This window comes from Periophthalmus magnuspinnatus, chromosome 19, assembly GCF_009829125.3.
Source record: "Periophthalmus magnuspinnatus isolate fPerMag1 chromosome 19, fPerMag1.2.pri, whole genome shotgun sequence".
Taxonomy (NCBI): Eukaryota; Metazoa; Chordata; class Actinopteri; order Gobiiformes; family Gobiidae; genus Periophthalmus; species Periophthalmus magnuspinnatus.
Window position 1 is genome coordinate 27,764,735 of NC_047144.1, and position 114,395 is coordinate 27,879,129.

Sequence of the window (114,395 nt, forward strand, 5' to 3'; positions counted from 1 at the left end):
AACACCTTAGCACCTGCTAATAAGGCTAGTGTGGCATTACGAGTTGTTCCAACATTAGATGCTACATTTTTAGCAACAACGCCACTCCAGTTAACCTGGAGAAAGGATTCCTAAAGGCACTTATTACAGAACAGAGTAGGCTACACACAGTATATGTTACGTGCCAGTTGGTCCAGGGGTGGTGGCATGCAACAAAAAGATGGTACAGCCAGGCGTAGAACAAAACAGGAGCATGGAGACGTGGTCAAAAAATTATAAAGTAAATTTATTGTTACAAAAATAGTCCTCCAAAAGGTGTACAAATTAAACAACTAGATAATACAAAAATAAAATACAAAATAACTCAAAGATGCTGCAGCGGAGGACCCACTGGTCACTGGTATGGTGCGCTGCTCCGGGCTTTTATTCCAGGGTTGATTGTTGAGCCGCTCCAGGTGCAGCTCAGCCAGTGGGTGGAGCTAGGTGGGTGGATCTGCGCAAATTGAGGCAAGGCCAAAACTGAACTACTCCGTAACAGTATAGAATTGGGTTTAATTAACAATGTGAAGACACAACAATACATTTATGTTGTGTCTTCACATTGTTAATTAAACCCAATGTTATACTGTAACCCAATTAACTTTGTAGCATCTGGGCAGAATACGATACATTAGATTAGTGCATTAAATATTTCCTTCTTTCCATTCCTAAAAAACACTGGACCCGCCCCCTTGACCAGGCAGTCAATGATCCAATAACTTAGCGTCTTTGGAAATAGTTCATAAAACAAAAGTCAAAACAACAGTTGTGCCAACAACAGTTGTGCCCACATCAGTGCCACAGCTCCACAGAGCAACTACAAATCACTTGAAACAGTCTAGAGCGAAAACTGGGAGCGCATTACCTAAGACACACATCCCAATTTACGTACTTACAGTGCACGGTCCAGTTGGTGTTTGACACAATGATGTACTCTATGTGAACCAGTAAACCATGAGGGGAAACCCAGGCACTGCACCCGGGCTCATCACCAGTAGTGTAGTGACTCAGCTTTGTTCAGTTCATTTAATGGGCCAGGCGCAGGCTCAGGCAGCAGCACTGAAAGAAGACACAACTTAGAATGAGAGTATTTTTGTATGTCCTGAATGATGAAGTCAACTCAAACATTTGTCATGTCACATTGTTAAACTCAATGGTCAATGTGTAGCCTCCTCCATTTTGTATTAAGCGCCTTTAGGAATCCTTTCTCCAGGTTAACTGGAGTGGCATTGTTGCTAAAAATCTAATGTTTGTAACCACTCTTAATGCCACACTAGCCTTATCAGCAGGAAAAAGTCAGGGAGATGTCCACTAGCATAAGCTAATGCTAACATGTCGTTTTCTGAAAAACTAGTTAATAGTTTTGTAGCCACACTGGTTTATCTATGCAATTTACCCTGGTATACAACTTAGCTTAATAATGCACATTATAATACCACATAAAGGTAACTGAATTTGGATTAACTACTCTTTTGCTGTATCAAGCAGTTAAACGTTGCCACAGCAACCCCGATGCCCTCTAGCCCGCCCCCCTGCCGAGACAAACTCGGTGCAACAACTGTCTCAAAACTCGTGAAAGTGTATTTCTCATATTTGTACTTCTAAAATGGCTTTGCTGCACCTGTAAAGTTGTACCTGTAAAACTAAATTTGCAAGTGTAAAAAATAAATATTATTATTTACCAGTGTACAAATCAATATTTACACATTCAAACGTTTTCGAACAATTCATATTTTTTCATCTATGTAATCTTTGAAATAGCAAGTGGTTGTACTACTTTTTTTCCCTGACTAATAACATCCAAGCAAGAAAGCCCTTTAGATGTGCAGTTATTTGAAACTTTGGCTTGTTGTAGTCAGCAGGATAGCGGTATTGGGATGAGAGAGATGGAAAAACTGCATGAGGTAGCACTTTGATCATACATTTTGACTCTTCTGTCAATACTCCCGCTTTTATTCTGTCAAGAGAAGCTGCGCCAAGAGAGGATTCAAACTAACAAACACATTCTTGGACACAGTGTGATCTATAAGGTACTCCCATGCATGAGTATATATAAGATGAGTATACATCAGCAGGGTTGTGTCCAAAATGGGTATGATTGAGTTGTTTTGGTTTTTTTTGTTTGTTTTGCTTGAAACTTTTTTCTTTTCTTTTTTCTTTTACTTTTGTTATGTGTAAAGAATATATAAAAATCTGCTTTCCTTTTTTTGTTTTTGTTTTTTCCTTGTGAGGTGTAGCTAGACAACAAACTTGCAAGAGCAACAATTATACAGAAGTTACAATTCCCTGCTAAAATATATAATAATAATAGTGACTAGTGACAATATCTGTAAAAGCATGTACTTTAAAAACAGCATGAATTTAGACAATATTCTCAAAGTGGTTTGGGACACTCTGAGCAGGCTTCTGAGCCTCTGAGCAGTGATGTAATGTGAATGTTAAAGGCCCTTAACCTGTCCTGATATCATAGCCCTTACAGACTAAATAGTACACCGAATAGTTAGATAAGTGGAAAAGTCACTTTGGACCACTACAAACTGTTTAAAATTAACTAGTTTTAGACAGCACAAATCAGGTACAGGCAGTGCCACTTTTATCAGAAATGCCACAAGTGTAAAGCTACTGTGATGTTTGTCCTGTAACTGAGGTCAGATAGAGTCAACAAAAATGTAAAAATGTTTGAACTTTAAAACAAAAAACTACACAAAACTGCTATTCAATTATCAACCTTATGTGTGAACAGCACGTAGGCCTATACTGAAATTAGATGTGTACCCAGTGAAGCAGAAAACACATGCACATGCAAATCTGAGTAAGCAGCTTTACGAAAATGGCTTACTCAGATATAATACTTCCCAAAGTATAAACCCAAGTAGTGTAAAGACCAGTGCAAAAAAACATTATGGCATTATGGTATTTTTGTATTTACTGCACATGGTGGAGTAAAATCTTTTAATATGCTTTTAATATGAACAAACAAAATGCCATTATACGAGTCACAAGTTAAAGAAGAAAGTGTTTTTAAAAAAACAAACAAAAAAAACTGATATGGTAACTTGAAACAGTCTAGTCTATTGAACAATTGGGTGGAAAAAAATTGGTGTATCAGTACACCTTACACCTGACAGTGGTTTCAGTTAATGTTAGTTTCAGTATGTCAGAGAATTCAAACTGATACCAGGCTTGATATAAACATTCATATAGCTCACACTAGCACTGATTAATGAGGAGGGGCTGGGGTTTAGGTAGTAAGAAATCAGATCAGAGAATGTCCTTTTAGGTTTAAAACAGCTGAATTTCAACACTGAAACTAGTAACCCAAATGAGAGACTCATGTGCAGCTCATTCTTCTTTCGGATTGGATAATTGTTTTGAGGAAACACAAATTATAACAGAAAACTTCATCATGTCCATTGTTTTTATAACTAAGAATACATCAGCATTATCACATTGATTATCAGTAAGAGCTATATTAGATTTAGCTCATCTAAAAGTATTACCAGAGAAGTTGCAAAATAGATTTATTAAGAGAAAAAGTAGATATCAATTAAGAGGAACTGATTTATTTTCTAAGCCAGAGTTTAGAACAAAACTAAAGGAAAGATGTATTTCAATCAAGGGAGTCAGTCTTTGGAACAGTCTTGAAAGTAATATTAAAGAATCCAAGTCCATTTATATGTTTAAGAAAAGCTTGAAATTATCATTATTAAGAAAGTATATAACTGCCATGTGACAGGATGATTTTGTGGGGGGTTTTTTATTTGTTTTTTTTGTTTTGTGAAGTAGCCGCACATCTAAGTTTGATTTTGTATAATGTAACAATGCAATACACTGGAAGGAATAAGAGTCAGAGTTGATAAGGGGCAGATATTATAAGCTTTTGCTTCTTTCTGTGCCCTTTCATTCATCTACCATCATTGTACAAAAGCTGAAATACTGTATGCAGATATGCTGCATTGATTTGTTTTGTTTTAATGAATGAAATAAATATATATATATATATATATATATATATAAAAAAAAGATTTGAACAGGTTTACCATTGGGGACACAGTCAGGTCATGTACTGTATATGTCATTTAAAATCAGAATCTTACCTGCAGTTCCTTTAAGCTTTTGCAGTTTCTTTAGGATAGACTGATGTATAAAGGACTGTGCATTAATTAATGTTTTGTCTCTCCAATTACCACCAATTTTAAATCAGATGTTACGTTCCAATAGCTACACTCTAAGCTACTCTTACTTGAGTAATTTCTTGGACCACTACTTTGTACTTCTACCTGCGTAATATTATTTTGAAGTAATGTTACTTTTACTTAAGTACAATAAATCTAGCTCCATATGTACAATATCTGCTGTCTAGTTAAAAGCTGTACAAAAGTTCATAAGCCCTGTCACAGTCATCAAAACATACTATACAATATTGAAAAGTTCAATAAGAAGCAGCTGTAAATCTTAAAGTGGGACTAAACACCTAAACTCCACTCACAACCACATTTCAAATAGAGCTGCTAAGCTGGGCAGGACTTGGAGGACTAAAGAGGAGAGTAAGGGAGAAGGAGGAGTGGGTTCTGGAGGTATAAGGAACAGTATGATTGGTATAACAGGAATCCATACTTCAAACTCCGTGTTTGTAATCAGAAACACCTGCCTGTAATCAGAGCAGCCATATGTAACGTCACCAAGTACTTAACATTGCCATGGCCAAAGGGGGCAAGATACATTGATTATATTCATTTTTTGACCAGAGAGCTGAAAAAAGTTGCCCAAAATGAGTAGAAATGCTAGATAATGCTATTCAAACATCATATACATAGTTTAGTAGTGAAAAGGTGGATTTAGTGGTCAGTTTCATTTTAATAAGTTACTGTTATCCAACGTTCACAATTCATCATAGAGATTATATTAAAACCCAGGTCCACATACATGAAGGACATGCAAAAACGTGAAGTCAGTGTGCTACAGCAATTCAAAATAGAACATTAAAGTTAGAAATATATATTTCATATTTTGGGTTGCATAAAAAGTCAAAGAATGCTTGAATCGACATACATATGTTCTTAAACCAGGAGCATCAAAACGTTTTTTGATCAAGGGTTCTCTTATTTAAACACAGACAAAAGTTGCAGTAAATGGCCTTAGGGTAATTTGGGTTGATTCACAAGAAAGAAAAAATTAACTCCTGGCTATAGTTTCCCTATATCCTTTTGGACATCTACTTAAAATTACTGTATTACTCTCAGATAGCAAAGCATTGATGACTACATTGCACTAAAGTCAAGATTTCAGTTAATTTCAGTGAGTGTACAGTGATTCTTGTGCAAGGGGAAGTCCCAGAGCACAGCAAGTTGCACTTAGACAAATGAGCATCCATGTTGAAAGAAACCCAACACACACAGTCATCACATCACGTCTCCACTGCACAGGTGAGTGACTCCTCTCTGTTAGAGCTAAGGCAGGGAATGTACAGGACTATTCTGTTTCCTGAACTAACAAACGCAAATGTGACTATGTTTTTGGTCATATTTGGTTCTTTTAACTTAATTCTAACTTAATTTCATATATTGTGATATGTAGTGTAACAAAACTAAAATAAAACTAAAATACTTTAAACTCAATATAGAAGCTAAAACAATAGTCAGTTTCTAGCACTTCTCCCCTGATAAAACTGCACATTTCAAACTTAATATCAGAGACTTTCCAATCCCCAGAACTCAGAGGTGAATTGTACTCAGTTACATTGACTTCGGTAACTATTTAAAGAAATTGTACTTTCCAGAGTATCTTTCTAGCATCATACTATTACTCCTACTCCTACTTGAGTAACAGTATTCTTACTACAAGTGACAAAAGCTTTACGTTGTCAATATGAAATTATTTGAATATTTGTGTTTCTTGAACCGCTCCTTCAGATATGATTTCATTTTTGTGGTCTACTCTTTGAAAATAGCTTATTTCCTTTCACTTAAAATTATAAATCAGATGTTACGTCCTGACAGTTGCTCTTTAAGTTAGTCTTACTAGAGTGGTCATTTTCCCAAAGACTTTTCACTCTTACTTGAGTAATTTTTTGGAACATTAATATTATTTTGAAGTAGAGTTACTCTTACTTGAGTACAATTTTTGTTTTATTGAAACAGTCTGTCTGTGTATCTAAGATCATAATCAGATGTGTTATATTATTTTTTGTATATTTGATTTGTATTTTTGAATGAATTTGAAAAGTTAAAACCTTGTCTTTTGCTCTTAGGATGCTTTATGTTGGTTGGCCAAATAGTCTATAGGCTGAAGCTGCGATTTAGTCATCATACATCATAGAATTCGCAGTTAGCCTAATGTTAAACCAGTGCAGAGTTTAAGATATTAAATACTAAAGTTAGCATTCTTTCAAAAGTATTCAGACACTATACAAGTGATATTAGTGATAAATGTATCTACCAGTAGTGATTTATTAGCTTATCAGATTGTTCCGCAGTTCCTTGTTAATTTTTAAACATTGTTTTGGTTAATGCATCTCTACGGTAATGGCCATTTTTGATGTTCCATCCTAAGTTTTATACACATTTCATTTTTGTTTATTTAGTTTACTTTCTCACATTTTTGTTGCTATCAATGCTCATTTTGTTGATGGGTTACCATAAAGATTGGTCTTGGGCGCTAATTATGATAGCACTTGGGTCTAATTTGAGGAAATACATCATTTTGCTGTGTTGGGGTTATGATGATAGCCAGATTTAAGTGTCATTAAACAAGGACCACTACAAACAACCAAATGACTGCTATTATTTTGCCCTATTTTTGGTTTTGATTATTTTAGTACTTCTAACCATACTCAGTAAATTCAATAATCATTGTATGAGGCGGAAGAGCTTATATTTTCTACCACGCTTCATCAACTCCTCAGTCAGCAGAGCATGAAGCCCTGCATTTGAACACCAATACAATGGGATTCAACAAGTTTACCATTAACTACTGAAAGAATGGTTGAAAATTCAGGCATGTTTCAGTTTTGGTGCTTGTTTTGTTTGTTTATTTATTTATTTTGGCCTTGGAGACATTTTTTACACCCAAGGGCAGCTTCAAAACCAAAATTGAAGTAGTAATTGAGGAAGGAATGAATAATGCAATATAAAGCTATTTGAGTAGGCTGTAGCTAGAAATGTGTTCCAAATATTGAACAAATTTTCCTATTATTATTTACTTATTTCACAGGACTCATGGCTAAGGACTGTTCTAGCGCTCAATACTGGGACTCTCTGCTTAAATCATGCCTGCCCTGTCACCTCATCTGTAAACAGCAAGTTATCGTGAGCAGATGCAACAAGTTCTGTGGTAAGTATCTCTCTCTCTTTCTCTCTTCTCTCTCTCAACAGACAATAACATCTCCATGGAGACAAGTAGATGGTGGACTCCCCACCAGAAAAGTTATATAGTAGATATTTAATTATCCTTTGTCTTTTCAGTGATCTCCCAATGTAATGAACTGGCTGAGCACTACTACGATGGGCTGTTGAAGAGATGTGTGCGCTGTCCTGAGGTTTGCAGATGTCAGAACAGCACATGCCCTCGAAACTGCCTGAGTGAGTACAATTCTACTGTGCAGTTCAAATACTCATATGTATATTGTGTTCTCTTATTAACTATTGGATGGCATTAGTTTGTACATGCATGCCGAAAGATGTCCCATAATCATGAGGCACTGCACATCACATAATTAGTTTTATAGCTTTAGTTGCATAAATCTAAATGTGTTGTAACACTAAGGTGACATTATGATAACGATATACATGATGTCTGTGTAGACCCTCAGTCGTCCAGGTCTGGTCCATAGCAAACAACGAAGTTAAATCTGTCAACTGGACAAATCTTGTAGGAGTGAAGACGTTTCGCTTCTCATCCAAGCCGCTTCTTCAGTTCCAGAACTGATTTGTCCAGTTGACAGATTTAACTTCGTTGTTTGCAATATTGATATTCCTAAATAACCTTTATAATTGTATGCATTATTAATTTGCTCTACACTCCTACACAGTAGCAAAGCAAGGCCTTATAGCACAATTTGTACACAAAGTAATTCAAAGTGCTTTACAGAATAAGGACATTAAAATCACAATACAAATAAATCCAAACATGAGCCTGGATTTTAACATTGTCAAAGTAGAAGTCTGTCTCACATCTTCAGGAAGACTGTTCCAGGTTTTAGCTGCATAAAACCGAAATGCTGATTCCCCATGTTTAGTCCTGACTCTGGGCACCAGCAGGGAGTGTAAGATGGTTCATATGGCAAGAAAATGTCGGAGATGTACTTTGGTGCTAGGCCATGGATAGACTTGTACACAAGCAGAGCTGCTACTATTGTAGCCACTGCTGCCCTGGGGTAGATAGACATAAGCAAAGCTGCCAATGTCAAGGCAATGTGGATGGAGTGTCTTGTCTAAGGTGATACTGCCTCCTGCTTCTGAAGAGTGCAGACGCAAACCTTGCTTGCTGCTGCTGCTGCTTCCTTCTTCTTTCTTTTTAATCATTTTACCTCTTCCAGTGCTGGAAGATTTGTTTAGTTATGATTTTCTTTTAAGTAAACCAAGACTTTTAAACCATTTTTACATTTTTAAATAAAATTTCTGACGAGCCAGCGACATGTCTGGGGGAAGAAACCAAAGGAATTCTTTCTGAGAATGCTGTCGGAACTATCAACAGCAAATTAATGAGCTACAAGCACGGATATTTGTTTTAGAATCTGAAAAGGGACTTCACTGGACGCTCCCTGTGACTTCCAGTGGTAAGCAGCCTACAGTTGCTTTCAGAGAAGAGGGTAAAAAACTACTACTACTACTGCTACTTTCAACTTAAACCTGAGCAATACGGTGTCTTTTCCAAAACTTTGTAAAGAGAAGAATGCGAAGCCAAGGCAACAAGTGATAAAAGACAATACTAATATAGTTACATCACCCAAAATACAGCTTACAGACAGATTTTTACCACTGTCACAGACTGAGGTTGATGTTAATATACAAACAGAAAATGGATTTTTGTCACAAAACAAGAGCAATGAAGTTGGCAACAGACAGGCGGTCTGTGCCAAATGTCAAGGTCAGAGATACGCTGCTGCTAGGAGACGGTGTTATCAGAGATGTGAGCCACAGAGGAATCCAAACTTGCTCTTATCCCAGTCCCACTGTTTCTGAGATTACAAAACTCCTCCCAAAAGTTTTGTCAACATACCAAGGAGCTAAACAGCTGATTGTGCACGTGGGTGCAGTTGACACCAGAATGAATCAGAGTGAAATCTTGAAAAATAATTTCATTGAATTATTTGAGGAGCTTGATAAAATGGAGGTTAAGACTTTCATCAGTGGACCTCTTCCAAGCATAGGCAGAAGGAAGATAAACAAATTTACCTAGCCGTTTCAGCTGAACACATGGCTGTTCAACGAATGTGTAGCCAGAGGACTGCACTATATTGAGAACTTTAAACTATTCTGGAAATGAGAGGACCCGTTCAATGGAAATGGCCCACACCTGAGCAGAGGTGGAGTGAGAGTGTTGACGGATAACCTCCTCCATGCTCTGAGACACCGGCCTGGACAGGGTCCTGAGCCAGTGAGAGAAAAGGGGAATGAGAGAAGGATTCCTGCTGCGCCAACCAGAGACCGAGCCAATGTGTTAGCACCATCAGCAGCACCACAACTACAACTACCACCTCCCCCAGCGAAAGAGTCATCACCAGCACCACAACCCCCATCACCTCCCATGCCCACGGACCAGCCCTGGGTCCCCTTTGCTACATCTACTCCCTCTAGGGACTCTGCACTCTCCTTTTCCTCCCCACCTTCACCTATGGCCCTTCCCAATGTTGGGCATGTTCTATATCAAAAATGACGACTGGATTCGATCAGTTCAAATCACAAAAGTTTATTCCCCTGACAAATACAATCTATAACAGAGCTCTGGGGTCAGACTGTTGTCCCTAACAGCCTACTTATGCAGGACTTAAGCCAGGCGCTCTGACTGCCTGCCTCTCCCTTGACCTAAAGGTAAAATACAACATGAATATGCAAACCACCCAAACTCCCCCCTACTCGCTGCTAGGACACACAGGGCCTCTGCTGTCTCAGGACATACAGTCATGATAAAAATAATATGCTGAGGCCCTGTGATGGAGCTATATCTACAGTAACACCATGTAGACCAGTGGTTCTTAACCTTGTTGGAGGTACTGAACCCCACCAGTTTCATATGCACATTCACCGAACCCTTGTTTATTGAAAAAAAAAATATATATATATAATTTTTTTTTTTTTTCAAATTCAAGACATATGTATGTTTTACTGGTGCACAAAATGAACCGTGCATTAACATCACTGTGTTCAAAGAATAAAACCAATACAATGCATGAACTCACAACAAATTACATACATACCTTTTCACAAAGACATGACCTTTTTAATACTACCGCACTGAAATGATTTTAATTTTTAATCTTATGTATTCCAATAATGAACTTGTATTCATGCATTTTAACACACACCCATCACCTAATTTCGGTAATGTGCTTCCGTGTTCCTTAAAGACGTACAATCAGAGCGCAGTTGTCGCCGGGATCCTCCCAGTCAATGCTGGGGCATCACTCTGGCCGTGTCTCATGCCGTGTCTCAATTCAAGTGCCCTTAAATGCCCTTAAATGCGCCATTGTGCCATTAAATTAAGTCGGGCGGGTACTTCGATAGGCATATTGAAGGGTGCATTTGTTGAATTGGGACACGGCCAGCGTCTGGAGACACTCGCAGTCCGCAAATCATATTGGGTACATGTCTTGATCTCCGCCGAACCCCTGAGACTGACTCACTGAACCCCTAGGGTTCGATCGAACCCAGGTTATGAACCACTGATGTAGACTGATTAACAGAAGGACAGTAAAACTGTCCAATCAGGGAAATTTAGTTCAGATTCCCTTTTAAAAGGTAAGATCCAGTCCTATTCTGATCAGAACTGATGAGCAGTGAAACGTCTTCACTCCTACAGCAATTTGAAAAGGTAAGCAGAAAGCGCCATGGAGGATTGATGACTCGGTCAGGGTATAGAAAAGGGAGTGCCGGAGGGCCGAGCGGAAATGGTGCAAGTCAAAGCTCCAGGTTCATTATGAGATTTACAGAGAAAAGATGCACATGTACAACCACAGTTTATGTAGAACAAGGGAGAGGTATTTTTCTGACATTATTGGAAGTTGTAGTAACAACTCTTGTGTCCTGTTTGCAACAGTAAACAGATTAAGAAACCCCCAGCTCCACTGCCGTTAGAACTAATTTCCGCATCTAAGTGTAATGAGTTTGCAGTATTCTTTAATAACAAGGTTCAGGGCACTAAAAATACCATCAATTCCATGACGCAAATAACAACCTGGCACCCACCTAGACACTTAGAGCTGACTCACTTTGCACCTGTAACTGACAAAACTGTCCAAGAGATTGTCACCAGTCTGAGTTCATCTACATCCTGTCTCGATGTGTTACCCACTAAATTTCTAAAGTCTGTGCTCAACAGTTTGCCGTCACCACTCACTTGCATAGTTAATATGTCACTTCAATCTGGAACATTCCCAAGAGCTTTGAAAACCGGTTATCAAGCCTCTCCTAAAGAAGAGCAGTCTTGATGCCACGATGCTGAACAATTATCAACCAATCTCTAATCTGCCGTTTTTAGGCAAAGTCCTTGAAAAAGTTGTTTACTAACAGCTTATTAACTTCCTCCAAATGAACAACTCCTTTGATATTTTCCAGTCAGGTTTTTTTTTTTTTTGGGGGGGGGGGGGACAGGGGACCCCTGTTGCTCAATCTCTACATGCTGCCATTAGGCCAGTTAATACACAGCAATACTGTGTCCTACCACAACTATGCAGCTGACACACAGATCTATGCCTCACTGGCAGCAGGTGAATATGGACCAGTCGGATTCACTCTGCCACTGCATCCAACAGATTAGTGTGTGGATGCAAAACAATTCTCTCCAGCTAAACTCAGACAAGACTGAAGGCATAATCTTTGACCCACAGAAACATAGAGAAAGTGTCAGCAGTCACCTCCAGTCTCTCTCTCTAAAACCTTAAAAATCAGGCTAGAAATCTAGGGGTAATAATGGACTCAGACTTGAACTTTAACAGCCACATCAAATCAGTAACATTTGCAGCTTTTTATCACCTAAAAACATTGCAAAAATCTAAGGTAAACTGTCAAAGCCAGACTTAGAGAGACTTATCCATGCGTTTGTCTCCAGTAGGTTAGACTACTCTAACGGCCTGCTCACTGGCCTCTCCAAACGAGCCTTAACACAGCTGCAGTACATCCAAAACGCTGCTGCTCGGGTCCTGACTAGAACCAGGAAGTACGAGCACATACGTCCTGTGCTCAGGTCTCTGCACTGGCTTCCTGTAGCTCAAAGAATTGACATTAAAGCAGCTCTGCTTGTGTATAAGTCTCTCCATGACCTAGCACCAAAGTACATCTCTGACATGTTGAACCATTTAAACCATCTCGCACTCTGAGGACTTCAGGGACCGGCCTCCTACTGGTGCCCAGAGTCAGGACTAAACATGGGGAATCAGCGTTTCAGTTTTATGCAGCTAAAACCTGAAACAGTATTCCTGAAGATGTGACACAGGCCTCTACTTTGACAATGTTTAAATCCAGGCTCAAAACTGTTCTGTTTAGCTGTGCATATGACTGAAAGGTTTTTATTTTGCACTCTTCTGTTTTGATGTTCATTTTATGATGATTATTTGTGATTATTTATGCTTTTATTTGTGTGATTTTAATGTCCTTATAATGTAAAGCACTTTGAATTACTTTGTGCATGAATTGTGCTATACAAATAAACTTGCCTTGCTTTGCCTTAGGACACATTAAAATTATGCACAATAGAACTGGTAATCTCTACGGTCTCCCAACTAAATACTAATCAGGCCCGTCCCTGTTTAGATAAGGCACTGACAAAGATCAGGCATTGACAGAGTGGTATACTTTATAAACTCTCAAGTCTGGATAAGTTACTTGAACTAACAAACTAAGAATGGAAGATTTACTTCCAAAATCAGAAGGGCATTAGAAGTGGGCATGGAGCTCCATTGTCCTGGATTTGAGGCTTCAAAATGTCTGTTTTCACCTACCCCTTATATGTGCCTAGTTCTCTGTACTCAGTTGCAATTACTTTAAAAAACACTCCAGGTCATATGTGTTGGGTTAATAAATGTCACAATAAAAACAAGTGCATGGAAATCTGCTAAACCTGCTACTGTGAAATGTGACAATTCTGCAGTTTTGAACAGACATTTCTATTAAGATTTTAGATGAATACTGTGGTTTACGATGAACAAAAGTGCATTGTGTCTTTCTTTTTCTTTTATTTATTTATGTTTTGATGGATTCAGTAATTTAACAATATTTAATTTATCCTTTCATAGAAACAACTACTGCTGCTGCTGCTGGCAGAATAACAACTAAATCTGTCCAGACACTTCCACCTGCTGGCCTCTCCTCACACAGCACCGTGGACCCTAACATCCTGCTCTACTCTCTGTGGGCTCTGTCTTTAGTACTAGTGCTAACCAGTCTAGGTCTAGCACTGAGGGTCATTTTGAGGGAAGCCAAGACCAGATCAACCAAGACTGGATTTAAAGGTGCTCAAGATGTTTTGAACAAGGATCTGGGGATACCACTAGAAGGTTGGCACTCAAAAATATCTTCTATGTCTTTGATTGTAATATAATAAGTATGTAAGTAACAGTATGCAAATATTTATGGCATTTTATAAGTTCCTTAAAGTTAATTTTAAACAGTTTGCAGTGGTCCAGATATTTCTCATTTGCCTTATGTGTTCCAAACATCCTAATTATCTACATTGATGAGTTTATAAGCACTTTTCACAAATTTGAGGCCAGGGCAGTTTTACAGTCACAGTAAAGCTAACAATTAGTATGCTAACCTGCACTTTCTGATTATTGAACAATTAAACACTTTAAAGTTAAAAAATGGAAAGAATGAAGATTTAAATGTTTGGGTTTTTAACATTAAACTTGCTGTTATTTTGATAATCTATATAGTTACATCCTTATGATACTTCATTATTTGCATTGTGTAGTTTTAACTTTGTGTAGTTTTAACTAGGTGTATGAAGTTATCCATTATTATTACATTTGACTTAGTTTTTACTTGTTTAAATCAAATATTATATAACTAATAATTATATTAATAAAAAGATGTCTGTGTAATCCCTCAGTGAAAATCAACCAAAAACATTCAGAAGTTATTTATTTGGTTGCAGAAATACATTTTCCCAAAGTTTTTAATTTTCACACATCTTTTAAAACGTCTACATTGCCCTCTCCTGTTCTTTTTTAGAAATGCAGCCCAGATGTGGCCCCTCAGACAGCTCCATCCCCACTGAGAACTGCGTGTGTGTGCACTGTTTTCCTGATCTGAAAAGCCTGGGCCAGGACTGTCCAATCAGAGCAGCTCGTTCAAACAAACAGGCGGAGCTACAGAGGGCTCAGCATGCAGAAGCTGGATGGGCTAACATGGACATCTACACTTCTGGGTCAAATGCACTGCATGTGGGAGCTGTGGTATGTCCCGATTCATTCAGTGCATCATAATGGATGTCAGTGAACTCATATTAAAGGTGTAAAAAGCAACTACTTGACAAAAAGGTTACTTATTATTAATGGACAATTTGTGGAAGAAGCCTGATCCCCAAGGACCTACCTCATCAAAGAGAACAAATATTAGATATAAATATTTCAGTTTGTACAAATCTACACAACACAAAAAACTAAAGCAGAGCTGAAGGAGACACACCACTTGACATGTTGAAGTTTGTTTTATTTGAGTGTTTTTGCACACTATCCAGTTCTTGCAGCAGTTACATGTGAGGAATGATGACCAGACCAAACAATTGAACTTTGAGGTTTCACCATAGTCTCTGACATACAAATGTACATATTACATACATACATGTGAACAGTCCATCAAACTGTGATACCAGCTCAGACGGCATGCTTAATGCAAGTACTGATTCAGTACACCACATAGGACATACGCACGTGCATACTCACGTGCATACACACACACACACACACACACAGTAGATAGAGCGACATGCGGCACACTGACACTGCAGGACCAGCTCACACTCCACTGACAACAGCCTGTAGTTTACCTGAAAGAGTTAGCCAACATGTAAAACATGGACACCACAACCATGGGATGTGTGAAACCGCAAAGAAGAACAGCAAAACGCTACAGCAAAACGCTACAGCGGCAGCTTTTGGCACATAAGCTGCACTTTTTTGCTGTGGTATAGAAAAATAATGAGCGCACTATGCAACATAAACAAACAACACTGAGTGTAAGAGAATGGACGAACAAGTAAGTACAGTATGTAGAAAAATAGATTTCCTCCATTACTCCTTCAGAACTGTAAAGTATGACAGACACAAAGAAAAGTATCTACAGTCGTGACTCACAGATCAGTAACAAAACGCTGGCATGTTGTCCATGAAGAAGAATCAGAACGCGTTGCATTGAGATAATAATACACAATGACATTTTGACTTGACATATTTGGTCATGGTGTGTTGCGCAAACGTAAATGTAGAGTAGGAGTGTGCTTAGTGACAAGGTGCAGAGCAACAGATGAAAGCAGCTCTCACACAGTCACATCTCAGTCCTCCAGGAGAAGTCCAGATTCACAGTTTAATGTTGCAGACGTCTCTGCACTATAGAGTCACACAGTCTGGGCCTGTGCATGACACTTGACTATACACTCCAGTCGTACACTAAGGGTTTTTCCTTATGTCCCATGCACGTGGCGCTTTGTCAGAACTGTTACTCGTACTCCAGGAACTGTTTGTGGTAGAACAGCAGATACCTGCACACACAAAGGAACACTAAGTCAGATGTCCATCCACACATACAGTATACATTTGAAGTGGAGCTCACCCCTCACTGTCCAGGACATCCTTTATGCTGGCCTTCGTGATAATGGCATCATCACATTTGAACCACTGGTCCTTGTGCTGTCTGATGAAGGTGGTGTAATGACCACTCTCTAGTGTGCCCTGGTGGTTTACCACTGCAAACAGGCTGTACCTGATGGACAAATAAAAACAATATATTTTAGTTAAACTTAACCAGATTACTATACTCTTTATATTAAAGGTTTCTCTCCATTTTATAGGAAGATATAGATGCTAAATTATATCAAGCAAAGCATATCTCTAAAAGAACAGGGGTCCATTCTAATAACAAATAATAGTGTCCTTCCTCATATTTTGTACATATTTCTTTACTCTTATAGTCACAATCTTTCAACTTTAATTTTACAAATTAAAAACTATTTGTAATTTTGCAGTAAAATAATTTGAAATATCTTTAAAATGCTTTTATTTATGCTTGCCCTCTTGGCCCATCATTGGTATCAGTTTGAGAAGGAAAATGTTTTTTTGTTTTTTTTGTCTGATATGTCTTTGGTGAAAGACAAGGTATTAGTGTATTAATTGCTAACATATAACATATTTAGGCATCATGTTATCTTTTATTGTTCCGAAAATGCTATATTTGCCAAAAACATCGCATTAAAGCAATATTATTTAAAACTGACTTTTTGGAGCTTTAACGATGTTATAGTTGTTTCCCCTCACCATTTACATTCTCAAAGTTTTGTTTTGAGTGCTTTATGCATATGTGATGAATCTTTAATCACTCAAGATTACAGTAAAAATTAAATTTAAAGTTAAATCTGTCAACTGGACAAAATTTTGTTGGAGTGAAGACGTTTCGCTGCTCATCCAAGCCACTTCTTCAGTTCTGGTCTGATTGCTGGTGGTGGTGCTGCTTTATATCCACCAGTAATCTGACCAGAACTGAAGAACTTGGGTGAGCAGCGAAACATCTTCACTCCTACAACATTTTGTCCAGTTGACAGATTTAACTTTGGCTTTTACTATGGATCAGACCTGGACAACTGGGGAATTACACAGACTTCTATTTTCTATATTTATTTTCTAATATATGTAGAAAATGAATCTACTGTACATTGCATCGGGTTTGTGAAGTTGTAGTGTATAGGTTTATATCCTGTATATTTATGTAAAATTGTCATGTGGGTGCCTTAGTGGGATTGTGGGATTGTGGACTGAATCTTTGTCAGAATCACACTGATAACCATAAGGAGGATTCAAATAATGCCTGAGAGAGATCGCAAGATTACTTTAATAAGCATGGATGAAATACAAAACCTCTTCAGGCATATTTTTGTTTTAATGATCTAACATGATAAAAAGCTCTAAAAAGGTTATTATGCATAATACCCCCTCTATAAGCATACCTAGGTGTTTCGCACAATATTGGATGTAATTTAAATCTGTCATTACAATTTGCTGTATTGGAATGATATAGTTGATATACAGTACAAACTTGTTGTCATTGTTGAATGGGTCCACAGTCTGCTGATACTGCCCGTTCATCCTGCTCTCTTTACTGTGACACAAATACAAGACATTTATTTCAAACTAAAAACAAAGAAAACGTGAGTAGTGTACTGGAACACGCTCACCTGGAGGCCATGAAGGGAGTCATGTCCAGCTCTAAAGGAAAAGACACATACGTCGTGATCTTCCGCCGAAGTTTGGCTGAATGCTCAAATCTCTGCACACACAAACAGATAAGGACATTGTAGATTATTGTACAACTTTTCAGTCTACAAAAATACTTGGTATAAACCAAGACTAAACCATATGGAACAATACCAAACCAGGACTGAACTAGGGCTAAACAAGGATATAACTGAATTAGGATGACACCAGGACTAAACTAGATCTGAAGTAGTCCTGGTTTAGACTATAGACTGGGTAATACCCAGCAATAACCTTAATTTAGAAATATTTAGAACTGCTTTAGGCCTGTATTAGTGATTCAGTCTTGGCTAAACCAGGACTAAACAAGGATTAAACCAGAACTAGCCCAGATCTAAGCCCCGACTAAACCAGGACTAAACCAGGGCTAAGTGCATTGTAAAATAAGGCTAATACAAAATATTACACTTAATTGTGGTGAAACTATAATTAAATCAATCCAGGACTAATCGAGAACTGGTCCAGGACTGGATCAGGACTAAAATAAGAGTAAACAAAGATATTAGCAGGTTTAAAGTCATATCATATCTCTACTCTAGTTTGAGCCCAAGTGTTACAGACTGACAGTGTGAAAGGTTATGTACTTTGAGATGAAAGCAAGCCACGATGGGCAGCTTCTTCATGGTCAGCTGCTTGGTGGACTCCTGGTAACTATGGCAGCCACTGCACTTGATCTTTGCGCTGCTGCCAAGATGCTCTGGTCGGGTAAACCTGAATACAACCAAAATTCTTGGTCACTGGATACAATCAGACTATCTGGACTTTAAGCAAGTGTATTCTTATCTTATTTGAATGAATGATATATTTAGATAACATGATTTCAGAGAACAAAATATCTTGATTTCATTGGGTCTGGAGGACTAAAGGTGAGAGTGAGAGGATAGAAGGGGTAGGGTTTGGATGACTAAAAGGGCAAATGAGCAGGGAACAGGGGTGGAGTGTGGAAGACCAAAGGGGAGGGTGAGGGGAGAGTGAGAGTGAGAGGGGAGGAAGGGCCGTGTGTGGAGGACTAAAGGGGAGGGTGAGAGTGAGAAGGGAGGAAGGGCCGTGTGTGGAGGACTAAAGGGGAGGGTGAGGGGAGAGTGAGAGTGAGAGGGGAGGAAGGGCTGTGTGTGGAGGACTAAAGGGGAGGGTGAGGGGAGAGTGAGAGTGAGAGGGGAGGAAGGGCTGTCTGTGGAGGACTAAAGGGGAGGGTGAGAGTGAGAGGGGAGGAAGGGCTGTGTGTGGAGGACTAAAGGGGAGGGTGAGGGGAGAGTGAGAGGGGAGGAAGGGCCATCTGTGGAGGACTAAAGGGGAGGATGAGGGGAGAGTGAGAGGGGAGGAAGGGCCATTTGTGGAGGACTAAAGGGGAGGGTGAGGGGAGAGTGAGAGGGGAGGAAGGGCCATCTCTGGAGGACTAAAGGGGAGGGTGAGGGGAGAGTGAGAGGGGAGGAAGGGTCAGTAATGGTGCATATATCAGGAGGTAGTTTGTTCCAGAGTTTGGGCCCAGCCACAGAGAAGGCCCGATCATCCCAGTGTTTGGATTTAGTTTTTGGAACTTCCAAAAGGAGTTGATTAGATGACCTCAAGGCCCGGTTTGGATTTCGGACCACCAACAGTTCAGCCAGGTAGGGCGGGGCGAGGCCATTAAGAACTTTAAAAACAAAAAGTAAAATTTTTAAATCAACTCTAAAAGAAACAGGAAGCCAATGGAGCGAATAAAGGACTGGGGTGATGTGTTGGCGTCTGGATGTGTTGGTTAAAAATCGTGCTGCAGCATTCTGCACAACTTGGAGGCGACCCAAGGACGACTGAGAGACACCAACATAAAGTGAGTTACAATAATCTATTATAGAGCTAATAAAAGCATGAATAGTTTTTTCAAGATCATTGTGATTTAAAAATGGCTTAACTTTTGTTAAAAGCTTGCTCTGACCACGCTGTCAATTTGTTTATCAAATTTAAAAGTGTTGTCAAGAATGATCCCGAGATTTTTAGCAGTTGGTCTGAGCCTTGAGGTCAGTGAGCCAAGATTTAAGGGGGCAGAATCACCAAACAAAATATATTCAGTTTTTTCTTCATTTAAGTGAAGAAAATTTTGTCCTAACCACAACTTGATATCTGCTATACAATTGAACAACGATTCAAGTGCGTCATGTTTCCTTGACATTACAGGTAAAATATTTGAACATCATCTGCATAGCAGTGGAACGCAAGATTGTACTTGGCTATAATTGACCCTAGGGGCAGCATATAAAGTGAAAACAGGACAGGCCCAAGAATGGAACCCTGGGGTACTCCACAAAACAGGGAAGCAGTAGAGGATGATAATTCACCTATCTGTACTGAAAAGGTCCTTTTGGTCAGGTATGAGGTGAACCACTCAAGTGCTGCACCGCAAATGCCAACATGGTGGTTTAGCCGGGACAGAAGGACTGAAGGGTCCACTGTATCAAAAGCAGCTGTTAGATCTAGCAGCACTAATACAACAGGACATTTGGCATCAACAGAAAGGGCAATGTCATTGTGAACTTTCAGCGGTGCAGACTCCGTGCTGTGGCGTGATCTGAACCCAGACAGGAATTTCTCTAGATTAGAGTTTTCTTCTAAAAATGACTGCAATTGTATAAAAACAATATTTTCAAGAATTTTTGAAATAAAAGACAAGTTAGAAACAGGTCTAAAATTGGATAAAACTGAAGGATCCAAATTAGGTTTTTTAAGAAGAGGCCTAACTATGGCATGTTTAAAAGCACTTGGGACACACCCTAAACTAAGACAAATGTTGACTAAAACCAAGAGGGAAGGCCCAACAGTGCTGAACACCTTCTTTAGCAATTTGGTTGGTACAAGGTCCAGCGGACAGTTTGTTGTGCTCATATGTTTGACTACATCAGTGAGAAATGAGAGTGAGACTGGTTCGAAATGGTCAAACACAGCAGAATGAGCGGCAACAATAGGTAGGTCTAAGCTAATGCTGCAGCTAGTTAGCTGTCGAACAGACACCACTTTGTTAACAAAAAAGCAAAGGAAATCTTCACAAGTGGAAACTGAGGCGTCAGTCAAAGGAAAGGTGCCTGGATTCACGACAGAATCAATTGTACTGAACAGCACTCGGGGAGAATAACCATTGCTAGATATAATATCAGACAAATATTGGAACTTAGCCTCTTTCACAGCTCTCTGATAATGAGCAAGATTGTCCCTCAGTATGTCCAGAGAAACATGTAGATTGTCCTTTTTCCACCGTCGTTCTGCCCGTCTGCAACGCTGCCTAAGAGCACGAGTAGTGCCATTTAACCAGGGATCGATCCTTGGCTTGATGGACCTGTGCTTAAAAGGAGCAATAGTGTCCAGAATCCCAAAACATGTTTTATAAAAAGATGAAAGGAGGGTGTCTGGGCATTCAGGTACAGCACATTCCTGGGTAAAAAACTGTGAGTCTATAAAAGCAGCAGTAAACTCCTCAGCTGTAGAGGACGTGATGATACGACAGCAGGAGGCTGGAACAGGAGGCTTGCTGACTGGAGGTGGAGCCAGAAAATTAATAATAATAATAATACATTTTATTTGTTAGGCGCCTTTGAAAATAATGGGCAGATGATCTGAGAGGACAGTCTCAGATATTTCAACAAGTGAAACAGAAAGCCCATGGGAAAGAATCAGGTCCAGTGTGTGACCAGCATTGTGAGTAGGTCCATCCATAGACTGAATTAAATCAAAAGATGTCAGAAGGTGTCTGAAATCATTTGCGAATTGATCACATGGACAACATACATGGATGTTGAAATCCCCACAGACAAGTATATGTTCATATTTAGGGACCACGTCAGCAAAAAATTCTGAAAAGTCCTGAAAAAGTCTATTATATTTAGGTGGACGGTAGATTACTGCACATAGAACAGGACGAGCAAGCTCTATTGTAAACAACTACATTTCAAAAGAAGAGTAATTGTTAAAATGTAAAAGCTTGCATTTAAAATTGTCCTTAAAGACTGCTGCGACCCCCCCCTTCAGGTGAGCTGAAGAAAAAGCACCGAGGGGGGAGGAGCTCCGTGAACACACTGTTGTCACCTGGTTTAGTCCAGGTTTCCGTCAACAACAGAAAATCCAGGAAATGAGTTGAAAAGAAATCATTCAGGATAAAAGTTTTATTCATGAGCGATCTGGTATTAATCAGGGCAGCACGAATTGTAATATGGTCAGTTTGCTGAGGCCGACAAGGGACCAGGCGAAGATTTTCCCTCACAGAGCCCCGTTTGCAGTTTCTGACACGTCGCTGGCTCAGCTGTGGATAGCCGGTGTCCGGGACAGCTGACTGGAGCCAGCGTAACTCCGAGTAATGCCGCACACCATAGCCGTAGAACTCCCAAGAAAGCTCCGCGGAGGAACAAGGATGACAATCCGAGAACCGGGACAAGTAGGCTCTCAATCTGACAAGAACCCTGCTTCTTTTTCTGCGTCTTCTGTGGCGACTTTTGTGAGACAACGGGGCAGGTAGACGCCACAGGTAGTGGGGTATGGACGCCAGGAGTGGTGGTAGCGTCTTTGACTGCCATGGATTGAAGGCTTTACCAGGGAGTCCCGGATTTTTAGGAGAGTCTGGTAGGTTAGTAAAGGTGACGCATTTTTCATAAAGAATGATAACAGCAATAACAGTAGCAAAATACGGAGCAGAGGTAGATGACAAGCCGTACACAGTGGCGCCATCTTGCAACCAGGTTGGAGGGTGAGGGGAGGGTGAGGGGAGAGTGAGAGTGAGAGTGAGAGGGGAGGAAGGGCCGTGTGTGGAGGACTAAAGGGGACAATGAAGGGGGAGGAGGGATGGGGTCTGGAGAACTAAAGGGGAGAGCAAATGAGGATACATCAACAGAAATAAAACTTGACTGAGAGAAAATGCCTACTGTGTCTAAATATACGTCTTTTGGGCTGTGTTGTACCTGCGCAGACAGTCTGTGAGAGTGGTGGCTCCGCTGGTGTGGCTCTCTCCATTCAGAGCGGCTCCATCGCCCCCAGGACTCAGGGGCCAGAAGGGCGTGGAAGAGCCAGGCAGGTCCAGGCTGATGTCCCAGAACGGGTCTATGGTGGTGGACACCCCACTGCAGCACGCACACATACATGTTGGATTTCAATGCTTTTTGGGGAGATTATGTTGACTTCATTTCATTTAACCATTGCTGGGTTTCAGATCACAATACAGCATTCTATAGGCCAATAATATTTAATACAGATGGGGGGCTAACAAAATGAATATAATTAAAATGCTGATCGCTAATAGAAATTAGCTCATGCTCCCCATCTAAGAGTATGACATCACACACTAGAATTTGAAAACACTCAATAGTAGCAACATGCCTAACCTTAACCTAAATCATAAACACAACCTAGACAGATATGAAATTTTAAAAGAATCATATTGTGCATTTATTTTATTGTTATTGGTCTTTAACCATGCTCTTGTAATTTCACGTTTTAGAACTTGTATAACTTTCCATCAGCCTGCGTTGCCTCATTTGGATAGTGCTAGCACACCATCTTCTGGCACCAGAGGGACCATGAAACTAAAGGTAGGTACTAAGCAACATGGCCTGGTATGCTAATATAAGCATACAGTTGTAATGAACGCAATGCGACTGCAGAAATGCTCAGGAGTTTGATGATGATTTAGGTACTTAAAAATTGTTTAGTAGACCTTCAGGATTTGAATCTTTATGTCACCACAATCTGGGAAAATCAAAAAGAGAACCTTATAAACAGGATTAATGTAACAAGAGGGTGGAACTTTAACATTTGTTTATCGTTTGTTTAATGTATTTGGTAGTAACCCAGCTGGAGGGTTGTCCCTATGGTTAACTTTTTATATCACTTTGGCAAATGTCTACGGATGTTGCTGCCTGTTGCAGTTAACGTGAATAAAGATATAGGTGCTTCTAGCAGAGTCGCTCAAGCAGAGAATAAAAGATTGAGCTATACACTTGTAGCAGTGATAAAAGACTGATGTATAAAAGTTCTAGCAGTAATAATAAAGGCCTTGTTAGATTTTGGACAACCTTCCAGTTCATAATATAGTATTTAAAAAAAAAAAAAAAAAATCAACTATAGAGAAGAAGCACATTTTTTCAAGCTTTTATCATTAGTTATGTCTGTATCAAATGTATATGGGTATTCAAATAAATAAATCATTGCAGATTACTAATAATATTACTACCATACTTAATAGTGAAGTCTTTCTCAAACTATGGTGGGCAAGGTCCTTCAGGTGGTATATATATATTCCTCTGTAGTTCAAATGTTTTCTGAGTTATGAGTCAAATTAGTCCATATTTTTACCCTACTTAGGGTTATCCTTATGTAGAACTAGTATAGTAATTGTGTAGGCCAGTTTAGACCTAGAAAAGTTCTGTTTTAGTTATAATGCTGGATGTCGTTGTTAGCTTTACCATGATGGCAACACTCTATAATCGCTTTTCGCAACTTATAGAGCAACTTACAAACTCATTGTAGTGAATAATTAAAATGCTCGGAATGCATAAGGTAAGTCATAACTTTGGACCACTGCAAACTACTAAAAACATGAAAAACAGAATTGGTTAATTTAAAAGACAATAAAAATCAGATACATCGTCTTTAATCTTTGAAATGTGTACAATCAACATGAGCATTCAAAGTGATTTTTTTTTTTTTTTTTTTTAAACATGTAGCTGGTATATCCAGCAGATGGAGCTAGTGTTCCCCTTAAGTTTGTTGCTGCAGTGTTGCTAATGTGGCTGTGATTGATGGTGCAGTCTGTGCTCTAAAGCAAGGCCTGTGCTGGAGTTCACCTCAGGCCAGAGAATTACCAACTTTCTGATTGTCACAACAAATTCTTTCTTTTATAAGGGCTTTGTGGTAAAACCCTGAGTTAGATAGCAAACGCAAGAAGTATTGTTGGTAGTTTCTGATATTTATGAACTAAGTGGAGTAGATTGGATTGGAAGAAAAAAGTGAATTGTTTAAAGGAGGCTGTTAGGTACACTGCAGAAAATGAAATATGCCCGTGTTGAGAATAGAGTTGTCAAAAATAGTGAAAATCTGATACTAAATCAACTACTGATACTGATTTGAGCAGATGTCTAGCTATCATATATATATATATATATATATATATATGGACGATTGAGAGATTACATAAATACATCTATTATCTACAGAAAGAGTGTTTTTTATCATCATTGATACTAATGGCTACTATATTCACAAAGTAAGATAAATTAAAGATACACTATTTAACTTTTCTAGCGGGGGTTCAGCTACCAGTTAGTCTACATGGAGATAAATGGGAGGATTCCATGGAAACCTATAACATCGCCATGGAGAAGAGAAGATGGTGTATCCTATACCTGAAATGTTACAAAGTGTACAAAAAATTTGAGTTAAAACAAACTATATTGAATCTAGATCCCCATTTGAACAAGTATCGATACTAAAGAAGTCACATCAACTGGACAGAAATTAATCTTTACAATGATCTTGAGCTATATCAGAACAACTATAAGACCATATAGAATAGTATACGCCCATAGACCACTTTGTGTCATGACCTCAGTCTCAAAGTAGGTATCAGATATAAGGCCACATTTTAATATAAAAAAGTACCAGTACTATGATTGAAAATCACATTCTATTATCTAAATAAAAAGTGTTTTGTTTTTTTTTTATTATTATTTTTGTGGTATCAGAATCAGTGAGTATCAAGTCTATTCTGAAATCAAGTTTGAAATTATTGTATCATGACAACACTATTCTCCAGAGAACAGATCTATAAGGTAGGTTTAATGCCATACTGTGTGTGGAACATTCCATGGAAAGCAATCACATCTCCATGGAGAAGAGAAAATGATGTGCTCTCTACCAGAAAAGTCACAGTGCACTTTTAAAAGTAATCAAAAACATAAACCAAATTTAAAAAAACAAAACAATTTTAACCACAGAATAGTTGCAAAGGCCATGAATCATTGAAGTTCTATCACGTTTTGCATACTTTGTATACTATAAAAAGAAGACCAGTACCTATTGCAATATGAAAATGGTTTTGTCTGATATGGCACCAGGGTTGTTAAAAGTATAGAAAATCAGACACTAAAGTGATACTAAAACTAATAGAGAAACTAGATACTCATTTTACAAATCACTTTAACAGGACAAAGTTTGAGTTTTCCTGAGCAGTTTTAGTACGATTTTGACTTTTTGAGCAAGCATAAGGCCTTATGGTAACATAAAGAAAATGCTATTATGTTGTACATGAAAATTTTATTATGTTTCTAAAAAGCATCAATTTGGCTTTATTCAATTATTTTGCTGCCCTGTTGTAAAGGTTCTTACTGGCACACTTGGCAGGTGACGTCAGACTGCAGGCCCCCGGTGAAGATTTGGTCAATGATGCAGTTGCAGTGGTTGGGGTTGTTGGCCTTCTTGCCGTTGTCATCTGTACAAAGAAAAACAAGACCGTCACGCCATGTTAACTTTCTCAGTACAGAGCTGCACATGGAGACACAGCTCTTTTATCTGACAGTCACAGGAAATTGCCCCTTGTCTCAAGGGCAATTTTTCATACAGTTGTCAATACTTGAAAACATATTAACATTTAGTTTTTAAGATACAAAAAGCTTCAATTTTTATTTAATGTTATGACATCATCAAAAACATGCCAAGAATTGTGCTTTATTTAAACTGTGCATGTTTTGGGATGCAGTTGGACGTAAACTAAAAACAATGCCCTTCTACACCAGTGAGTCCTTGCGTCCTCAGACAACATTTTAGAAATTTAAAAGGATATTTGTCCTGTGTAGAAAAGGTACAGGTTAGGCTGTATGTCTTTAATGTTTTGTTTGTTTGTGATGACACAGGTAATATGAGCTTCCCTGCAGTATTGAAAGTTTTCCATTAATAAATATTCTGGTAGTACATTGAATATTGCAGTTATCTAAAGATGGTTTCATCATAGGGATGTGTGATATGCCAAAAATAAATATTTTCTTGGAGCCAGATCATGCTTTTGATTTTATCACAATTCATTTCATTTGCCGCTTCAAAGAGTTCACATTTCACTGTGGCTGGTTAAATCCAGCTGTCACTCACTTAGAGCCTTACAGATGATGACCAATAGGAGGTGTCGTTGGGAAAAAGATGATGATTTCACTAAAATAGCATATTGTCATAAGAATTAGATTACGATTAGATTAGAGCCCCACTCTTCATCTCTTCAGCCCTGTACATGACCTTGAGATGAACCAACATGATTTCATTCTTGCCATATGGATATTGCTTCAGCTGATATTGAAAAAATGTATGAATGCAAAAATGCCACCGGTATCTCCTGATGTGATGGTGTTACTGGACCTTTGCAGTGGCGGTGCAGCACGTCCAGTGCGGCGATGAGGAACTCATGGGCGTCCTGCTGCTCGTATCCAGCCAGGTGACGGGCATGGGTCCACACCAGGTGCAACAACCGGAATGGGATGTGAGGCGAGCGGTGCCCTGAGTAGAACTGACACAACGCAGGTATCAAATGTTTCTGCGTTAAGATTTTGTAGACGTTACTGTAACATTGGGCTGAGGTTCCCTTATGGAAACTTTTTAAAAATGGCTTTTCTAGCACACAATAAAAAATCATACATTTAGTATGGTGGGTGGGACTCGATAGTAATTGAGGTGAACACCATGCGTATAATTTTTTTAGCAGGCCACATGGCCGATCAACCAAGTGTACCAAAGCACACTCAGTGGATAAGAGCCGCTATTATCAATGCCATTATCTGCCAATTGAAAAGGTGCTGTACCTTACTTTTACCTGATGTGAAAAACAGAAGCAGTTTGCAGTGGTCCTTTCTTCAAGTACCTTATGCATTCTGACCATCACAATTAATCACTATAATGAGCTATTAAGCGCTTTTCATGACTCTCAGAGACCAGTGCAGAGTATTGCCATGATGGTTAAGCTAACAACTAACATGTTAGCATGCACTTCCTGATGATAGGACAATAAAAAACTAATTTAGATGGAGACAGCACACAGCAGACTTATATTAAATAAGCAGCTCATAAGGTTGAAATATCTGGACTTACTAGACCATGACAAATTTTGTTCAAATACATGGGGGGATCGGCTACAGGACTTTTAAAAGGGGCTGTAACCAAAAATTTGCATTAAATTAAGTCAAATTTGTCTTGCCCCACTACAGATAAAGCATAGGGCCAAAATTAGACCAATGTATGCTGCCTGCTTCTAATTATAAAGCTATTTTTATTGTCCGTGAACCAGGATGTAACACTGACGCGCATTTCGTAAACTAGGGGTTAGCAGTGGCATAATGGCAAAAGTCCACTCAGGTGTTTGAACGTTGTGAACGTTGAGAATAATTAGGACACTAGGAATGTGTTAGGAATAACTTTGGACCACTGTAAACCGCTTAAAATTAACTAGTTTTTAAGACAATCAGCACAATATACAAAATTGTACCGAGCAACAGTAGCTCTCCTACTGATCTCAATTACCCAAACATAGTGCGGAAGGCAATTTTACTTTATAACCTGCCTATATTGCTTTGAATCTTCAGAAAAATTCCTTTCACCTCTTGAAATAGCTGGGACATCTCGCACACCAGACATGAGTTGCTCTGCATTTCACACTTGTGCCGGTCAGACAGAAAGAAGTCTCGCAGCAGCGGTGTGTGGGTCAGCGCCTGGACAATGCAGTTCATGAAGCACGTGTTCCCCAGATTTATGAGCCCACGGAGGCCTGGAGGAGCACGTCACAGAACAAGGCAACAATAAGATCAACAATAATAAGCTCAACTGCCTAATGCTTTTATCCTAGATGCCACAGTGTGGAGTAGGGTAGAATGATTTTTCTGACAGGCAATGCAATTAGATTTGCAATTTATGTTTTAATAATAGGATACTACTCAAAGTTGACATTTTAAGTATGTCCAGAAGAGTTGAGAAAAAGACTGAAATGATTAACTAATACAAGAATCACATTTCAGGACATGTTTGTTCAGACCTAAACTACATTGTAAAAAACTGCAATGCAGAATGAGACTATGAATGAGGCTATTTTGTTGTTTGCAGAGGAAATGGTACTTTAAAATTGCTGCCTTTGCGATTTGCTAATTGCAATTAATCTTTCAGCCCTAGTGTGGTGGCAAAGCTGCAATTAGGGATGCTATATCTGTTATGTGCAATATCTGAGGATTTACACAGATATTGGTATTGGTCCAATGAAAATTCAGCACAAACATTTGGCACAAACATTTTTTTCTGCACTGCCCCAGTCAGTGTGTGTTCTCATTACCTCAGATTTGTCTTTTTGAACAGACTATAAGGACTTAAATTATGAATTTATGTCCCAAAAAATACATTGTTAGAATTTTGTAAATGGCCACTGCAATTTCGTCCCACTTTGTATTGGTATATGCAAATATAAGGTATCATCACAACAGCAAGCAAAAATTTCGAATATCTAAAAAAATCTATATCGGGCCATCCCTAGTAGTAATACCCTATTGGGCCTGGGCCAACTCTAGCCAGGAACGATTGTCACAGTGCAGCGCAGCAAAACAGAGAAGCAGTAGTAGTAGGTAGATGGTGCTAGGTAATACTCTCTCTAAATGGAACAGTGCCAGGGATGTTATCGGCCGAGCAGAAGATCCCCGCAAGCGCATACAAGATGCTAAACGTATGCTCCAGTCTCATGCCCACACGCTGCTAAGGCTGACCATCGCTGTTGCTTGGAGAATCGATTGGATTTGTCAGGCTGTCGCAATATTTTTACTAAACAAATCTGCACCTTCTCCTCATAGTCTTATTAGCACGCTTAATTCCAGAAAAACAAGTGGGCTGGTATTATAGTAATTGGGCTTAGCGATGCTGATTAAGCCTTAAGATTAATTAAAAGAGTGTGCACATAATAGATTATCTGGAATGATTAAAGGTCCTATATTACACAAAATTGATTCTTGTGAGCTTTAGGCTATGTTATAATGTTGCTACTGCCTCAAAAAAATACCTGGAGTTGTGTTTTGTCACACGTTGTAGGTGACGGTGTATGGGAGTTCAAAAACACAGCGGAACACTTCCTGTATTACCATATCACATCACAGAGTGTTTTCTGTTTCAGAGCCTAAATATGCAGGGTTTGTGTTAAACATATGTGAATGAAACAAAACACAACTCCAGGTATGTTTTTGATGAGGAAACAACATTATAACAGATCACAAATAGCTCAGTATATGCTCTTTAAACACGGCATTTTAGCTGAAAAACTTCATGCTTTAAAATTCTTGCTGAACACATTTTGATATAAGAGACTGGGCATCTGACCTATTGTACAGTTAGAGGTGATTCTCCTCCTCTTGGGATTATACCGGAGCAGCTCCAGCTCTCGCTTTGTGGGTTCCCAGGTGGAGAATTTCTCTCCAATTCCTGGAACAAAAACAAGCATTAAATGAAAATGCACATAAAAAGCAAAGCTATGTTCACATTATTAAGATTTGCAAATGCACAAGGTTAGCAACTAGAATACAGTATACCAAGGACATTGCTGTGTGTATAACTGCTTATTTAAAAACACTTTGAATACAGATTGCTTGTTGTTAGTACAAAATGATTTCTATCATAGATGTTTAAATTTCTTTAAGCCAAATTAGTGATTTGAATATATATTCGCTAAAGCAAGTTCCTAGTTTGTGAATTTTGTTCACTGACAGCAACTATGTAACTTTTCTGGTGGGTTTGGAGATGTTGTCACTTTGCTTGGAATGTTCCACGCTGGGCATCAAGTTATCTATTTTGTATTTACTCAATTACAGGACTTTATTGTATCCACAGACCCATAACACTGCCAGGAGTCGTCACGTACTTGTATCCATGGAGTTAAGTTCAAATCTATACATTGGAACGTCCCAGATAAAGCAATAATATCTTCATCGAGATTATGAAGGTGGCAGCCAAAAAACGATATAGTGTAACTTGAAAGTGTTTTTTTGGTGGAGGGATATGGGATATAAAGTTTTTGTCACCATGAACACAAGAAGCAGATGTCACCAAGCGAAGGTACAGGTCAAATCTTAGGAGAGGCATCTTAGCAGAGGCAAGCCTCACAATAAGGGTACATGTTTTCAAGCATGATGCAGTACTGTGGAACATTCCAGGGAAAGCTCTCTCTAATCTCTAGGGAGACAAGCAGCCCAGCCCATCTACCAGAAACACGCGCATACATTTTAATTGATAATTTACCTAGTTTCAACATCTTTATAAAGTGGCACCATTATATTATTTTTACCTTGCATTTTCCAGGCTTTCCTCTGTTCTTCTTTGGCAATCTGTTCCATGTCTTTATCATAGATATAGTCTTGGCACATAAAGCAGTAAATGCCCCCATATAGCAGGTCAATAGCTGTAGACAAAACACGCACAAAACATCAAAACCTCTGTACATCAAAACTCCACTTTCTGCAGCAGTTTTTTTATTCCCTGAAAATTGTTTGTCAGACAGCTGCTGTGCAAAGTGATAACAGGTTCACTCGGGGTTGCCAAGTAGCTGCGTTTAACTGCTGACTTCACACTGTTCAAACATAAGGAATCAAAAGGTGAGAAAAGAATATCTTTCAAAAAAGTCAAATTATGTTTTTTTCCCCATCTGTTGAGTTAGGTATATGGGTAAATAAACAAGGTGAGAGGAGTTTGTTGAATAAAAATTTCAAAGAACAAATTAAACTTTCATGCTTAGACCCCAGCAGGAAGAAACTTCAGCGATGAAATTAATGCAGAAGGATAGATTAGTTAAAAATGAAAATTTTCTGATGGAGGTATCACTGGAGATTTTTTTGCTTTGGCTCCCCTCCCGATCCGTGAGAAAATTACAAAATAAAATGACATTTTATTCCAATGTTCTTCAAATTTCCACTTGATCAATTTTGTAGATTTTTAGTTAAACCTACACATACAGAATGGAAATAAACTATGTGTATATATATATATATATATATATATATATATATATATATATACATACATACACACACACACACACTCACCTGAAGGATTATTAGGAACACCATACTAATACGGTGTTTGACCCCCTTTTGCCTTCAGAACTGCCTTAATTCTACATGGCATTGATTCAACAAGGTGCTGAAAGCATTCTTTAGAAATGTTGGCCCATATTGATAGGAGCATCTTGCAGTTGATGGAGATTTGTGGGATGCACATCCAGGGCACAAAGCTTCCGTTCCACCACATCCCAAAGATGCTCTATCGGGTTGGGATCTGGTGACTGTGGGAGCCATTGTAGTACAGTGAACTCATTGTCATGTTCAAGCAACCAATTTGAAATGATTGGAGCTTTATGACATGGTGCATTATCCTGCTGGAAGTAGCCATCAGAGGATGGGTACATGGTGGTCATGAAGGGATGGACATGGTCAGAAACAATGTTCAGGTAGCCCGTGGCATTTAAACGATGCCCAATTGGCACTAAGGGACCTAAAGTGTGCCAAGAAAACATCCCCCACACCATTACACCACCACCACCAGCCTGCACAGTGGTAACAAGGCATGATGGATCCATGTTCTCATTCTGAATGTCTCAACAGAAATCAAGACTCATCAGACCAGGCAACATTTTTCAAGTCTTCAACTGTCTTCAATTTTGGTGAGCTCGTGCAAATTGTAGCCTCTTTTTCCTATTTGTAGTGGAGATGAGTGGTACCCGGTGGGGTCTTCTGCTGTTGTAGCCCATCCGCCTCAAGGTTGTGCGTGTTGTGGCTTCACAAATGCTTTGCTGCATTCCTCGGTTGTAACGAGTGGTTATTTCGGTCAACGTTCCTCTTCTATCAGTTTGAATCAGTCGGCCCATTCTCCTCTGACCTCTAGCATCAACAAGGCATTTTTGCCCACAGGACTGCCGCATACTGGATGTTTTTCCCTTTTCACACCATTCTTTGTAAACCCTAGAAATGGTTGTGTGTGAAAATCCTAGTCACTGAGCAGATTGTGAAATACTCAGACCGGCATGTCTGGCACCAACAACCATGCCACGCTCAAAATTGCTTAAATCACCTTTCTTTCAGATTCTGACATTCAGTTTGGAGACATATATATATATTTTTTTAAATAAATGACAAAGTGATCCTTGGTCTGAAAAAGTCTGAGAAACACTGCATATTGGCGCCGATCCAGGAAAATTTGCTTGATCAGGTATCAGTTCCATGATATTTGTTCAGCTAATAATATCCTGGTTGGGCCTTTAATTATTTGTAATAAGACTATTTACAGAGTGATGTAGGCTCACGGCGTCTCATATTTGAACTTGAATTCATACAATGTTGTTAACTGCATAATAAACAGGTGTCACTGTGTGAGGTGACAAGTAAATCAGATGTGAATCTCACCAAATGCCAGCTAAAGCTATTCAGTAAAGCTTCTGTGCCATTGCCAGATCTTGCCAGATTAAATCTTACCATTAATGTTGTTAAAGGGCCTGTGCCCATCTTTGAACCATAAGTGAAGAACATGTTTCAGAATAGCAAAGTCTGGTTTGAACCATGAAACCACAGAAATGACTGATAGGCAGGCAGTTTACAATCAGCAAATCTTAAAGACTGCAATTTTGCCAAGTACCATAAAATCCTCCACAAACAACAAAAGATCCTGTTCGGCATAAAAAAAAATAAAAATAAAAAAAACAAACAAACCTGCAAAAAGTAGTTCAGATCTATATAAACAACTGACATGTGATCAGTTCATGTCTCTGATTGGATGAAACTGTTGGTCCCTGGCAGTTGCTTCCTTATGGTTCAAAATGCATTTAAATATGTCATGGCAATATAATTTAATTTCATTTATTTTCATTAATAGCTGCTTTTACAATATAGTGTATGGGGTAAAATGTGTTTACCAGAAATAGAAGAAAGCAAGAGGCCCTGTAAAAATATGAATGGAAAATATGAACAAAAGTACTGGTCTCATTGTATATTAGTTTTATCATAGCCACATATTATGTACAAGTCAAACTATATACAGTACAAACTAACATTGCATTTCCTTTTTAGCCTTCACTTTGACATATTGTCTATTCTTTCCCCATCAGCTCTGTGCCCTGCAGCTACCTGTTTGCAGTTGCTATGACAACCAGCCTCCCAGCTTTTCTCTCGCAGGTAGGTATAGAGAAAAAAACTGAAAAAAAAAAAAAAAATAGGCTATAGAAAAGAAAAGACAATTTAAAATGTCTACTGAGTGATCTACAGCTTGTTCATCTTGACATTTGTGATCCTTGGGTAATCAATCTGTATGGAGTGTCAATGGAGGAAAATGTCAATTAGGTAAAGGCTACAATACCAAGAGGGTCATCAGGTAGCCATGGAAACAAGATGAAGGCTAAGGGAACATGAGATATGAGAAATGAAACTGCTGGATGATACGAGAAGACCTGCTCTTCAACGACTGTGTGGAATTTACATGTATTGTGTTAGAGCATAGAATTCCTTTCCTTCCTTTCCTACAAACCTTTACTTGGACTATTACCAACTTGGAATTAAAGGTGCCTTATGTAACCTTTCTGAGCATCTCCATGGGAATATAATTGCTTTGCTGGAATGTTTCAAAGTATGGCATTAAACTTGTGATGTCAATTTCGTGTCTTCATGGAGATGGACAAGGCCAAGTTATGGGGCAGATCTGCAGAGAGGCAAGCTCACTCACAAAAAGATAAAGTTATGTAGTGCACCTTTAAAAAAGCAAGACTGAAGGGGGTCACATGATGTACGCTACAGGATAGACGTACTTTTTTCGCCTGCTCGCTGGGCTTCTGCAAACTATCTGTGAGACAACTAATTTGCCGTGTATTTTGCCATAGCAGAAGTTAATAACTCCAACAGGTCCCTGGACAACTTTTTTGTCAATTCTCCGTCGAATAAAAATAAGGGAGCGAAAACGGGAAGACGCAAGGCTAATGCTAACGCTAGCACTGCTTACGCTAGCCAAGATGATGCTGAGACAGGCTCTGAGAATGATGCTGATAGGGAGGCTGGACAGGTGGCTACTGGGTGTGAGGTGGAAAATGTCGAGACTTTAAGAGAAGATGTGATAGTGGAACGAGTGACCAAGAACATTGAAGAAATGCTTGACAAAAAACTTGCAACTATACTCAAGTCAGTATAGTTCCTGGCAAATTTGAGGCAGTGACTCAAAGACTGGATGATGGAAAAGCGTGTGTCCGACCTGGAGGATGCATCTGTTACCACTGCACCGAGGCTGGATGTCATGGAGAAATCTCTTAAACGAGCACTGAACGACTTGACAACTATGAGAATCAAAGTCGTCGGCAAACTATAAGGATTGCCAGACTCAAAGAAGGAACTGAGGGCAGGGACCCAGTGACTTTTTTCGAGCAGTGGATTCCTGAAGTTTTGGAAATGCAAGAGAAACTGATCAAAATCGAGAGAGCACACTGCACAGGACCACTGACTGGATGAGGCAAAGACGGGCCAAGGGCTGTTCTTGTGAGACTGCACAACTACACTGATAAGGGAAGGATCCTTTACGCTGTGATGAGGAAGGGAAGAGTAGAAGCGGAAGAATCGGCAATTGCACGATTGTGGCTACGGGAGGCGGTTTTCTTGTACACGAGCCTACACGGGTTTAACCCAAGCTGTGTGTTCTGTTTTTGCTTGGATCATCTTAAGTTTTGTTTGTTAGCACAGAGAGGTTTCTTGAGACATGTATTAGATTCAGTTTTGCTTTTCCAAATGCAGCACAAATATACCAAACAAAATGTAGATTAATATTAGGATATGTACATGGAATATTAAAGGTTCAAATAATCCAGTGAAAAGGAAAGCTATCCTAAATAGTTTAAAGAAGGATGGAGTACAAATAGCCTTATTGCAAGAGATTCATCTCACTGATGAGATAAAGGATTGGGTAGGACAAGTCTATTTTTCATCCTATTCAACAAATAAAAGGGGGGTGATAATATTAATAAATAAAAAGTTGCCATTATTTCATTACTAGAAATTGAAAAGGTATCACTTAAATCGGGTAAATGTCCTGAGCTGATGGATATCCTGTCCATTTTTTTTTTTTAGTTTTAAAAGGGAAAATCGCTAAACTACTGCAAAGAGTTTTCAATAAATCCTTTGAATATTCGAAATTACCGGAGACAATGTATCTTGATACTGTAAGTGTTATACCAAAAAAAGACAAGGACCCGGAATTATGCGCCTCATACCGGCCAATAAATTTGCTCGGTGTGGACATGAAGATCCTATCAAAGATACTGGCTAATAGATTGGAAAAGGTTGTGCCAGATATAATTAATATAGACCAAACTGGCTTTATGAAAGACCGCCGGTCCTCAAATAATACAAGACGTCTAATTAATATAATACAATATCTCAACCACTGTCAAATACCAGGGGCTATCTCGATGGATGCTGAAAAGGCCTTTGATCGCATTGAGTTGGAGTGTATGTTTAAAGGGCTTAAAAGATTTGGGTTCCAAAATAAATTTATAAATTGGATAAAACTTTTATATAAAGAGCCCAAGGCTTCTGCCTTGACAAACAGTCTTCTGTCTACACTATTTAGGCTGACAGACAGATATTTTTATTTATTTAACCTTTATTTTACCAGGCAAAACATTAAGAACAAATTCTTATTTACAACATTTTATTTACATATCTGAATATAAGGTAAATTTTTTGTCAGAAATAATGCCTTTAGTCAGTTGCAATAAATCTGAACCAGCGTTTGTTAAGCCATTTCACTGGGCTCCCACAGGCTTGAAATATTTGGGTATTCACATTACACCCAAAACTACTCAGATATATTCAGAGAATAGCAATATTCCAATTACCCATGTTAAAGAAAAGCTAGCTAGCTGGAAAAAGCTCCCCATCTCATTCCTTGGTAGGGTCAACCATGTTAAGATGATAATACTCCCAAAACTAATATGTCCAGTGTCAATGCTTTTTATTTTGCTAAATCCAAAAGATGTCACTGACATAAATAGGATGATATCCGATTTTATTTGGGCAGGAAAAAAACTAAAATTAAATTGGAAATTTTACAACTTCCAAAGGAGTTGGGAGGTTGGGGCGTGCCTAAGATTGAAATGTGCTTTCTATATATGCAAGAATCATTGGGCCTGTGGAAATTATGGGATGCCATGACTGGAGATCGAGAGAACACTTTGTAAACCTTTCTGTCCTGTAAATTTGTTAGATAAAGAGGATAAGGAATTACCACTGTGGTGGAAATTTAAGTATATTCATGTTGTGTCTTTAAAAGCATTTGATCTGTGTCTGTCAGACCCACAGGAAACGCATTGTTGTTCTACCTGTCTAAGTGTAAAAGTTCATTATCATATGGGTGTGAAACAAAAGTCACTCTACTTTGAAATGTACACTCACCTGAAGGATTATTAGGAACACCATACTAATACAGTGTTTGACCCCCTTTTGCCTTCAGAACTGCCTTAATTCTACGTGGCATTGATTCAACAAGGTGCTGAAAGCATTCTTTAGAAATGTTGGCCCATATTGATAGGAGCATCTTGCAGTTGATGGAGATTTGTGGGATGCACATCCAGGGCACGAAGCTCCCATTCCACCACATCCCAAAGATGCTCTATCGGGTTGAGATCTGGTGACTGTGGGGGCCATTGTAGTACAGTGAACTCATTGTCATGTTCAAGCAACCAATTTGAAATGATTGGAGCTTTATGACATGGTGCATTATCCTGCTGGAAGTAGCCATCAGAGGATGGGTACATGGTGGTCATGAAGGGATGGACATGGTCAGAAACAATGTTCAGGTAGCCCGTGGCATTTAAACGATGCCCAATTGGCACTAAGGGACCTAAAGTGTGCCAAGAAAACATCCCCCACACCATTACACCACCACCACCAGCCTGCACAGTGGTAACAAGGCATGATGGATCCATGTTCTCATTCTGAATGTCTCAGCAGAAATCAAGACTCATCAGACCAGGCAACATTTTTCAAGTCTTCAACTGTCTTCAATTTTGGTGAGCTCGTGCAAATTGTAGCCTCTTTTTCCTATTTGTAGTGGAGATGAGTGGTACCCGGTGGGGTCTTCTGCTGTTGTAGCCCATCCGCCTCAAGGTTGTGCGTGTTGTGGCTTCACAAATGCTTTGCTGCATTCCTCGGTTGTAACGAGTGGTTATTTCGGTCAACGTTGCTCTTCTATCAGTTTGAATCAGTCGGCCCATTCTCCTCTGACCTCTAGCATCAACAAGGCATTTTTGCCCACAGGACTGCCGCATACTGGATGTTTTTCCCTTTTCACACCATTCTTTGTAAACCCTAGAAATGGTTGTGTGTGAAAATCCTAGTCACTGAGCAGATTGTGAAATACTCAGACCGGCATGTCTGGCACCAACAACCATGCCATGCTCAAAATTGCTTAAATCACCTTTCTTTCCCATTCTGACATTCAGTTTGGAGTTCAGGAGATTGTCTTGACCAGGACCACACCCCTAAATGCATTGAAGCAACTGCCATGTGATTGGTTGATTAGATAATTGCATTAAGGAGAAATTGATAATCCTTTAGGTGAGTGTATGTAGCATTGTCATTCTGGTATAAAACACAGAGCTCAGATGGTCAGGGGTTGTTTAGACTTGGACTTAGACTGAGAGGGGAACTGGGGGAGAGGCCGGGACGCTACCAGTCTGTGGCCAGGGCAGGCCTGGGCTCTCCGCAAATGGATTACTTTTCATGTAGAAGTGTAATTTTTCTACAACACCATTTATGATTAAGGACAACTATTTGATTAACAACGCTTTTAAAACATGGAGCCTTTTAAAGAAAATGTATGGGAAGAATCTAAAATCATCTACTCTGACCACATTGGTGGACAACCCAGATTTGGTAGCAGAGGGTACTGGTCCTAATCTCAGATCATGGCAGGAAGCTGGCATCGAGAGGATACATGACCTGTGGGACAACGGAAAGTTCAAGTCATTTGAATAAATACAAGCCAAATATAAGATCCCTGCTAGAGATTTTTATAAATATCTTCAGTGGAAATCTCTGGAGTTCATACAGGGCACTAATCTTCTTGAACAAACTGTTCTTGATTGTCAAAAATGGGGGCATTTCATCTCAAGATTTTACTCTAAGCTTCAAAGACTGAAGAAGGACAGATTAAATGTTTACGATTATCATGGAATGTGCTGCTTAAAACAACAATTGACAATGAAACATGGGAGGACATTCTGTTATCGCCAACTAAAATATGTAATATGTAATCGACAAAGAAATGCAATACAATATCTTACACAATGTTTACATCTCTCCCTACATATATAGCAAGTACACTCCGGGAATTTCTTCAAATTGTCCCAAATGCAGGTTAGTCCCGGGGACCAGATTTCATTGTTTATGAGTGTAAGATTATACAGTCGTTCTGGGAGGTCGTGTGCAGACAGGTTGGCTGTCGTGGGGCGGACCCTGTCTCCCAGTCTGTTGCTTTGTCTTCCTGGGTTTATACCTGTAGATTTGAAAGCTCACAAAGATGTCATACAATTCCTCCTTATGTTTGGTAGAAAAACCATAATGTCAAAATGGGTTGGTAATGATACCCCCTCTGTCCAATTGTGGAAGAATTTTATATATGAGATGGTGACTTAAGAACGGTTAAGATATTACCTCAGTGGTAAGTCAAATCTTTTTTAAAAAATGGGAAAATGTTCTAGACTGTCTGCAAATGAAAAGGGTAGTGGTATAATACACAGTATTACAGTAACCGGTAATTGTTGTTTCCATCTTGTCGTAACGGCTGTATTCGAGATGCCGTATTCAATTATTATGTTATTCATTCGCTGATAATATGCTATGCTGTGCTGTTGTTCTTTATGAGTTTTTTTTGTTTTGGTGTGTTTGTTTTTAGTTTTATTTGTATAAAGCAAAAAATTCAATGAAAATAATATATATATATATATATATATATATATATAAAAGCAAGACTGAAAACAGACTCAATGATTAATTTAAATGTATACTGTCATTAATGTTATACATCAACTTTACATTATTGTGATATGCCTATTGTATTTCTATTATCCCTGACTTTCAGATTCATGAAATACTGGGACCAATTGAAATCATACATTTTAAATGGCTTCAATATGAAACCAAAAGTTTTTAAATAGCTTAGCATTATGGATATTGTATTAACTGGCATTAACAATTATCCTCAAAACAAAAAAAAGCCGAAAAAGGTTGAGCAGGGAGGAGGAGCAACAAGAAAAGGGGGCGTGCTGTGTTTAATGGATTCCAATTCCACTGAGTTTGATAAAGACAACTTAATTACCTCCTCACCGGTCTGTTGGGATGTGGCCCGATTTTTTTTCTCTCCCTTTTAGTGCCTTTTCTTTTTGGTTTCTCATCCTCCTTCTAGAGCTGTTTTAATTCAGCAGCTAACCTAATTAAAGCCACAATTACACTTGCGGGATACACACAAATAGCAGAGGGTCTTCCCTGTGCTAGTAGATAAGGTCTAGTATAAAGTGGCATGGATCTCCGCATCTGTCTTTGTCAGGGATACAGTTCTTCACATGAGGCTCAAAATCTATTATGTGCAGGATAAAAAAATGGAGTGGGGTTGTTTAGACAAACAGATTGATGCTGGCATTTGCAGATAATGCTTCTCTTCTTCAGCAGAGGCAGAGGAATGGTACAGTCATCCTACCAGGCTCAAAGCACTTTATTCGTGGTTTCATATAACAAATGCAATTTCTAGATATTGGGTAATTTTATGTTGGAGCTTGTGAACTATTTCCATTATTTGTGATGTGCTGTAGGCTTTTAGTCATTTAGTTGATTCATTATTTGATTAATGTGATTAATCCGTCAACGTGTCTTAGTTGACCAAAATTATGTTACTCATTATGTTTAAATGTAACAAAAGGATTTATATGGAATGAGCACTGGAAGAAGTTAGTGAGTGAGTTAACTAAAGATTTGGTATTTTTTGGTATTTATATGTAAAAAGGCAGATTAAATTCATGATTGACAAGTTTAGTCCGTGCAGTTGTGGTTTTGTGAGTGCAGTTTGGGTCAGATGCATAGAGCAATAGTTTAAAGAAACATATTAGTATTAATAATATTCATGACATTATGCATATTAATGAGGCTGTGGCACACTCCTTTCTCAACAGTGGACCACATGTGGTCAAGGATTCTTTCAGATGTGCATTGCTGCCCTCTACTGCTCTGAGATCTAGCCAATATCTAGAAATGTTTAAGAAGTGGGAGGGTCTTGCTCCTGAAGTAACAATTTTAATTATTTTACCCATAAACAGTCACATTTTAAAAGCTTAAAAGCACAATGGAAGGTAACCAGTCACGAAGGATTACATTTTTAAAACAACGAAAAGTTCACAACATATATCTGTAGTTTTCAAAGTTTCAGACTAGATTTAAAATGTTTTATGCACAATCATAATCATAACCAATCATTCACATTGCAGAGCATGCAAGCAAGCATGTTATATCAGCACATTACCCCCCAGATGGAGCCATGAGCAATCAATGTGCATACATCCCATTTTTACAAACCAGACTGTGATGAAGGTTAAAATTAAGGTACACTTTCTTGTCCCTGTAAGGAAATTAGTCCCCTGCATTTGACCCATCCTTCAATGCCACTGGGGCATCTCCTCAAGAGCAGTGAGCAACCTTAGCTGGAGAATTTTACCTATTGTGCATGTTTTGGGTTGACACGGAAAAATTAGTAGTCGGAGGAAACCCATCCAGATACGGGGAGAAACATGCAAACTCTGCACAGAAAGGCCCAGGCGACCGGGGGATCAAACCCGGAACCTTATTGTGTGCTGTGCCTCTGGAGTGCTAGTCACTCAGCCACCATGCTGTGAAGTACTGGGGCACATAGAAAACATTGACTTTCCACTAATTATTCCCAATACCCTTTAAACTCAAGTGTTGTTGTTTTTCAGCAGTAATTTTCACCAACTTTCCCAGCATTAATTTTTGAAGCACGTTTTGCTAGCTATGTGCCGTGTGTCCCTGTGGGAGTAGCACTGATGGGTTACGGCCAACTGTTGTTAGTGTTCAGCAAACATCCACCACTTTCTGAATACTGCAGACTGTGCGCATTTGATGCAAATATTTATTTCGGGACCCGACACACAACTTCCCTCCTTCGCAAACACCATGTACATATTTAAACAGGCAAATGAACAGTTGTGGTGTGTATTTACTCAGAGGATGCCATCAATACAGGGCACAGGAGGATTATATAATGGTTTTCCTTTTGCATGGATTTTTGGCACTGCGACATTCATTAATCATTGTCGGTTTTAGAAGATGAGATGCCAAAGAAGTATACGTCAAGACTGTAAATAATGTGAGAAAAATCTAAATATAAAATTATTTCTAGTTCTAACACTGAACACTACAGCTAGAGGCTAAACATAGTATAGCAGTGTTATACAGGAAAAAAATGTATTGTGCATTTCAAGATGTAAAAAAAAAAAAAAAAAATCGCAGTAGTCTCCTAGTTGTCACGTGGTCAGTGATATTTATTTTTTTTTTAAATTGTACCTTGAGATATTTAAAATACATTTTTAACCAAATAAATATAATATAATATTTAAATTCAGTGCATTATTGATGAAAATCTGTAATTGCTTCTTGTATTCTTTTTTGTCATTTTGTTTTAATAATGATGCTGCTTTTGTTATAAAAGGTCTTTCGTCATGTGTTTTATATTGGGATGGGGCAAGATCGATTGCCACAACATTGTGCACACGAGAGGAAAATTAAATTGAGTACCATATAATACCATATTTACTATAAGTCGGACTTTTTTTCATAGTTTCGTTGGAGGTGCGACTTGTACTCAGACTTGTGCGACTTATGTGAAATTATTAAAATATATAATTTCACATCTTTGTTATTCTCACACTGACAACTGTGCAAGGGCACTCTAGGCTGGTGTACCAGTATGACAGCCACATTCAGAGCAGGTAGTGTTGTTCAGAAGCGACACCGAGGATGAAGAATTCAATGGATTTAGTGATTTGGAGTGAGATTGAGAGTAAATTTTTTAGCTTGATTTTTATGCTTTAGTTATATGATTGACTGTTAATATATTACATATCACACATGTATTCAGTTTGCCCTCTATACTTCATGTAGCTGAAAAAATATGTGTTAGGTAATGGTTGATTATACATGTTACAGTTCACTTGTTTGACCACTAGATGGTGCTGGTGTGTTTGTAATACCTCTAAGAACATTTACTTGGCTTGTTTTCTTTTATACATTTCATATTTAATTTCCTCTTCATTTATAAGACCATAAAGGTGATCATTTTTCATTTAGAACAATATTGTAAATGTTTAGTTTCCCATAAGTCTAGTTTAAGGTCGCAAAAACTACTTCTTGTTCTCTGGTTCATCCTTTTTTTTATGCCAATGCGAAGTCTTATGCTGCGTTCACTCCGGGGCGTCAAGTGTGTCGAGTTTACATGCAAAGTCTATGGTGGACGCGTGTCTTTTTTGCGGTACGTCTTCAATGTCATCTGGCATTGACGTGGTGTGTCAAGCGTTCAGGCGTCGGATGCTTTTTTCGTACATCCAAAAGTTGAAAAAGCTTAACTTTTTTGCCGTTCAACACGCAGCGTCAACCAATCAGAGACTACGCTCTATTGACAAAGCAGCGTCATTTTCCGGAACAAGTAGAAAGACATCAGCCATAAACTAGCGGAAACTTCATTATACTGGGCACGCCATCTAGCTCAAAGGCTAGTCACGGACCCAGCCACGCCGCCGCAGAGCCCAATAGCCTCCGTTGATGGGTTTTATATAATAAATACATTAAAGTCACTCTCTCAGCCTGCATCGTTTACAAAGACACAGGGAAAACAAAACATCCAAAGGCACTCGCAGATCACAATGGATGCTCTGGCATCCAGAGCGTCCAAGACGCGCATCGCAGGTGCCTGCCCTAAGATACAAAGGCGACCAAATAAAGGCGTCCAGTGCGTTCCTGACGCCCTGGAGTGCATTGCCTGACAGAGCACTATTTAAAAAACTATTGAAAATATAAAGATTTTGGTTCACCGGTTTGTTTACTAGCAGGCTAAAGTTGTATGTATATTTTCCATTCATATGCAGTTTTGTGTGTATATGTAATATGAGCCAAAGCTTATGTTATATTTTATGTGTTTGCTAGTTCTACAGTATGAACTGTGATGAAGAAGTGAGACCACAGTAAACATCAGTGAAAAGAACTATCATGTCTCTCTGATTTGTGGACAAGCCGGCATATGTTACGTAGGCCTAGCTTATCTGTTTAACTGTTAATATCTCACGTAAACATACCAGACATGTATTCAGTTGGTTGTCTGTGTGTTACATTAGCATGTTGTACTGCTATTCAGCCTGTTGTCCTCTATTTTATTGTTATTATAACTTGCCTTTAAAGATAAAATGTCTGTTCTTGGTCTCGGATTTCGTAAAATAAATTTTCCCCAAAAATGTGGCTTATTCTCCCGAGCAACATATAGTCCTGAAAATACGGCTAATGCATTTGGATGGGACAAAACAACGAGGTTAATTAATTTCCTGAGAAAATTGTGAACTGAACCACACAATTTAATAATTTCAAAATAAACATTTGTTTTGTCTCATTCTCGTGGACCCAATCTCATGTCTCATGAGACATCCAGTTTTAGAGTCTATGTATAGTATAGTTAACAATTACGATCATCAAAATATGATTATGATTATTTTCATATTTGACTTGTCACAATTACTCTGATTAATTGTTGTATCTCTACTGTACTCCACTTCCTTTTAAATTCGTTTTTCACGTACACTCAGTGTTTGAACTTTTCTTGAATCCACAGTAACCCTGGGGCAGACTGATAGGATTGTGGCTGTCATTCTGTGCATACAGCTCATTCAATCACCATGAATCCTACTCATAAGCAGTTTGAGAGGTCTTTTGAACAAGCACAAAATCACAGTATGAGAATTCAAAACACAATTATGAAAATTAATACAGTAATTAATAAACAAGTAGATGCAATTTTACAGCAACAGGTCATTTTTCATAATATATACAGCATAATCATGTACTTGCTTGGGTTCCATGAGGACAGATATACAGGTGATATCCAGATCCCCCCTGGGGCTGGAGCCTGTTGCAATTATCTTGCACTCTCTTGCATAATTGCGCTCTCCGTCACTCATTATTTTACTTGATTAAATGGATTATGCAACCTCGCAAGCTTCCTCGTCGCCACTGTTTAAACAGCACTGTCATGTGTAAACTCCATTAGCTATTTAGATGCATAATAAGTCATACCGTTAGAGTCAGGGAAAGCGAAAGTGTTAATTGTGGTACATTAGTTGACATTATGATTGCAACAAATAGAATAAAGACAATTGTTACATCACGTTGTACGTACCCAAGTTATGCCTTTTGTTCTTGGCATGTTCGTGGATGTGTTTTTTGGCGAAGCAGGCGAAGAAGACGCAGTACAGGCAGGAGTGGAGTCTATTGAGGTGGGCACCACACATATGGCAGATACATGATTTGGCCTGAAAGGACAGAAAAAAAGGAATGAAAGCTCAGAAGAGTCCATTTTGCCCATATACAATCACATAATTATATAAGTTGCGTTCCATTTTTATCCCTAAAGGCAGAGAGCTGACTGAATGAGCAGGGAGTCATTCAATGCTTTAAGCACCACCCTCTGACAGCCATCCGGGATTCAGAACCGTAGTTACGTTCATAGCTCTCATTTTGTATCATTCCTGAATGTTTAGATAATCATTTAATCATGGTCTCTTAAGTTATGGTCTTAGTTAAGCTGAAAACACTTTGTTGTTCTTACCTCTGCCTACTGTTCCTATTCCTACTCCTGAAAGCACTGACCAATCAGGAAACCTCCCTAATTCAGTCAACTTTTATTATTATTATTATTATTATTATTATTATTAATATTACTTTTTTTTTTTTTTTTTTTTTGGTAAAATTGTCTTTGCACAATTTGGGGAGTAAAAATCAAATTGCTTATGTTTACTCCAGAAGACAGAAATATGAACTGATTCCTGTTCCTTTGTACAAGTAAATGCTGAGCTTTAATAATATGGCTCAAAAAGAAATGACCAATGCAACAGGTGTATACATTCTTCTAGTTAGTGACATGCATTAAACAAAATGCATTTGGTTACATTCATTAATCTTCAATAAATGGAAAGATAAATGATTGATCATTAAGTAAAGGGCCAATAGCCTTTATTTTTAACTGAACAGTATCAAATCAATTTGAAATATATCATATCGAATTGTACGGCGATATGCATTGTATTGTGGCCCATGTATCGAGATGATGCCCAGTCCTAATGTAATATCTCACAGAAGCATAGTAAAATAAACCCAGTTGCACTCTAAGGCATTTTGTTCTTTTAATATTTGATTCATCTTTATTCTCAGTGTACAACCCAAGGTGCCTATGGCGATCATGTAACATATATGCAATCTAAGTCTGGATTGCAACATACGGTTATGAATTATTAATGCTCCTATCTGTACATTCTGTTTGATAAACCTGATGTGCAGAGGGGGAAAGGACAGAGAGAAAGCTATCAACGGTTCAAAAGAATGTAGATAAGAGGCTGGCATGTCAATGAGTGGTAATGAACCTGAACAGAAGACAGGAGACCAGAAAAGGGAGTGGAGGAAAGATGGGAGGATTTGCTTAGGGAAAACAGTGAAGATAAGCGTTGTATCATTTCAACTAAGGTCAAATTAATGGATAGATTTTAATGCCAAGACAGGAGCAAGTAAAGATGTCAGTGATGAAGTGAGAGTGATGGAGTTGTTATCTAATCTATGGCCGAGACATTGTTTGCCTGGAATCCAGAATACACACTTCTTCTTCTACAATACTCTACGAAGATTGTGAGTCTGGTCACCATTGAATCTCCCCAAGTTCATATGGGCAAGTGTTACGGCCCCAGGCCTCCAGCTCCTCCTACAGGCCAATGTGTTGTCTCTATCTCTCCATGGACCTCTCCAGGTGGTGCTCCTCCAGCTGGCTGCTGATTGTCTGAAGGGCCCTGTGTCTAATCGGAGCAGCAATCAAGAGCCTGGCCAATCCTGGGCCATCACCTGGGGCAGCCATGCCTTAAAAGGACCCGCCCCCTTCCACTCCTGGCTGCTGGGTTCTGTCAAGTACAGCATGCCACTTTTGCTCTGTGTCTTTGTGATACTTGTATTTTCGACTAATTGAAACATTTCTAGACCTTTGTTTAGTTCAGAGATTGCTTGTTTTGTGTTATTGTAATTTCTGTACTTTGTTTTGATAGCTGTATTTAAGTTATGCATTGAAAATCACTCTCTTAAGAGCCTCTTTTTGTTAGATTTTACTTTAACATTCCTTTTAAATAAATAATTACTTTAGTTTTACCATTTTCCATCTTGTTCTGTTACTTCCCCTTTCCCTAGCTGAGCTCGGTTGTAACGCATGGCCCGTATCAAAACAAATATGGCAAATATGGAAAAAAAATAAAGAAAAAAAATATCATAAATAAAAATTATGGATTTCTGCAGAATCAATGAGCAAGGCACTAAACTCTCAAGGCACAAGGAGGGAGTGGTGACCAGACTGATAGCCCTCTTTTAAGAACATACTGAGATACATATTCTAGCCTTGCCAGGCAAAAACATTGTTAGCAAAGAAGAGGACGTGCAGGCGCTGAGGTGGTTGATGGCTCTGTTGCTGCATTGACAGGGAAGAAAGAGGAGTGGATGTATGAATGGCTTAGAAGTTGAGCCGGAAAAACTAGAGAATCCACTACAAAATTGACACAATATTAAATAAATTGCATTGTAATGGCTGATTGAGTTGCATTTGGGTTCTGATCATGAAAAGGAGATCATTCAGCCAAGCTAAAGCTTGGCCGAAGGCGTTTTACAATGGGCCATCTTTCAGCCTATGGTGGTAATTTCAGGACAAGTGAACTAGAGTTGTAAAACTTAACATCTCAGTAGAGTTTAAAGTATTGTCCATTGTAAATTTGTCCTAGAAAGGTAGTTAGAAAAGGAGTTACAGTCACATCCTTTAACCATGGATGATCTATGGATAACCTAGCCACCCTGTGAAGGAAGCCCATTTCGGCCGCTTGTATCCACGATTTTGTCCTTTCGGTCATTACCCAGAGCTCATGATCATAGGTGAGGGTAGGAACGTAGACTGACCAGTAAATCAAGAGCTTTGCCTTTGGGCTCAGCTCCTTCTTTACCACAAAGGTCCGATACAGTGACCGCATCACTGCGGACACTGCACTAATCCGCCTGTCAATCTCACACTTCATCCGTCCCTCACTGGTGAACAAGACCCCGATATACTTGAACTCTTCCACTTGAGGCAGAGACTCCCCACCCACCCAAAGAGGGCAAGCCACTTTTTTTCGGTCGAGAACCATGGCCTCAGATTTGGAGGAGCTGATTCTCATCCCAGCCGCTTCATACTCAGCCAGTGCCTGCTGCAGGTCCTGGCTCAAAGAAGCCATCAGGACAACATCATCCGCAAACAGCAGAAATTGGTTCCTGAACCAAATCCCCTCAGACCCTGACTGTCACTGGTTCTGTTCATTGTATTTACAGGATTGACTGGATTTCTAGGTGCAAAGGGCAGCTCTGGCGGAGTCCAACCGGGAACAGGTCTGACTTACTGTCAACAATGCAAACACAACTCCTGCTCCGGTCATACAGGGACCGAATAGCCCTTAGCAAAGAGCCCCGGACCCCATACTTCTGGAGCACCCCCCAAAGGACACCATGAGATACAAGGTCAAATGTCTCCTCCAGATCCACAAAGCACATGTGGACTGGTTGGGCAAACTCCCATGAACCCTCAAGCACCCGATGAAGAGTATAGAGCTGGTCCAGTGTTCCGTGACCAGGACGAAAACCACACTGCTCCTCCTGAATCCGAGGTTTGACTATCGGACGGATTCTCCTCTCCAGTGCCCTGCAATAGACCTTACCAGGAATGCTGAGGAGTGCGATTCCCCTGTAATTGGAACACACCCTCCAGTACCCCTTATTATACAGAGGGATCACCCCGGTCTGCCAGTGTAGAGGAACCGTCCCCGACTGCCATGCGATGTTGCAGAGGCATGTCGGCCAAGACAGCCCCACAACATCCAGACACTTAAGGTACTCGGGTTTGGATCTCATCCACCCCTGGAGCCTTGCCACTGAGGGGCTTGCCCACCACCTCAGTGACTTCAGCCATGATGATGGGCGTGTCCGTCTCCAGGTCCCCAGTGTCTGCTTCCTCCTTAGAAGATATGACGGCGGGATTGAGGAGATCCTCAAAGTATTCATTCCACCGTCCGGCAACATCCCCAGTCGAGGTCAGCAGCTCTCCGCCCGCACTGTAAACAGTGTTGGTGAAGCACTGCTTCCCCCTCCTGAGGCGTCGAACAGTTTGCCAGAATTTCTTTGAGGCCGTCCGTTAGTCCTCCTTCATGGCCTCCCCGAACTCCTCTCAACCTCGAGTTTTTGCCACCATGACAGCAAGAGCCGCAGCACGCTTGTCCCACCGGTACTCGTCAGCTGCCTCAGGAGTCCCACCAACCAACAAGGCTCAATAGGACGACTCCTTCAGCCTGACGACATCCCTTACTTCCGGTGTCCACCACCGGGTTTGGGGGTTGCCACCTGTGTTTGCTCCCCATTTTGTTGGTTTGCCCTTCCTATGGCATTGTGGAGAAAAAAAAGACCCATAATTTTCCCTCCAAGCAGTCTTGATAGCCTTCCTATTATACATGTGAAAAATGACTTTGCCTCTTGTGTGTTTGTTGATAGGCCACAGTCAGCCCTGAGATGTTCAGTCCAGGCATAAATCCCAGCATCCCAATTGTATTTAGTGTTTAGATTATAGTAAAGCCAGATTCACATTAAGGGTCAACTGTCCCTGTGGAGTTGTGAATTTATTTGACTTTCTCTACATCTCTTTATCACTGGGTCAATAGTAAACACTGCTGCGGCTATCAATTGTGTACAGGAAATGAGCAGATGGTTTTGTATAGATGGATAATGATTTTCATAATGGGAAACAGCCCTTGGACATCTTGACTGCTAGCATATTCTTTAAATATGTTATGCCAACTATGGATGTGCAGAGTATTAATTAGGATTATGTTGTAACCTTTAATGATGATGAACTATACACTGACAATACAAGATATCCAAGATATCCATGATTTAAGCATCAATATCTGTAATCTATTTTATTATACTGTATCATTTGAGGTTTGAAAATATTATGTTCAAATAAATAAGGATTAGTGATAGACAAATGCATCCTTTGGTCGATTTATCGGGCCAACATTTGCACTTTTTAGGGTATTGGCCTTAAATCTCCGGTACAAATATTTTATTTTGGCTGACATGTGACAAGTGCTAACAGATAACTCATCACAAAACATGACTATACAGCTTTGTCATACAATTGTAATAAAAAGGGCTGTGGGTGAGTCTGCAGTAAATTTAAATTAGACGATTTGGGGAAATAATAAAAGCTGCCCTACATATAGGCTGAAAAATATCTGCAGAGCTATTAGGCCATCATATTCTAAACAACTGGTATCGGCCTTGAAAAACCAACATCGGTTAAAAAATACATTAAAAGATTGCAATAATATGGTGATATGCAATATGGCTGTAAAGAACTGCATCATATTTTCTAAAATCATGCAACCCTAACAAAAACATGTCAAAGTATGAGGCTAGTCAACTGTTGTTACCGCAAATTAATGAAGGGATAACCCTACTTTTTTGTCAATCGTAACACAGGTGTAAAATCGTAAACTTTCTGCTGAAAAAAATTCAAAACACTAAACTTTCAAATTGTAACATGCCATTCCAGACATGCAACACAACAAAGATTGCTACTTATTCCAGTCACACTTCTCTTTACAGGCACAAGTGCTTAGGCAGCACATGAATTATGAAAGTCCATCAATATGCAGCATCTTATCCCTACTCTATTCTTCCAACTGTCAGTGCTGTAAGTGCGGAGGGATTCTCTTTGGTCCACGAGGGCCTGTATCCTTGGAAGAATCTCTTGTCGGCTCTCATGTTGGGACATTTCCAATTCTAGAGTCCACTTATGTTGAATCTGCGCAGCCTGCAGGCACTTCAAGTAAAATCCAATCTTACTGAGAGTGTTTCATTGGGGAGCAAAGATTTGATATGGCTTGCATCCTTTTGGCCATCTTGTTTTGCCAGTCAGAAAGCTTGGCCTGACAGCCTGGAGCAAACTGATTGAAATGTTTTTTGATGGTTCAATAGCAAAATTCTTACTTGTAAGTGTATGCTCTCAGATCTACTAAAAGGCATTGTCAAAATATAGAGTAACATATAAGCAACATCAACACCTATTGGCATCAGTGTGCACCACCACAATAACACATAGATCAATCGCTATTTCAAGACAGCAATTTTTGAAGTGTTAAAATGTCCTCTACAAGCTACAAAATATCCTATTCTGGATAAAAGATTACTAACCCTGTAGATCTGTAAATCTTTTGGGAAATTCAATTCTAATTACTTAAATGACTTTTGGGGTACTTGTAACTTTGTCAAAATGGCTAAATGGGTACATAAATACTCAACACCTTAAGTCTCTTAAACAATCACAAGTCATTAAAGAGGGAGTATTATACAAAAATAGACTTTTTAGAGCTTTTACCATATTGTAACATTGTTATCTCATCAAAAATATTTCTGTCTTTTCAGGAATGTTTTTGATGAGGGAACAATTTTGATTCCTCAATGTTTGAGTAATTTAGCCATCTCTCACGGGACCTTTCAAACCCTCCTTATGGTAGCAGTAGGATTTTGTCCAATGCTCAACTCATATGCCTATGTCACCCATGCTCCCGCATAGCAACTTTCCATAAATACAAAAACATGATACAAGACAATGCACAACAACTTCACAAACCTGGTACAATGTGCCGTAGTTTCATTTGTGGAATGCATGCTGATTAGAATGTGACAGCACATTAGAGTAACTTAGTATGGAGAAAGGGAAACCAATACTTACACTTCCAACAAAACAAATCTCATTGCATCTTTTTGTCTAAGAAATGTTTGGAAGGTCTATGTGGTTTTCCTGTGTTGTGTAAAGTGACAGCCATCTGCCGACAGGATGTTGTGAGAGGAGCAGGACTGGTAATGGTCCGGAAAAACCCCAGTTACAAGCTTAAGTGGGGACATTATCGCTCTGGGAACTGAAGCTGACATCATCTGCCTCCTCCACTCGGCACCAGTCTACATTGTTTACTTGACAAGTGCCACTCAAAACGTATTATATAAAAATATATATAAATATAAAATACAAAATACATAAATAATATGTATATAAAGTATTTTCTGTGGACCAGATTATCTGGTACGGGAATACAGTACAAGTAAAAATGGGATTGCCAGAAAAGTGTAGATCAGGAGTGTCAAAACTTTTTTTTCACTAAGGGCCACATATGGAAACAAATTTGTAGTGGAGGGCATGAGACAATATAGCTAGTCTTTCAGATGCACTTTACATAGGTTTGACAGAGCCATAATAGCTATAATAAGGCTTGGAACACTATTCTGAATCTCAATACAATGTGATGTTATTGGGGTTATATTTGTAGAAATGCTTTCATTTGCAGTAAAAATACTGCCTATAAACAATTAGGCCAATACAGCAGAAGGTCTACCCTGGTGTAGATAGAATTGTAGATTGTCAGTCAGCTGTTTACTAGTTCATTGATTGTTACATTTTACCAAGAAATAAACAAAAATAAATTAATTTAAGCCAGATACAAACAATGTCCATACTAAAAAAAGGTTTGATAATAATAATAATAATAAAAAGGGGACAATATAATGTTGCAATGGCAATTGTATCATAAGGTCTTTTAGAAGTTCTGATAAAAATCAAGATCATTCTAAAACTTTTCACAAGGTCCAACAACTTGACACCTGTTCAATTGTGTATTTTTTTTTTTTTTTTACCAGTTTAGTATTGATTAGTGTTGAATTTGTTCCTCCCCACCACTAATATGTGATATAAAGAGTTTTTAACTGTCTAAAATGTTCAAGTCAACAATGCACCGATTGTCTGGGAGGCTTTATAGTGTGTATAGAACTTACTTGATGTCAAGATCAGCAGCCCCACAAAATACAACCCCGATGACAATGATGGTGCCCGTGGGAACTTTCGGGATATGAGGAATACCGTTTTCCGATAAGCCTAATAATAAGAAATTGAGAGTTAAAAATCTCCAATAGAAAGCTAAAAAAAATATATATATATAATGTACTTTTTACCAGTTTATAGTCACTGTTTGGCAATGTGAGCATTTACTCAGCATCAAACATGGATTCAAGTAAGCATAAATCACAACTAAAGTTGCTATAATGATATAATGTCTGCATTTAAGACCAAGAAATTGTGCAATAAATATGCAAACTGATTGGAGTTCCATTTGTCATATTTTTTTGTAATCACTATGAAAAAAATCTTGGGATCGGTTGAGGAATATTTTTAAATACAATGTACTATGAAAAAATTCTTGCCAACTCATATTTTCAATACTTTACAGCACATTTTTACATAATTCAATGCAATTTCTGACACTTACCCCAACCCAACATCTTCTGACATCTGAACATAAGACCAATTTCAAACAGCAAGTAAGCAGTCAACTCTATCAAATGTGCCTATTTTTAACCTCACTGTACAAAGCCTCCAAAACTGACTGCATTGCAAGCTCTGCGCAACTCACGCTTGGATCTGAATAACGATCAGAGCCAGAGCCAATAGAGGAATACACTGCCACGGGGAGGTAACGAGCAGCAGGAATCATGGGAGCACTCCTGCCAGGCTCCCCAGCTCCTTTGGGTGGGGGGTGCAGCCAATAAGACTTTTACACACCCCGCGTATGTTGTTCACTCTACCTACCTCCATGCGAGATGACAGGGGAGCTAGAACAGAAGCTGAGCCCACACTGCGGATAGAGAGATGACTGAGACCCTGAGATGCCAAGTTAATGTATAGAATGAAAATGAGTCACTGGTTCCCTTTCTCTCCCTGAATGAGGCCTGCTAGAGCATGATGTTCTTCCTCCCACACATGTACGCATTGCTACTGCTTTTTGCAATTTGTTGTATTGGCCTTGCATTGCTTAGACAGAAGCAAGCATCTTGCAAGATGGTTAAGGGAGTTGGTGAAGTGTGAATAAGTAAAGGGCACGTTTCTATTTTACATTAATGTCACTGAGTAAGCATGGGTTTTGTAAGTGCGATTGTGCTGGCCTATTCTGTTTAGGCATATTATGTAAAAGAAATGGGTTTATAGTTATACTGTATATATTGTAATGTAGGGCTGGGCAATTAATCACGAGATTGTGAATAAGTCATGTCTAATTGTCAATGCCACGGTTGGGTTTTTTAATAGACAGGTCCATAGCCAATCTTCTGTCCATAAAAGCATGAGTTTGGAGCAGAATTCATACATAGATATATAGATAAATAAAATCATCTTTTTGAAAAGACTTAATAAAATCAAATCGTAGAGTAGCATAAATTTGGCAGCTTGTGTATTTTCTATTTTATGAAAAAAATATGCCTTTCAATCTTAATTTCTTGAATATAAACTGGTCAGACTTTCAATCAATGCGATTTAATCCAAAATAGTAAAATTTACTTCTCCAAAATCTAAACTCTGCTTCAAACATACATACCTTTATTGACAATGGATTGGCTGTAGAACTCTCCATTAAAAAGACCTAAGCTGCCAAATGGCGATTTGAAACAAATTTACCTAAATGTTATTAAAATTTGACTAGTGCACAGCCCCATCTGGAAACAAAAATAGCCGTTGCTGTAGTCAATGCTGGTTTGCAACACCTTATACCTACTCATTCTTCCAACTGTCAGTGCTGTATGTGCCAAAATTTGAGCAATGAAATGCCAAGAGTGAGTGTGGTGCATGGGAAACACACTTCAAAAACATGGAGGAGCAGTTAATTCATTTCAAAAGGTGTACCAACAGCAGTTGGAGTACAAGAGACATAAATTAAACCAAGTTCTAAGCAAAAATGTGCATCAATGTGGAACCCAGCTTTTGAAAAAATAAATGTTATGGTTTATGGTTTGTTATGTGTCCATTTGTAAATTGGTAGGAGTGGCAAAAACAGAGAATGCATTTATAAACAGTTTTAAATACTGAAATTTGGTGTATTAGTTTCAAGTTTTGTATCATCCAAGACTTTGTAGAGGACAATTAACAAGCCCTTGGTCTTGCAGATTTTTAAACGGGGCTGTGAGTCAATTATAAGAGTCTGTCCACGAATATTTTAGATGATGTGATGATTCCCCGCTAGTCAAAAAGACCACCCTAGTTCAGGCATACTTCATCTATATGCAGAATCTAGTATGAAGGCATTACATCGTATTAAATTCGATCTATCCAAGCTGTGTGTGCCATTCATCGTCGTGCAAAGCCTTTTAGTGATTCTTTATTGCTGGGGTCGTTTTGATGCAAATAGCATCAGTTTTAGTATTGTCCGAGATTTACAGCGCTCCCTATTACATCTAGACTGCTGCTCCCACTCAAATGATGATAACGTTAGAACGATGTAATGACAGTTTAGGCGCAGTGCCAGTAAACAAACACACACACAAACACACACACACGAGATGTCGAGGATCATGTTTGGTCTTTTCCATTTAGCATTTGTAGTATCGTGTGTGAATGATTGAAGGGTTTAAGATGAACTATTAAACGGGGGCGTAATATCGTAGGATGCTGTTGTTTTGGAAGGGCGGGGAGATGCCCACGACCACGCAGCTTCCCTTCTCAACCCACTACTGTCCTCTCTCCGAGCAATTGTCACTTGTTACCTTGCGTTTTCGGCTCTCTGCTGACCCACTCCACACGAAACATTGATAAATAACCCTTAGGTTCTGCTTCCAGTTGTCCACTTTGAAACTGTTGACATGGGGGCAGCCCGCGGGACTCATGGTAGTCACAGCATCCGGCTTTGGTCCCCCTCAAGGCGGCGAAACCTGCTCCAATTCCTCGGCACGGGACACGCCAGCTTGGTTATCCACCGACAGCTAACTGGTCATGTTCGGGGCTGCAGCAGCGTTACTCATACGCAGTGTCCAAAAATAACGCATTTCCCAGTCATTTCCGAGTCAGAAAATAAAAAATAAGTGAGTCCCGATATGTCATACAAGCGCAGTTCCTGTACAATCGTAGTATTACATGTTAGCAGATTGGCTAAAGTTGGTTAGCATTGGAATTTCAACAGTAGCTTTACCACGGTGTACCACTTAGGCCCGCCTCCTCGCATGAATCTGACCAATGGCAAGAATAAGCTGCGTTTGATTGATAGTTGGCACATTCCTTCGAGTCCCGCCCTTTTGGATCATGTGCTGGGTCGTGATTGGTTCGTTTACCGCGTACCACATCCGCCTCCAAGAAGATGCTCATTGGCTAAAGGATAAATCAGTTCTATCACATCAATCAAGAGAAGTACATTAATAATACAATAAAGCTACAATAACTTAACAACAGCAAACTCAACAAATTAAATAAAGGATAATTTTACATTTCGTCAAAAATCCCCAAAACAGTGCATTATTCTTAAACAATTTATTATATAACAGATCCACAATCGCACAGCTCAAGCTCCCAGACGGCATGAGTTTTAAGTTTCACAAGCCTGTCAAAACGGTTTTCTGTACAGTGCTCAAGCGACCTCTAGTGGATCCGACCTAAAAAAAACAAAAAAACAAAATCTGCAAAAAAGGGAAAAACCAAGAACGTTACAGTCAATGCACCAGGTCGTGAACACTTTTCTATTGTGTACAGCAAATTAAGGAAGGACATGTTTGTGTGTACAGATCTGATATCTACAAAAGTCGGAAAAAATTATCTTTGTGGATTTTACAATTCATCAAAAATATTTTGGGTTTTTAACTTCCTCCTCAACAGAATCACCTCACATATGTAATGCCCTCGTAACGGCCATCATGCAGCGGACCCTAAACAAACAGTGAAAATATTCACACATAGTTCAGAACAAATAAGTCCAGTTTTTATTGATGAGTGAATTTTGTAAATGGTGGCGCTCCAATCAGGACAAGATAAATAAAACTGTTTTTTTGTTATCCTTAAGACACTGAAGAAAGAATAACATCATCATTCCACACACTTAGAATTCCTTGTCCAATGTCCTTTATGTAATAGAATGTTTGTTTTTTCTCTTTATAAAAATTCCAAATCATCCCGGGAAGAACATGTTGGGTGGCTGCAGCGTTCTGTCCCAGTCCAAGGCCCCTCAAGAGTAACTTGATGTTTTGCTACCGACGTCGTCCTCCTGTGATCCCATACTCTGCAAAAGAATGTAGAGGTAATGTTAAAAAAATACAAGTAAACTCAATTCTCAGATCTAAATGTTTAAGAGCCACTACTGGATTTCTTTTCATATATTTCAACAAAATTTGTCTTGACCCAGTACAGATATATTGTATAAGCTCTTCTTGAGGTCCAAATAAATCAGCTGGATTAAATCTGCATCTAATTATAAAGCGTTTTATTGCTGCTAACACGCTAATTGCTCTGCTCGCTTCTCCGTAAGGTGTGAACTGTGTTTATAAACTCACCACGGAAAACAATTAGGATAATTGGAATGTATGAGGTAGGGAAAGGAATGACTTTGGGCCACTGATTTGTTAAAAATGTGAAAAACAGAACTAGTTCATTTTAAAGACCAGAAAAATCTGATACACTATCTTAAAAAAATCATAAATGTGTCAAATGTGTATAATGTGTCATGTCATAAATAAAGCGTCTCACCTTTTGCACAAATTGTGGATTTACTGTAATTTCTTGATCCATAGATTTTAACTTCTCATCCAGTTCTATACATTTCAACATCTGAAACGCAGAAAATGCAGTCATTTATTTTCCCCTTGCATAATAAGAAACAAAAGAAACAAAACAAAAAAATCTTAAAAACAGACATGGAGTACCTCTTGGTCAATTTTGTGGAGCATTGCAGGGTTGTTGTATTTTTCAGGGTTATCGTGGAAGCACACCATGCCGTCCTTTTGGTTTATGCTAGCATAAATTTCACCATCTTCGATCTACAAAATATGTAGAAATTTGACAGATTAATATATTTTGAAAATGACTATCTGGTTTGGTGGGATTGTACTCATCAGTCAAATGGCAATTTGTGAAGAAGAGTACAAAACAAAAAGTTAGAAAATACAGAAAGTATCAGTGAGTTCTAAGATGGGATCCCTCTGCCCATATCAACTGTCATCAGTTCCTTTCAAAATGCAGAGAAAATTTAAGGATAAAGGTGAAATGTGTACTCTAATCTGTCATATGTACTTGAATAAATCAGTTATAAATCGACAACCCACCATGTGTAAGACATATTTCTCTGCCTCTTGAGCACCAGACAACTGCACCCGACTAGCCATATCTTGCAAAGACAATGTCAAGAAGGTCTAAAGATAAAAATAAAATCATTAATACATTTCAGGCCAGTGTAGTTTTTCCCATCTGTAGCCCAACCCACCTTGGTTAGCCTCTGTATATTCTTCTTGTAGAGCGAGGAGAGGCATTGTTTGACCAGGCCCGTGTTGTTGTCTCTTGTGAACGTCTCATTGTGTTTGTTGACCAGGTTCCGCAGTTCAGTGGGGTTGTTGGTGCTGTAGACCTGAGCTAACTCGTGGTATGCATTGCTCAAGGGCTAAGGCATTGATGAAAAGGACAGAATAGTGTTGTTAGTACATCCAAAATCTCAATAATCTGTATTCCTTGTATACTTAAAGTTGAAGGCACTTTTGTTTTTTTTTAAAGGCGCTGTACCTGATGTTTGCCTATTAATTTCTGTTCATTTTAAATGGTTTGCAGTGTTCCAAAGTTGTTCCTCACTTTACACATTCCAAGCATCCTAATTTTTCTCATGAATGAGTTTATATGAATTTTTTTCAAACTTTCAGAGGCCAGATCGGAGTTTTGCTCTGACAATAAACCAATTAACTAGCATGCTAACACACACCTCATGATTATCAGACAATGAAATTTTTTCCAGTTAAATGCAAACAGTACTTATTTTGACCTCAAGAACTGTATACACAAAGTATCTGTACTAGGACAATACAAATTCTGATCAAATACAGCGACAAAAAATAAATAGATCAGGTACAGGGCCTTTGATTTATTCTTACCTTTATAAACCTCCCTACTATTTGTGATGTGTATTTAGGCAGCTGCTGCACTTTGCCGTGAAGGATGAGTGACACCAAAATGTACTTCTTGTAGGCTTCCAACATGATGTGGCTCACTGCCATAGCTGGAGTGGTTATTGCCTAGAACAACAAAAAATATGTGATACATAAATAAAGAATAAAGGTTGGATTACACATAAGGATTATGCAAATACCTGTTCATAAAAATACAGTGCTCTTTCAAAGTTTTTGAGGCCTGTGTAGATCATGCCACCGTAGTAGTAGTAACATAAAAAGTGCTTTGCGTCGTAGGCTCCGTTCTCTTTACAGATGTCCATCATATCCAGCTCCAAGAAGGGCAGAGCAGGCTTAAAACACTTTGCTAACAAGCACAACTGCACAGAAACATAGGACTTAGCACTTCACCTCTCAAAAGAGAAAGAAGGAATGATCCTAAATGATGCGACCCTGTAACTACATGGACACATCAAAGTATTCACATACTGTATAGTAGTGTTGACACAATACTAAAATTTCAAATTTGATTTTGTTATGAATTCTGATGCCACAAAGATAATAAAAAAGTACTTTCTTTAGACAACAAAATGTGATTTTATACATTAAATAATGATATTTTCTTTTATATTACCCTCAGCCGTCCAGGTATGTTTCATAGTGGTCCATGGGTGTACACTAGTCGATTTCTTTCTCAACCTTGGGGTCGCAACCCAAAGGTGGGTTGCAGGAGATTTTTGTTGGGTCGTGTCAGTGACTAGTGACTAGTCCAGGGATGGGCAAAGTTTTTGACACACGGGCCACAATGGGTTCTAAAATTTGACAGAGGGGCCGGGCCAGGAGAGATATATATACATACATACACACGTACATACAGTGACACAAATAAGTATTTGAACACACTGATTTTGCAAGTTCTCCCACTTAGAAATCATGGAGGAGTCTGAAATTTTCATCTTAGGTGCCATCTCCACTGTGAGAGACATAATCTAAACAAAAAACCTGGAAATCACATTGTATGATTTTTTAAATAATTTATTTGTATGTTACTGCTGCAAATAAGTATTTGAACACCGGTCTATCAGCTAGAATACTCACCCTCAAAGACCTGTTAGTCCACCTTTAAAAAGTCCACCTCCACGTCACTTATTATCCTAAATTAGAAGCTCCTGTTTGAGGTCGTTAGCTGCATAAAGACACCTGTCCACCCCATACAATCAGTAACACTCCAACTATTAACATGGCCAAGACCAAAGAACTGTCAAAATGTACAAGAGACAAAATTGTAGACCTCCACAAGGCTGGAAAGGGCTACGGGGCAATTGCCAAGCAGCTTGGTGAAAAAAGATCCACTGCTGGAGCAATTATTAGAAAATGGAAGAAGCTAAACATGACTGTCAATCTCCCTCGGACTGGGGCTCCATGCAAGATCTCACCTCGTGGGGTCTCAATGATCCTAAGAAAGGTGAGGAATCAACCCAGAACTACACGGGAGGAGCTGGTCAATGACCTGAAAAGAGCTGGGACCACCACTTCCAAGGTTACTGTTAGTAATACACTAAGACGTCATGGTTTAAAATCATGCATGGCACGGAAGGTTCCCCTGCTTAAACCAGCACATGTCCAGGCCCGTCTTAAGTTTGCGAATGACCATTTAGATGATCCAGAGGAGTCATGGGAGAAAGTCATGTGGTCAGATGAGACCAAAATGGAACTTTTTGGTCTTAATTCCACTCGCCGTGTTTGGAGGAAGAAGATACCACCCAAAGAACATCATCCCTACTGTGAGGCATGGGGGTTGTAGCATCATGCTTTGGGGGTGTTTTTCTGCACTGGACGACTGGACGACTGCACTGTATTAAGGAGAGGATGACCAAGGCCATGTATTGCGAAGGCCATGACCGGGGCCATGTATTGCGAGATTTTGGGGAACAACCTCCTTCCCTCAGTTACAGCACTGAAGATGGGGCGTGGCTGGGTCTTCCAGCATGACAATGACTCGAAGCACACAGCCAGGATAACCAAGGAGTGGCTCCGTAAGAAGCAAGGTTCTGGAGTGGCCTAGCCAATCTACAGACCTAAACCCAATAGAAAATCTTTGGAGGGAGCTCAAACTCCGTGTTTCTGAGCGACAGCCCAGAAAACTGACTGATCTAGAAAAGATCTGTGTGGAGGAGTGGGCCAAAATCCCTCCTGCAATGTGTGCAAACCTGGTGAAAAACTACGGGAAATGTTTGACCTCTGTAATTGCAAACAAAGGCTACTGTACCAAATATTAACATTGATTTTCTCAGGTGTTCAAATACTTACGTCAGCAGAACCACCTCATCATCAATGCAGTGAAGACCAAGGAGATGGTGGTGGACTTCCGCAGACGCCACTCTACTGCCCCCTCAGTGAACATCCAGGGAAGGGACATTGAGACAGTAGACTCATACAAGTACCTGGGTATCTGAACAACAAACTGGACTGGACTCACAACACAGACGCACTGTACAGGAAGGGCCAGAGCAGGCTCTATCTCCTGAGGAGACTCAGGTCTTTTGGAGTGAGAGGGCCACTCCTGAAGACCTTCTATGACTCTGTGGTGGCATCAGCCATCCTGTGCGGTGTGGTCTGTTGGAACAGCAGCATCACAGAGAGGGAGAGGAAGAAGCTGGACAAGGTCATCAAGAAGTCCAGCTCTGTCCTGGGCTGTCCTCTGGACTCAGTGCAGGAGGTGGGGGACAGGAGGGTCCTGGTTAAGGTCATTTCTATGCTGGGCCATGAGTCTCACCCCCTGCAGGACGCTCTGTCTGCCCTGGAGAGCAGCTTCAGTGACAGACTGATTCACCCTCGCTGTGTGAAGGAGAGGTTTTGTAGGTCTTTCCTTCCTGCTGCTGTCAGACTGTACAATGAACACTGTTAACACTGAACATGTGTCATTCAACCACACCTATGTGCAATACATAAGTCACTTTACGAAGATGTTATATTAGAGTCTATTTTTAGTTTATTTTTAAGTCTATTTTTTTTTTTTTTTTACTTTAAGCTATTTATCTATTATCTTGTTTTATTGCATGTACCATTTTCCTTCTGTTCTTTAACTGTGCGGTACAATACTGGAATTTCCCCACTGTGGGACTAATAAAGGCATATCTTATTCTTATTTGCAGCAGTAACATACAAATAAATACAATTTTTTAGATTATGTCTTTCACAGTGGACATGCACCTAAGATGAAGTGGGAGAACTTGCAAAATCAGGGTGTTCAAATACTTATTTGCCTCACTGTACACACACATACACACACACGCACACACACTTATATTACATTAGAGCAGGGGTGTCAAACACAATTTCACCGAGGGCCACAACAGAAAAATGGCTGTCCTCAAAGGGCCAGATGTAAAATAGATGTAACTAGTTTTTGAACTTGTTAATTAACTGTTTCTGTATTTATTACTTATTCAAGTTTCAACTATTGCATATTTATTTGCATAGGTAGGCAACAGAGCATGAATATGCACGGCTCATTGAATACATTGTTTTCCAAATGCATTAAATAAATACAGCAGAAAAACTCAAATTCGGTGATCAACAACTTGTTGAAAAGGTAAATTGAACAAGGTTTACCCTTACCTATTTTAATATAATTTGGTCATGTTCGGCGGGCTGGATTAATTAGCTCAAAGGGCCATGTGTGGCCCCCGGGCCGTACTTTGCCCATGTCTGGACAAGTCTATGGTTCTGATACAGCTCAAGATCATTCTAAAACCATTCAGGAAAGGTTCATTTCTCTCCTATAAATGTGAATTCTTCAGTAGTCATACATTGCTCAAATGAGTATCTAGTTTTGACACTAGTTTCATCAACTAGTATCAGATTTTCAATATTTTTGACAACACTACTGTACAGAGTAATTTGGACTAATTACAGACAACAGAATGAGCACTAAAACATTTGTACATATTTTATGACAATAGCAATACTGTGGTCATTAAACTTGACAATTGGATCAATATCATACCTGACACAGGTCTGCGTGGACTGAGGTAAGCTGGTTTGTGTTCATCTGCATTTTATCTATTGCCTGTTTTAGGATGACTACACCCCTCAAAGGCTGTCAATGGGAGAAAAACAAGTTATTCATCTGCAAAGTCAGACAGCCTGAGGCACAGAGGCACGAGGAGGAGGTCTGAAGTATCAATTCAAAAGCTCTTAAATGCCTATTTTATTAACTAAATCAAGTTATAAACTGGATAATTAGGAGGGGAGCCAAGACACACACACACAAATGAGAGTATTGTGTTGTCACATTACTAAAATTTCAAACTTCAGTACTCAATACGTCAGCACTCAATACTAATTCAGATACCACCACAACAATAATAAAAAAAAACTCTCTTTCTTTAGACTATAGAATGTGATTTTCAACATACTGTCTTTTATCTCATTATGTGGTGTTATATCAATGTAATCGCTCAGTCATCCAGGTATGTCCCATAGTGAGCCATGGGAAAATACTATGTGGTTTTATACTTGTTCTTATGCAGCTCAAGGTCATTCTAATGTGATTCAGAAAATTTTAATTTTTTTAAGCATTGATGCCTGCTCAAACCAATGTCTAGTTTTAGTGTGGATTAGTACCTGATTTTGATAACCATAAAAGAGGCTGGATGTGTTGCTTTAATTTATAAAAAACGTTAGTGCTACATACAGTTTGGCCTGAGGTATAAACTCTCCTGGGTTCTGACTAATTGAAGGCATTGCTTCACAGCCTACAAAAACTGCTATAGGCTGCGTTCACATAGAGATATTTGATGATGTCATAATTCCAGTTGTAGGACAAGGGCCTATAAAGGGCCTTGGGAGATTCAGTTTTTGAAGAAATACCCAAACAATAGGAACAAATGCTGGATCGTATAATTTATTGACATTTTGAGTTGAATGCAATCTTTTTAAATTCTGCAGTCTGACAGTTAAACAGCAAATTCCGCCACAGAATTCTGACCTGTCCTCTAGCTCAAGTTTAAAGGATGGGCATACTAGAATATTGTGTTTTCACGCAAACGCAACCTATCTATAGATTTTTATGAGAAATTAGCACCACTGCCATAGATTTGGGATGGTCTGATATGGATTTTTTTTTTTAAATCAATACCCAATATTTGTCTTGTTGTGGCTGATAACCAATATTTACCAATATTTGCCAATATTTGCTTTTAAAATCCATAAGAAGGACCTAATTTATATTAAGTTATTCATACTTTGTAGCGACATCAAGCTGGGGGTGTTCTACCTGTATGCCTATGGCAGAATGTTCAGCTGTTTCCATGGTGACACAATGCACACATTAGCAATATTGTCTGATTCTCTGAAAACTCAAGAAAAGGATTTACACAACACATTTTCAGGAGCCCGTGATCAGTATGAGGGTTCTTGCTCATATTTAGGAGTTTGATTTTCAATGAAAAAGGTGAGTGACCAACTGAAAAACTGTTGGCTAATGATATTTGAGATGAACTTGTTTAACGGTGCAGATCATCTCACCTGTTGTAGTTCCAAATAAATCAGTCCTTCATGGCAAGTATGTGTTAAAATAAAGCTCAGATTAAAGTCTAACTTACTTAAAAGCTTTAGACAGAGCAGTGCCTACATTAACATCACACTCCCAAGGAATGTTGATGTCATCAGCTGCAAAGTATCAATACTGAAGTTTAAAATTAACCCTTCACTTGTAATTTCAAAATGTATACATCAGGGATATAAACTTTATATTTTTATATTTCTGTTCAAAAACAAATCTGAAGCACGGAAATAATTAGTGCCAAATATCAGCAAAATTTTCAATATCGAGCATATATGGGGAAATCCTGATATTGATGATAACTGATAAACCATCCCTTCCATAGAGATGAACAATGTAAAACAAAATATGATATCATTTGAATGGGAGTGGAATCGTTGTATATAACAAACAAATTACAAGTTAATGAAACAAACAAGTTACTGAACACTACCTGTGAACTAGTGATAGAGGAGAAACAGTGAGTTGTCAAATAAATCTACTGTACCTTTTGAATTGGCTTACCTGTTTCCGCTCGACTAGGGCATTTGTTAACTGGTGGCAGAGACCAGCAACTGAGGCACAGACAACAAAGAGAGAAGACAAGTTCATTTAGCGGTGCAGTTTACCAAGACCTATGATCTACCCTTCTTCCGTCTATAAACATGTCCACTACCCGCCTGAAGAAGATCTGTTGGGCTAATACACCCTTTCCACTTTCTACTAATGACAAGGTGGGAGTTAATAGCCTAATTAGCACAGACATCTTTTGTGTCAATTAGCAGTCAGGCCCTTTTGTTCCGACACCTTGAGAGGAATAGGTGCTTACAAGTGTCTGTTGCATATCTGATGTGCTCCCCGTTGCAGGTACTGATGAAGAGCTGAACTTGGGAGAAGAGTGTCTCAAAGTCCGGGATGTTTGGCATGGAGAACTTGACAAATCTGTGATAAGACAGACAGTTTAATGAGCTTGGTTCTGACAGCTATCTAATTTATAGACATAGAACTAATTTATAGACCTAGAACACAACAAGCGCATTCTTAGAGGCAATATTATACTGGCTAAAGAGAATTTTACTAAAATTTACCAATAGCAACTACCATAAGGCCACTATTATCCATATGAATTATTGACATACAACTAACCTTCTAGAGGGTTTTCTACATGATATTATCAATTTAGATACAAGAGGACTAAACCAGTTTCTGGTGGATTTATAAAATATTGCCCAATTATTGCGAATGAGAATATTGAGACTGTCGATCCCTATTAGACACACAGTTAGTTTAGACAGTCACTGAACAGGAGAACTTACAGCACAGCCAGGACCCCTAAGGAGTGCTCCTGGATGTCCAAGGCCCCCAGCACTGTGTCCAGGTGGGATAGGTTTTTGGCCAGCAGCTCCCCACTCTTGTTGATTAGCTCACACAGCTGAGTCATCTGACCTGAGCACAGACATCAGACAACATTTAGCTTTTTTAACACTTCTGTACAGTCATTATTTATCTGCATGAACTGTCCATAAAATCAGAAATTATGGCGCTGCAAGATCAATCGCACTGGAATCGAAATTGCAATTTGAATGGACACAATTAGCAAATTGCAAAGGTTGAGATTTTTTAAGTAACATCATTTCTTCCACAAACAATAAAATGCATCAGTATTCTGTATAAAAAGAGCTAACCCTGTAATTTAGCTTCGTACAAACTTACATGTAATTCTTGCATTAGTTTGTCACTACATGTTTCAATCTTTTTGTCGATTCTTCTGGCCATGTTTATAATGTGAACTTTGAACAGCATCTCATTATTAAAACATAAATCACAAATTGAATCACAATTGCAATGCAATATTTCCCCCACTTTTGCCTGAAAAAGAAATTGTCTATTTTTTTCCTCAAAAAATTTGAATTTTAGTTTTTTCTCCCTCTCCACTAAATGTTCACCAAACTACAGAAAATGGTCAAACCTTAAAAGATTGTATTTGGTGATCATATTTAATCCATTGGGGACATATTTTACGAATGAGATAAAACAAACTATTGCATTAAAGCCCTTAATTGATTTTTTGCCCATCTCTAGTCCTGGCTTACTCCACATGTGTCAAAGCTAACTACTTAAGGTTATTTTCTGATCTATGTTATAATAGAATTTCTTACTCAAAATCATACCTGGAGTTTTGTGTTGTTTCTTTCACACGTGTTTAACACACAAACCTTGCATATTTCGGCTGAGTGTACTTTTAGCAGCACTGTGGTTGAATGTCTAGCACTCATCCTTCAGAGCAATAAGGTTTTGGTGGAGTTTGCAAGTTCTCCGTGTGTCTGGGTGAGTTTCCTCCAGGCACTCCAGTTTCCCCCATCCCAAAACAACACAAAACATGCACCATAAATCCTCCAGCTAAGGTAGTCCTGACCAAATCAAGCAACAAGATCATGGAGATGGGTCTCCAAGACAGAACAAACAGTGGTTCTCACTATTCCTAAGGAGATGCCCCAGCAGCACTGAAGGATGGGCAGACAACAAATTTCCCTATGGGGACAATAATGTGTACTTTAACCTTAAGTTACACCTTGTGATGGCATGTGTTAATACAGAAGTGCTCCACTGTGTTTTAAACTCCATACACCTTCACCGGAATCATTTGAATAATCCCAGCCCTGGACTTGCCTATATCTACTCAGCTAAAGGTAAAAGGTAGCCATGAGCTTGAAAACTAACACAACAGCAGAGCATTTAGAGCTTTGGAGATGTAGACAGACTAATAAACTTGGATTACTCAAACAACAATAGAATATGGTTTAAAGCTCACAAGAGTCAATTTTGAGTAATATGGGACCTTTAAATTCTGGTTGTGACACGGTTAGTATTAAAACCCACTGATCAAGATATGTGTTCTACGCCTACATTAATATCCTATTCAGATAGCAAAAAATGTATAAATGATCCAATTTGCCATTCATAATACAAACCGTTTAATAAGTCTAACTACATTTATCAGAGCAAAAAAACAACACACAAATTATTACAATAATGCAGAATGAAGAACAGTGGTCGTTAAAAACAGTTGTAAGTGCAAACGGTTGCTTATAATTCGCTCGATCAACTGTCCTGTCAAGGCCTTGCAACAGTGGAACGGCCGGCGAGATAGACAGGCACATTTAAACCAATCAGATTCACGTATTCAGTCCGTCAGCCAATCGTGTGAGGCTGAGGCGGGACTACCGGCAGCCAGTCCCCAGAAATAATTTTCCAGATGAAAAACAAAAAGTGTAATTTTTAAGTACTGTCACATTCACCTTACACTGCGGGGTAATCGTAGACTATATTGGAGTAAAATGCATCATGTAGCGGTACTTTAGACAACTCTCAAAGTCTAATATAGTCATTTTCGGTGTATGTTTACATGATAAAGCAAAAGAGGGCTTTGGCCAGTTAGGCTGCCTAGCTATCGGCAAGGCACTGGATAGCATAAGCTAGCTCTCCGGCTAATACTTCCCTTTCGAACAAGTTTGCCGTGTCTACCTTGTGCTGAGAGCTGCCGCACATTGTTCACAAACTGCTCCAAGGCTGAAGCCATTATTTCCAGGGTCCAAGGTGGAGGTGATGAGCACTGTTTTTCATTCAAACGTCAGAAACTCCTCCGTCCGGACTGAGACTGGGGGCCACACAGCCGCCACTGGGGCACAGGTACCGCGAGAACTTACACACGGAGAGACTACTAGAACGAGATTTCCACGGCAACGGCTGGATCCTTAAAGAGACAATCTACTGGAGCGAGACGTCATGTTTTTGTTTACGAACACATAAAAACATTAAAAAAAAAATTAAAAAAAAAATCTCATAAATGCATTAGTGCTTCCACAAAGGATTATTTTAAATTACAGTAAGAAAATAGAAAGGAGGGAAAGAAGTGACGCGCTAAACAAATATCTACTAAAATAGTGGAACATTATCTCCTCTTTTAATAGATAAGAATACGTATATTTTACAACAGAATGTAGACAGCAGTGGTGGAAGAAGTACTCAATTTTGTTACTTAAATAAAAGTGCCACATGAAAAGTAAAAGTATCAAAGAAAATCTGCTTAGATAGATTTAAAAGTGCACTTACGACTACAAAGGAAACGTATTTCCCACAGATTTTGAGATCTAATAAATGCTGAATTTTGTTCAACAGAAAAAAATAATCATTTTTTCCTAGCTGTTTTTATGTGTATATTTTTGTTTGCTCAAATTATAAACGTGTTAAAAAAAATAAAGCTTCAGCCTTTCGGTAGGTCTCAAACAATAATAAAAATACTTTTACTTTCAGTCCTGCTCATAATTGTAGTGGAGTGGAAAGTAAAGATGCCTGCTCTCAAATGTAGTGAAGTAAAAGCAAAAAAAAAACAACAAAAAAAACATTTAACATTTATTTTAGTAAGGTACATATAGCAAAAATTTGTACTTAAGTGCAGTACTGCTTTTCTCAGTACTACTTTTACTTTGTTACATTCCACCACTGGCAGACAGGCGGAAGTTTATGTAACCGGTTCATATATATGTATAATTACACAAAATGCCGCTTTTGTTTATCACAGTTTTGTTCATACATGGTGTTTAATTTTTTGTGCAGCCTTGGTCCTCCAGCCGCTTCTTCTGTGTTTGACTTTCTTCTTCGTGTGTCCTTCGCCTTGCTCCTGGTATAAATTCGGGGTTTGACTCCCGCCTCTTCCCTTTGCGGACCAGTGTTGGGAAGAGTGTGGGCTGGACAGACGTGTAGCGGCACATGATCATAAAGTTTTGTACTTTTGTGGAACAGATTAAAGGTGATTGTCTCCAAAGGTTCCCGCGGTGTCTTGTGGCTCCTTAGGACCTTGCAGCACAATGCAGAAGTCCACCGGTTACATTTATGCTTTATATATCGTAAATAATTCTTTATCATTAGATGCTTTAATTCCGCAGGCCTATGTGTATGGAGAATTATTGACTGAATAAATAAATATGTTACTAAATAAAGTATATATCTGCTCAAATCAAAATTCATTTTTACAAAAACATTTTGAAATATGTTTTTGCACACCTTGCTGTATTTTAAATTTTAGTGGCACAGTGGTTAGGGCATTTGCCCACCGACCGAAGGGTCGACAGCAGGTTGATCCCAGTTCTTGCTATATTTGTGTTCTTGAGTAAGACACTTAACCCATCCGGATGTGGCTTGCATCTGAGTGATTCATGACACGGGGCTGATGCTGGCACATATAGGCAGTTTCACACTTTCATCAGTCTGGGCACCTCTACAGAAGCAGCTACCTCCATAAGTGTGGAGGGAAAGAATCATGAATACAGTCAGTGTGATTTTAGAGGCTTGTCAAGCTTACCTTTCATCCTTTCATATTTGTAATATATTCCCAGACAAACTTTAACAAGATATACTGCAAGAAGAACACACGTATTCTTTATTTAATTGTATTTTTAGAGCCAGGCAGACATACACGATCAAAGCGACACACTTTATGCCATTAACAGTCAATGAAAGGCACTTTGGTTTAGTAGTGGTGAGTTATCAGCAGAGATAGCAATTACGTGAAGAGGCCTACACTTTAGTAAATTATATTTGTCACCATCATTTTAGCCTAATTTTCTCAATTTGTGTTATATGGGCTAGGCTTTTTTTAAAGTCTTTGATAACTTTTCCAACTGTGACTAAAGCTGAAAGTGAGCTTTATGCATATCTATTTGTGTCACGATTGTTCGTAATTATATTCAGCAAGGTCAGTATTTTTTATTTGTAATTGCTTATTAGGTTTTCCTACCCATCTCTATCTAATTAACTCACCATTACTACTGTATTATTACACCTCACGGTGTATAATATAAACATACAGCTGACAGTTTGTCCATGTGCATAGTACAGAGAAACCCTCCCGTCCCGTAGATGATCTTTGTCGGGCAGCAGCACAGATTATTCTCCCTGTGCTGGTGCTGTTTTCTTTGGGGTTGCTGAAGTGGCATTTCCCCGTGTTTTTGCTTGCCTTATAAGCGCAGCCCTGCAAATCTGCTACAAGCTGTAACAGAATACACTGACTGACCAATGCTATGTGGAGTGTGGCGTACATTGTCGCTCCTGGCATGTGGCACTTTTGACCCGTCACTAGCCTGTTGTGCTAAAGTTAGCCCCGTTCTGTTAGCTCCAGCTGACTGCAGGCTAGTACATGGCTGTGAGACACAACTAGCAAAACCGAACCATTTAGTGTGGACAAACTTTTTAATGAGAGAACACTTTTTGGAGCATCCATCCACGTATGCAAGCGGACATCAACGCGTGCACCCATCCACTGCTGTTCGGTCGGCTTTATAACGTCAGTGCACTCCTATCTGACCTGTGCGATGTTGCTTTCTACTACACGCCTACTCGGAAGTTTTCTCCGTGATCCTTGTAAGAGGATTTGCGTAAACATGTCTTCCACCTCCGCCGCATCGAGCAAGAAGAAGAGACTGCGGGTCTTGGTTGACATGGATGGTGTACTCGCTGACTTCGAGGGGGGGTTCTTGAAAAAGTACCGCGCCCGATATCCAGACGAGCCCTACATCTCCCTGGAGGAGCGGAGAGGCTTCTGGGTGTCCTCGCAGTACGGTCAGCTCCGGAGTGACCTAAGCGTAAGTGCGGTTTCCGTGCCAGCGCATTGATCGTGTTATATGTGTGCGTAATATGTGTGCGCGTAACAAGGTGAAAGACGGATTTTACGCACGCAATGATCGCGCCAGTTCATTAATATCGGGTTTAAAGGCTAGCTGCAGCTTTCAGTTTACATGTATTTGAATGGAGAGAGGATCACGGAACCAGCTGTCACTAAAAATACGCATTAATTCAACAATCTATTTAACTGCTGTGTGGAGTGTTTTGGTTAAATCGTATGATAAGAACTTTTATTTGTCACGCAGTGGGGACATTCTAGTATTGCAACGGAAAGTTCAAAGACAGCAGGAAAATAGTAAATTAGGAAGTATGCAATAAAAAAAATCAATATCTAGGTCTAGGACACATGTCAAACTCAAGGCCCGGGGACCAAATGCGGCCCGCCACGTCATTTTATGTGGCCCGTGAGAAGGTAAATTAAGGCTTGACTGTCATTTTAAAATAAGTCTGTACTGCTTTAATGTTTGCATCGACAATAAATTCATGAGATTTTCCCGACAAGTGACACTGAGAAATATTTGCAAATAATCATGCCAAATTGTTCAGGAAGAGGAAAATTGTCGGTGTGGAAGGCAGTTTCAAGAAAGGTGCTAAAGGTGAATACAAGTTTGTTCTTTAAGGAGAAAATCTGTATGTTTATTGTGTTATGAGGCGAGGTCGGTACAATCTACGTCGACATTTTGACACCAAACATGGAGCTAAGTATGAAAAAGTTAGTCTGCAAGAAAAACTACAAATTGTCCAATAATTAAAAGGCTGTTTTTGAATCAGTGCTGAAGGCTCTGACCAGATACACACTTTTAAAAATGTCAGTTTATCAGAAAATACACAGTTACACAGACACGTAATATTTGCAACTTGAATAAGTAATAAATACAGAAACACTTATTTAACAAGTTTAAAAGTAGTTACATTTATTTTACATGACATTTGTTCACATTTAGTGACATTATCATGCCACAGTCACATCTGGCCTTTGATGGTGGCCATTTTGCTGATGTGGCCCTCGGTTAAAATGAGTTTGTCACCTCTGGTCTAGGATATCATTAGAGGTACTTTTAATAGGCCTAGAGTTAAAAAAAAAAAAAAAAGGTTATGACAGGTTTTTATGTTTTTCTAATTATGACTTTTTTGGTGGGATAGTACCTGTGCTAAATATTTATTATAGTAAAAAGTTGAGAAGAAGAGCACAAAAATACAGAAATACCTCTACCAATGTTACCAACATGGAAAATTCTATACAAAATGCAGGGGCTATTTATGCTTAAGGAAGGCATTTTCCCAACTGTTTAAACCTTCATTTAACAAAATTAATGTGTTGTCATTTATATCAAATTATTATTATTATTATTATTACTTCTACTTATATCAAATTATTATTAAATAGTATTATGTTATATTTTAGTTAAATATTACACACATCTTAGTCTTTACATATACTATTTTATTTACAGTTCATTGTCACATCCAACATACTGTACTTTGCCATTCAAAGCCAAGTGTGTACTCTAACAACAGTGTCCTTTCACTTTTTCTTGCCTGTGTGGTTTCTAAATGTGTGCGTGCGTGTGTGCGCGCGTGCGTGTGTATGTATGTATCCTTTTGTGTGTTTTGCTTTCAGGACAAAGCCATTAGTATTTGGGAGTCCAAGGACTTTTTCTTAGAGCTGGAGCCATTGCCTGGTGGAGTGGAGGCAGTCAAGGAAATGGCCAAGATGGATAAGTATGTGGGTCTATTATGGAGGTTCTCTGATGACTTTAAACTAATGGGTTGGGATGCGATTGACAAGAACATATTACATGGGTTCTGTTCGGATGAGTCAACGTGAATAAAAGAAACAGGAAGAAGCAGAAGTAGGCAGGTGATCCAATTATTGAGAGTATATTTTATATTGCTGGGTTTCAGCAATACAAAAATCCTGTAAATCATTAATATTTGACACAAATTGGCTGCAGCTAAAATGAATAATGTTGTAATACAATGAGTTCGTGGGTCTAGTCACCTGCTAGTCTCATGGAGATGTTATTGCTTTGCCTGGAATGTTCCACTGTATTGCATTAAACAGTATTATATTGCAATGATTATCTATTGCGAATGAGTACTTTCAAAATTTGTATTTGAGTAGGTTCACCTCTCCACAGATGGGAACTAACTTGGCCTGTTGGTATCACTTTTTTCCAGAGTATTTCCATACTTTTTAACATTATAGACAAATATCATATTCACGGAGACTAGGAGGTGTAACTGTTTTGAAAATGAACTCTCTTGTATGATTGGACATTAGGGTTTAGTACAGAATTAGTCAGAGTTTACCAGCCCTGCACTGTGGGTTGTGGAGTTCTGAGGTGTGTGTAGCCTATCTGCATACTAGTTATGGGATTTGTATACAAGAAAATCTGAACTTCCAGAATTCACTCACTGAGTTACAGAGGCTGCACTAACACTGATTAATGATTGTCTGAAGGTGGTGGGGTTTAGGTCGTGAGGGTTCAGATCAGAGAGATGCATTTTAGGCTTAAACCAACTGGATTTCAGCAGTAAAACTGCCAACACAAATTAGTGACTCATGTGAAGCTCATTCTGCTTTCTGATTGGATGATTGTCTTGAGAACCAAAACACAAAATAAATGGGACATCAATCTAATGTTTGTTTGTTTTTTTTCTTTAACTAAGAATGAATCACTGTTAGAATTGTTATCAGTAAAAGTTATATTTGAGCTTAAAGCCCTGTAGGGAGCGATGATAAATATTTACCATAGATACTATCCTATCATAATTAGAAAAAAATATGAATATGCAATTTAGATCTTACACTTAGAACTCAACAGGGTTATGTTCTCTCTGTGTGTCTCATTACATGACATTTTAATTATAATACATTTTAATTGTTTTAATTTTATGTCTTTGCAGCACTGATGTCTTTATTTGCACCAGCCCTATCAAGTCCTACAATCACTGCCCCTATGAGAAGGTAACAACCAATACAATATATGACCTGTCTGTTTGAAAACTCTCCACTCTCTCTTGTATAATCATGTCCCTGCTGTATGTGTGTGCTTCTTCAGTATGCGTGGGTGGAGAGACATTTCGGCCACGACTTCTTGGACCAGGTCATCCTAACCAGGGACAAGACACTGGTCTGCGGAGACATCCTCATTGACGACAAACCAGACATTCTAGGTGAGAACACACTGCCCAATGTGCACTAGCTGTTTTAAGAGAGGTGGGGAGAGGGAAAAAAAAGGTGGGAGGAAATAGAGAGGGAAGAGGGGGGGATGGATTGGGGGAGAGAGGGAGAGCAACAGAAAAAAGGGGGATGAGAAGGAGAGAAAAGGAAGAGAGACAGGGAGGGACAGAGAGAGAAAGTGGGTGAGAGAGAGGGAAGGAGAGATGGGAGAGAGAGAAGAAAGGGGGGTAAGAAAATCAGAGAGGTGAAAGAGAGAGAGAGAAGGAGAGAGGAAGGGGAGAAGACAGAAAGAAGGAGGTCAAGAAACACAATGCAAACATTAGGAAACAGAGCCAACTTGAGCATTTATGGTCTTGTTTAGGTGTTTGATTTGAGTGAGACTAATTGAACAGTAGACAGACAGAATGTTGTCTGTTCCCCTTAATTCCTCTTTTTTATTAAGTAAAATCTGTTTTCCCCCAGTAGAAATATATTGTATAAGCAACTCTTAGGGTGAAAATGAGACAGATGTATGTTGTATGCTGACCTTTTCCTCTCTGTGAAACAGGAAGTGCACAGTTAGCATACTAACATTTGTTTGACTGTGACTGTAAACTCTGCTCTGGTCTCTAAGGTTGTTTTCACACTCCCAATAGTTGGGTTGACATAAAAGAGCATTTGCTCTGAGAGCGGCTTGCTTGGGCCGGTGTAAACATGACAGTCGCAATCTGGAAGTCTCGAGTGGTTCCACCCGCACTCTGGAGAGGGGCAAGTGCGGTGTGGACACAGCTGACCTCGGGTCAAACTATGAGGTCCGGGATGACAGTGCAAGTGTTTGGGAATTGGACAAAAATGCGCTCGGATCACTTCTATGAATGGGTGCTGTTGTTTGACGTGTTTGTCTGACGAGGCAATTTGGATCAACTGAATATTATTCTCCAGAAAGACAGGTACGCCTGGGTTTATCTGTGTGTCATTCCAAAAGCTTTTTCTCCTCCACCACCCTGCCTTTTTCGTGTGCACTTTTCCTGGGGTATTTAGCCACAAGTGATAGAAAAGACCACCGTATATAGGGAAAGTAAGCATTAGCATGTGTATTCACAGGATTCTGTATGCTTGAAGCATGTTGTCATCGAAATAAGTTTAGAGAGTCCATCAGCGATCAGAGTAAACTAAGCAGAACTAAATCTAGCGTACACTGGGGTCGCTCCACAGAGCGGTAAATAATTACGATGCTTATATAATTATTAGTGTAATTTTGTTTTCTTGCACAAGGCATGAAAATGTATATCCAACCCTAATGGATTTTTTAAAACATGTAGACTGAAAAGCATTGTGCCATGCTTGACAACATCATAGTTACATTACAGTTACAAGCCACTTTGACAGGCGGGTTTTAATATTGTTTGATTATGTGCGCACATGTCTCACCAGCTGTACGCATACATACACAAGTCGATAACATTCAAATGGCATCATGCAAAATATGTCACAATCAAATAAAAATTGCAATTTGAATTTGTGCAATAATCAAATCGCAAGGCCTGCAATTATTCAGGTAACAGAATGACCACTGCACACAGTAAGACTATCCTGTTTTTTAGTTTAGACCTCTACAAACATATCCTTAAATGCATAGGATTCTTGTATTAGTTCATTAGTTTCAATGTTTTCTCAAATGTTAATACTCCTGGATGTGTTTAAACATTGCACCTTGAACGTACTTTGAATTCACATTCACAATCCCATCACCATTTTTTTTCAAAATAACGCAACTATACATGGTTGTGTCAATCAACACATTCTGAGGGCCCTATAGTTTGAAGAGGGGTATTATGCAAAATCAATGTTTTGGAGCTTTCTACAATGTTACAATGTTCCCTCATCAAAAACATGCCTGAACAGGTTTTAGATGCCATCCATGCATGTTAGAGACATTTAACGATCTCTCACGATTTTCAATAAATATACAAAAGTATAATACAAAACACGTCAATGTCACAAACCTGATGTGCTGTGCAGTAATTTCACTAGCAGAATGCACGAGCGTGAGTGACTTAGTAAAACTACACTGAAACTTATTAAAAATGTAAATCTGTTGTTTTCGCCGAATATAGCATTTTCAAAACAATTAAAACAAGCATCAAAACATGATGATCTAAATGTGTTATTTATGTACATTCAGTTAGCCAGTCCATTGTGTATTTTTGCTTGCTAAAGTGAAGTGACCCTATGACCAAGCAGAACCTTTTAGTGCTGCAGTTTTAAAGAGAAAGTCAATAGACCAGTTACTATTATTAAGCCATTTTAGGTCAGTATTATGATTTACAATGAACAAAATGTTATCTAATGATCTAATGATGTTATAGATTTATATTAAATGTACATTGTTTTCTCATTGCAAACATACCTGGATACAGAAAACAACCCTGTGATGTCATGTGGTAATACAGGAAGTGCTCCACTGTGTTTTTAAACTCAGTGTACTTTCATTAGAATCATTTGGATAATTTTAGCCCTGGAATTATTCATCTCAACTAAACAAGGTAAAAGGTAGCTCCTTAAAAGTACCACTTAATGACATCACAAAGTCGAATAATGTAATAATCCAGAATAATGTGTCAATGAAATAATACAAAACTGTTTTTGATTAGGTAACAACATTCTAACATGGCTTAAAGTTCACAGAAGTAAATTTTGCTTAATATAAGACCTTTAAAACAAAAATATGTCTTCTTTATACAGGTGTAGAGTCAAGCCCGTCATGGGAGCACATCCTGTTTACAGCCTGTCATAACCAGCATCTTGGGGAGAGCTGTCCACAGAGACGTCTCCTCTCCTGGGAGGATGACTGGAGAGCCATTCTGGACAGTAAACGAAAATGACCCCAAAGTCACCCCCAAATCGCCATGGTAAAACTTCAGCAAGATATTATCATTATATCACTATGCTGGAATGGTTGTCATACATTTTTTGACCACAAGAGGGAAGTATAGGACTGTATGTGAAGTAGTACAGACAACACAGCATAATAAAAGACATTTTAAGAGAAAGAGAAAGTTTAAACCTAAATCTAGAAATTGTCCAAGCTAGATATGTTTGTCCAAGCAAGAAACGAATGGTCAAAAGTTTGGACACAGCTTGTCATTCATTGTTTTTTCTTTGTGTGTATGTTTACTTTACTACTTTTTGATTGTAAATATATACTGAAGACATCAAAAATATGTGAAGAAACATGAAATGCAGCAAAGAAAAATGTTAAAGGTGCACTGTTTAACTTTTCTGCAGTGGGGTTTGCCATCTTCTTGTCTCCATGCACATGTTATTTCTTTGCTGAGAATATTCCATATTAAACTGGCATTAAACTTCTATGAAGTCTCTATGAAATCTCTATGAAGACAAGCCAGTGACACTAAGTTACAGGTAAGATCTCTGGAGAGGCAATTCTGCACACAGATTACCAAGATTTTTATTTATTTATTTATTCATCTTTTGCATAAAAATTGTAATTGAATAAATGCAAGATTGTTAAGCTTAATGGCACAATATGGAACATTTCAGAATAGCAATAGTATTTCCATGGAGACAAGAAGATAGCTGCCCCTCCACCTCAAAAGTTACATAGTGCATTTTTAAACAACTAAATATGTTCAAATTTGAATCCTCAAAGTAGCCACTCTTTGCTTTGTGGACAGCGTCGCAAAACCTTGCACTTCTCTCAATCATCTTTAGTCTCTTGAAATGATTTTCACTTCACTGCTGTGCCTCATCAGGGTTCATTACTAGAATGCCAAGTGTGTTTGAAACAGTGGTCAAAGCAAAAGGTGGGTGCGTTGAAGAATCTAAAATATAAAACATGTTGTGAGGTGTTTCACTGTTTTGTTTACTACAGTCCACATGTGCTCATTCATAGTTTTGATGCCTTCAATGAGAATTTTCAATGTAAATAGTCATGAGAAAAAAATTACATGAAAAAGCATGTCCAAACTTTTGTAGTGTATTCATATATTTTAATTCTGTGTTGTTGAATGTGCAATACAAAAATGTTGGGCGACTATATCTGTGGAAAATAGATATGAACATTTGAACACAAAATTTTTATTTACAGGAATAGTGACTCATTTTTGCAAAGTAATTTAAGTAATTAATCTGGTACTTGATGGAATAATTTAATCACTGTGAAAAGTTTGGATTAGCATGCCAAATGATATTATATTCTTATAATATAATATAATATAATATTATACTATAGTATATTGTATTGTATTATATTATATTATATTATCTTTATGTATATTTTTTGTGTATATTTTAAATTAAAGGGAAAATATAGTCACCACTTTTTGATGCACTGTCCCTTTAAGAGATCTCACAGTTTTTGGTGCTTAGTTTTCCATTTTATAGAAAAAAATCCTATGCATTTAATTTGTACAGTTAGGACACATAAGACTGAAGACGCACATACCATACACTGTAAGCATGTTGCCAAAACCACAAGTGTTTTTTCAATACAATACAGACTATATTAGAAAATAAAAATTCTCATATGATTTTAAAATTCTTAGAAATTGTGGAATTAATTTTTGATGAATGCAGTGTGTAGAGAAAATGAGAAACAGAAATCACTAATACAAGATTGCAATGTAAATAGTTTTGATTTGAGTGGGTGTCAATTTTGGTGAAAGTTTTTGCCTTTTCAAGTGATAGTGGCTGTCAACTAGGCTGTGGTGCCTAGTTGAATGTGTTCTGTCACGATAATGCTTTAACAATGTTTTATTCCATTAGTATAAAATATTTAAGCTCTATGGGTTGTGTTCTGTGTTCAGGTTCATAGTAATTAGCATTTAATGATGCACTGTGTAACTTTTCTGAACAAGGGCTTGAAACCTGCTTGTCCCTATAAAGATGTTTTTGCTTTGAATCAGTGCTCCTGCCGACAATAGAAATGACTGTAAGTCCCTCTCTTGACTGGCACACAGGTATGATAAGTTAAGCTAGTGTGTCAAAACTAATATTCACTGTGTGGCTATGAATGGTGAAATGAATCATCTAATCAGAGAGTACAGTAGATAGACATAGCAGGTGTTATTCCATTTCAGTAATTTGAAGTGCAAATTGAACCAGGATGACTGCATTTCCTGCCTTCTCTCCCGCTCATATTTTTCATCCGCAGCCTGCCTCTGCCCCATCTCTACAGCCGCAGCAACAGAAACAACAGCCTCCTCAGCCTCTCTGTCTCCTCCTCTTCAGCGCCACGCCTGTCTGAATTTATATATAGGTGAATATATAGGTAGTCTGAGAGTGTGTGACGTCACCCATAACATTCGACTCCAGCCAAATCATCTTCAACAGCCAGTCAGGAGTGAGGCTGTTAAAGGTACATGGGGGGGCAATCGGGGACATGGAAACTGCTCAACATGACTTAATGCAGCAAAAAATGGGCATTGTCCTGACCAGTAGGGGGCGCAATAGATGCAAGCTGTAGAATATTTGTTAGCCTGGCAAACAGAAAATTATTCTTTCAAAACCAGGGGTAGATACAGGGACCCCAAGGGATAGAGCATTTAGCAGGGTGTCTTCAAAACAACTTATGCATTGCAAGCATCCTTATTGTTCACCGCAGTTTATAATCTTTTCACAACTTTGAGAGGCCAGTGTGGAGTTTTGACAATGTATTTTACTTTTTGGGGTGGATTTATTTTACCTTTGTTTATAATTTATTTAATGCCGTTGTGTTAAATGCAGTTATATTTAAACAACTGTTTTTAAAACCACCTACCCGATTGCTTTTCCATGCACTTGATCAAAGTTTGTCTTGCCCCAGTACAGATATATAACAATATAATATAATAAGCAGTCAGTAATAGTCCGGAGTACATAAGGTTACTTTATGTTCCAAACTACCTTTTTAAATTGAATTAGTCCTGTTTTTCACATTTGAAGACAAATCAAGTACAGTGCCTTTAGCCTTTTTATAACATTTGAGTTATTACTGGTGTCATAAGCCATGAATTGTGTACCATATCTTATACCTTGAGATTATCAGCACAGAGATGAGTCATACACTGCTGTATTCACTATAAAAGATGTTTTTTTTCAGGATTTCATTAAGTCTGTGCATGTATACAATAGACTGGTTAGGTGAAGACTTTTTGTACCCTACGGCTAATTATATGTCATAATGTCTGGGATTTGACATTTGAGCTTGGGCTAGTGGTTTCCCTTTTTTCAGGGATGCACCGATCCAGCTTTTTCAGTTTTGATACCAATGACAATACTTTGGCTTTAATGAAGATCTATGGTGCTTGTGTCTACTATATAGTTATAATCTGTGACAGCTATGGATCTTTATGTTAGAATTTGAACATTTTAAATCACAATATTAATGTAAAACGACAATATTCATGTAAAGAAACAAGTCAGCTGACTTCCACATTAGAAAACTGTGGTGTCCATCGGGAGCTGGCGTCGCTGTAAACGTCATCACACAGAAGCTGTCGGCTCCTCTTATGGATATATATATAATATAGATAGATAGATATAATATCTGCTTCTGAAATGTTGTAAACTGCTAAGTTATTAAAACATTTCGCAGAATCTTGTGTTGTAAATGTGCTTTTTGGACTTAAGTTTGTCTCTGCGATGTCTTTGAACTCTATTTGAAATTTCTGAAAAGTCTATGAAAAAAATGAATGGAAAATTTTATTCTGGAACTGGAGCAGACAGTCACTGTTGGGCTCCATTATAGCCAAAAGAACAGCATTTCTGTGGAAACAAGCAGCAGGAGGCCCTCCAAACAACAACAAACAACAAATATTTAATATACAACCATTCTTAGAGATAAAATAATATAACAATGCAATGACAACAAAGAAAAGGTGCTTTAAATGGTTAAAGGGAAAAAAGCCAACAGTTTTAATATATCCTGCCCAATTATTTTCATTTAGTTTTTGATGGAAGGAGAGGACAGAGTGGTTTCAAAGTGTGATATTGCTTCCAATTCATTGCTATTTTGCTAACAATACAATCTATTATTTGTGTTTCATGCCAAACTGGAAGCAAAGGCCATATTCGTTGTTTCCTATCAATGTTGGTTTATCTGTTTTTCACTGTTTGACTTGCTAACTTCCTGTTGTTTGAATTAATTCTGTTAAGCCCTGAGGTATTTTAGATTAAATTAATTAAATTTAGATCAAGTATAGAATTTCACATCTTTGTTATTGTTACACTGACAACTGCGCGAGGGCACAGTATCTACTTTATCTACTTCTAGAGCAGGCGGAGTTGTTCAGAAGTGACACCGAGGATGAAGAATTCAATGCATTTAGTGATTTGAAGTGAGATTCAGAGTAAACTCGTTAGCTTGTTTTTTATGCTTTAGTTATCTGAATAACTGTCAATATCTTACATTAACATACAAGACTTGTATTCAGTTTGTTCCTATGTGTTACGTTAGTGTGCTGTACTCAGCCTGTTGTTATCTATTTTATTGTTATTATTATAACCTGCCTTTAAAGATAAAATGTCTGTTCTTGGTCTCGGACTTTATAAAATAAATTTCCCCTAAAAATGTGATCTAGTCTAGTGCAGGGGTCTCAAACTCAATTTACCTGGGGGCCGCTGGAGGCAGAGTTTGGGTGAGGCTGGGGCGCATTAGGTTTTCTACACCTGTTAAAAAATGCCAAAAAAAAATACAGTTTGAAGTGCCGTTTGAACGGCACACTTAAGGACTTGCGTAACCTCCGGCAGGACAAGTGCTGTCCCATTTCATGCACCAGACAAATGGGGCCGAAAATGTGTCATGTGTTTCCACGGAGATTCGGAAACTGCAATATCCCACTATATGTACCACTAATCAGTGTTCTCTGGTTTATAGACTATGAATGTAAAAATTATATTGTTACCTCTGTCTCTGTTATTACTTTTCACAAGGTATATTTTGTTAAAGTTATGAAGTAGCTACAATTGAGAAAAAAATCACCTTGAAACTTATATTTGCCTATTGATATTCAATCTAAACAGAAAGAAATGGCTGCGACGATGACATCTTGACTTTTCTTCTATTAAATAATAAATAATTAGAAATATCGTACATAATGTACATATCGTACGCTCAAAGACAGAGACAAAGACAGCGGTGGAAGTGCGGTCCGTGGTGTAGGCCTGTCCCCCTTCAGCAAGATGGCGACACTACACTGAGGAGGACACATTCTCGTAGAAGCTTCAAACTATACTTTGAGGAGTACTTCGAAGGGTACATTCATTATTCGTTGAGATGAGAGCTGATTGGCTGTTCATGGATATGTAGAATCTGAGCAATAACACGTTTGAAGAAAACTTGACATGAGTTAACGTCTTACCTTCTCACGCTCTCTCTCTCTCGTGCTCCCTCTCGCGCTCTCTATCGCTCTTGCTCTCTCCATCCTTCTCGCGCTCTTTCTCTCTCTCTCTTCTGTCTCGTTCACTCGTTCGCGCTCTCTCTCGTTCACTCACTCGTTCACTCATTCGCTCGTGGGCGTGTCTCGGGTCCAAATGTAGAGGGAGGCAGACACAGGTACAGCTCACAGAGAGGACAGTGCTCCACAGGCATGTTCTCTGTATGTTAAGCTGCAAAAGGACTGCATGATTTATTACAATCTGACTCAAATCCACGGAGAAACGAGCTTAAAGAGGAACTGAATTTAGACGCGCTGACGTGTGAAGTAAATGCCTGCACTTTCACTCTTATTGTTAGGGTATTAATTACTAGGGTTAAGTCTATTATAATCACAACTGGCCCTGGGTTGCCAGTGCTTTAACCTGTAGATAAACAACACATACAAGTTTTTCTCAGTATGAACACGTCATGCCTCATGTGAAAGCTGAGAACTCACTGAGCTACAGAGGCTGCACTAGCACTGATTAATGACTGGCTGCAGGTGCTGGGGTTTAGGTAGTGAGGACGCACATCAGAGGGAGACCTTTTAGGTTTAAACCAACTGAATTTCAGCATTCAAAAACAACCCAAATGAGAGACTCGTAAAGCTTCACAGTTTGGCTCTAAAGGTACACCCTCTGCTCTTCTGGATTCGTGCCAGTCCAGCAGCCATCCAAACAGGCTGTCCAAGAAGCAAAACAAACAGGTGTCATGTACGGGTCTAGCTGTACTCTGCTCCAGGTCTTAGCGGAGGATTCATATTGGAAGGGGCCAGTATGCTAGCTGTTGACATAGGCCCTGGAAGGTCTAGTGTTGCCGCAAGGTGCATGTTGTCAGATCCATCTGGCTGCCGTGTGAGTGCCAAGATCACACCCCGCTGCCACCCACGTCCTCTGGGAGCGAACGTCTCCAACCCCCAACCCAAATGCAGTTCATCAGAATATATCCCTGACTCCAGCATGATGAGATGAGTCACTTTTGGAGTCTGATATAGCAAATAAATCTAAAGATGATAAGATTGGAAAACTGCTAATGTAGATTTGACATGACTAGGTTAATTCAAGGACAGATTTTTTGCCACCAAGTGGATATGAATTTTCCTGGCGAATCCATAACCAAACATTTTCATCCAGTTAGACTCATTTATTTCATTGACACACATGAAATGAACAAAATGACAGTTCTCTTAACCGAGATGAGTTTAATTCTTTTATCACTGATTCCAGATACCATCCACTGCAGCACAAACTCTGAGTGATCCGGACACTACACCACAGAGCTCAAATGGTGCCTACAAACACAGAGGGAAAAGTAAAGGAGGAGCAACATGTGGAGAAAGCCCTCTTTGCTTGTGGATATCCAAAATGGGCCTTCAATAGATCGAAGAGAGCTAAAAAACAGGACAACAGGGAATCTGAACCTAGAAGGAGAGGTGTTACCATCCCTTACACTGCGAGTGTGTCTGAAAAACTTCAGAGAATCTTCAGACACTATGAGATTCTGGTCTTTTTCAAACCCACAAACACTTTAAGGCAAACATTGGTTCACCTTAAGGACAAAACCCCGAGCCATGAGTAAGTAATGTAATGTGGTCTACTCCATCCAGTGTAGTGAAGAGTGCAGTGAGCGTTACATTGGAGAAACTAAACAGCTGCTCCATAAGAGGATGTACCAACACCGGCGGGAGAGTTCCTCTGGACCCCAGTCCGCCGTGCATCTCCATCTTAAAGCCACTAACCACTCCTTTGAAGATAGTGAAGTTCAGATCTTAGCCAGAGAAAATAAATGGTTTGAGAGAGGAGTTAAAGAAGCTATTTTTGTTAGGAAAGAGAATTCTTCCTTAAACAGGAACGAGGGCCTGAGACATAATCTCTCCCCCAGCTACAACTCCATCCTCAGACCCAGAACAATTAGAACAATAGCAGGGTCGTTAAGGGCTGAATAGGGTAGTTTCAGCTGAAGCTGGAGACAATAGCTGTTTACAGTTTCAGTGTGGTCAGCCCCTATAAGGCAGTGGCCACCAACATTCTGACCAGATTTGAAGAAGCAGCTTGGATGAGCCGCGAAACGTCTTCACTCTTACAACGATTTGTCCAGTGACAGATTTACTATTTGCTATTGATTCTGCAGAAAACCAAAATGCTTTTCAGTCCATTCTGATATTTTTTCTTTCGTTTTTCCTCATAAGAAGCCATATTAGTGTTTATACATGTGGACCGGGTATTGTCCCTGATTGGCTAATCCACCTGGCAATCACGCCCATCTGAACTCGAGGAGATTAAGCAGTGACCAGACTCACATCTTTGTAAAATGTCAAAGAATTGTGTATTCTGGATCCCAGGTAAGACAGAAATTATACTGTGAAAATCATGACTTACAATGGACCTGTTAAAGGTGCCTTGTGTAACTGTTCAAGCAGAGGGCTTGCCACACATTTGTCTCCATGGAGATGTAATTGCTAAACCAGGAATTTTTCCCAGCATGGCATTAAACTTCTGGAAAATGGGTGATACCATTAGGTCAAATTACATGTCAGATCTATGAAGAGATGACCCCCACTCACAGTTAGAACGCATCTTTTTTGCATGCTTTTGTATGTATATGTGTATGTATATGTGTATGTATAAATATGTGTATGTATAAGTATATGTATATGTGTATGTATAAGTATATGTGTATGTGTATGTAGCTCAGGGGTGTTCATTACGTCGATCGCGATCTACCAGTCGATCGCGAAGGCATTTTGTGTAGATCACGTCTCGTCATCCATCCAGTCACATGACTAATATACAGGACAACCAGTCAGATTACACCTGACCCTAGGTCATGTCATGGGCGCTGCACACGCATAAACAAGCAGGAGTTAGTTTAACCCAGTGGTTCTCAAATAGTGGGGCGCGCCCCCCTGGGGGAGCGCGATGAGATACCTGTAATACTGTACGCAGCGCGTAAGCGGCGCGCACGCGGCGCGCACACATGAAAGAGCAGGAGAGAGCGAACAGATCGTGACACAGGGCAGTGAACAAGAAACACTTTTGCTAAAGAGACACTATGGAAAACATTTTAACAGGGATGAAAAGAAAGGCGGAGATAGACGGAGGTAAAGTCACCCGAAAAATAAGACGAGGAAGTCTGATGAAGAGTATTTAGCACTTGGCTTCACCGTGACTCCTGTGGGACACGTGGACAGACCGGTGTCTGCTGTGGCAGCGGACAGTATGAAGACAAATAAATTAAAGCGCCACCTCATTACACCTCAGTCACGCTGATAAGACGCTGGAGTTTTTTCAGCGTAAACGTGCCAGATATTAACAACAATCATCCCCCTTTGTGAATGTCACTTAAAGTAGCGAGGGGTCGCGAAATCTTTTCTTCTTTATATGGGGGCATGATAGAAAATAATTGAGAAGCACTTGTTTAACCCTATAGCGTCGGATCCTATCGTCACTGATAGAGCGGGTTGCGGACTTTCCAGCAGCGTAACTCCGCGCCCAGTTGTTCTCTCATGTAAATTCAAACGGCGTCTCAAAGCGGGGACATGGGGCTTTATAAATATTTTACCGTCATTACGGTAATCTGCCTCTGTTATCCCTTGAAGGTGACGAATGAGAGCGCGGGTGCTGCGGGGATTTTCCCAGTCATTTATTCGATGCGTAAAAGAAAAAAATATGGATGGATGTGTAAAATAGAAGTAGTTGTGTGAAAAAATGCAGTAAATTCTGATACTTCGTTTAACATGTTTTGTATGGCTATAAAAAAAGACAAAACCGTAATCAACATGATTAGCTCTGTTATCACTTTCAAACGAATGATTCCACTGATTCCATTCAGTGCAAGTCAGAGCAGTAATTATTATTGAAGTAATTATGAACATGTAAGAAGTTCAATTGTGTTTTTTAAAGGCAGCTAGCTGGGCTAGCTCATCTGGTAGGTCATCTGACTTTCACATTGGGGGCCTGGGTTCGAAACCAGCTAGGGTCCTTCACGCATGAAGCGACACGACTCATCATAGAAGAAAAGAAGGCCCGCCCCTTTTAACTCCCCGCATAAAGGGGCGAGGCTGAGCGTGACTTGTACAAGAAAAGAGGCGGGGCTTAGTGTGAATCACACAGCTGTCACAGAGAAAAAGGGCAAGGCTTAGAGCGAACTACACAAGAGGGAAAAGGGGCCGGGCTTAGTGTGACTTGTACAAATCACATGACTCTCACAAAAGGGGCGGGGCTTAGCGTGAATCACACAACTGTTGCAGAGAAAAAAGAGGTGGGGCTTACAGTGAATCACACAAGAAAAGGGGCGGGGCTTATTGTGAATCATGTGGCTATCACAGAGGAAAAAGGGGCGGGGCTTAGCGTGAATCACACAACTGTTGCAGAGAAAAAGGGGCGGGGCTTACAGTGAATCCCACAAGAAAAGGGGCGTGGCTTAGTGTGAATCATGTGGCTATCACAGAGGAAAAAGGGGCGGGGCTTAGCGTGAATCACACAACTGTTGCAGAGGAAAAAAGGGGCGGGGCTTACAGTGAATCCCACAAGAAAAGGGGCGTGGCTTAGTGTGAATCATGTGGCTATCACAGAGGAAAAGGGACAGGGCTTAGCATGAATGACACAACTGTCGCAGAGAAACATGTACAGTGAAAGGGGTGGGGCTTAGTGCAAATCACATGACTGTCACAAAAAGGGGTGGGGCTTAGCGTGAATCAAACGGCTGTCATAGAGGAAAAGCTTAGCGTGACATGCAGAGAAAAAGGGACAGGGCTTAAAGTGAATCACACAACTGTTGCAGAGAAACTGGTACAATAAAAGGAGCGGGGCTTAGTGTGACTGTACAAAACAGGGGCGGGGCTTAATACAAATCATATGAGAAAAGGGGTGGGGTTTAGCGGAATTACATGACTGTCAAACAGGGAAAAGGGGCGGGGCTTAGAATGAATCACACAAGAAAAGGGGCGTGGCTTAGCGTGACTTGTACAAGAAAAGGGGCAGGGCTTAGCGTGACTTGTACAATAAAAGGGGCGGGGCTTAGTGTGAATGACAACTGTCACAGAGGAAAAGGGGCGAGGCTTAGTGTCACTTGTACAATAAAAGGGGCAGGGCTAAGAGCAAATCACATGACTTAGCATGAACCACACTACTGTCGCAAAGGAAAAGGGGGCAGGGCTTAGCATGACCTGTACAAGAAAAGGGGCGGGGTTTAGCGGAATCACACGACCTTCACAGAGAAAAAGGGGCAGGGCTTAGCGTGAATCACACGACTGTCACAGAGGAAAAAGGGGCGGGGCTTAGAGTGAATCACACAAGCAGAGGGCGTGGCTTAGCGTGAACCACACAATTGTCGCCAAGAAAAAGGGACGAGGCTTAGCGTGAACTACACGTCGTAGAGAAAAAGGGGCGGGGCTGAGAGTGAACTACACGACTGTCAAAGAAAAAAAAGGGGGCGGGGCTTAGAGTGACTTGTACAAGAAAAGGGGCGGGGTTTAGCGGAATCACACGACTGTCGCAGAGAAAAAGGGGCAGGGCATAGTGTGAACTACACAACTGTCGCCAAGAAAAAGGGGCGAGGCTTAGCGTGAACTACACGTCACAGAGAAAAAGGGGCGGGGCTGAGAGTGAACTACACGACTGTCGAAGCAAAAAAGGGACAGGGCTTAGCATGAATCATACAACTGTTGCAGACCATGGCAATTGGAACTGCCATCGTGTGAGAGCAGCAGGCTTAGTGTGACTTATACAAGAAAAGCTGAGGTGACGTGTGTGAGTTGGGTCCAAAAATCGGGCTCACGGGAAAATAAACTGACAAACCTGTGGAGAAATAGCAGCATGTGAAAGAATGAGCCGAGTCTTTGTAGTGCAAATGTTGAAGCCACAGGTTGGCCACATCAATGCCACAACTCCACTGTTACCAGCAGAGCAACTGCAAATGACCTGAAACATACGGGCGGCTTAGAGTAAAAACTGGGAGCACATAGGCCAGTGTGTAAGCTTGTGTTGAACTAATGATTTAAAAAACAAGAAAGCCAAGGCACTTTTTTGCATTGTCATATTGTCCATCCACACGTGTTTGATGGGTCCACCAGGGTATCAAACTTGGATTCAATTGTTGAAGGCGCTGTACACTTGCCACACTCATCCACCTCACCAAATGGAGAAATGCCGCTAATCAGATGATATATTTATGCGTTAGTGTCCAAATGGCATATAGCAGGGGTGTCAAACTCAATTTCACAGAGGGCCACATCAGCAAAATGGGCCAGATGTAACTGTAAAACCGTAAATAAATGTAATGTAAAATAAATGTAACTGCTTTTTTTAACTTGTTACTTGACTACAAACATTGCAAATGCGTTTAGATGTAAAAAAAAAAAAAAAAAAAAAAAAAAATGACTGTAACTGCGTATCTCCTGATAAACTGACATTTTAAGATAGTCATACGTTTTAATTTACCTTGTCGCGGACCACATAAAATGACGTGGCGGGCTGCACTTGGCCCCCGGGCCTTGAGTTTGACACATGTGGCATGTAGAATGCTGTATGTGTTCGGTTGCTATGGGAATTGGAACTGCCATAATGTGATAATAGCAGAAGCAAAATAGGAAGGTACAATTGGTCCAAAATGTTTGAATGCGTAAATGTTGATTTGCACAATGGTAGTAAAAAAAATAAAAAATAAAAATAAAAAATACAATTTTTATTTTTATTTTTTGCACTTACAAATATCCTTTTTATTTGCTTTTTTCAAATACAAATGTGAAGATACGCTTTCATGAGTTTTGAGACATTTGTTGCTCCGAGTTTAATTAACAGTGTGAAGACGTGACCTTGTTAATTAAATCTGGAAAGAATGCAATACATTAGACCAGTACATTAATGAATTCCTTCTTTCCATTCATAAAAAAACGCCTTATCCGCCCCCTTGCCTCGGTAGTCCATGATCCACAACGTATACGCACCCAGCGCATCAGGAACTGAGTCTTTGGAAATAGTTCATAAAACAAAACTCAAAAGAGAAGACAGCAGTTGCGTTCACATCAGTGCCACAGCTCCACTGCTGCAGACAGAAACATAAGAGCTTAGAGTGAAAACTGGGAGCGCATTACCCAAGACGCACGTCCTAATCTACGTGCTCACAGCGCGCGGTCCTAGGGCTTCTTAGGCCAGCGTGAAAGCTTTTCATATGGCAAATAGAACGCAGTATGCCTTCTGTTACTATGGCAATTACCATAGCAATTGGAACTGCCATCGTGTGAGAACAGCAGAGGCATAATCGTGATTGAAAATAACAACGCTGTCCACAAACGCGAGAGACACGAGTTCTTTAATTGATCTTACTGTGGTCTTTATTCTTCACAGTTCACACTGTAGAACTGGAAACATAAACATACAACATAAGACATGGCTCACATTACAGATATACACAAAACTACATACAAACGTGTACAAAAAATACGTACCACTTTGGCCTCCTAGCGGATAAACCAGTGAACTGTAACCCTTTAAATTTTATTTCTTATTTGTCTCTTAAATAGTGCCATGCTTAGGACTTCGCACCAGCACTAAAGAGAGTGAACCGTAACACAGGAAGTAGTTTCACGACCTTAAACTAGTTTTACGATTAAACTAAACATTTACACTACTGTTACAAAGGAAAAATATATTTGAAATGCACAAAAGAAAATGACCCAAGCAAATTCTCTACAGTTAACACAACACCACAATCTAAAGGACAAAATGTGAACTGCAACAGGTATAATCAACCGTTATACACACAGACAAAAAGAAAAACCTTTTCATTTTGATTTACAAAAGTGATAGTCCGCATTGTTTTGTCCTCATAAATACATTGGATAGTTTACATATTGCAACAATGCCCAGAACAAATTTCAGACCTGTCGCTGTATTCAAATGGAGGTTGTTTCAAAAGACCTACTTTCACTAAATGTTTTTATTTTATTTTATTTTTTTTTATTTTGTCATTTGTTTCATAGAAAATCTACATGCAGTGGGTGGAACCTATTGGTGAGGGTGGTGCCAGACTCTGCGCTCAGCTCCAGACATCCAGAGATGGAACGCCAAAGGAACGCGGTATGCGTTCTGTTACCATGGCAATTACCATGGCAATTCTTTCTTTCTTTCTTTCTTTCTTTCTTTCTTTATTTGACAGGGACAATGTGCAAAAACATCAAAGATGCTTTATACCAGATTATAGCTGAAGCTAGTTTCCATCTGCAGTCCCTGAGCAGGTGAGAAATACAATATAAAATGTAAGCAATATAATCAATACACAGTCACACACTACAAATGACCAATTATTACACAATCAAATTTTTACAATAAAATCTCACTAAAACTATATCATACCAATTACCATTCTTAATGCTGGCACATTCTCTAATAATAATTTTCATGTCAGAGGAAAGTTTCAGAGTTTTTGGCAGTTTGTTCCATACATTGTGGGTGCTTCTCAAGTAAAAATGAGTAGAATCCAGCAGCAAACTCACTCATAACTAAGTTGGTTTGTGCATGGCACTCATATGACTTTAGGCGGAATTCAATGCAATTTCCCATAGGCACCCTGAACTTGAAAAGTGAAACTGTGAAAAATCCACAGTAGATATCAAGTAAATTCATGCTGTGCAAAGTAGGGCCTGGGGACTTGTACAACATACATTTTAAAGTTTGGGTTTTATCACCTTGAAAACTAAAGTTATAGATGTTTTCATCTTTTATTGATGCATTCGCATTTTCAGGCGCTGAACAGCTCCTTTTCACCAACTTCACAGTACTTTGATATAAGTGATCAGAACTGTGCTTTCATACATTGTGGGTGCTTCTCAAGTAAAAATGAGTATAATCCAGCAGCAAACTCACTCATAAGTAAGTTAGTTTGTGAAGGGCACTCATATGACTTTAGCCGGAATTCAATGCAATTTCCCATAGGCACCCTGAACTTGAAAAGTGAAGTTGTGAAAAATTCACAATAGATATCAACTAAAAGATTTCATCTTTTATTGGTGGATTCGCATTTTCAGGAACTGAACAACTCTATTACCGTTTTTGTATTGTGATTTTTCTGTCGAAATGTTCAAAATTTTCAATCAGTGAGGTAAGAAAATCCAAAAGTACTTGAAAATGTATTTAAAGGCTCATTTGCCTCCATGGAGATGCTATTACTTCACCTATATGTTTCACAGTATGGCTTTAAATTTGCATTTATCCATGCTGACTAACAGGCAGCGCAACCAGGCCATGTAACAGGTCATGTCTGTGGAGAGATGTCCCTACTTACAGCAAGGTATTTTTGACAAATAAAAACACTTATAATTGAGAAGAAAATAAGATCCAAGCAAAGCAATAACATCTCTATGGAGACAAACACGTGGCAGACACCCCGCCAAGTTACACAATACACCTTTAAACAGGTGGGTTGTACGCAGTTACATTTACTTAAGTAACCTTAAAGAAATTGTACATTTGAGGGTACTTTTCTAGCAGCATACTTCTACTCCTATACTTGAGTAACATTTCTGTTGAAGTAACAGTACCCTTTCTTGAGTAGTAGTAGTCACTCTTCCCCCTCTGAGTAAATCTACAAATGACAAAAGCTTTAAGCTGACAAAATGAAATGACTTGAACATCTGTGTTTCTTCTGCCCTCTCCTAAAGATATGATTTAGTTTGTCTTGATGTGTTTATCCTTTGAAAATACTGTATTTTGTGAATTATTTAATGGTTTATCCTACATTAACTTCAAATTATAAATCAGATGTTACTATCCCGACAGTACATTTGAGCAGTAGTTGTCCCAAATACTTCACTACTTTAATACTTACTTGAGTAATTTCTTGGACCACTACTCTGTACTGCTACTTAAGTAACATCATTTTGAAGAAATGTTACTGTTACTTGAGGATATTTTTGGCGGCCCACCTCTGCCTTTAAAAAGGAATACTCAAATAGAGTATATTTTAAATGAAACGCCCAGCAGGTGTCACCGTCGCTCTATATAAAGACCCTCTGTGAGTAACTCTCCCTTTGCACTTTTTGAAGGTATTTTGTGGATCCTGTGTATGAGGAAGCGGGAGACTAGTTAGGCTAACAGTTTGTTCATTTTGAAGGTCCTATACTGCGCTAAATTTACTGTGTTTTAAGCCATGTTACAATGTTATTAGCTCATCAAAAACTGGAGTTGTGTTTTCTTTTTATTTATTTATTTATTTAATTTTTTTTTTTACACGTTTGACATTATTAGGCTGTCTGTATCCCCTTGTGATTTCATCAAGCGATAGTAGTAGTCAAGTGAATCCAGAGCTGAAATTATCCAAATGATTCTAGTGAAGGTGTATGGAGTTTAAAAACGACTTAATTGTAGAAACAAGTTCAGTAACTATGGTTAAAAAATACATAGATTTCTGCCTACCCTTTCCTTGTAGATGTCATCATAAACAGGGGCCCCACTGCTGGACCATGCTGACAACTTCATGCACAGCTGCGCTTCACGGTTGTGAGCTATGGATTTTTAAAGTTTGTTGTAGAGCATTGGCTCCACTAATACAGGACCATAAAGATAACACAAACATGCATGAATCTAAAGCTTGTTACCTTATACACTGCCTGGCCAAACAAAAAAAATCGCCACCAAAAGAAAAAGGTCACACACTCTAATATTTGGTTGAACTGCCTTTAACTTTGATGATGGCACACATTCGCTGTGGCATTGTTTCAATAAGCTTCTGTAATGTCATAACATTTATTTCCATCCAGTGTTGCATTCATTTTTCACCAAGATCTTGCATTGATGATGGTCGAGTCTGACCGCTGCACAAAGCCTTCTCCAGCACATCCCAAAGATTCTCAATGGGGTTAAGTCTGAGGTCTGAACGCCGTGGTGGCCAATCCATGTGTCAAAATGATGTTTCATGCTCCTGAACCACTCTTTCACAATTTGAGCCCGATGAATCCTGGCATTGTCATCTTGGAATATGCCCGTGCCATCAGGGAAGAAAATATCCATTGATAGTGTAAGAGCCATTGTGAGACCCTTGTGTATTTTTACACTGCCAGCCACTGTGTGGCACTGTGTTTCCTGGTTGGGCTTGCTGGGTGTGCCCAGGTGTGCCTATTTAAAGGCTAATTAAGAGATAAGCTGTGCTACAGAGCAGAGGCAAACAGTTTTTGACCGTGGTTGTGTAAGTGTAGATAACGGCAATAAAAGGATTCTTCACTGAACACATGAGTATTGGGCTTTTTAACCACGCGTTCTAACACCTTTGGGCTCTATTAGTCTAGTAGCTGGTGGCACAGGGCCGCTGGCCTCTACAGATGGAATAACCTGGTCATTCAGTATATTCAGGTAGTCAGCTGACCTTATTCTTTGAGCACATACCACATAACCTAGACTTGACCAACTGCAGAAACCCCAACCCCTATTTGCTTAGTTAAATCCAAGTGGTGACTTGTTTTTGGCCAAACAGTGTATTATTTAAAAAATGTTATATTCACTGTAAACAAAGTATTCACATGATTGATAAGTTTCCCTCCCCTTCAGAAAGCAGTCACAATCAGCATGCAGATCGCATCAGGTTTGTCAATTTGTAGTGTATTATTTTGTTTGAGGGTTTGAATAGGACCCAAGAGAGATCGCTATTTTCAAACATGCATAGGTGACATGTAAAACCTCTTCAGGCATGTTTTTGATGAAAAAACATTATAATGTGGTATAATGTATATATTTGTATGTATTATAAGACAGTTCTAGAAAATGACTTTGCATAATTTCCCCTCATTAAATAGATTGCATAGACTCTAGACTATAATGTGATAATGAGTTTCATTTTGTATTTCGCCTCCAAGGAAACCCTCTTAGGTAAACCTGGGCCCAGATTATTTCTTCCATATTGGTTTCGTTAGGCCCTCAGTGGACCTGCACTTAGAGCTCAACTCACTGCTATTACCAAACAATACTAAAGCAATTTACAGAGACATAATCACTTCATAAATTGTGCTTTTTTACCAAATCATTATTGCCATTGAGTAACAGCCAGAGCAGATACAGTAGTGGAGCCAAAACATGTGCTCCTGTAGACCTGTAAGTACTTCAGAATAACAGAACAGAACTGGAGCAGTAAGCAAGTCAAAATTAAAATAGTGATCAGACTGACTAAACACAAAACATTTAAAAATGTTGTAAATTTTAAGCAAAAATACAAACTTTTTTAATAATTTTACAATTTCCACATTAAAGGCCCAGTACCCAATTTGCCTTTCCATTTGTCTGTGTATAAGCAACTCTCGAGGTCAAAATATATATGGTATGGTATGCTTTTTTTTAAACAGGGACGGTGCACAACAATACACTGACCTTAAAAAAACAGGAAAGATGTATGGTGCCAGGTTATAGCAAAAGTACTAATTTCCACCTGTAGTCCCTAGACAGGCTGATGTCCGCTGTGTGTACTGTTTGCATGTAATACTAGCGCATATCATGCTAGTTGTTGTTAGCTTTACCATGATGACAAAATTATACTCTATTTTTTGAAAGTTGTGAATAATTAGGATGCTCAAAATATATAAGGTAAGTGAGGAACAACTTGCAAACCACTGCAAACTCTTTAAAAAGAACTGGTTCTGTTTTTCAGGTTCAGCGCCAAGAGAAGACACTGTAGGTGAATAGGAAATGATCTTAAATTTAGAGGAATCAATTTATAATTTCTGTTGTAGTTTACTCACATAGTTGTGAGAGATAAATATATTACAAGATGTTTTTACACAAAAATAAGGTATTTTATATGTAAAACAGCCAAAATTGACCATTTTTGGGACATAGGAATCTTAAAAATAAATCGAGCCTGGTTTAAATTTTTTGGTTCAATTTGTTGTCATATTAGATGCAAAAAAATATACATATGGCATTTTGGCATACTTATTTAGTATTTGAGCAAATTATATAACTTGAAAAATTGCCTAACAATTCTTACTTTTTTTAGTTTAACCAGGCTTGGAATTAGATATTAAAAAAACAATCAAAAAAATGCTTGGGTATGTTTGTATGATTCGTCAAAATCTTTTCAAATACTCAAAAGACTCTAAAGTTTGGTGTATGTAGGTGCTACTTCAAGTGGTGATCCCACCTATGTCCCTATGGGGGAAAAATGAATTCTGAGAAAACAACCTTTTGAAGTTACAATGTCCCTTATAACTCTATGAAGGCAGGTTGATTAAATTAAATATTAAAATATCTTCCCATGCAGAGTGGAAAATCGTGATGTTTCCACATGAAAGCTTATATGCTATGAGACCAAACTGACCAAAAAACAAACAAAGTGTCACTTAAGTTTTGTGGGAAAGAATACTCTAATGTTTTACACAAGTAAGTGTACTGTTATATAAAGGTGCACTGTAACTCACAGTAAGAATGGATGTTTTAAAGGGTATTTTTGAGCAATAAAAAACAGAAGTAATAAGAAACAAGCAGAAGAAGAAAGGTTTTATGCTACACTGTAGAACATTCCAGGCAATGCTATAACATCACCATGGAGTCAAAGGTAACAGACCTCACCAGAAAATGTACACAGTGCACCTTTAAAGAAGAACTATTGTGCTTTTGTCTGTTATTTATTTATAATCTATGACACTTTTTGGTCATAGTGTTATCATTTTTGTTTTAACTCACAAAATTCATAGAAATTTGTCTTAATAAAAGAAACAATCCGTAAAAACTATAATGCCCATTGGGACCAATGTAGCTGCTGGCATGTCCAATGGATAGTTATAAGTAGCATGTTTTTGGGGGTTTTTTGGGACCAAAATGAATATGCGATTCTGCCATCTCCTACTCATATCATGATTAAGAAAATAAAATTGATTGGCAATATGGCGCCTTGAAAATAATCGATTGAATATTGGACAAACTTGCATGAATCACTCCAAATACAAGAGGGGGAAGCATATCATGGTTTAAAAGTTCTGATAAGTTGATTTTGCATCATAGGTCCTCTTTAAATATGATACAACCAAAGTAGAAATAAAAACATGGAGTGTAAATGTATTTTCAGTAGCAGCAGTATGCAGTGGAGAATATTACAGCCAAGTGTTAAGTTGCTTGGTTCCTCCACAGGACTTTGAACCACACGTGCTCTAAATCTCCCTGTGCATCGTCTCCTGCAAATTATTTGGACTCCATGTTATATCAGACAACATCCACAAATCAGCACAAAGGCCACCTAGGCTCAGCCCCACCACCAGAACCCCCCACCCCAGTGTCGACCAGCAACCAGGGGGACAGTACCAGGAAGCATGTCTGCCAGTGTCCCTCTGAGCTCACATCCCCAAAGTAAACGGTGCCGTGTTGTATACCTAACAGGAGAGCATGTTTATTTAACATGTGTGCACACTGACTTAAGAGTGGGGACGAAGACTCTGCTGGCCCGCTGTTTATTTGAATTTTCCATTTTATATTGCCATGTGTCGCGGGCTTGTTTGGAGCGAGTGGAATGATGGATCATTGCCCACACCGAAGCCTGCAGAGGATCCCTGGAGCGGGCAGGGGAAGGGGTGAAGGGGGTGCTGGGAGAAACAGGTGGGATGTGTCATCACATCATGCATTCACAACAATGTTAAGAGTCATTTTCTATTGGTTTGATGTAGATGATGACTCTATCTGATGGGCAGTGGAGCTGTCAAAAGAATCAGTATGCAGATACTAACTGCTACTAAATCAAATATCAAGACTTTTCCTTACTAATCTAATTGATTATATCAAACATTTATTTGTGTACTGTTAAAAGTTAACCTGTTCTAGACATTGTAACAGATATTAGTAAAGTTTTTACTTTTAATGCTACTGATGAAACGCGATAGTTTAATTTATTATTTGAAAGTTATATTAATTCATATCATCAATCTGCTTGAAAAACGATTAGGAGTTTGCATGTTATCTCTGTTATTGGATCTCCTTTGAAAATATTAGTTTAAGGATTATGAATGAGTGGCACAGTTGATGGTCCAATCCCTGCTACTACAAGTGTCCTTGTGCTAAAACCTTCCCGCCATGCCTCCAGTGTGTACACTAGTGTATGAATGTGTATGTGAACTGTGAGGGGTTCCTGAATGCCAAACTAAACTTATTTATTTTATTTATTTATTTAAAGGACAATGTGCAGTTACATTAAAAAGATGGCTGCACCAGATTTAGCATAATGCTACTTTCCATCTGTAGTCCTAAAGCAACAATTAACACAACAATTAAACAACAATTGAAACAACAATTATCACGTACAATGTAAAAACAATACAATACAAATCCGTGCAAGAATTCAAAAGTACAAATTATTCAGTGTTCAGTACAGATTAATCAACATGTAATACAGCAACAATAAAATAGTGAAATAAAAGGGGGGGTCAGTATTATTTAGAGTGCAAGAGGTAAGTAAAGTGCCTCAGTATGTTTGCAGTGCATCAGAAAAACAATGCAATAGCTACCGGATGTACCCACGAGGGTAGCAACCGGTAGCTATATATCCAACTGGTGTGGAATACGGCAGTGTAATAACAATCATAATCTGATAGTCTGGGGGCCATCAGATGTCCACGAGGGAATCATCTGATGGGCAAATACTCGTCTGGTATTGTTAGTGCGCACAAGACTGGTGCTCTAAGAGCCGATCTTTGACGGCCCGTGAGAAGCTGTGAAAATCTGCCATGTTCTTTAAATTATCTGGAAGCCCGTTCCATTCTTTAATGGCTTTGTAGGAAAAGGCTGATTGGGAAAAAGCAGACTTTCTTTTGGGAACATTGCAGTCACCCCTTGAGACATACCTTAGCGCTCTGTTAATAAGTTGAGCACGTGGCTGTACAAAAGTTTTCAAGGGGGTGGGACAGCGTCATGAAGGATTTTATGCACCAGGCGGATATCAGAGTATCTGATCAAATTGTCAAAGCTTAAAATTTTATATTTGTCTAATATATTGCAGTGGTGGTATCGCCGGGACTTTTTATCAAGAATTTTGAGTGCCTGATTGTGCAAAGATCTTATTGGAATATAGGTCGCTTTGGCTTGAGACCAGAACGACATGCAGTACAGGATGTGAGAGATTATCATTGCATTGAGGTAAGATTTTGCAGCTTCCAATGACAACGAGTTCCTAATATAATGGACGTTTGTGACATTATATTTCAACACCTTACTGACCTTCTTAACATGCTTCTTAAAGGTTAGTCTGGGGTCCAAGATGACGCCCAAATACTTGACTTCCTCAGCGTTTTTGAGCATGTAAATATTAATATAACATAAATATTTGGAAGAACACTGTGATTTTGTTTGTTAGAGAAGTACATTGTGACCGTTTTTTCTGTATTCAGTGAAAGATTCATGCCGTGAAACCACTCCATTGCCTTTTTCATAACCTTAGAAAATTTGGCTGCCACAGAGTTTGCATCTGAAACATGTGTAAAGAAAACTGTGTCGTCAACGTACATCAAGACCTCCACATCCTTGCAAATAGACGGTAGGTCATTGATGTACAAACTGAACAGCAACGGCCCCAGAATGGATCCTTGGGGAACACCTGTTGTACATAATCTGAATGGCGAGGTTTTGTCATTTATCCGTACACATTGGTAGAGATTGCTATGCATGTCTATGGAAAGGAAAGATACTTGACACTAGCAGTGGTTGTAACCCTTTTTAATAAAGTCCTATTTTATCGTCAAAAGTGCTCTATGTAAGTTTTCTGGTAGCAGTCACCTGAACGTTCCACAGTATGGCTTTAGATGTATCTATCGTTTACTCCATGTTAGGCATGATATGCTTGTCTCCATGAAGATAGATACATTTAACATGGGAGTTTTATGCACATCCCAAAGATTCTCAGTGGGGTGAAGGTCTGGACTCTAGTGACCAATCCATGTGTAAAAATGATGTCTCATGCTCCCTGAACCACTTTTTCACAATTTGAGCCCGATGAATCTTGGCATTGTCATCTTGGAATATGCCCGTGCCATCAGGGAAGAAAAAATCCATTGATGGTCATTCAGTATATTCAGGTGTCAGCTGACCTCATTCTATGAGCACAAACTGTTGCTGAACCTAGACCTGACCAACTGGAGGAGGCTCGTACCTATTTGCTTAATTAAATCCAGGTGGCAATTTTTTTTCTTCTCCCAGGCAGTGTATAAAACAATACACTATGACTTCACAAACCTGATTTGATGTCCAGTTATTTCACATGGGAATGCACACTAATTGTAACGTGATTGCGCTCTGAAGGAGGAGTGACTTAGCATGGAGAGCAAAGGGAGGGGTGGAACAGGTTAATACATTGTTTTTAGCAGATGTGATATTTTCAAAACAATAAAAGGTAACATGGTGGGCTAAATATGTAATGTGTTAGCAGTTACTACCCCATAGAAGTGTAATACCCCCTCTTTAATGTCATACTTGGGAACATTCCAGGCAAAGGCGTAACATCTTCATGGAGACAAAGGTTGGACACAAGGTCCGAGTCATACTGTTCAGCAAAGTCAGGCGGCGCTTTTTTTCAAAAAATAAAAGCCGCTTTAGAAGTTCTTATATAGAGTCCTTCACAACATCAAGCTTGTTTCATAGACTGTGTAATAGAAGTGGACTAAGGCAGTGTGATGTCACCCAGAGTGTTTGGTTGCAACCAAATAAAGCAGCTAATCTGCAACCAGGCACCATATTTGGAAATACAAGTGCAAAACCAAAGCGCCAATCAGGAGTTTGGTTTGTTTGTTTGGCTCACACCGCTGTTTTGGCAGGGGGAGAGGACTTAGCAACAAGACTATCAATCAACCTGTTGCTAACACTAGCAGGAGTGACCTCAGAGAAAGCAGGCTCCAAATTCAGCTGTTACTAATTGATTTAGGGGCAAAATAGTGGAATAAACAAGAACATGTAGAGCAGGTTAAAACAAACATTTTAATGTCAAAATGATGAGGTTCACAGCAGTGGTTATAGAGAGAGAGCTCATGATTTTTCAACAGAAACTGAATTGCAACCAGAGCTCAAAGGAACCACTTCGTGTCCATGTTCACTTCCTATTTGGAACGTGGCACCTTGTGCAGTAGCTATATCCATTTATATATACAGTCTGTGGCTGGTTCTTCCATGCAGAGTGCTCCATGCCTGCAGCCTGTCCCAGAATGTCCTCCTGGTGGAACTCTCCCTCTGTTTGTCTTGGCTGGGCTTGCAGATGCATCAGTGCCTGTGGCGTGCTCCATTCACACGCACAGGTGAAACGGTCTTTTTGAAGTACGTCTGTGGAGTGTATAAAATGGGCCTTAAATCAAGATAAGAGCGCACCATGGGACTCTGCCACAGTGTGAAAAATGTCACTAAAAATAGAAGTGTCAGGAGCAAACAGAGAACAAAAACGGATTAAGTGGAGTGATTTCCCTCAGGCCGAGCACTGGCTTAGGGAGAGCAGGTTACAACACTCACAACGTTCAGTCTCCATTAGCCTTTGGAAACAGCTTTGCAGAGAGCCAATAAAGATCCACAAAAGCTTCACACAATCACTGTGTTTACATGCACGGCCAGGAAACTGAATTATGACCCTGCTCTGATTATAACAGGCTTTCTGATTGACTGGGTAGGCTATAACATGTCCTTATTTGCTTCTCTTGTTTAGATAGATAACTTTAAATAAGACATATGAATTTGTCTGCTATATAGTTATGTTCTATGACACCCGAAGATAATTTCATATTTTTGACAACTTAATATTAAAGCTGCAAGCGGTGATGATGACCCTCGCCCTCCGCTTGACCAAGTCTTTTTGGCAGGGGGAATGCTACGTCGGGGTAGTGGCACCAATGCCTATGCGTGTAATGTATTTTTCAACGTTTTTTTTTTTTTTTTTAGAGTCTTTGTGCCCCTGGTGGCCAACCGTGGAAAATGACCTATTGCCATGATGCAATTTTTTTATTCTTCTCATGCTACCAATTGATTCTCCAAATTTTGTAGGAATTGGATAATGTTGGCGTTTCACCTTTATGGTAGGAGGCGATATAGTGTTCATTATGATTTGAATTAATAGTGCATTCTAATGCCCTGATGTCACATGTGTGATGTGAATTTCAGCGGTGTAGACCAATGCCTGTGCGTGTAAGAATTGTCTTTGTGCCCCTCGTGGCCAAGCGTGAAAAATTACCTATGCCCGTAATATAATTTTTTGGTCCATGCCATGGATCCAATTTATTCCCCGAATTTCGTAGGAATCCGATAATGTTGACATTTCATGTCTGGGGTAGGGGGCGCTATACTGATCATTTTGATTAAAAATAATATTGCATTCTATTCATCCCCCAATCACACATCTGTGATGTGAATGTGAGCTCTGTAGAGCAATGCCCGTGCCTGTGAGAGAACATCGAAAAACAGGAAACAAAGGCGTTTTTCGGCGGCGGCTTACGGGCAAACCGTGTGAAATTTGGAGAAAAGGTGAATGTTTTATGAAACCCCTGTGTCTGGATGTGGCATGTGAAATCTGAGCTCATTTGGACCAAAAACCTGGGACTAGATACGTTTTGAAAACATGCAGCAAAAAAGTGGCACATTTTTTATCCAATATGGCCGACTTCTTGTCCGTCATAGGGCAGCGCTCCAGTTCATTTTTATGCTTGTCCCACCATGCTCTATCACTATTTCGATTTTTGTGCCTTTATTCCAAAATGTACCAGCCTCCTCTCCCATAGGGGTGAAATTCTAGGTGGCGCTGTTGAGCTAGTGTGCGTTGGACATTCTCACGATGCCAATTTTATGAAATTTTTCACCGAGCCGGTCGATCCTGTACCCATATGTGGGACTTTTCATGGACATTCACGGGGTGAAAACTGCGATTGTTTCGGCGGAAAAATAATTATAAGAAGAAGAAACCGAGGAAGAACAATGCCCCTCGCCACAAAAACAACAACTCCAGGTGAACATATGCAACCTGGATTTTCAGTGTCATTGTGAAAAGCTCAAATCAGATTTCAAATGGGACAGAAGCCACTTCCGTATGTGGAAATAAATCAGATTTGGATTTGATCTTTTGTAGTGTATACACTCAAGTCACATTTATTTTTCTTCTACAGCTCTGAAATGCTACTGGTACCAGAGTTTTTACAGTGGAAAAGGAATGACACACAGTTAAACATTCAATTGTATGGCAGACAACAGTTAAGCCAGAAATAGAGATTTTAAAGTTACATGAAATTTTGGGAAAGAAAGTGAGTCAAACATAAAATAGTAACTTTTTTAAGGTAAAACAAACACAAAAAAAAAACATTACAAATTTTAGGTAATTCTATACTGACAAATTGTCCTTAATATAATCAAATTACATAGTCTGTCATAGTGCGATGGCCCCTGGTCCTGTCATCTTCTGCCCCTGAGACCACTTCAGGGCTGTTGGGTTCCCATATGAAAATAGATTTGAGACACAATGTGAGCAAAGTATGTAAAGACCAATGGCCATGTATAGGGGGTAGGGGAAAATGGGAATATTCCTACAATCATATGCAGGGGCATATCAGGCGTGCATAATGAAATATTGGTCTTAATCCTTTGCTATAACTAAGGCAAGGCATTATCATTAGAGAGATAAGCAGGTGCATATCACCTACCAGAAAAGTCGCATATTGCCCCTTAGTGAAAAGTACAGAATAAACCAAAATGATTATGAACATCTGTGTCCAGCTGGCACAATACAATCATGTTTGAACTTTCAGCACAAAAACTTTGCTTTATTGGTAACTTGATCCTTTTTCTTAGAGCTCCTCATTCACAATTATCAGTCCACAGTGAGTCATCTTTTGGCCGCTGGTGCTGCTGACTGAGGAGTGAGAGCCTCATGCGTTTGACCTGCTCCTCTGTACGACTCATGAGAAACATCTTGGGATCAAAAAGGAAAAACACGATAACTGTCTATTTTGTCAAAATTAAGTTAAGACTAAAAAACGCCTTTACATCATCTGTTTTATTTGGTGACAAAGTTCATGGCCCAATTCTTGAGATTTTTTGAGAAATCTTGATGTTAAATTTGCAGTAACTACAAATTCCTCAGTGATACAAAGGAAAAATGCAGTAAAGGTAGCTCGGCATGTTCTAACTGATGAATTTAAACACAGATACTGCACTTTTCTGTTGTTTCGCTGCAGAGTTTCATACCACTCACAAATACTGCAAAATGTTTTTTGATCTAATTCTGAAACAAGACAAAATACCGACTTGAATTTCTTATTTAACAGTCTAACTAAAACTAAACTAAAATACTGAATGTTCTGGTGGTTTTGGTCTACTGCTCCTGGTCTGGTCCTGTTTGGTCCCACTTTAGGCCTGATGGCAACTTGGTTTGGTTCGGTTTTAGTCCTGGTTTAATCAGGTTCAGTCCTGTGTTTATGTCCCAGTATTATTATGTGAACTGGATTTTCTTTTCTCAAAACGTTTCAGTGGCAATCCGATCTTGAAAGATATTCTTTCAAGATTTGAAATGGGATATCTCTGGACTTATATACTTATTATTATTATTATTTTATAATTACACTTGTAATTGGAATGCTTACTGTAATATGTTATAATGGATAGTGTAATGGATAGTGTATGTAAGTGTGAACACACTTGAGTGAATCCATGCAGCCCTATGAGATATTCCAGTCGTTTTGGACATGCAAACATGAATGCAACAGATGAGGAGCTACAGCCCAGGACCAGCCCTTTGTTTGGAAGACAGAACATGTGTCACTGTGGATGTTCACATTCCAAAACATGTACTCCAGTATCTACTCTTATTAAAGGACACAATGCTGAGTTCTTGTTTTCTTCACAATGAATATAAAGAGAGGACATAGCTGGAACAGGTGAACTGATTTGTGCTCTTAAACAAGTCTCTCACACACAAAGCTAGCTAGCATTAGCCTACAGTTTTTCAGTTACACTCTCATCTTTTTGTTTAAAATCAAACACCTAAAGAGGACCGTGAACACTCGGATTGATGACAGGTTCTTGAAAATGTGTGTTTTAAATCCATTTTATATTTTCTTAAAACTTTCTTTGACAGTGTTTGCTAATGTGTACATTGTGTCACCTGCTAAACATTCCACCATAGACATACATGTAGAGCACCCCCAGCATGATATCACTACAAACTATCAATGATCAGGAAGTGCACACTTAATGTAAGAAGCACGCACACACACACGCACACACACACCCACCCCCACCCACACACACACGCACGCACACCCCCACACACGCACGCACACACACACACACACACACACTCACACACACACTGATATAACATGTCACTGATATTTTTATATCAGTGACATGTTATATGTTATAGGCTAAGGTTGCACAAGCACTGCTTTAAGGACTCCTTTATCCTTTAAGCTTTATTTAATCCTTTATCCTTCAGACGTGCAATAAAGTTACCCTATTTCCTTTGGCTAGCATTATTTCATAGGAGGTCACTTTAGGGAAAGAACAAAGTAAGCATGCCAGGTCTTTTCCAATGCTTTAGGGCCAGCCTTAATACTCACACAATTCCTGTGCAGACAATTTTGAATTCCAACTTGTTTAACCCTTCAGCCACACTTCTTTCACCTAACAGAGCCAACCTTGGAGAACTTGGAGGTGTAGTTTGAAGACCTTCCATGCAGTGCTGTGCCGAGTCCCACAGATGCTGGGGGACAGGGCAGAAATATTCCCACTGCCTCACCACACCTCCAGCAGTGTTTGTCTTTGCTCAATCCCATACGATCTAGCTTTGATGGTTTGTAATATATTCTGCTCAGTACATTAAATAAATGACCTCTAGTTCAGTACTAATTTTCCAACAATTAAAATTTTTTTTTTTCTCCTTATATCTGGATACATTTCGCATTTAAGGTCCTTTTAGGTTAACCTTAATCTTTTATTTTCAGTTCCTTTATTTTTTACAGAGTTATAGCATAATGAAGCATTTACATATTCTTGATCACATTAAAGTCATTATCATTGTTGACCCAAGTTTTAGTTTTTAGTAGCCATTTCTGAACATTGTTGTATCTTTCCTCATCAAATATATGAAGCAAGGAGTTATATATTACTTCATTCACACTTTTTTCATTAATCCTGTTTACAAGGCTGCCTTCTATGAGCACTCCATTTGAATTTTCCCAGATTTTCAACTCAGACATATTGTTTGCAAGTATGCTATACAGTTATAATCTCTGACACCTGAGGATGTTATAATTTTGGGGTGACAGTGGCTCAGTGGTTAGAGTGTTGGTCCCCCAACCTGAAGGTCGGAGGATGGAGTCCCGCTCACTTTTCATGCAAACCTGCAGAACCCATGAGAGGCTATGAGACATTTTTGCACCCTACACATGTGACCTGGAATCCAAATGCAACTCTGAGTGACCTAATGATGAGGGAACACATCATGGTTAAAAGCTCATAGAAGTTGACTTTATGTAATATGTCCCTTTTAACGTAATATGGTTGATGAGGCCTCTGGCAAACACTGACTGTTGTCCGTAATGACCATGTTGCTAATAATAGCCGTAGAGTAATGCGTTCTTATCTAGTTTCACAGTAAATTAAGTGTCAACACAGTCCTTGTTTGTGTAGCCTTTCCATGTTCCAGATGAAACAGCATGTGTCTGTGCATTACTCTTGGATTACACAGGCACCATGTAATTCAGATGGGGCTAAATAACTGTTAACTGAGCCAAGCGTCACTGCAGCATTATTTGTTATGTATTGGGTTTCTGAGGAGTTCTTCCACTGTCTGTGCAATGATGAGGGGAGAGAAGGATGAATCGGTGTTTGGAGACTAACCAGCTATGTGGTAACTGATGTCCATAAGATAGTTACACAGAATATAATGCATGAATAACAGAAAGGTGTATTTTAACGTTTTGCTTTTTTAGTTTCAAGTCAGAAGTAACCATATGCTGAGCCTACATCAAAATCTCAATTTCTTAAATAGGAGGTATGCAAAATCAACTTTTTGAATTTTTTTTTTTACTGTTATAACATTCTTCCCTCATGAAATACGCCCCAAGATGGTTTATATGTCATCCATGCATGTTTGAGCAATCTTGCGATCTCTCCCAGGCCCTATTTGAACCCTTCTTAGGGTTAGCAGTACAACCCTGTACAAGGCTCTGCCCGCAAGCCTCCATAACCCACGTCCTTGTAATCTGACACCTCATGATGGTAATCAGAAAAACAGGAAAGCAAAATAAAAGACATACTTTTGCTGGGCTTTAGGTTGCGTATTTGAGCTGTATCTCCCCAGTCTGTTGTGATGGCAACCCTAAGGCATGAGAGTCCTTTGCCAAATCACCTGCCTCTGTAGGTGACTCACCTGTATGATGCTGGGCAAAATGAAAGAAAAAGGGACAGTAGATCCAATCTAACAGGCAGCAGAAAATAAAGGAGGCAGCCATTAGCAAGAGAGACAACTGCACAGTTAAAAAGAAGCCACCACAGAAGGAACACAGGGCCGTGTAAGTGCAGCTGCTTGCCAAAGACCCATTCCGGTTGTGTGTAGTGTACTTACACTGGTGCCCTGCATCTCGGTGTCCAGGTACCCCATTGGACAAGCCTCCCGCCTGGATGAGACTCTGCTGCCTCCCTACAAGCCATATATTATTTTAACTATTGAAGCCCATCAGTCTACCCCCATAGAGCCATTTTATAGTTGTATTTGTGGGCTTTTTATATGCTTTTAACCTTCGTCATACAATACGGGGCGACAGTGGCTCAGTGGTTAGATTGTTGAAGGTCGGAGGATCGAGTTGTTGAAGGTTGGAGGATCGAGTCCCGCTCGGACCAAGTTCTGTCGTTGTGTCCTTAGGCAAGACACTTCACCCACATTGCCAAGTATGAAATTGGTGTGTGCGCGAATGATTGGTGGTGGTTGGAGGGGCTGACAGAATGGCAGCCTCACTTATGTCAATCCGCCCCAGGGCAACTGTGGCTACAATAGTAGCTTACCATCACCAAGTGTGGAAATGAATGAATAATGACTATAGTGTAGCGCTTTGACAGAACTGTAAAGTGCGTTACAAGCATTATTACATTGTCAAATGTCTTTTAGCAGTTCTCTGCCTCATTTTCTGGTCATACCTAACTGCTTTCATCTAATTTTAACTGTTCCACAATATTTTCAACTTGGCTTGTCCAACTTCTCCACATTCATTTGAATAACCTCCAAACATGCATTACACTCTCACACGGTAATTTTCCATAAATATGCAAAAGCAAGATAGTTTCATTAGCAGGATGTAGTCTGATCGTGTCATGATAGCACTCTGATTGGGAAGTGACTTAGCCAAGGAAGCAGAGACTCAGACTGGAAAAAACTGAAACTGCTATATAAGCAAAGGCAGCATTTTCAAAACAATAAAAGATTACTTGGGAATTGAAACATGTTATGTAGATTTTAGATCTAGAATCAGAAATGCCAGCCCACTGTTGCACTGTTTGTGAATGAATCTTGAGAGGTGATTGGTTGAGAATCCCAGGCAGCAGACTGTGATTGGCTGACGGTGACAGACTGGAGTCAGGGCTGGGGGTAAACACACATACACTCACACCAGCAGCTGGAATGGGTTAGCCCACGTTGCTCATGTTACCTTGCACACTGGATAGGCTTGATCTCCTTCTGCTAGCTGATTTATTAGCACTTGTTAACATCACGAGGTCCAGAGCTGTTGTGCTTGGCTGTGACAGGACCAAAACACATGTTTTCACAGGATCACAGTTACAGAGGAATGACAGAGCAGGCACTGTGGAGAAGAGGGGGAGCTACACAGTCTTCAAGAATAAACAACTCTTAAAAGCATCAGTAAATAATTATGGACATTCAAACTTAATGGGACAATTGTCCAACTAAATAGAAAATACACTGTTGTTTCATAAAGGGCCCATTTTACACTATTTCCTGGTCTGTGTTATAAAAACACCTGGAGTTGTGTTTTGTTTCATTCACACATGTTTAACACACAAACCCTAGGCTCTTTTCCAACTTGTGATGTCATGTGGTAAAACAGTTATGGCTCCACTGTGTTTTTAAACTCCATACGTCTTCACTGCAATAATTTGGATAATTTCAGCACTGGAATTGTCGATCTCTACAGAATGAAAGGTAAAAGGTAGCTGTCAAGCTGAATACTAGGCAAAGCAAATTTATTGTATAGCACAATTTGTACACAAAGTTATGTACAGAATAAGTACTATACAAAAATTTTTTTTAATTAAAATCACAATACAATCAAAATGTAAATTATCATAATAAAATGTACATTAAAAGAGAAGATGGCAACATAAAAATCTTTTAGTCATATGCACAGCTAAACAGAACCCATTAGTTGCATAAAACTGAAATGCTGATTCCCCATGTTTAGTCCTGAGCCTGGGCACCAATAGGAGGCCGGCCTCTGAGATCCTCAGAATACGAGATGGTTCATATGGCACTAACATGTGGGAGCTGTATTTTGGTGCTAGGCCATAGAGAGACTTGTACACAAGTAGAGCTGCTTTAAAGTCTGCTCTCTGAGCCACAGGAGCCAGTGCCTGTGGCCAGTGACACCTGAGCACAGGACTTATGTGCTCCTACCTGTGTGCTCCTAGTTCTAGCCAGGATCGAGCAACAGCATTCTGGATGTACTGAAGCTGTCTTAACGATTGTTTGAAAGGCCATTACAAGCCTGCTCACTCACTTGACATCACAAGGTAGAACAGAGCATTTTGAGCTAGCATGCTAACAGTGCACCTTGTGATTCTCAGACTATAAAACAAGAGAAGAAGAGGGAGCAAGGACATACCCTCTGCTTTCAAGAGGAGTAGTTAAAATGAGATGGCACTGAAGACAGCAAACTACGCGCATCATCCCAAATCCCTATAGCCTATGCAATGATTGGACCCCGAAGTTATTTATTTATTTAATTTTTCTTAATTTTGCATTATATTTATGAACTTTTGGATAATTAGATGCTAATTAGAGCAGCGAGCAGTAGTCAGAGTGGTGGTATTTTATAGCATGGAAGTACCAGAGGAAGAGGGCAAACAAATATGGCTATCAAGATGACACATACCTTGGTCTTGGGTCACCTCAATATTTATAAGGCTGCCTGCAATCTGAAGAAGGAGAGGGAATTTATTTGGACACCTATGACTGTGGAAGATCTAAATAAATGTATTGGTTTGATCTTTATATGCCAGTTGTACATCTTCTGCAAATCACTGATTATTGGTGCCAGGAGTCAATTTTCAGTGTGAACCTCATAGCCACTGTCATGTCCCATATCCTTAGCAACCTGCAAATGAGTGACCTAAAGACAGACACAGAGAATGACGCCAGGAAACCAAAGTAGAATTCTGATCCCATCTGTCCAAACATGGAACAAATCCGCTATATGTCCTTTTACCACCCTAAACAAAATATGGCCGTGGAAGAGTAGACAATTGCCACCAAGACCAGGCTGAGCATCGAACAATACATGAAGGCCAAGTCAACTAAATGGTGCTAAAGCTGTTTGTCTTAGCATCCTTTATTCAGAGAAGTCCACCACATCAGTCTAGGGGAGGGGTTTTCCTTTGATGTTGTAGCACAGCTGGTCAACAGGGAGTTTTTGAGCACAGGCTATTGCATCTCTATGCACAACTTTTACAGGAGTCCTTTGCTCTTCCATCATCTGATCTCTCAGGGCTTTGCTGTGTACAGCACGTACCGGAAGAGGGAACTGGCAAGCCAAAAACAGGGAGAACAAGTAGGTCAAGAAGTCACCCAGACAAGGAACTTCTGTGGATGGACACTCGTGAAGTCTGTCTCTGCTCCTACATTCAGTCTGCTCTGGTTGTGCAGGGCTGGGAAACAAAGGGTCAACAGTACCAGCAGGTCACTGTACAGAGGCTAACTGCAGTGAGTAAGCACGTGGGCGGTGTTAATACCTCAGACCAACTTCTCGGCACCATCTCAGTCCACCACAAAACCAGGAGGTAGACAACCATCATGTTTCAGCAGTTACGTCATCCACAAAGACGTGTCTGAGCTGCTGCTTGGTATGGCTCTCAAAGGGTGTCATCTGCCACCTCCACCAATAGTCACAATCCCTCTGCTGACACCTCAAGCTGTGGACATTCTCCTTTCTAACTAATAATTTAGCTTTCGTCCAACAAGGGATGCTGAAACTGAAGAGTCTGGAAAAGTTTGTAATACTGCATTGTGTGTACAGCTAAACTGAAATTGCTATACTGTATATTTCCCTATTGAAATGTTGTGGTACTAAAATATTGCTCCACTGGTAATGATCTTCAAGGTTGTGTATGTTGTCACTTCTTTAGATGTGAGGATGTAAAGAATGATTAATGTTGATTTTGTTCTGTAATGACAGTCCCGATTCAGTCATGGTATAATGGCCTACTGCTTTAGAACAGCTCTAAACATAATGTAGTATTTTATTGATTTAATATTTGATGTGCCAAATCAAATGAGGTTGCACAATTAACATATGCACTATATTAATATTAATAATAACTTTTTTACATTAATTATCTGTGCACTTTTTCCCATAAATTATTAACCATTAGGGCACTTTCTACATGAATGGACAATACCACAATATTTGGTATCGATACAATGCCAAGTACTTTAGTGGGTAATTTTTTTCATTAGTAAAAATATTAAATCAGTACCCCATATTGATCTAATATCAAGTGTGAAGGGATTTATATAAATATATGTATACAAAATGCTTCAGGTAGGCTCTGAAGTACAAACTGAAAACTTGATACTGATGGGTCAGTCAAGAATGCTGTTGCTGGTGTTTTGATACAAAACCATGAAGAAATGGCACTAATATAATAAAATTTGCATTACAGTATCAATGCCCACATTTCCACTGAGTCAGTATTGATATAACGATGCTTCAAAATCAATACTCTCATCCCATCAGTGTCCTATATACTCCACATGAACTACCGCAGCAATGCAAGATGTGATGATGTCAATGTAATGTAATACAGTGTGGCACTTGAAGAGCTGAACAACTCTCTTGATTTCATTATGTGAACTGCTCTTTTAACCACGTTTTGCTCTTGGCTTCTCTTTTATTGACGGTAATCCTTTAAAGGTGCAATATTTATCTTTTCTGATGAGGGATTTACCAGTTTTGAAGTTTAATGCCATATTGGGGAACATTCCTTAGAAAGCAATAACACCTCTGGAGCAGGTAGTGGACCTTTCACCAAGAACATTAAACACATTTTAAGAAAACAGGCAAAAAGCAAAAATGGTTTCCCTGATCATTTCTACTTTGTGACATAGTCCATTGTCCTTTTGTATTTATCCAGGCACACCACAACATCAGCTTAAACATCAGATTAACTAGAGACATTTACCTGCCCCATTTCGTGGTCTGACATAACCCTGCGGTGCAGTGATTGTATTCCTGTGTATTCCCTGTGTACTCCTTGTGAACTCCCTATGTATTCGATGTGTACTCCTGTGCACTTTCTATGTACCTCCTGTGTACTCCCTGTGTACTCCTGTGTACTCGCTACGTAATCCCTGTGTACTCCTGTGTACCCCCTATGGACTCCCTATGTACTCCCTCTGTACTCCCTCTGTACTCCTTTGTACTCCCTGTCTTCTCATGTGTACTCACTGTGTATTCCCTATGGACTCAATGTGTACTTCCTGTGTACTCCTGTATACTCCCTGTATACTCCCTTTGTACTCCCTGTGTATTCCCTGTTAACTCTCTGTGTACTCCCTGTGTATTTCCTGTGTACTCTTATGTACTCCCTGTGTACTCGATGTATACTCTGCGTGTACTCCTCTGTACTCCCTATGTATAACTGTGTACTCCCTGTGTACTCCAGAGTACTCTCTGTGTACTCCTGTATACTCCCTGTATACTCCCTGTGTACTCATGTGTACTCCAGTGTACTCAATGGGTACTCCTGCGTACTTTCTATGTACCTCCTGTGTACTCCTTGTGTACTCCAGTGTACTCAATGGGTACTCCTGCGTACTTTCTATGTACCTCCTGTGTACTCCTTGTGTACTCCTGAGTACTCCCTGTGTACTGCCCATGTACTCTTATGTACTGCCTGTGTACTCAATGTGTACGCTGCGTGTACTATTGTGTACTCCCTATGTATAGCTGTGTACTCCATGTGTATTCCTGTGTACTCCCCGTGTACTCCTCTATACTCCCAGTGTACTCAGTGTGTACTCCCTGTGTACTCATGTGTACTCCAGTGTAAGCCCTTTGTCTTCCTATGGATTCCCTGTGTACTCCCTGTGAACTCCCTGTGTACTCGATGTCTACTCGTGTGCACTTTCTGTGTACTTCCTGTGTACTCGCTGTGTACTCCTGAGTGCTCCCTGTGGTCTCCCTAAGTACTCCTGTGTACTCATTTGTACTCTCTGTGTACTCGTGTCTATTTCCTGTGTACTCCCCATGTATTCCCTGTGTTCTCCTGTGTACTCCTTGTGTACTTCCTGTGCACTCCTGTGTACTCCCTCCATATTCATGTGTACTCCCTATGTATAACTGTGTTCTTCCTGTGCACTCCTGTATACTCCCTGTGTACTCATGTGTACTTGAGTGTACTCCAGTGTTGGTAACTTACAACTAACAGCTGTACGGTATCTGTATTTTTACATAGTTGCTTAGCTTCTCTCATCCAACATTACCCCAGTATCGTTGTATTCCCTGACTGACTGTAGAGCGTGGATGACAGAATGGGATAAAGCAGGCCAAAGCGGCTTCTGGTCTAAACCCAAAAGCATGAGCTAAATTTCGACCATGCTCACAGCCTTATCTCCCAGGGCAGCACAGATTCATGTTCTCACAGCTTTGACTGGAGGAGAACCAAACTCCTGCCTGGACATGCACCAGATAAACCTTACAGAGGAATTATGGAATCTTGGTTTAGTCCTGGCTCAGTCCCTAGTTGTAGCAGGTTTAATTAACCCATACCCAGACTAACCCGGTGTAACAGGCTGAAGTACCCCCCCCGGACTATACCTGGCATAAAAAGGGCCTAGACGCCATTATACCCAGGTATATTATGGTCTAGGTCTAAAAACTAAAGAAAACTCCAGCACACTGTCTCACTCTTAATGCAATTTTATTCCATACAACGTTTCGGTCGCTCTGACCTTCTTCAGGTATCATTATCATCATTATTATGGTCTAGGCCAAAACATACCCCCCAGGCCAGATTATACCGTCATGATAACTTTTTTTTTTTTTAGATAGGTTTGGTCTGTTAAATTAAAGAATACCTATTCTTCTTGTGTCTACTATATAGCTATAATCTATAACACCCATGGATCATTATGTTATAATTTGGACATTTTAAATAGCAATATTAATCTAAAATGACTCAATGTAGGCCACTTTGCTCACACATGCCTTTTCAGGTCTGCACATACATTTTATATAGGATTGAGATCAGGGTTTTGTGATGGCCACTCCAAAACACAGACTTTGTTACCCTTAAGCCACTTTGTAACCATTTTGACAA

General features: G+C 39.3%; 3 protein-coding genes across 3 annotated transcripts; 1 reads left to right on the plus strand and 2 right to left on the minus strand.

Annotated features, from left to right (window-relative positions):
• Window positions 1–14,866: 14,866 nt before the first annotated feature.
• usp22 (ubiquitin specific peptidase 22) lies at window positions 14,867–56,138 on the minus strand. Its single transcript, XM_033984879.2, has 13 exons — window positions 55,690–56,138; window positions 45,182–45,314; window positions 30,999–31,112; window positions 30,038–30,139; window positions 28,288–28,454; window positions 27,056–27,203; window positions 26,039–26,141; window positions 22,618–22,776; window positions 18,283–18,409; window positions 17,620–17,711; window positions 17,481–17,543; window positions 16,005–16,154; window positions 14,867–15,933 (listed from the first exon to the last, which is right to left on the minus strand). Exons 1-13 carry the CDS (start codon window positions 55,807–55,809, stop codon window positions 15,891–15,893), a joined length of 1,521 nt encoding a protein of 506 aa, XP_033840770.1. The 5' UTR covers window positions 55,810–56,138; the 3' UTR covers window positions 14,867–15,890.
• A 293-nt stretch (window positions 56,139–56,431) lies between these two features.
• cops3 (COP9 signalosome subunit 3) lies at window positions 56,432–68,398 on the minus strand. The gene is made up of 12 exons (XM_033984669.2): window positions 68,129–68,398; window positions 65,920–66,049; window positions 65,433–65,545; window positions 65,129–65,178; window positions 63,065–63,157; window positions 59,256–59,435; window positions 59,041–59,181; window positions 58,386–58,559; window positions 58,228–58,314; window positions 57,829–57,942; window positions 57,653–57,733; window positions 56,432–57,188 (listed from the first exon to the last, which is right to left on the minus strand). Exons 1-12 carry the CDS (start codon window positions 68,181–68,183, stop codon window positions 57,135–57,137), a joined length of 1,272 nt encoding a protein of 423 aa, XP_033840560.1. The 5' UTR covers window positions 68,184–68,398; the 3' UTR covers window positions 56,432–57,134.
• A 2,142-nt stretch (window positions 68,399–70,540) lies between these two features.
• Window positions 70,541–77,460, plus strand: LOC117387385 (5'(3')-deoxyribonucleotidase, mitochondrial-like). The gene is made up of 5 exons (XM_033984886.2): window positions 70,541–71,244; window positions 72,906–73,006; window positions 74,195–74,255; window positions 74,350–74,464; window positions 77,196–77,460. The coding sequence occupies exons 1-5, from the start codon at window positions 70,975–70,977 to the stop codon at window positions 77,333–77,335; spliced, it is 687 nt and encodes a 228-aa protein (XP_033840777.1). The 5' UTR covers window positions 70,541–70,974; the 3' UTR covers window positions 77,336–77,460.
• Window positions 77,461–114,395: the final 36,935 nt, after the last annotated feature.

Coding starts and splice junctions, on each gene's coding strand:
- usp22 (XM_033984879.2), bottom strand. CDS start 55,809: ATGAGTCCCGCGGGCTGCCCCCATGTCAACAGTTTCAAAGTGGACAAC. Junction 28,455..30,037: donor CACCTCTAACTGTACAATAG/GTCAGATGCCCA, acceptor GTGCTCCTCCAG/GCCTCCGTGGGCTCATAAAT. Junction 26,142..27,055: donor GCTGCACCGCCACTGCAAAG/GTCCAGTAACAC, acceptor TTCTTTGTACAG/ATGACAACGGCAAGAAGGCC.
- LOC117387385 (XM_033984886.2), top strand. CDS start 70,975: ATGTTGCTTTCTACTACACGCCTACTCGGAAGTTTTCTCCGTGATCCT. Junction 71,245..72,905: donor AGCTCCGGAGTGACCTAAGC/GTAAGTGCGGTT, acceptor TTTTGCTTTCAG/GACAAAGCCATTAGTATTTG. Junction 74,465..77,195: donor CGACAAACCAGACATTCTAG/GTGAGAACACAC, acceptor TTCTTTATACAG/GTGTAGAGTCAAGCCCGTCA.
- cops3 (XM_033984669.2), bottom strand. CDS start 68,183: ATGGCTTCAGCCTTGGAGCAGTTTGTGAACAATGTGCGGCAGCTCTCA. Junction 65,179..65,432: donor CAGATATGCAACAGACACTT/GTAAGCACCTAT, acceptor TCTGTGCCTCAG/TTGCTGGTCTCTGCCACCAG. Junction 57,734..57,828: donor TCCACAAAATTGACCAAGAG/GTACTCCATGTC, acceptor TCTGCGTTTCAG/ATGTTGAAATGTATAGAACT.